Source organism: Equus caballus, chromosome 21 (genome assembly GCF_041296265.1).
Source record: "Equus caballus isolate H_3958 breed thoroughbred chromosome 21, TB-T2T, whole genome shotgun sequence".
NCBI lineage: Eukaryota > Metazoa > Chordata > Mammalia > Perissodactyla > Equidae > Equus > Equus caballus.
The window spans coordinates 17,782,261-17,896,803 of NC_091704.1; the positions used below are offsets into that span (position 1 = coordinate 17,782,261).

General features: G+C 56.8%; 2 protein-coding genes and 1 long non-coding RNA gene across 12 annotated transcripts; 2 read left to right on the forward strand and 1 right to left on the reverse strand.

The window, feature by feature from the left end:
* The first annotated feature begins 2,136 nt into the window (after positions 1-2,136).
* Positions 2,137-74,558, forward strand: CRTC1 (CREB regulated transcription coactivator 1). Of its 10 annotated transcripts, none has more exons than XM_023625513.2 (15): positions 2,181-2,425; positions 41,538-41,654; positions 42,783-42,830; positions 44,379-44,516; positions 45,566-45,627; positions 47,346-47,440; positions 50,382-50,467; positions 53,354-53,394; positions 53,819-54,039; positions 59,224-59,357; positions 61,091-61,399; positions 63,534-63,638; positions 66,875-66,982; positions 67,580-67,760; positions 69,132-74,558. In XM_023625513.2, exons 1-15 carry the CDS (start codon positions 2,300-2,302, stop codon positions 69,341-69,343), a joined length of 1,983 nt encoding a protein of 660 aa, XP_023481281.1. In that variant the 5' UTR covers positions 2,181-2,299; the 3' UTR covers positions 69,344-74,558. The 10 variants fall into 10 exon arrangements, with proteins under 10 accessions (XP_023481284.1, XP_023481283.1, XP_023481287.1 ...); XM_023625514.2 differs by having other exon boundaries at positions 66,896-66,982; XM_023625516.2 differs by lacking the exon at positions 42,783-42,830 and having other exon boundaries at positions 2,137-2,425; positions 66,896-66,982.
* Positions 74,559-75,149: 591 nt separating this feature from the next.
* Positions 75,150-82,534, reverse strand: COMP (cartilage oligomeric matrix protein). The gene is given in 19 exon segments (NM_001081856.1): positions 75,150-75,196; positions 75,274-75,413; positions 75,902-76,074; positions 76,730-76,926; positions 77,268-77,316; positions 77,441-77,619; positions 77,828-78,009; positions 78,112-78,164; positions 78,341-78,459; positions 78,967-79,126; positions 79,320-79,427; positions 79,513-79,617; positions 79,703-79,861; positions 79,959-80,033; positions 80,320-80,457; positions 81,147-81,316; positions 81,689-81,740; positions 82,100-82,185; positions 82,425-82,534. Coding segments are annotated over 19 exon segments (2,268 nt in total). The 5' UTR covers positions 82,501-82,534.
* A 95-nt stretch (positions 82,535-82,629) lies between these two features.
* On the forward strand, positions 82,630-90,755 carry LOC138919918 (uncharacterized). Its single transcript, XR_011430485.1, has 4 exons — positions 82,630-82,750; positions 87,418-87,576; positions 88,989-90,061; positions 90,244-90,755. It is a non-coding gene; the product is annotated as an uncharacterized lncRNA (long non-coding RNA).
* The last annotated feature ends 23,788 nt before the right edge of the window (positions 90,756-114,543 follow it).

The window sequence follows — 114,543 nt, forward strand, 5'->3', positions numbered from 1 at the left end:
TATCTTGAGCCAGGCACTTGAGATGAGTTATTGTCAATTAAACCTTACAAAACCTGGTGTGGAGACCTTGGCAGTCTCTGAGCTCTGCTGTCAGGCCTGAGTTCTAGTCCTGGCCCTGGCACTTAACTTGCTATGGGCAGCTGCTGCCCCTGCTCTCGTCTCTATTTCCTCCCCAAACTCACAGGGCAGTGGTAGGAACTAGAAGCCACATCTGTAGAATGCCCAGCCCCACACCTGACTCCCAGAAGCTGTGGTCTCACAGAGTGCTGGGGAAAGAAAATGGACTTCAAGTTGACTTCAGCAAAAGAGAGAATAAATTACTGGCTCATATAACTGAAAAGGCTGAGGTGTTCAGCTTCAGGCATGGCTGGATCCAGGAGCTCAGACAGTGTCTCTCTCTCTCTCTCTACCTTTGGCTCTGTTTTCCTTTGTGTAGGTTTACTCTCTCAGGCCATCTTTCTTCAAGTGGTGACCTCTGGCACTGCAGACTTGTGTTGTCCTTCAAACTAGCTGCCCAGGCAAAGAGGGTGCTTCTCTTTCCCATGGTTCAAGCAAAAATTCCAGAATTGCATCCCATTGTGCAAACTGAGCCACATGCCTGCCCTGAACCAATCATGATGGCAGACCAATGGGCTCTGCTGATTGGCCAAGGCTTCCAACTTGGGAAGGGGTGTTTGTGGGGGAGAGAGAGTAGTGAAGCCAGCCCCATCTACATATCATGGACTGAAAGTTGCAAAGAGTGTTCCCCAAAGGGCAGTTGGCTGTTGACACCCAAAGGGGGGGGGCAGGTATTTATTATGCAAAAAGGTTACAAGACCATAAAAGTGCTCAAAACCATATGAACAAGAAGGATAAAACAGAGCAGTGGCAGTGTACAGGGCACTCCAAACTAATACATACATATATATGTATTTAATATGGACATTTCATTAACCTGTTGTAAAGTGCCGATAAAAGCATATCCAGAAAATGTTGGTGTTGCCCAATGATCTCCACCAGCGTCCAGCCATCCCTCACCTTAGTAAAAAGTGTACTTGTTGTGAAGTTAGAGCTGTCCCACATTCCCCCAGCCACCCCTCCTGGCTTCCACCCTGTCCATGCCCCCACATCCCTGGAGGGTCCTGAATGTGAACCTCTGATATTGGTGGTTGTGGTCCCTCTACTGGAGGAGGGACAGCTGGATGTCAGAACCCCTCTTGCTTCCCTGGGTCACCCCCCTGCCACTGGGGAGAGTCTGATACCCCTTTTCACTGCTGGGTCTGGTCTGGGTGGGATTTCTGGACCTTTCCTCTAGCACCCCATGGCAAAGCTGAGTTCCTTGAGCAAGACTGGAGTGGAGAAATTCAGAGAGGAGGCTGCAGCTCAGCATTTCTGAGAATCAGAGAATAGGAGCTGGTCAAATGTGAGGTGAGAGGGCAAGGAAGGTAGTAAGATCGACGCCCAGGTTTTTAGGGCTGGGAGCTGCTCAAGAGGTTCAGGCCTCAGCTCAAATGTCCCCTGCTACCGTGAAGGTGGTGGCCGTAGGTGTCTCCCTCCCTAACATGCTCTCCTGCCAGCCCAGCACTGGTTTTATTTTCCACACATGTGTATCTCCATCTGAAAGGTTCTCGGGTCATTTGTTGGTGGGTGACGTCTGCCCCTCCCCGACTGTGCGCCCCCTGAGGGCAGCGGCCACTCCTGCTTGCTCACTCCTTTCCCCCACTGTCCCTGGCACATACAGGCGCTCAATAAATATTCGCTGAATTGATGAGAGCATGATCCAGCAACGCCCTGAACTGGCCTCAGAGCCGAACTGGTTCGAGCCTAGGCTTAGCCTCTGGGTGCTACCTGTCCTTGCGGGGGTGCTGGCCCCATCCTTGTGACCTGGAAGGATTTGGGTCCAGCTATCTCTCTCGGGGGCTCCAGCACCCCAGCCCGTCCGCGGATCTTGCCCAACAGCCAGGCGGCCGCTGTCCAGCGGGCCAGGAGGCGGCTCACTGCGCCTGCGCCGAAATTCCCACTTTCCCTTTCTCGCCTCCACGGCTGGCCTCGAGCCCGCCGCCCGGGCGCGCGCATGCGCTGTCTCCCCCGCGCCGCGCGCCTCTCCCTTGCGCCTGCGCCGCGCTCACGACCGCCGAGGCGCCTGCGCACTGCCCGCCGCCCGCGGCCCCGGCCGGCGCTTGCGCGGTGGCACCGGTGAGTGGGGGGGCGAGGAGGTGGAGAAGGAGGAGGAGGAGGAGGAGGAGGAGGAGGAGGAGGAGGAGGAGGCGGCGGCGGCTGCGGCGGCGGTGGCAGCGGCGGTGGCGGCGGTGGCGAGAAGATGGCGACTTCGAACAATCCTCGGAAATTCAGCGAGAAGATCGCGCTGCACAACCAGAAGCAGGCGGAGGAGACGGCGGCCTTCGAGGAGGTCATGAAGGACCTGAGCCTGACGCGGGCCGCGCGGGTAAGGGGGCTGTCTGCGCCGACCCCGCAGGGCCGGGGAGCGAGGGAGAGGGCTCCTGTCCGGCGCGTGCACGGGGCGAGGGGCGCGTGGCGGGGGCGGGGCGCGGCGGGGGCGGGGCGCCGCGCGGCCGGAGGGGACAGGTGTCCCCGCGCCCCGGGCGTCGTGGGCGGGACAGGTGCTCCCACATCGTCCATACCTGGAGGGGTACAGGTGCCCCCACATCATTGCTACCTGGAAGGAGGGACAGGTGTCACTGCATCATTGTTACCTGGAGGGGCAGGGGCCTCTATATCCTCACTACCTGGAGGGAACAGGTACCACTACATCATTGCTCCCTGAGGGGGGCAGGTGCCCCCCATGTCACTGCTACCTAGGGGAGACAGGATGACACTGAGGTGTATGAACCAGGTGCTGCTTGCGAGCATCATTGTTACTTGGAGAGGGGGGATAGTTGCTCCCACATCATTGGTACCTGGTGTGGGATAAGATCCCCCCATTATTGCTACCTGAAGGGGCCAGTGTCTCCACCTCATTGTCACCCGTGCAACACTCCCTGGGTGTTGGGGGGAGGACAGGTGCCCCCACTTGCAGACCTGATGTGGTATAGGTGTCTCTGGTCTTTGGACTCCTGAGAGAAAGGTCAGGTGTCCTCCCCTATGGGGACCTGAGGGGTTCAGGAAGGCAGATTGTACTCAGTCCTGGAGCTTGAAGTGGAGACAGCTGCCCCTTCCCCATGCAGCCCCTATGGTGGGGACCGGGTGATGTTCCTCCCTCTAGGACAAGAGACAGCTGGCCACAGCTGGCCCCTGGCCCCTCAGGACCAGGGTGGATGGACAGCTCTCCCTCAGGGGTCTGGGCATGTTGGGCATGCAGGGGCAGGCCACATTAGCTGCTAACCTCATCTGGGAATCCTCTGTGGGCCCAGAGCAGGGGCCTGGTTGGGGTTGGGGTCGGAGACCTGGCTTTTCTTCTGAGCTCTAGTTCTGTGGCCATGTGACCACAGCGAGGTACCAAGCTTCTCAGGCCTCGGTGTCCTCCGTTGTCAAATGTGTCTAGCAAGTCCTTCCTCATGGTTCAAAGAGGCGAGCACGCTGTGCACAGGTGGCAGTAAATCTCTGCTCCCTTCCTGAAGAGGGGAGACCCGCACCCTGGGGCCTTGGGGAGGGCTTGGGTGGGAGCTGCAGACACCCACATTGCTGGTTTCTGGATTTGGTCTCTGATCAGACCATCCCTGTGGAGCTGCCTCTGTGATGTGAGCCTCAGGTCACACGTCTGTTTCTTCAGGTGCAATTTTCAGGTCACGTTGTTTTCTAATTAGTTGCTTGTTTCTCCTCAAGATCACGACCTTATAGACTAGAAGGTGTGTCTTCATTTCTGTGCATTCGTTCGGCATGTATTGATTGGGCGCTCAGCGTCGTCCAGGTGCTGCCTCTGCCTGCTCCGGCCACTCCTGTTCTCATGCAGGACGTGGTTGGTGAATGAGTGAATGAAAGAAAGTGTGCAACTTGAGTGTCCCCCATATGTCAGGGCTTCTGTGGGCAGGAGTGTCCACTTCATCTTGTCACCAGCATGTAGCATGTACTAACATGCAGTAGGTGTCAGATGTATGTAGTGTGACACTAGGTTTGTGGCTGTCTTCATGATTGGAGGTCCGGTTTCTGTGTTGGGGTTGGAAATGGATTACTGTTGTTGAAAAGATTTCTTTAAAATAACAGCTTTGGGGCCCACCCAGTGGCCGAGTGGTTAAGTTTGCGCGCTCTGCTTCGGTGGCCCAGGGTTTCGCCGGTTTGGATCCTGGGTGCGGACATGGCACCCCTCAATAGGCCATGTTGCGGTGTCGTCCCACATGCCACAACTAGAGGGACCCACAATTAAAAACACACAGCTATGTACGAGGGGGCTTTGGGAGAAAAAAAAGGAAAAATAAAATCTTTAAAAATAAATAAATAAAATAACTTTATTGAGATATAATTCACATACCATATAATTCACTTGTTTAAAGTGTACAAGTCAGTGGTTTTTAGAGTTGTACGACCATCGCCATTAATTCCAGAACATTTTCATTTCCCCCAAAAGAAACTTTGTACTCACCAGCAGTCACTCCCCATTCCCCGCTTCCCAGTCTTTGGCAACCACCGATCTTTCCAGATTTCTAAATCTTTATGTATTTGCCTGTTTTGGACATTTTGTGTAAATGGAATCATATAAGATGTGGCCTTATGTGTCTGGCTTCTTTCACTCAGCATAATATTTTCATGGTTCACCCGTGTTTTAGCATGTGTCAGTGCTTCATTTTTTTTTATGGCCGAGTAGTATTCCATTGTCTGAGTGCACCACATTTGTTTGTCCATTCATCTGTTGATAGATTTAGAAGAGATTTTTAAGATATGCAGACAGCAGTTCTCTACATCGGGAGCTGGGGAGGTGGGTGCATGTGGGCCCCAGGCAGAGGTGAGCTTACACTAGATCTTTAGAGACAGAGCAGTGTTCTCTGCAGGGAACGATTCTGTCCCTCAGTGGACGTTAAGCAATGACTTGAGACATTCGTGGTTATCTTGACTGAGGGAGGGAGTGCTACTGGCATCTGGTGGGTAGAGCGCAGGGATGCTGCTCAACCCCCCAGGAGGCCGGGATGGCTCCCATAACAGAGTGTGCTCCAGCCCCAGCTGTCAGCAGTGCCAAGGCCAAGAAGCCTTCAGGTGGAGGAAACATTGAGTGGGCAGGGGTGCACCCTTTGCATCTTGCCAGATAGAGTTTAAAGCTCTGTACCCACCTGTATGGCTGTGCCACCTTGGTCAGGCTGATGGCTTTTCCTGCACCTGGGACCAGGATGGGCAAGCTCGTTCCGAGCTGTCTGGTCATTGCACATGGTGAGTGGCAAATCTACAGTGTCTGGTGCAGGTGGGTGAACCCACCTGATGGAGGCTTCGCCCCTGCCCTCCCCCCGTTGCTGCAGCCTTCCTCTGCTGCCTCCCCCTGTCATAGACATCAGGGTTTCACCTGTACCTGTGAACAGGTGGGACACGACGCGCTCGGTACCTGCTCCTCTGTTGTGAATTCCACAGGCCTGGAGCGAACAGGGCCACTCATGTGTCTACTCACAATCCTCGGGGGTGATGGGCACGCCCGTGGTGCCTTCCCGCATGAAACACCTGTCAGCAGGTGTGGAGGCTGATGAGTAAATCCATGCTGTCACCTCTCCTGGGGGCAGGGACCGCAAGGGCTGCGTTGGGTTGGGGGACAGGGTATGATGTGAGGGAGACTACTCTCGAGTCGCAGGTTAGAGGGCTGAGAGCACGAGCGATCCTTTCTCTTTCTCAGACTTGAGACAGCCCACTGTGCAGGGAGGGCTGTGGCACTCTGCTGCGTGACTTTGGACAGGTTTCTTAACCTCTCTAGGCCTCAGAATCCTCACCAGGAAAGTTGGAGTAGCTTGTTCATCCCACAAAATGACATTTTTCATTGCTCAGCACATCCCAGGGACTGTGTTGGGTGCTGGGGAGCCAGCAGCATATGAGACATTTGAGGGCCATGCTCTCAGGGAGCCACTGTGATTTTAGAGGGGTCAGGAGAGAATCATTGCAAATGAACGAAGCAGACACTGTTGGAGACAAGCAGTCGAGTGATGTGCTGGGACTGGCTAGGCCATGGGGCTGACGTCCAGGCAGCGAGACGGAGCCCCTCACACTGGGGAGGAGTGCCCCAGGTGAGGGACAGGCAGGTGTGGAAGCCCCGAAGTGGGAAGGGTTTGTCGAGGTTGAGGACAGGTGGGAGGCAATGAGGCCGTTGTGTGGGGAGAGGGGGAGGAGGGGGAGGCGGGAACAGCTTGACGAGCCCTGGATTCCCTTGAGGAGGGGCCCTGGGAGAGTTTGTGATGGTGAGTGGCCTGACCCTCGGCTTGTTTTGTAACAGCTTTATTGGGATATAATTCCCAATACATTAAAAGCACGCATTTAAAGTGTACCATTCACTGTTTTTGGCGTATTCACAGAGTTGTGTAGCCGTCACCACTCAACTTTAGAACATTTCCATTCACCCCGAAAGGAAACGCTGTCCCCATGAGCAGTCCCTCCCCATCCCACTCCCCCAGCCCCTGGCGACCACCAGTCTGCCTTCTGTCTGTGTGGATTTGCCGGTTCTGCACGTTTCGTATAAATGGGATCATGCACTATGTGGCCTTCTGTGTCAGCTTCTCTCACTCAGCGTGAGGTTTTCCACGCTCATCCATGTTGTAGCGTGTGTCAGGGCTTCACTCCTTTTTTTCAAATTGTGGTAAAATACGCATACTGTACAATTGACCGCCTTAGTCATTTGTAAGTGTCAGTTCAGGGGCATTAAGTGCATTCACACTGTTGTCCAACCACCACCACCGTCCATTTTGTCACTACTTTCTAAGGCTGAATAACATTCCATCATGGGATATCACGTTTCAGGCATCCATTCGTCCGTCGGTGGACACTCGGATTGTTTCCACCTTTTGGCCATTGTGGGTAGTGCTGCCGTGGACATTCGTGTCCAGGTGCTTGCGTGGACGTAGGCCTTCCTTTCCCTTGGGTGTATCCCAAAGAGTGGGGTTGCCGGGTCATATGGTAACTCTACATTTAGCCATTTGAAGATGCTTGTGTCTTCCAAAGATGGCTCTGAGCTGCACGGGCATGGGGGTGAGAAGAGAAGCAGGCGGACTGGGAGAGGCCACGGCGGCGTCTAGGTTGGGGAGTGGGGGAGGTGGCTTGAGCAGGGAGGTGGGTTTTGGTGATTTCTCAGACAGTAGAGACTCCTGGACATGCTAGTGGATTGGTTGTGAGGAGAAGGGATGGGGCATGTCACCCGCTGGTCAGGGGCTTAGGACACAGGAGGCTCTGCATGTGACTGGTAACTGAGCATCCCAGGGAGCTACACCTGGGCCGGAAGAAGCCTGCATGCAAAGCAGTCCGCGGTGGCCTGGCCCGGCTGCCGGGTCCAGCTGTACCGACAGAGGGTGTTCTCCCAGCCCTGCCCTTTGGCGGGGGTGGCTCTGCACAGGCTGGAGGAAAATGGGTCCCTGGGCAGCAGGCCCAGCGCAGTGGTGGCTCAGGTTAGCTGAGCGTGATGGCCGCCCCCGATCCTGGCCCTAGTCCTGGCTTTGGCAACGGTTGCCTCTGTGCCGGCTGCTTTGGGTGTGTGGTGCCATCTGCAGCCTTGGCACGCACGCATGTAGGACTCCCCAAGCTGCTCGGCTTGAGAGGATGGGGTAAGCCAGCCTCTGCCCCCAGAAAGCCCCGCAGTCTCAGTGCTCTCCTGGTTGTGAGCTGCATGCCTGGTAGTGGGTTGAATGGGGGCCCCTAAAGAGGTTTGTTCACATCCTGATCCCCAGAAGCTGTGACTGGACCTTATTTGGAAAAGAGGTCTCCATAGATGTAGTTAGGGTAAGGATCTGGAGATGAGCTCATCCTCGATTTAGGGGTGGTCCAAAATCCAGTGACTAGCGTCCTTATAAAAAGAGAAGCCACAGACACTCACAGGAGAGGCCAAGTGGAGATGGAGGCAGAGACTGGAGTGATGCGGCCACAAGCCAAGGACGGCTGGGACCCCCAGAAGCTGGAAGAGATGAGGAAGGGCCCTCCCCTAGAGCCACTGGAGGGAGTGTGGCCCTGTGACACCCCGATTTCAGGCGTCTGGCCTCCAGGCTGTGAGAGAATAAATTTCTGTTGTTCTGTGCTCCCCAGTTTGTGGTCATTTGTGACAGCAGCCCCAGGACACTCTCCCCAACACTGAGACAGAGCCCACAGAGTCCGGGCACCTTCTGGAAACCCCCTTGGGACGGTGGGCCCTGGGGCCATCTGCAGATGCACTCGTCTGTCCTCCTCTGGCAGCTCATGCGGGTTGTGGGGCATTTACTGTCGAAGGCTGGAGTGGACTCTTTGTTCACTTGGGAGCTGAGGACCCTTCCTCTGTCCTGGGCCTGGCAGTGATGGTGAACAAGCCAGAGGGACAACAGCAGGAGCAAGGCCCCAGGGCGGGAGGGGGTGCCTCGTCCTCAGGAGCTGACTGAGAGCGCAGCCTAAGCGCCATGGGGCACGGGGACGAGGGGTGAGGATTCTAGGTTTATACTAAGGTGGGGGTGAAGTTTGCCCTTTGCCCCCTCAGTTCCTGCTCCCTGCTGGGCCCTGTGTAGCTTTCACTCAACCCCTGATTCTTGTTGCTCACACTCCCTTGGAGAGGAAGTGGCACTTCCCCATTGTGCACATGGGGAAACTGAGGCCCAAAGCAGTGTCCTAGCTGGGAAGAGGTAGAGCTGGTGCTTAGCTCTGGGACAAGCACACGTGGTGTATCTGAAACAGGGAATTAAAAGCACAAACTGGAACGTTTTGTCGGCTGCTTGGGCCTTGGTTTCTGAGATGTGACTCAGTTTCTCCAGTTAAGCCCATGTTTCTCCTGCAACTCGGACCTGGGAGTCCACATTTCCTGCCGTGAACTGTTGTCACAGAGGCGGTGGCCATGGGGCGTCCCTGTGTGTGTGGCCCATGGCTCTTCTCCCCGTGAAAGCTTCGGTCCAGGCCAGGCCGGGTGCCTGCGTGGGACAGGCTTCTCCGTCGGGGTGACGGGTTCCACTTGGGAGGCTTCTCTGGGGAGCCCCAGCCGTGTTCTGATCCTTTCCATGCACGCATCCCACAGGTGACTGTTGTGTGTCCCCTGCCAGGCCACGGTCCTGTGCAGAGAACCCTTCCCAAAGCTCAGGGCCAGAGCCATTCACAATGACCTTTCTTTTTTTTTCTTACTTTTTAAAAATTGAGGTGAAATTCACATAAAAATAAACCATTTTAATGTACCATTCAGTGGCATCTAGTCCATCACACTGTTGTGCAGCCTTTGCCTCTGTCTAGTTCCAGAATGTTCCCACCCCTGCAAGAGGAAACCCCATCCCCAGGAGCAGTCACTCCCCCTCCGAGCCCCTGGCACCCACTAATCTGCTTTCCGTCTCTATGGCTTTGACTGCTCTGGATGTTTCCTATAGATGGGATCGTGCACTATGTGGCCTTCTGTGTCTGGCTTCTCTCACTCAGCAGGAGGTTTTTGAGGTTCATCTACTCTGTTGCGCGGGTGAGAGCTTCGTTCCTTGTTATGGCTGAGTCCTGTTACCTTGTGTGGATGGACCACGTTGTGTTTATCCTTCATCTCTTGATGGACACTTGGCTGTTTGGACTTTCTCACAGTTGTGAATGGTGCTACAGTGAACATGCGGGTGCAGACGTTTGCACGAGACCCTGTTGTCACCTCGTGGACACATGTCCGGGAGTGAATTTCATGTGCGTTGACTCACTAGCTGGTGGCAGTGGTCAGGGTGTGCAGGGGTGAAGCCCACCTGCTCTGGGGAATCCAGGAGGGCTTTCTGGATCTGCAGTGTGTGTGGAGCCAGGGGTGTCCAGGGCTGGGCAAGGGGACGGTGGCAGTGGCTGAGGGACTGGCATGGGAGCCAAGGGCTCAGTCTTGAGGCGACCTTCTCACTTCCTTGACTATGACCCATGGTTAGAAATTTGTGTTTCGTGTCATCCCAGCACCCACCAACAAACAAACAATCAAAACAATTTTCTGGGGCCGTCCCCGTGGCTGAGTGGTTAAAGTTTGGCGCGCTCCGCTTTGGCAGCCCGGGTTCTCAGGTTCGGATCCTGGATGTAGACCTACCCACTCATCAGCTGTACTGTAGTGGTGTCTCACATACAGACTAGAGGAGGATTGGCAACAGATGTTAGCTCAGGGCCAATCTTCCTCAGCAAAAAAACCGAAAAACAATTTTCTCCCAAAAGTCCAGCTCTCCCTGTCTGTAGGGAAAGTTGATATTATTAATTCTGTTCTGTTTAATGTAAAATGCTAGTGGGGGCCCACTGAAGTGATTTCTTAACCCACTAATCCAGGGCTCAGCAAGCTACGCCTGTTTTTGTAAATAAAGTTTTATTAGAACATGGCCATGCCCGTTCGTTTGTGCCTCGTCTTTGGCAGAGTTGAGTCACGACAGAGACTGTATGGCCCGCAGAGGTGAAGGTATTTGCCATCTGGCACTTTACAAAAGGCGTTTGCTGGCCTGGGGCCAATGGGTCTCCCCTGCGGTTTGAGACCCACTGACCTAGAGCAACAAGGGAGGTTGAGAAGCTGGTGGGCAGTGGTTCTCCCACTGTCCAGGGCCTCTGAACCACCTGACAGCTAAAGGATGCAGACTCCTGGGCTCTCCCAAGATTCTGCTTCTGCAGGTCTGGAGTGGGGGCCTGAATTCTGAGTGGGGGTCTGAGGACCCTGCCATGCAGGCCTTGGTGGGCGGCCTGGACACCAGGGTCACCAGGGCTGTGCCAGCTGGAGGGAGAGGGTCAGCCTCGGTCAGGGGGGTGGCCCTCACTTGGTGGCACAGCAGTCATTTTTGGTCTGTATAGCCAGCACGGGTGTTCTGCTGTCAGTGTCCTCAAGGCCGGCCCAGGGACATGATACCAGGTGACTCTTGCTCATGCAGTGGGCCTTCCGGCCCTGGTTCAGATTAATTAGGTTACTCTGGGTCAGAGCTTGGCCATGCGGGCACTGTGGAAGGCTGAGGGTTGGCCCTTCGTTGCTGCTCTCTGCACTGGGGGCTCTCTGGTCTCAGCTTGGGGGCTTCGGGCTCCCTTCAGACTCTTCCGTGAGATGAGGCAACGGGGTTTCAGGGGTCAGGATTCAGAGTCCTTGGAGCTGGGGATTTCTTTTTTAATGAGACCCTCTGGAACATGCCATGTGGACGTCAGGAGTGAGGTCTGGCCTGGTAGAGACCGTCCTGAGCGAGTGCCAGGGAAGCATCCCACACAGGTGGTGCATGTGCTCACCCTGCTGATTCTGCCTGCAGGGGCCATTTGGCAACTTCTGGGGACAGTTTTGGTTGTCATGACTCTGGGGGACATGCTACGTGCCTCTGGTGGGTCGAGACCATGGATGCTGCTCAGCACCCTGTGGTGCCCATGCCGATCTCACCGCAAAGAATGAGCCAGCCCCAGAGGGCAGCAGTGCCGAGGCCGGGAAGCCCTGTTGTTGGGCCCCTCAGTGGGCTGGGATTGTACAGGCGCAGCAGGGGTGGGTGGAGGCCCCGATTCCATGAGCAGCAAACCTCGAGCCTGGGGACATGTGACAACACCCCCAGGCAGCTCTTGGCATCTTCCCTGGTTCACAGAAGGGTAGACTGAGACTGGGAGAGCCTTAGGGGTGGGAGAGCTGGGATTGGACCCAGGTCGGACTGACCCAGTCACCTGTACATTTTCTCCCATCTCATGCTACGCTGGGAGTTTTCCAGCTGGTCAGGGTGGGGCAGAGTGTTGCAGGCTGCCGGAACCCTGTGCACAGAGGAAATGACTTGAGGAGCATAGGCCATGTGGGCAGAGAGGCTGGGAGGAAGGTGGGTGGGTGGTGAAGGGCCCTGGGCCAGACCCTGTGTGCAGACGATAGGGAGCCATGGAAGGTTCCCACAGGGTGGTGATACAAGTGACACAAAGCAGCGGGGAGTGTCAGGAGCCGTACTTGCTGGAGGCCACATGCATGTGTCCAGTGGGTGTTGCAATAAGCCACGAGAAAGAGCCTGTTGCTTCCCCTGTTGCACAGGTGAGAAACTGAGGCGTGAGAGGTCACGTGGTTTGCTGTGTGCCCAGGTGCTGGGTTCGAACCCTCGTCTGAATCTGGGGCCCATGTTTTCTTAACATGGCATGGAAGACCCTGTTGTGTGCTGAGCTTCAGTTTGTATCTGTCTGTTGAGGACCATGGAGGTCGTTTCTGGTTTTTTGTGAACCACCCATTCATCATGTTCGTCCCCGTGCATGTGTGTCTGTCCCCGTGCTCCCTGCAGTTGGGAGGGGGTGCAGCAGCTTGGAGTGAGCCATGGCAAGGACAGAGGGAGGGCTGATTTGGGGCATTTAGGAGGGTAAGAATGACAGAGTTTATTGGGAGTTGAGGAGGAAGAAGGGTGAGGTGGGGGCTCCCAGGCTGCGATGGGGGAACCAGAGAGAAAGGGATGGGAGTGGGAGAGTCTCACCTCACCTTGGAGCTTGTAGGATGGAATGGGGCTCCCTTTCTGGCTGGGGTGTCTCTGCCCTCCTGCCCTCCTCTCTGCCACCACATCTAGCCCCAGGGCAGAGGTGGATGCTCTGCCCCGGCTGGGCATGGCTGTGGTGCCGCCAGCCAGATGGGGGTCCAGGTGCACAAACACGGAAGCTACTGCGTGCCTCTCAGGCCAAGGACTCGGAGAGAGTCAATATTTATTATTTGCCAAATGGAAACAGAGTGCAGCGGGGCTGCCTCCTGGCAGTGGTCAAATGGGCACGGAGGGAGAAAGTGTGGGGGGATTCCACAGCACCAAGTGCCTGGCCCAGGGCTACACTGCCAGGATTCTCCTGCTTCCCCCTGGGTGAGTTAAGACCCCAGAGTCCCCTCTGGGCTCTGCTCCCTCTCCATGAAGTGGGGTCACAGTGGTCTCTGCCTGGTCAGTTTGTGGTGAGACTTGGATGAATTAACCCATGTTAATTCCATGTCTGGAATGGAACCCTGCACATAGGTGCTCACTATGTGCTTGCTGCTGCTGAGGTTCTGGAGGCCTGCGCACAGTGAGCACACAGCAGCACTCGGTGGGCACTGGGGGGCATACGGTAGGCATTCAGCAGGCGCTTGGCAGATGCTCAGCAGGCACACAAGTGTGCTCAGCAGGCACACAAGTGTACTCAGCAGACATTCAGCAGGCACATGGGTGTACTCAGCAGGCACACAAGTGTACTCAGCAGGCACACGGGTGTACTTAGCAGACATTCAGCAGGTATTCAGCTGACACTCAGCAGGCACACAACTGTATTCAGCAGACACTCTGCAGACACTCAGCAGGCACATAGGTGTACTCAGCAGGCACTCAGCAGGCACATGGGTGTACTCAGCAGGCACTTAGCAGGCACACGGGTGTACTCAGCAGGCACTTAGCAGGCACACAGGTGTATTTAGCAGGCACATGGGTGTACTCAGCAGACACTCAGCAGGCACATGGGTATACTCAGCAGGCACACAGGTGTACTCACCAGACACTCAGCAGGCACACGGGTGTACTCAGCAGGCACTCAGCAGGTATTCAGCTGACTCTGCAGGCACACAAGTGTACTCAGCAGGCACTCAGCAGGCACACGGGTGTACTCAGCAGGCACACGGGTGTATTCAGCAGGCACTCAGCAGGCACAGGGTGTACTCAGCAGGCACTCAGCGGGCACACAGGTGTACTCAGCAGGCACTCAGCAGGCACACAGGTGTACTCATCAGGCACTCAGCAGGCACATGGGTGTACTCAGCAGGTATTCAGCAGACACTCAGCAGACACTCAGCAGGCACACGGGTGTACTCAGCAGGCACACGGGTGTACTCAGCAGGCACTCAGCAGGCACACGGGTGTACTCAGCAGGCACTCAGCAGGCACACAGGTGTATTCAGCAGGCACTCAGCAGGCACACGGGTGTACTCAGCAGGCACTCAGCAGGCACACAGGTGTACTCAGCAGGTACTCAGCAGGCACGTATGTGTACTCAGCAGGCACTCAACAGGTATTCAGCAGGCACACAAGTATACTCTGCAGGTACTAGCAGGCCCATGGGTGTACTCAGCAGGCACTCAGCCAGTATTCAGCAGGTACACAGGTGTACTTGGCAGACACTCAGCAGGCACTCAGCAGGCACTCAGCAGGCCCATGGGTGTACTCAGCAGACACTCAGCAGGCACTCAGCAGGCACTCAGCAGGTATTCAGCAGGCACACGAGTGTACTCAGCAGGCACATAAGTGTACTTGTGTGCCTGCTGAGTGCCTGAGTGTCCCCTGAGAACTGGTGGCACTGGGGGAGTGAACGCTGACTTGTTAGAGACCAGGACTTGCTGACTTCACAGCTTTCACCCAAGAATTAGGAATCTGATTCCCCAGGGGGCGACAGGGGAGGTTTATGTTAAATAGCTCCAACTTGGTGCTTTGGTGGCCCCGTACTGAAGAAAGAACCCTAACTTCATATGTGAAATTCCTCCTCTGTGGTCCCATCCCCAGACCCCACTGACCACAGGGGTTTCACCCCAAAGCCAGGGCATGGTGTTCTGTCCAGAGGGGTGCATCTCTGCAGTGAAGGAGAGCCCGTCTCCCCTGTTGGCTTCGGGTTTCCGTGCGCCCCATCCCGGATGCAGCCTCAGAGCGCCGTGGTCTCTCCTGTGCTGCTGGCGCCTGGGGCTCCCTGGGTAGGGGAGAAGCCCCGTGAGAGTTTTTGCAGGCTGCCCTTACCTGCCTGCCGGGGTTGTAGAGATGCACTCTGGCACGCCATTTTTTTTTAAAGATTTTATTTTTTTCCTTTTTCTCCCCAAAGCCTCCCCGCCCGGTACATATTGTATATTCTTCGTTGTAGGTCCTTCTAGTTGTGGCATGTGGGACGCTGCCTCAGCGTGGTTTGATGAGCAGTGCCATGTCCGCGCCCAGGATTCGAACCAATGAAACACTGAGCCACCTGCAGCGGAGTGCATGAACTTAACCACTCGGCCATGGGACCAGCCCCTGGCACGCCTTTTATTAAAGAAAGAAATAAATCATTTATGTTTCAAAACTTTGATGAAAATTGAAAGCAGAAAACCCGAAGCACTTCCCATTTCCTCTGTGCATCTGACACAGCTCACCTGGGCACAGAGGGTGAGTGGGTGCATGCCAGCTGGCCATTCTCCTGGAAATCTCTGGGAGGAAGTGTTGGCCCAGCCGGGCAGAGTGCCTGGGGCTGGCTCTGCAGGGCCTGCTAGTTCCCTCGGGCAGGGGACACGAGGAGGCACAACGTGCCCTGCAAAGACCTGAGAGCTGTGCACCCTGCCGGAGCCTTGGCGGGCCACTGTGCCCATGCCGGCTGGGCTAAACAGCCTCTCACGGTGAGACCCGTTCAGCGTTGCTCAAGTGACTAAAGAGACAGACTCCTGTCTGTTCCACAGGCCTTTGCCCCTGTGAGCATTGTGTGGTCTGGATCCCTTCTGTCCTCCCGGGCAGGTGGGGGTTGATAGCTGTAATTAGGATGGGAGCAGCTCACTAAGTCATCACAGAATCAGTGCACACACAGCCTCAGTCTTTGCCCACAGGTGGCAAGGAGACGCTTGTTCCTTCACCGCTGGTTCAGCAGATGCGGAAGGAGGAGCCCTGAGGGTCTACAGCAGGGGCCTACTCGGGGCCAGAGTGCCCTCTCCATGGCCAGTGGCTCCTCACTGTGGCTCCAGCCCTGCCTCTGCTGGCTTCCCCCAAGTGACTCTTCCTCTCCTGCCTCAGTTTCCCATCCGCAGAGTTGTACAGATTAGATGATGTGCCCCACCCGAAGCACTTAGCCTGTGCCTGACTGGCATCAGGGTGCCCCCTGGGGCAGCTGTGGGGGCACAGTCTCACCCTGTGCCCCCACGTGCTGTGGCTTGACATGACAGATGCCACGACATGGCTTATGAATGCCGTGTGTTCATTTTGATTTGTTGGGGGGGGGTGGGTATATTCATTTCTTCTGAGATAGTTTTAGACTTAGGGAAAAGTTGCAGAGACAGCACAGAGAGTTCCCAGAGCCCCTCACCATGAACATCTCACATGACCGAGGTGGGGGGTGGCCAGACCAGGACAGCGTCATTGTCACAGTTCTATTAACTAGACTCTAGACATTTCCCCAGATGTCCCCAGTGACCTTTTTCTGACCTAGGATCCCATCCAGGCTCCCATGTTGCATTTCATCGAGTCTCCTTGGGCCCCTCCCATCCCTGACCATTGTTAGGGTTTCCGCCTCATCCACGACCTTCACTGCCTTGACGAGAACTGCTCAGTGTTTTTGAGAATGGCCCTTGGGATGGCTTGTCTGATGTTTTCTTGCACTTGACTGAGGTGGTGTGTTTTGGGCAGGAATCCCACAGAGGTGAGGTGCTAAGTTGCTTTTTATATTTTGCCTTTTTAAAAATTGTGATAAAACATACATAACAAAATTTATCATCTTAACCAATTTTAAGTGTATGGTTTAAGGGCATTGGGTACATTCACACTAGTGAGCAGCCATCACCACCATCCGTCTCCAGGACTTTTTCATCTTCCCAAACTGAAACTGTGCCCATTAAACACTAACTTCCCCCGCCCCTCCCCCAGCCCCTCACACCCTCCATCTGATGTTCTGTCTGTGCGAGTGTGACTCCCCTAGGGACCTCGTATAGGGACCTCGTATAAGTAGAATCCCACAATGTTTGTCCTTTTGTGTCTGGCTTACGTCACTGAGCATAATGTCCTCACGGTTCCTCCCAGCCGTAGCTCGTGTCAGAACGTCCTTCCTTCCGAAGGCTGAACAGCATCCCGTTGCGTGTCTGCACCACATTGTGTTTATCCAGCATCCTTCCGTGGACGCTTGGGTTGTGTCCACCTTTTGGCTGTTGTGAATAATGTTGCTGTGAACATGGATGTACAAATATCTGAATCCTTGCTTCCATTTTTTTTGGCTGTATACCCAGAAGTGGAGCTGCTGGGTCATATGGTCATTCTATGTTTGACTTTTTGAGGAACTGCCAGACTGTTTTCCACAGCCACTGCAGCATTTTACATTCCCACCACCCATGTTTCTCTACGTCCTTGCCAACACTTGTTATTTTCTGTTTTTTTTTTTATTATAGCCATCCTAGTGGGTGTGAGCTGGTATCTCCTTGTGGTTTTGATTTGCGTTTCCCTAATGAATAGTGATATGGAGCATCTTTTCATGTGCCTGTTGACCATCTGTATGTCTTTGGAGAAATGTCAATTCAGTTCCTTTGCCCATTTTTGAATTGGGTTGTTTTTTGTTGTTGAGTTTTAGGAGTTCTGTTTATATTGTGGATATTAATCCCTTATCAGATTTATGATTTGCAAATATTTTCTCACGTTCCATGGGAATGGGACCTTTTCAATTTGTTGATTGTGTCCTTTGATACACAAATGTTTTTAATTTTGACAAAGTCCCATTTATATATTTGTTCTTTTGTTGACTGTGCTTTTGGTATCATAGCCAAGAAGTCACTGCCAAATAAAATGTTATGAAGCTTTTCCTCTGTTTTCTTCTGAATTTTACAGTTTTAGCTTTTATAGTTTTAGTTATAGTCATATAGTTATAGTTTTATAGTTTTAGCTTGAGGTCTTTGATCCATGTTGAGTTGATTTGTGTATATGGTATAAGGGATTGGTCCAGCTTCCATCACTGTGGTGTAGAGATCCAGTTTTCCAGCGCCAGTGGCTGAAAAGACTGCGCTTTCCCCATTGGAAGCTCTGGCACCCTTGTCAACAATCCTTTGACCATATATGCCAGGGTTTATTTCTGGGCTCCCTGTTCTGTTCCTTGGGTCTGTATGTCTGTCCTTGTGCCAGCACCACTCTGTCTCGGTACTGTTGCTTTGTGGTAAGCTTAGAAATCAGGAAATCTGAGTCCTCCAATTTTGTTCTTTTTCAAGATTGTCTTGGCTATTCGGGATCCCTTGAGATTCCATATGAATTTTAGAGTGTATTTTTCTGTGTCTGCAAAAAATGTTGTTGGGATTTTGACAGCGATTGCATTGACCCTGTACATTGCTTTGGGTAGTATTGTCATCTTAGCAATATGAAGTCCTGCTCTGCTCCTTCCAGCTGTGTGATCCTGTGCAAGAATGTAACTGGCCCCTGCCTCAGTTTCTCCATCACCACCATTCCTTAGATGCACCGTGGAGTGGTTAACTGTGTCAGTGCGTGAACAGCCCTAGGACTGTATCTGCACACAGTTGGTGCTTGTGGAGAGGGTTGTATCTGCTGATTCCCCTGAGGAGCTTCTGACTTACAGGAGAGAAGAGGCTACGGGAGGGTGGGCCAAGCCGGGAGGGGTACCTGGAGGAGGAGAGCTCTGTGGTGGGACAGGAGATGGGTGGGGAGGGGAAAGGTCTTTGGGAGGAGGAGGAACAGCATGTACAGAGGTACAGAGGCCTGGAGGGGGATGTCTGGCACAGACTGCGGTTTGAAGTGAGTCTGGGTTGAGGGCAGGTGGCGAGAGAGGAGAGAGGGGGATGGGAAGCAGATCCGGAAAGGCCCTGAGAGCCAAGCTGGGGAGCTTGGACACCATCCTGAAGCTGGCTGTGGGGATAGGGAAGCAGAGACCCAGGATTAACTCAGTTTTAGGAAGAGCTTGAGAAAAGCTTGGTTGGGGGAATGAGGAGACCAGGCGTGGGAGGCATGGGGCCTGGGGGGCTCAGGAGCTGTGGCAGAGAGATGACTGACAGGCTGCCATGGCTGGGAGGCCTGAGGGAGGGATGGGCCACCCCCGGGTTCTGGTTGCGACACAGGGAAGATCATGGTGCCGTCTGCCAGGGGCAGGAGGCGCGGGGGTGTAGAATGGAGGATTCGGGAGGACACGAGCCTGGGGAGGGGCTGCTGGGATGAAGGAGGTTCCTGTGAGCTCATGGAGAGCATTCTGAAGGCAGGCTGCGGTGACACTTGGGAGTTACTGGCTGACTTGCCATTCAGGGCCTCCCCAGAAGGGGTGACCCCTGAGAAGCACAGAGGCCTGAGTCCTTGGAGAGCCGTATTTGAAAGAGCTGGGAGGGGACCACAGGGCAGAGGCTGGGGTAGGAGCGGGATGAGGGGAGACAGGGGGTCCCTCGCAAGGGCAGTGGTGGGTGCCAGGCTGGAGAGGCGCCCCCAGTGGACAGACGTCTGGCCAGCGCCTGCTCTGAGCCTGCATGGTGCTTGGAGGCACAGGTGCTGCAGCTGCCAGGTGGGACTGGGGGCAGGCACATGGAGCCCAGTGTTTCGCGGAGCGAGGTTTACCCCCAGGGCAGGAGGAAGCGCACCTGGCGGAGGGCGCAGCAGCTGCAGAGGCTTGGCATGGGGGGATGCACATGAGAAGGTGGCGTCCAGGTGGACAGGATCCTGGGAGCATCTGGTCCTGGCCTCCTGTCCCTACACACGCGTTGAACTTCATCCCGAGGGTGGCGGTGGGAAGCATGCAGAGGGGGCCGCAGCTGCTGGTGCAGGGGACAGATGGGGCAACGGGGGCTGGGGACAGCTGCACACCTTCCGTAATCATCCAGGGAGTGGCCCTGTGGCCTCAGTTGGGGTCTGGATGGGAAGGAGGGAGATTTTGGGAGGAAGGATGGCTAGTGCCTGCATGGGGACAAGAGAGGGACAGACAGAGAGATTCTGAGGGCTGTCCAGGGGATGTGTACATGCGAGGCCATGGATGGGAATTGGGGTGAGCCAGCATGCCTGTCGATACCCTCCTGGGACCTGCTGGGAAGCTGTAACTGCACCCAAGGGTGCAATCTGGGAACGCTCAGTTCCTGGGACAGGTGAGCCTCCAGGTCCCATCTACCCTGGGCACCCTCACTTGTGCCTGCACAGCCACTCAACCATCAGATGTTGCACCGGGCCCTGTCCTTGAATGCCCTGGATTCAGGGGTCCCTGCCCCACGCTGGCCCCCCATCCAGCTCCTTCCGGCACTGGGGACTCTGTACAAAGGAAGGTGGCTCAGGTCACTCTGCCTTAAATCCTTCCAGTAGCTTCTCATCACACTCAGAGTGAGGTCCTATGAGGCTGAGCCCTCCTCCCCCCACCTCCTCGCTTAGTTGGGGCGGCCTGGCCTGGCCACCTTGTCCCCCTCCACGTTGGTCCTCCCCTATCATGCTTACTTTGACCCCAGGACCTTTGCATTCACTGGGCCTGACACCTGGAGTGTTTTTCCCAGCTCCAGTGTCACCTCCTTGGCCACCTGCCCTCCCTCCACCTCCAACCCCCCGCATTTCCTGCACAGCCCTTCTTACTCGGAAATCCTCAGCCTCCTTTCTTAGTTCTCCACCCTCTCTGCCCAGTCTGGTGCCTGAGGTGCACCAGGACCTGTTGATGCTGTGAGCGAGCACCTGAAGCGGCAGAGCTTGCCCCTGGCCGTCGAGGGCCTGCTTGCTTCCCCTGTGGCCTCCTTTCCAGTACCCTTGGGCAACGGGTTCCCTGTGTCTCCAGGCCAGGCTTCCTGTCCTGCTGGCCCTGAGCAGTGCCTGGCAGACCCTTCCTGGGGAGACTAGCCCCACTAGCTGGGCAGACATGCAGGGTTTTCTGGGACTGCTAGAGGGCGAGCGCAGGAGCCAGTGTGAGCAGCTCCTGGGCTGCATGGAGCCATTCCTTCAGGTGGGGGCTCTGGGTTAGAGTGGAGTACACGCTGCCCTGCCCTGGAACTCCTGTGTCCCGAGCACGTCTGTGCCGGCCTGGCTGCTGTCTCCTCCCCAGGGCTTTGCAGGCCTCCTGGCGTTGAGGTGTCCACTCTGGCCGGGGCTGCTAATGGTTAAATGTTGGACAGGCAGCAGTGGATTTCTTTGGGGTTTTGGCTCAGAGTGAGACCTGCGTTCTGGGCCTTGCTTGGTCCACATGCAGCATCCTAGCTCTGCACGTTCCTGTCCCAGTTCACCTGCTTCTGAGGGTGGGGTGGGAGCTTCCTTCCCAGGCCTTGGGTCAGGCCACACAACTGCTGAGCTAGAGCGACGGGTAGCAGGGTCGAGCTGGGCTTGGCAGCCCTGGGTCTGCAGCCAGCCAGGTGACCTCAGGCCGTGCTGACCGTCTCGGAGCCCTGGCTCAGGCATGGGGTGTGAGGGGACCCCCACCACCTCCACGCTAGGGTGGGGTGGGGTGAGGGTTGGGGAACTGTGACCCTGCGCTGGGTGATAAAAAATCGCCAACCAGGGGGGCTGGCCCCGTGGCCGAGTGGTTAAGTTCGCGCGCTCTGCTGCAGGCGGCCCAGTGTTTCGTTGGTTCGAATCCTGGGCGTGGACATGGCACTGCTCATCAAACCACGCTGAGGTGGCGTCCCACATGCCACAACTAAAAGGACCCACAATGAAGAATACACAACTACGTACTGGGGGGCTTTGGGGAGAAAAAGGAAAAAAATAAAATCTTTAAAAAAAAAAAAAAAAAATCGCCAACCAGGAATCCAGGCCCCAAGTTGGTGGCATTTGTGGCACAGAAGCCAGAAATTCTGATGTTTAAGTTTCAAATGATATTTCAAAAAATTTAAAAGTTGGCCACCAGTTCACATTTTTTGAAATGCTTCTCAGACCTCAGGAAGGCCGCAGCTGTGGCTGCTGTGTTCCTGCCTGCCAGGTTGCCAGCTCTGCCGTGGGCCTGTGGACCCCACGGCCCTGTGGGTTACAGCAGATGGGTGGCTGCACTGCTCCTGGGGTGGGTTTGCCCATTCCTGGGCTGCCTCGAGAGGGACGTGCGATGGCTGAGAAGCCACGTGGCCGAGGGTCTCCGATTGGCAGTCTCTGTTCCTGTTCATTGTACACGCGTGGGGCCATGGTGGCTTCCTGGTTAGAGGATGCTGCTCTGAGGGCAGGGACGCTGTCCTTGGTGACCTTCCTGCACCCACGCTTTGTCCAGCAGGTGGGGGGTTCAAGACAGGTCGCCCTGGCCCCTCCCACTGCTAACCCCCGTCCTGACATACACTTTGCCGTGGGCTGGAACCTTGGGAATGCTTTGCTTTTCTTTATATTTTTATTGGGGTAAAATTCACGTAACATAAAGTTCACTGTTTCAAAGTGCACAGTTCAGTGGCATTTAGTATATTCACAATGTTGTGCAACCAACACCTGCATCTAGTTCCACAGCATTCCTATCACCCCAAAAGGAAACTCCGTCCCTATGAGCAATCACTTCCCATTCCCCCTCTGCAGTCCCTGGCACCACTAAGCTGCTTCTGTGTCTATGGATTTGCCTGTTTTGGATGTCTCATGTAAACAGAGTCATACACTGTGTGGCCTGTTGTGTCTGGCTTCCCTCACTCAGCATGAGGTTTTTGAGGTTCATCCACGTTGTAGCGCGTGTCAGAGCTTCATTCTTTTTCATGGCTGAGTAATAGTCCATTGTGTGAGTGGACCACATTTTGTTTATTCATCATCCTCTGAGGGACATTTAGGTTGTTTCTACCTTTTGGTGATTGTGAATAGTGCTTCTGTGAACACGGGTGTGCCAGTTTTTGTTTTAACACCTGAGTTCAGTTCCTTTGGGTCTATGTGGTAATTTTATGGTTTCCTTTTGAGGAACTGTCAGACCATCTTCCAAGAGCTGACTGGTTTTGCAGACCGCCCCTTCCACGTTCTGTGTTGCACCCCAGCTTGGGGGCTGGGGCTCTGTGCCCACTTGTAGGGTCTTCCACTCCCCTCCCTACTCACTCCTGATTTTATTCGGTATGTTATTATTTTACATTGTCAAGGTTTGTGGCATTTGCACATGGGCCTGTAATCGTTAAGGCTCACTGTTGGTCTTAGCTCAGTGTCTAGGGACTTGATGCAGGCTGGGATTCCTACCCTGGTCCATCTGGAAAATTCCATTCATATGTGAAGAAGTGAAGGCCCAGGGATGATATGCAGCATGCCCAGGCACCGAGCCCCAGGGTGTACACCGAACTGCACAGCCAGGGAGATGCCTGGATGCCTGTGCTGTGGCTGCCAGCACGTCCCCCGCCTCGTGTGCCCCATACCCATGCAGTCCACTCCCTGTCTTGGTGGAGGGCCTGCAAGCATGGAAGCCCAGCCTGAAAATAGCAGCCATGTGCCTCCCATGGGCAGCCTGGGCTGGCCTCCTCCCCTAGCACTTGGGTCCACCCAGAGGCAGTGAGTGGGAGCGCTCACTGGGGACCCCATAATACCCCACTGGCCTGCAGCATGTGCCATGATGCTAGGCAAGCCACATGCACCCAGGAAGACTTTGAAGCAGGCGGTCAAGGGTGCCCCAAAAATCACCTGAAATCATATTGGCTCCATTTCTAGGAAAGATGGCGTTGTGCGCAAGCAGACATTAGGGGGTGCCCCTATGGGGTCTTGGCATCCTTACAATATGGACCTGGTCGTGGGTTTGCAGCCCAGCTGATGCTCTGAGAACAGACGGGGCAGCCTCCTGTGCACGGGTGAGGTGTTACTGCTGGTGGGCTTGTGCTGTGCCCGCTGGAAAGGTCTCTGCAGAGCTTTGGTGTTTCAGGATGGTGCGCTAGGGGTGGGGCGTTGTTCCCATACGAGGGTCTCCGCCCCTCTGGCTGCATCCTCCTGTGATCTTGCCCAGTGCATTTTGAGGGCCGGTCCTGCTCACGCTGGGCTGGGGCGCTGCTGCACGTGGTCTGAGCACGGCCTTGGGGAGGGTGTCCGGGAGTGCCCAGGGACAGTTCCAGCACTGTTTATTTTAGTGTCCTGCGGCTACCGCCACACATGGTCGCAAACAACAGGAATCGATTGTCTCACATTCTGGAGGCCAGGAGTCTGAAATCAGGGTGTCCCCAGGGTTGGTTCTTTCTGGAGGTTCTCGTGGAAGAGCCTTCCTCACCTCTTCCAGCTTCTGGGGGCTCCAGGCATGGCCACATGACCCTGGTCTCTGCCTTCTGCTCTGTGTCTGTGTCCTCTCCTCTTCTTAGAAGGACACTATTGTTGGATTAGGGTCCACCCCACTCCAGTATGACCTCATCTTAACTTGCTCACATCTGCTAGGACCCTGTTTTCAAACAAAGTCACATTCTGGGTGCAGAGGTGAGGACTTGGTTATCTCTTTTTGGGGGACACAGTTCAACCCACAACAGAAGATAAGTAATATGAACGAAGTGGAAAGATCAACCACGTGGAGGCCCTGCACCCAGCGCGGGGCGCGACTGCCCCGCCATCACGCGGCCCTGCATCCTGTGGTAACTCTGTGTTTAACTTGTCTGGGAACCGCCAAACTGGGGTTGGGTTATATTTTAAATAGGATGGCAACCTACTGGTATGTTTAAACAGCAGCATGACGTGATTTGAACTTAATAAGGAAAAGGAAGGGGTTTCTGGTGTCGGTGTGCAAAGAGGGCTTCGGACAGGGGGATGGGGTTGTGCAGATGTCCTGGTGCGAGATGCACAGGCTGGAACCTGAGAGGCCCTGGATGTTGAGCTGCTGGGACTTGCTCGTGGAAGTGACCAGGGTAAGAGGGACAGGAGTCTGTGGAGACTCTGGGATGCTTGCCTGCCAGCCCCTCATCTCGGCGCTGCACTCAGCCTTCTCCAGCCTGTCCTGGCCACCGCTCAGGCCTGACTTCCTCACGGTCTTCCCACTATGTCTGCCTACCCAGCCACCCGCACCACCATCAGTCTCGTCCCCACAAGCCTGTGGCATTCGCCTTTCCTGGCCCTTGTTCTTGCTTCCTCTTCCCTGGGGGACGTGACCCTGGGCTGGTGACAGTTCCTCCACAGCGAGGCCCATCTTAGGAAGTGTCCACTGGACCACACATGGTTCCGTGTGGGACCTGCCTTGCTGGGCTGTGAATGTAGTTTGAGGGCAGTGAGGCAGCCCTCAGGCCAACCCTGCCTCGTCCCCATACCTGAAACAGGTGCCGCCCAGGGCCTCGCTGGAGGCTGAGGCTCTTGGGACTCAGGGCAGAGCCGTGAAGGTGTCCAAGGGGCACAGGGTGGGCCCGAGCAGGCCTAGGATCCTGCCTCCCAGACCACAAAATGGCTTTCATTGTTGTTATGTAACTCCGTAGTTGGGCCATGTCTGAAAAATGGAGCATAAAAGCTATTTTGAGCCCATGGTAATGAGGGCATCTCGCTTTTGTCTTATCTTCCATGGCCCCTGCCGTCAGGGGGAGGCAGTGTTGCAGGAGCTGCTTGGGAGAGGTGGTTGCACTCCAGCACCCCAGCAAGGCCGTGTGGCAGCCTGTGGATGCCGTTCTCAAAAACCGTTTGTTTGGCGTTGACCCGAGGCAGCTGCTGGCAGATTGCCCTGCGGCACCTGGGATCCCTGAGGCCAGCGGGCGCTGTTCCCCTCAGTGTGAAGAGGGCCAGCCTCCTGGCACGTCTGGGACCTCGCTTCCCTGAGGCAAGTCAGGCACTTGTCAGAAAAATGGCCTAACATTTTCATGGTGGGCCAGGCCGGTGGAGGCTCAGGACACGCCACAGTGGCAGTGTTCGCCCCGGCTCCCTGCCCAGGCCGAAGGGCTGCTTGCTGGGAGGCAGCCCACGTTTCCTGTGGCCAGCATTCCGCTGCTGGTGTGTGTCATCCAGTTGGTTATGAGATTTAAAATTAAACTGCAGAGGATCCTTTCCCTCGGCTACAAATAGAGATGTGTGCTTGCACGTTCCAGAAGCCATGTGTGCACCCAAGGATGTGTACAGAGCGAAGGCAGAGAAACGATGAGTTCTGGCTCCCCGTGTACAACGCACATGGAGGTGCAGAGCCTCAGGCCCATGAGAGTGCCCTGGGGCCACTAACAAATGACCCCAGACTGGGGGGCTTAAACATCAGGCATTCATTCTCTCTCACAGTCTGGAGGCCAAAAGTCCAAAATCAAGGTGTCACAGGGCTGAGCTCCCTCCAAAGGCTCTAGGGGAGGACACATCCTTGCTTCTTCCAGCTTCTGGGGGCTCCAGTGTTTCTCGGTTTGTGGACATCTCATGTAAGTGGAGTCACACACTATGTGGCCTTTCATGTCTGGCTTCTCTCGCTTAGCACGATGCTTTTGAGGTTCATCCACGCTGTAGCATGTGTCAGAGCTTCATTCCTCTTGACGACTGAGTAATATTCTATTGTGCGGATGGACCACATTTTGTTCATCCTTCATCCATTTAGTTATTTCCACTTTTTGGCAGTTGTGGATGGTCCATCTACAGTTGATAAATTTGTTTCCACCCTACCTTCAGGCTCCCCATGTCCGCACCTGTACACCCTGGTGTCGCTGCTCCTGGAGCTGGTGCTCGGAAGTGCCTGTGGGTGAGGAACAATGAAATAGGCCCAGGAAGGGCGGGTGTCCCCCCTGCAGAGGCCAGCAGGTGCAGAGCAGCATCCAGCGTGAGGCTGTCTGCCCTCCCGGGATGTGTGGCGCCACCACACTGTGGTTTAAAGTGTCAGAAGTTTGTGGCTGCGTGGGTTCAGGGCAGCATTCCCAGCAGTAGGCTTGGTTCCTGCTGGATGGAGGGCCTCTCGGGGAGCTCCGGAAGGCAAGGGGCGACTGCTCATTCGTTTGGTGTTTCCTGTCTCAGGACCTTTTGTTTGGGGACAAGGGTCAGGGGGCTGAAAGAGCTGTGAGCCCTGGATGGTCAGAGGGGCTTGCGAGCAAGAGAGCTGCAGGGCCCAGATGGAGCGAGATGGTCCCTGCCTGGCCGCCGTCCCCTCAGAGACCCTGGTGTGCTCAGAGCCCCCAGAAGGCAGGATGTGAGTTGGTGCGACAGCAATGATGGTGCCTGGCATCACCTGGAGGGAAGCACGGCATGAGTACGGGCACCCTGGCAGCATCCTCAGGGCCCTCTCATCCATTTTGCAGAGTGAGAGGCCACGATGAGGGAACAGCGACAGCTCCGTTAGGTCTTGGGCAGGGGTGGCCTGTGTGGAGGCCTCTTGTTCTCTGTGCTTGCTGGAATTCAGTTTCGTTTTCATGTTAAAAGAAGGAGGTAATGGGCTGCCACGTGTGTGTGTGTGTGTGTGTGTGTGTGTGTGTGTGGTGGGGGTAGGGTTCTGTGATCAGCTCAGGGTTCAGGGCCTGCCCACCTGCCCTCAGCTTCCCCTGGGAAGGGGAGATGGCTGCACCTGTCCTGGCTTGGGGGAGCCGTGGGTTGAACGTCCTGGGGCTGCTGGAACAAGCACCACAGACTGGGGGCTGAGACAACAGGAGTTTATTCTCTCACATTCTGGAGCCCAGAAGTCTGAAATCCAGGTGTGGGCAGGGCTGCGCTCCCTCTAGAGATCCAGGGGGAAGAGCGTTCCTGGCCTGTTCCAGTTTCTGGGGGCCCCAGCCTTCCTCAGTTTGTGGACCCATCACCCCACTCTCTGCCTCTGTCTCCATATGGCTTCTCCCTATGTATCTCCTCTTCTCTCCCTTAGAAGGACACTTATCATTGGATTTAGAGGCCACCTGGCTAGCACAGGAAGGTTTCTTCATCCCAGGGTACTTACCTTAATTATATATGTAAAGACTCTTTTTCCAAATGAGGTCAGAGTCACAGGCTTCTAGGGTGAGGATGTGGACATAAGTTTTCAGGGACACTGTGAACCCCACTTCATGTCCCTGAGCTGATTTTCTTTGGTTGCTCACGTGGCGCCAGCATGGGGCAGGCAAGCTGCCATCTTGGTCTCACTGTCACCACCTTCATCGCCCTCATCAGTTAGGAGCCTCTGACCCTGTTCCCTGCCCAGCCCCGACCCCCATCACATCAGCACACCTGCCCTGCACCCTCCTTACCCCCCTGCCCCCTCTCGGTGTGGATCCTGCCTGGAGCTGGGGGGGCCGCTCCACATCTTCATGGCTGGGACCTGTTGTCTGTATGTGAGATCCCACTCCTCAGGCCTCTTGGCCCGAGTGGGGGGGCCCTCCTCTCTGACCTCTGCACTTTGAGCCCCCCTTCTTCCCCACCTCTGTCCAGTTGGCCATCCCTTCCCATGGCCTACAGGGAGCCCCCCATCCTTACAGAACCCCTTGCTGTCAGGTCATCTCCTTGGCCTGTTTTGGGGTTTGTGTCCATCGCTGTCCTGGAGAGGATGAACCTGGTATATGGTCCTGGCCTAGAGCCCAGGTGGCTGTGGTCACCCTTCTCGATGGGAGGGTGGTGGCCAGGCTGGCCGTCCCCACCCACAGGGCCTTCGGTCAGTGTTGGAGAGGGTGCGAGTGCTGGGCTAGAGCTGTCTGTTCATGGGGCCACCAGGCTGCTCGCGTCCTTGGGGATATTATAAATACCAGTGCCCTTCCCTCCGTTTGGCAGAGGCATTATTAAGTTCATTATGTTCTCATCAGTAATTCAAACCAAAACCTTCTGACATAACTCTTAAATTCTTCACAATACAGCTCTATCAGGTAGTCTGTTAGTTGTTTGACTGTGACCCTCTTCCCTCGTCCTGGCCTTGGCTGCACGCGTGTCCCTTCTTCTCTGAGTCTCATTCCTTCCCTCTCACAGTTGCCCAGTTGTCCAGCGTCCCTTTTCCTGACCACAGTGTGTGTGACATCCTCTCCCCAGTTATGTGGTTCGCTGGACCTTCCTTTGTTCCAGAGAATTCCTCTCCCGCCCTGTGGGGCATTTCTGGGCTCCTGGCCACCCTCCTCCCTGCCCTGCTCTGCTAACCCCTGCATGCCCCGGTGCCCAGTCCCACTTAGGGACAACCTTGGAAAGAGGCAGCCTGGCTTCATCCCAGAGCCGCCTGTGCCCCACGGATCTACTGCGGAGACGGTCTGGAAGTCGTGGCCCTTGTCGGTTTCCCACCGTCTGCCTCCAGCCCCGCGGCATGTGTCCTCGTTCTTCTCTGGAGCTGGGCCGTGTCCTGCAGCCTGGCTCCAACTCCTTGCTCTGCCGACCGATGATTCAGGAACATCCTTGTGCATAAATCTGCATTTTGGACAATCTCCCTCAGGAGAGCTTCCCAGAAGTGGGATTACTGGGTCAGAGGGCAGGAATGTCGTTCAGGCTCCCAGCGGACGCTGCCAAATGGCTCTGCAGACGCTGCTGGCCACCTGCCTCTCAGGGTCCCGCTCATTTCCGCTGCAGCTGACGAGTGCTGGGCGGGTCCATAAGCCGGCCCAGCTTCACCCCTCAGCCCCCCGGTAACAGCGGAGGAAGTGGAGGCTCGGGAGGGGAGAGCGCTGCCCTAGGGGCCCAAGGGCTGCAGGAGAAGGGGTGAGGCTTGAGCTTTAGGGTGTTGCCACTGTGGAACAGTTCTTAGCGTGGGACCTGAGGTGACACAGGATTGGGTGATGGATGGGTTGAAGAGTGTCCCCCGAAATTTAGGTCCAATCAGTACCTGCAAATGGGACCTTATTTGGAAATAGGGCCTTTGCAGATGTCATCAAGTCAACATGAAGTCATCTTGGAGTAGGGTGGGCCCTGAATCCAGTGACTGGTGTCCTTGCAAGGAGACGCAATGGAGACCCACAGGGAGAAGGCCACGCGAAGATGGAGACGGAGATCGGAGGGCTGCGTCTACAAGCCCAGGGATCCCATGGTCTGCTGGCAGCCTCCAGAGGCAAGGAGTGAGGCTGGGACAGTCTCCAGCAGGGGCGGTAACAGGAGCCAGCCCCGCCCACACCTCCACTGCACGCCTGGCCTCCAGAACCGGGAAGGGATAAATTCCTGTTGTATTGAGACACCTGGTTTGTGGTTATTTGTTACAGTAGCCCCAGGAGACTCATACAGGGCCCAGGACTGCGGGATGGACAGAGAGTGCCTCTGGCATCAGGGCCCCTGCTCCCGGGGAAGCACCCTGCCTCCAGTGCCCCACCCCCCAGGAGGGCTGCCCGGGGCGGCGAGAGTGCACTGTCCTGACCCCCCTCTTTTTTCTGTTAATAGGCGAGGAACTTTATTAACTTGTTCTAAAGTTTATTCCCAGCTTCTTCAGCTTAATTAGCCGCGCAGCCTGAGTGGTGGATGAGCAGAACCTGGAAGGAGCTGCAGTGACCAGGGGGTTTGGACTTCACAGTATCAGAGCTCTCAATCTTATCAGCTCTAGAAACCGAGGCACAGTAGAATGCAGTCCTAGTATAAACAGGCAGCTCCAAGTCACTTCTTCAAGCCTGATCTTTAGAAGTTGACTCGATTCTCTTTGCCTCATTCTTGGAGGCCCCTCTGGCTGTGAGCCCCAGCCTCATGGCCTCCTGAGAGTTCCTGCCAGGCCAGGCCCGGCACCCCACAGGGGCTGGGAGAGCTTCCCCAGGCTGCGAGTGAAGCCAGGTGCCCTTGGCCATTTGGATGGGCCTTGCCATGGGCTGGGGTCGGCCGCCGCCGTGGTGGATGCTGGCCTGTGGCGAGAGTACTCCGCCATGCTGCAGGAACCTGGCGCTCAGACGGGAGGGGTTGGGGCTGGCACTCATGTGCTGGTCATCCTGTGCCGTGTGGGGCAGTCGGCCTCCTCTCCCCTGGATACCACGACATGGAACCAGGGGAGCAGACCTCTGAAATGTAAAAAGTGCTTCAGCAGTCCACAGCCAGGTGTGGCCTCCAGCAGAGGACAGTGGAAGGTGGCCCGTGTCTCTGGTTCACCCTCCTGGCGGCACTGGGCTTTGCCTTCAGGCTATGTGTGGACCCTGCACAGCATGGCCCCCGCTTCCCACTTGGGGCCCCTCATGCCTCTCCTGGATGTGCCGGGGGTGGGTGAGTGAACGCTAGACCCTCCCAGCCTGTGGCACGTGGCCTCTGTGGCCCTGACGGTGATGTGCTGTGGTCCCGTGTCAGTATGTGGACCCAACGGTGACGTGCTGTGGCCCTGTGTCAGTGTGTGGATGAGGGGTTGGGAGGCCATGCTGTTGAGGCCCCTCCTCACTGGACCCCACCCCAGCCCTGGGAGATGCTACGCCCAGTTGCAGGCCAGAGGGAGGTGTGCAGCCAGGGCTGAGCTCTGTGCCCACTGACACCCCACATCCCCGTTGCTCCTCCTCGGACCTGGGGGTGGGGTTGGCCTGGGGTCGGGGAAGGCGTCCCCAGGACCTTCCAGGGAGACGTGTCTTGGGGATGGGCCCTTCTGCAGTTCCCAGTGTGCGGAGACCCGACCCGCCTGGCAAGTCCGCTGTGGTGTCACCAGCACTGGGTCTCCAACCAAGCATTCACTGCCCCCTGTGCTGTCCTGGTCTGGGCTCCAGTGTTGCCTTCTCCGTCCCTTTGCAGTGACTGCCCTTCAGAGCTGGCCTGGCCTCGTCCTTCCTCCGTCTCTTCCTGACCCTCCACTTCTACCCTGCTGTTCCCTCTGCCAGGACCCATACTAGCTTGTTCTTCACCCTACAGTATCGACTTGAGATACCCGTGGTCGGTCCTCCTGACCGTCCAGTCTCAGGGTCCCGCCTGCCCCAAGCTTGGCTCTGAGCAGCCCTGCCTCCCTCTGGCCCTCTTGTGGACTCTGCTTTGCAGCAGGTAGTGTCCTGGGACTGCTATCGCAAAGTACTACAAACTGTGAGGCTTGAAACAACAGGAGCTGATTCCCTCATACTTCTGGAGACTAGGAGTCTGGGATCGTGCTGTGGGCAGGGGTGGCTTCTTCTGGGAGCCCTGAGGGGAGGTCCATCCCATGCCTCTCTCCTGGCTTTTGATGGCTTGTGGCTGCATCACCCTGATCTCTGCCTGTCTTCTCCTTGTCTGTCTCTGTCCTCTTCTTATAAAGACACCCATCACTAGATTTAGGGACCTCCCTAAATCCAGGATGACCTCCTCTCAAGTAATTACATCTGCAAAAATTCTATTTTCAAACAAGGTAACGTTCTGAGGTTCGGTGTGGGCATGAATTCTGGAGACATTGGTCAGCCCAGTTCAGGGGCTGAGCTGATGTACCTGGGCTGTTCCTGCCCCGTTGCACTGCCTTGTAGCTGCCTGAGATGCTCGCCAGGTGCTTCTACCTGCCGTCCAGCCCATGGCCCCAGGACCAGGTGCGTTGCTTTACGTTTGTGCAACCAACTCTGGAAATGCCACCTGTGATTTGCTGCCCAGCAGCCCCTGGGGAGTGTGCTCCTCTGGTCACCCCTGCCCCACCAACTCTGGGGTCCTACCGGGCCAGGCCCAGAGAAGGCCTCTCCCCACAGACCACCCCACCCTGAACCGGGAGGCTCCTACTGGGAGAGTCCTGGGGCCTCTGGGCTTGGCTGGCTGTGGGTGTTCCCAGAGGACTCAGGGCATCGGGTGATTCTGGGGCCCCCGCAATTCCAGATACAGCTGTCAGTGGTTGCTTCCTGGTGGGGGGTTGCTGGTCTCTGAGGTGCTCACAGAGGACGGGCAAGCAGACCCCAGCTGTCAGGGCATGCTGGCCCGCCAGACAGACACAGGCAGGCAGTGTATCTATGAGAGGGTGCTGGGGACTGAATTGTGTCCCCCAGATTCCTATGTGCAAGCCCTAACCTCCAGTAGGACTGTATGTGGAGATGGGGCCTGCGAGGAGGTGATTAGGGTAAAATGAGGTCGTAAGGATGGGTCCTGATCCCACAGGATAGGTGTCCTTATAGGAGGAGGGAGAGAGACCGTTCTCCCCCACGCGCTCCGGGAGAGGCCGCGTGAGGACACAGGGAGAAGGCGGCCTTCTGCAGGCCAGTGACAGGGCGCTCCTCAGAGGCTGTCTCGGAACCCTGGTCTTGGACTTCACTCTGCAGAACTGTGAGAAGTAAATGTGTTGTTGGAGCCGCCCAGCCTGTGGTATTTTGTCACGGCAGCCCGAGCTAACACAGGGGCATTTTAGAAGTGGGGGGTCAGGGAGGGCTTCTTGAGGAGGTGATGTTTGAGCTGAAACCCGAATGATGAGAAGGAGCTGCCAGGAAAGGTTCCAGAAAAGAGGGGGGTAGATGCAAGGATGCAGAGGCAGAAGGCAGGGCCGGTCTTGTGGGATACCACTGGGAAGTTGGGGTGTACCGGGGAAAGACCCTGGGTTGTAACTGAGGCCCCCTCCCATCTCTGGGCGACCTCAAGCAAACCTGGTGTCCCTCAGTGCCTCAGTTTCCCCACTTGTAAAACAGAGGTAAAGTCATGTGTCCCCCCTCTTAAGGCTATTGCGAAGCCCCCACCCTGGGTGGTCCCCTGGCCGGCTGGCAGGGCAAGGGTCTCCTTCATAGGGAGAAAGGCCCCCGTGAGCCAGCTCTGCTGCGCTCAGACCCTGCGGGACCCTTCACACATCCCAGCCGGAACATCTGTGTTCAACAGCCGCCACCAACAAGGGAGACCAAACGTGCTCGCAGCGGACCCTCTGGCTCCACCAGGCTGGGGATTTGGCAGCGGCAGCTGGGCCTGATTAAAGGCATTCCGAGGCGCGCTGGTGTTTGTGTATCTGGTTCTGTATTTACACTTTGGGAACGAGCGAGGAGGCAGCTGGGGAGTGTCTTGGACAGCCGGGGGGCCAGGGGCCAGGGTGACTCAGCCTGGAATCGGCGCTCGGCCACACGCCCGTGATGTGTTCATTCATTCCCTCATTCATTCATTATCCCCTCCTGCGCTCGGCAGACGGTTACTGAGAGAGCCCAGTGAGCAGGCCACTTCCATGGGGCTGCCCGGCTCCCCTCCCCGTGGAGCCCTCAGTCTCCTTGGGGGCCACTGGGGGGTGGGACCAGGACAGCAACAAAGTTAACAAGAATTAACTCAAAGTGGACCAAAGGCCTAAATGGAAGAGCTAAGGCTATAAAACTTGGAGAAGGAAGCATGGGTGTAAATCTTCCTGGCTTTGGGTTAGGTAACAGACTTTTAGACATGATACTAAAAGCTCAAGCAACAAAAGAAAAATAGATTAATTGGATTCTATCAACATTAACAACTTTTGTGCATCAGAAGGCCCAAGAAAGTGAAAAGACAACCTACAGAATGGGGGAAAATATTTGCAAACTATACAGCTGATAAGGGATTAATATCCAGAAAATATAAAGAACTCTTACAACTCAACAAGAAAAAGACAACCCAGTTTAAAAATGGGTGAAGGACTTTAGGGGCCAGCCTGGTGGCATAGTGGTTAAATTTGGCATGTTCCACTTTGGCAGCCTGGGGTTCATGGGTTTGGTTTCTGGGTGTGGACCTACACCACTTGTTGGTGGCCATGCTGTGGCAGTGTCCCGCATACAAGATAGAGGAAGATTGGCACACATATTGGCTCAGGGCCAATCTTCCTCAAGCAAAAAGAAGATTGGCAAGAGATATTAGCTCAGACCAATCTTCCTCACCAAAAAAAAAAGGGGGGGAGGGGTGAACGACTTGAATAGACATCTCTCTAAAGAAGATATTCAGATGGCGAACAAGCACATGAGAAGTTGCTCGGCATCAATGGCCATCAGGGAAATGCGAGTCAAAACCACTGCGAGATACCACTTCACACCTGCCAGGACAGCTCCTATCAGAAAACAGGAACCAGCAAGTGTTGGAGAGGATGCGGAGGAATTGGACCCTCCCGCACTGCGGGTGGGGATGTGAAACGTGCAGCTGCTATGGGAAAGGGCCTGACGGCTCCTCAGAAAGCTAAACAGAATGACCCCGTGACCCAGCAGTTCCCTCCCAGGGATGGACCTGGAGAGTTGAAAACAGGGATTCACACACGGACTTGCACAGTGTGGTCACAGCAGCACTGTCCACAGTCGCCAAAAGGTGGAAACGACCCACATGTCCATTAACAGATGAAGGACAAACAAAATGTGGTCCATCCACACAATGGACTATTACTCAGCCATAAAAAGGAATGAAGCCCTGACACGCGCTACAACATGGGTGAACCTCAAAAACCTCATGCTGAGTGAGGGAGGCCAGCCACAAAAAACCACATAGTGTGCGATCCATTCATATGAAAAGTCCAGAACGGGCAAATCCATAGAGACAGCAAGTGGATTGGTGGCGGGCAGGGGATGAGGAGGGGGATGGGGAGGGATTGCTCATGGGAACAGGGCTTCCTTTCAGGGGGATGACAATGTTCTGGGACTAGGTAGATGTGGTGGTTGCACAACGTTGTGAATGTGCTAGATGCCACTGAATTGTGCACTTTATAATGGTTCACTTTATGTTATGTGAAGATTACTTCAATAAAAAGAAGAAAGTTAAAGAGAAAGAGAAGAGCAGACCCCAGCCTTCCTAGTTGGTCCCTGTGCAGGCACAGCCATCTGCCCCAGAGCCCCGGGTCTCTGATCCTTTCCAGAGTGGGAGGGAAGATGTGAGGAGAAACTATCCATCCCATGGACACTCAGCGTGAGTGGTCACTGCTGGTCTCTCAGTGGCGGCAGGGCGGGGGCCGGGGAGTCCTGGGTTGGAGCCAGCAGCCCTCTGCCCCCCTCTCTCTGGGGTGACTCTGCCTGCCGTGTTCCGAGTCCACCTCTGTGGTCTCAATGAGATGTCCACAGCTGTGCACATGTCACCCTGTCTCAGCTGAGCAGTGTGGGGGCCCGATGTGATGAATGGAGCCTGTGGGGGGCTATCTGTCCTCGAACTGGCCACCTCGTGCCTGAGCTGAGACCAGGGGCCTCGCAGGGGCAGGCCATGGAAGGAACCTGGAGGGACGTAGCCAGAACCTGGTGCTCGCCAGGGTGCAGTGGCCCCACGTGACTCAGAATCGTCCTTTCAGGGTTCCCTCCATGTGCCCCCACGGCTGCCGGTGTGCTTGGAGAACCCGAGGAAGCCCCACTCCCTGCCTCCCAGGAAGCCCCTCCAAAGGCAGGCCGTTCCAGTCCTCTCTTCCTCTCTGCGTTGGCCACCTTCTGTGGACTCCACCTAGGGGAGCCTGAGGTGCAGGGCTGTGGGCCAAGCCCAAGGCCTGGCTAGTGCTTGGGGTCCAGAAGCACTGTGCGCTCGAGCTGATGAGGAGACAGCATTGGCCCTCCACCTCCTTTTTTTTTTTTTTTTGAGGAAGATTAGCCCTGAGCTAACTGCTGCCAATCCTCCTCTTTTTGCTGAGGAAGACTGGCCCTGAGCTAACGTCCGTGCCCATCTTCCTCTACTTTATATGTGGGACGCCTACCCCAGCATGGCTCGCCAAGTGGTGCCATGTCTACACCCGGGATCTGAACTGGTGAACCCCGGGCCGCCGAAGCAGAACGTGTGCACTTAACTGCTGCGCCACCAGGCCGGCCCCTCTACCTCCTTCTTGTGAGTAGTTCTTTGCCTCTGTGCTTAGGCAGTGTCTGTTCTTCCTAACTGAGGTGGGGGGCAGGGGGTCCACAGGGCACAGCAGAAATGTGGGCCCTGCCTGGGTTCTGAGCACATCCAGCCGTTGTTCCTGTGCGCACATGCTTATCCATTGTCTGCTCACTCACTGGCCACGTGTGCGCCCAGCTGCTCCCTGTACCAGGGTTGTCATGGAGCTGACACTGTGACAGGAGGAGACAGACCACAGTGGGGTGGTTTTGGACCATGAGCTGTGGAGGAGGTGACCCCATGGGGGTGAGATGCATGGTATTGGGCTGGCCCAGTGGGAAGAGCCTTCCGGAGGAGGGAGCCTTTGCACTCAAGGCCAGTGCAAAGGCCCTGAGACAGCAACCCGCTCAGCTTATCGAAGGACTCCAAGGAGGCCTGTATGCTGGAGCGCAGTGGTTGGGGGAGAGAAGAGGGCCAGACTGTGCAGGGGTTTGTGGTGAGAGAGGAAACTGAGGCCTGCTTGGAGGACACAGCTCCTCCCTGAACCCCCACAGCATGGCCCCTGCGCGTCCCCTGACTTTGCAGGACAGAGCTCAGCCTTCATCACGCCAGCTTCCCTTAATCTCATTAGAAGGCCAGCCAGTTGCCATGGTGATTACTGGCAGGCCCAACCAGGGCCAGCTCTGTCTGGAGCATGGGGCCTCGGCGGGGCTAGCAGGTGTGGGTGTCAGTGCATCCTGTGCAGGGTCCCAGAGGATTGGGCGCTGCCCTGGAGAAGTGGCCATGTCTGCCATGCAATGCCTTCCCAGGGCCATTGGTCCCTGTTCCCCAGTCTTGTGGCCCCCGCTTCACCCAGGCCCATGGATGCCACCAGGATGAGGGGCCATGCCCAGTAGGGGCAGGGGCACGGACAGAGGCTGGGGATGCATGCTACACTGGGTAAGCCCCTGTGGGATCCCGTCAGAAAGGGGGGCCAGGGGAGGCCGGAGAAACCACCACTGCACAGGGCTCTGCAGGGGGCTGGGCATCGAATGGAGATGGGGAGAAGGGTTTTGTGCACAGGGGACTTGGGCACAGGCTGTGTTGGGGGCGAGGGGGCCCTACCTGGAAATGAGGGGCCCAGGGCTGAGGCGGGGCCAGAGGTGGCTTTTTATGGTGGAACTTATGCTGGGCCTGCCCACACAGAGCTGACGTGGTAGTCATCGTCAGGTTGGTGCTCTGACCAGAAGCTCCCAGAGGAGCAGGTGCACTTTTGCCGAGATGCGACGTGGCCTCTGTGACACTCTGCAGTCCCAACTGCCCGCTGGTCTGCAGGGTCATACAGGGGTCAAGTTCCAGGAGTGGGGTGCCTGCCCCGCTTGGCCACTTCCGGGTTGGGTAGCCTTGGGTAGTTCCCTCACATCGAGCCTTGGTTTTCCCATCTGGAAAGTGGAATGTCCTGGTACCCACCTCAGAGGGCCTGTCCTGGGTTGAATTGTGTCAGCCATACGTCTGAAGGTGGGAGTGCTGGATCCCCAGGAAGCAGTGCAAAGAGGTAAGCAAATCTCCTCCCCCTGCCCAGAGGCAGCGATCTGTAGTGTGGGACCTTGCGCAGCAGCTGGTGCATGACCGTGGCAGGAGATGGGGGAGCTGTCAGGCCTCTGCAGGAACACTTTTGCTTTCGGAGTTGCATCCCAGCCTGTGGGAATGCTCCTCACTGACACAGCTTGTCCACCGTGTGGGCACTCCCGCTCCCACCAAGCCCAGCGGCACAGGTGGACTGCCAGTGAGTGCAGAGTGGGTGTGCTTGTGCGTGTGAAAGAAAGCCCCCTCCCCTCCCCTGCCGCCCAGCACAGCAGCTCGGCTGGTCGGTCAGGGCCACAGTCTGCACCAGAGCACCTGCGCCTGTGTGTGGGACCCACTAAGCAGCAGTGGCCAGCAAACGCAGAGAGCCCTACCAGCACAACTTCCAGCAGATGTGTGGGTTCAGAAAACACAGCTCCTGTCCCCTGCAGTGGTGGCAGGTAGACTCTGCCACCAGATGCTACCACTATGCGCCAGCAAAAGTCCAGTTCATCAAACAGCAAGAAGAAACACGATAACACCCCTGATCAGAAGGAAAATGACGAGACAGAAACCAACCCTGAAGACACAGAAATTTACAATCTAAATGACACAGCATTCAAAGTAGTTATCATAGAGAAATTCAGCAAGTTACAAGAAATCTCAGAAAGACAGTTCAGTGAAGTGAGGAATAAAATTAACGAGCAGGAGGGAGTTTTCACAAAAGAGATTCAAACTCTAAAAGCACACCAAACAGAAATGCTGGAGATGAAGAACACAGGCGACTTGAGGGAGCGAGGAGTGGAGAGAGCAGAGGGCAGGGAGGCCACGGTGAAAGCATGGGTAACGGGGCGCCTGCCCACCCTCAGCCCAGACCCTCCAAATCTAATGTGGGGTCCGCTCTCACAGTCGGGGAGCCTGGCTCAGACCATGGGCTGTCTGACCCAGAGGCCACAGGCAAGGGGCAGCCCAGGGAGCTGCAGCTTTCCCGTTCTACTGGGTGGCCTCCAGCACATGATGGCCTTGTCCAGGCTTTACTTCCCTGGCTGCCTTCCCACGTGGCCAACAGCCACAAGGATAGGGCGGGGGGAGGGAGAGGCATCTAAGCCCCGTGTCAGCCCCAAGCTTCCGTGTGGGTGTCAGGAGCTGTGTTGGCATCCTGAAAGGTCCTTGCATGGCCTCTAGGTGGTCCTGTCACCTGGCGTGTGAAAGTTGGCTCCCAAGCGTGGGAAGGGCAGTGTTTTTTCACTCACTTACATGTTTGTACACGTGTTTGTTCCACTAGCAGTTGCTGCTGAGTGACGGGCCCTGGCTTGGATGCTGGGTTTACGGAGCTCTGTTGGTGAGATTGAGGGGAAGTGCCATTTGGTGGTCTCAGAGTAAGGACCTCTGGGTGGAGAAGTGCATCAGGGACCATGGCCTGGCAGCAGGAAGAGGCATGAGCTTCACTGTCCAGCAGCTTGTCAGACCCTGTCTGGTGGGTCACTCTTCTGTTCTCTCTGTGGACCCTCTGAGGCAGCAGGTCCATGGGCAGAGCCTTAGGTTGGCATTTCCTTACCCCAGGACCCTACTCCTGGGGGTTCCCAGCCAGGTTGGAGGGCAGTCGGCATCTGCAAAGTTAGGGCGTACCCAAGACCACACTCAGGTCAGCAGTCACTAGAAGCTCTCAGAACTCACTGAAGCTGTTGTGCACGCAGTTAGGGTTTGTTACAGCAGAAGGGCCAGATTGCAGTCAGCAAAGGGACGAGGTGCATGGGGTGGCATCCAGGAGAGCTCCATGCACGGAGCTTCTTGTTGTCTCCTCCCCATGGAGTCATGGGGACAGCGCTTACTTCCCCCAGCACCAATGTGTGACCGCACGCATGGTGTACTGCCACCAGGGACGCGCCCCAGGCCTCGGTGTCCAGGGTTTTTATGGGGGCTCACAGAGGTGGACCCGGCTGACTGCCTGCATGGCTGACCTTCGTCTCCAGCCCCTACAGAGGGGAGCTGAAAAGACATGACCCAAGACCCCCACCCGAAATCACACTGTTGACATAGACCACGCAGTGTGACCCAAGGCCCCAGGCAAACAAAGACACTCTTATCAGGCAGGACTTTCACCTCCCAGGAGCTGTGGGCAAAGGCCAGACCTCTCTGGGCCAGGTTAACTCTTTCCTGTGCAGCCCCACATGCCACCAAGGATGAGCACAGGTTCCCCCAGAGGAAGAGCGGGCCCCCCACATGCATCCACTCCAGACCCAGAGGCCATGCCCCAAAGTCTGACAGTCGCACAGTCCCTAGGGGTTGGGGGTGGGCGACCATCGGGGAGAGTCTCCGATAGAGGTGGGGCCTGGGTGGCCCAGTGTTGCAGCAGCAGGCAAGCTGTGAGCATCCTGTCAGTCCCTGATCCTGTAGCTCATCCCCAGCACTGGGCTCCCCCTGGCCCAGGACGGGGCAGCTTTGCCTTGCATACGGGGGCTCCCAGAACTGGCGGGTCAGCCTGTGACGAGAGCACATGTGGCGTGAGCACTTTTTCTGTCACACACCAGGCATTCACGCTCATCCAGACAACTTACTCAAGGGAGGGGAAACTGAGGCCCAGGAGAAGGCCATGGCACTCCAGGGCCACGTGGTTCTTGAGAGGCAGACACCATGCAGGCTCCTGCCTCATGGCTCAGACACAAGGAGGGCATGGGGGGGCGGGGCCTCAGGTCAGAGGTGACCTGTGCCCACCCTGCTCGGCCTCTGCCCCCTCTGGCCAGGGTCTGGCCTGTTTCATCTCTCATGACTGTGGGGAAGGACACAGCGGGGGTGTTCACAGTCAGCGTCTCCAGCCGTCAGACGCAGACCCTGGGCCGGGCCCCCCAGATGCCCAGGAAGCACCGTGAAGGAATGAGAAAGGTCAGTCCCCTTCCCGGCTACAGTGTGCTCGCAGGAAACAGCTGTTTACCTGAGTGAGGTGCTCGGCCGGGCAGGCGGCCAGTTCTTGAGCTCTACTTCCCCCCCGGTGTCCGGGGCCCCCGGAAGGCTGGGGCTGGCGCGCGAGAGCAGGGCGGCGCGGGCGGCCGGCTCCCGGAGCGCTGCCAGGAGCTGTTTGTGAGGGAACGTGAGCCGGCCTTGTTGTGTACACTGTTGACCCTAGCAACCGGCCCAGCCGCCGAGTGGACGCCCACCCTCCCTGCGTGCCCGGCTGCTGCCCCTTGGTACGGCGCCTGTCTCCTCTGGCAGTGCGACAGGCCACTGGTGCTGCAGAGCAGGTCAGGGGTGTCTGCCATTGATCCTGGCAGAGTGGGATTGGCTGCTCCAGGGGGAAGAGGCTGGGTCCTAGCCCCGTTCCGAGGCAGCTGGGGCCGGTGAGGGAGCCCCAGCTCCTGTCTCGCAGCCACAAATCCCTGCACGACTGCTGGGTGGGGGGCTGTGCGGGGACGCAGGGAGCCCACATGAAGGCCCTTCACTGGGCCCATGGCCCAGCGAGGTGGCAGGATGGGCAGAAGGAGCCAGGGGCCTTGGGCAGGACCCCCAAGAACTCAGGCAGAGTCTGGCAGACCTGCTCACCATGTGTGTGCTGCCAGAGGGGTCGCACATCCTGCGCTTTGAAAGCCAGCGCTGCGCTTCTGACAAGGCCCCTCTGATCCAGGCCACTGGAAAGACAGTTTCTCCTGTGTCCGGGTGTCAATTCACAGCCTCTGGCCTGCGCCCCGGGAACACAGCCTTTGGCCGTGATAAGAAATGGCTCCCCGGGTGGGGATGAGGGGCCTCCTCCTCGGGCTGCAGTCTCCAGCTCTGCGGTCACTCTCATTCACAAACCGGCCGAGTCGGCCAGCAGGACCCCCCCAAGTTCATGCAGTCCTGGGGAGGGCTGGCCAGGGCACCTTGGGTTTCTGGTTCTGCCATTCATGGTAGAGAGACACCTGGCTGCTCTGAGAATCTGCGTGACAGCGTCCCCACCCTCTGAGTGACTGGAGCCACAGACCACACTGCTGGAGTCCTTTTGGGGCCCATGGGAGTGGTGCTCTGTGGGGTGTGCTGGAGAGGGCCCCCCCAGCCCCGCTGCAGCTGCCTGCTCCTCTCTTGTAGCTCCAGCTCCAGAAGTCTCAGTACCTGCAACTGGGCCCAAGCCGTGGCCAGTACTATGGTGGGTCCCTGCCCAACGTGAACCAGATTGGGAGCGGCACCATGGACCTGCCCTTCCAGGTGAGCCCCCTCCCCCTGCACTGCCTCCCACCTGGGGCGCTTTGCACTCCAGGCCCCGCCCTGGCCACAGACGGAGCATGTGTGTGATGGCCACCGCAGACAGCTGGGGTCATCACCCTGCCCCCGCCTACTCCTCTTCTGCCCCTGTGCTCGCCTGGAGCCCTCCGGCCCGGCCCCTGTCAGCACACCCTGAAGCGAGGCCGTGGTCTGGCGGTGAGCGTTTCGGCAGCCGCTACACCTGTTGGCCGGCTGTGCGGCAGCGGGAACCGCTCAGGGCCTCTGGGGCTTGGCTCCGTCCCGCCTCACTAATCCGCAAGCCCAGCAATTCTCAGAAGGAGGCCCCGTGGCCTGACCCCACTTGTCTGCAGACGTTTCTTGGCAGAGACACACATAGCGTGGCTCCTGCAGGCCGCGCGGCCGCCGCGCACATCCTTATCATAAATAATGAGAGATAAGGCCCACCGCCTGGGCACAGAGCCCCCCACTTCCCCCAGGCTGTGCCCTGGCCCTGGTCTGCAGGTGGAAACGAGGGTTAGGTGGCCCGAGGATCTGGGCTGAGAATGGGGCCCACCCCCAGCATGATGTCTGGGCTCTGCAGGGACAGGTCTGTGGCTGGGACGCAGCCCCGGTAACAGCCATGTCTGTCAACGTGCTGACAGGCCAGGTGGAGCAGGGTGGGTCCCCAGGGAGCTCAGTCCCCCACTTGCCCACGTGAGTCACTCCTCAGCTCCTACTCCTCCCATGCTGCCCCTGGGACACAGCACAGCACCACCTGGGGTCCCCCAGGGTGGCTTTGGGTCTGTCTGGTTCAGCTCTGCGTTCTGTGGGCCCTTCAGGATACAACCCTACCCTGACGACCTCCTCATCAGAGCAGACGCATGGGGCCCTGTGTGCTCTGGAGCCTCACCTCTCAGTCAAGGCCCTTCCTCATTTGGGTGCTCTCCCTCCTCCCTGTCTCTCGCCTTTCTCTGTTCCCCACATCCCCTCCTCCCTTGAGGAGAGCATCTCTCTGGGCACCCCTGAGCTTGGCCCTGCCTGGGGCTGGCGTAGAGCCCCCTCGGGCTGTGGGTGCACGGGGGGCTGGGCGAGGCAGGAGTGTCTGAAAGTCTCGGTTCTTTGCATTTTCAGCCCAGCGGATTTCTGGGGGAGGCCCTGGCAGCGGCTCCTGTCTCTCTGGTAAATGAGCCCCTGGGCTGAGGCTGTTGGTGTCCCCAGCGCGGACGCTGGTTATTCCTGCGTGGCCGCCCCCTGCCCCTCGTGGCCCAGCAGGAGGTGTCCTGTCCACTAAACGGAAATGGATCTGCTCTGCACCCCCTATCTGGGGCAGTGCTTGTGGTCATGTTGAGAGACCCCCACTTGGGGATCCGAGCATGCACGTCAATGCTGCATGGTTCGTTCCTGTGACACACGCACACACGCGTGTGCACAGATCCTAGATGCAGCCTCGTGAGCTGGGCTGTGGCCAGGCCTGAGCTTTTCTCTGTCTCTGGCTCTGCTTCAGCCACCTCAGTTTCCCCTCTGGCCTTCCAGGCATCTCTGGGAGGAGCGGAGTGGCCCTGCCCTTCGGTGTCCATGCCCGGATGGCGTGGTTCCCACCCTCCCTCAGTCATGGCCGTCTCCTGGCTCCCCAGCCTTTGGGAGGCGAAGGTGCAGAAAGACCCAAGCCGGAGGGTCCTCGCCAGGTCAGAGAGAGACAGGAATCCCGGATACTGGGGGAGCAGTCAGCCCTGAACGCTGGCCAGGGCATTCGGGCTGGTGGGGAAGAGCAGTGGTTCCAGCCAGGGGCAGTCTTCTGGAAGGAAATTGCTTTTTGCCTGGCTGCCCAGAGAGCCATTAGGGCCCAAGGGCCAGATGGCTGGGTAAGGGGACTGGCTGTGTCTAGAGCTGGCTAAGGCCGCCTGTCTTGTCCCAGTCAGATGGTGAGGGGCCCCATGGCACCAGGGTAGGCAGAGAGCAGGCTCCCGGGGGCCCTTGGGGCATGGAGCCGGGAGGGAGAGCAGGGCCCGGCCAGGGGCCTGGTGCCAGCCCCAGGTGCTGCAAGGAAGCCCCATCCGGACAAGCTGTGGGCCAGGGCTCCGGAAGGCGCCTGCACTTGGCTCCCCGTGGTGCCTTGTGTGGTGCCTGGATGAGGCAGTGGGGGAGGGTGCGTGGGCCTGGGTCTTCATCAAGACTGGCCCGGGCTCAAGGAGGAGCCTCTGGGGAGCCAGCACTTGGCCAGGTGGGCCCCTCGACATCCTCGGCTGGAAGCCCCAGGGCTGTCTCTTGGCAGGCCCCTCCAGGGATGACGTAGGTGGGGAGAAGAGGCCGGCCAGGCCCGGAGAGAGAAGGTGGAGGCCTGTCTGCACCTGGCGAGGCTGGGGGGCGCTCGGGCTGTCTGCACCCCTGGCACCCCAGCCGGCACCGGGCCCCGAGCTTGCGCCGCTCTGCCTGGCCCGTGCATGCCAGCCACACTGCACGCCTGCCGCCCTGGTGCCCAGGACCCCTGGCTCGCCCCCACCCCTGCAGTGCTCGGAGGCCGGGGGCTGGGGCTGCAGGAGGAAGCCCAGCTGGGCTGCGGAGTGGTGGCCGGAGGTGTCGTGGGAGGGGACCCTGAGGCCAGATGTCGAGGGCAGAGCTGGGGTTAGATCTCAGGCCATAGCTGATAACAGGTTTTTGGGTTTCTCTCTCCTTTTTCCCATCCCCTCCACTCCTCCCTCCCCTTGCTGGCCCCCTCCCCGCCCCCAGACACCCTTCCAGTCCTCAGGCCTGGACACCAGCCGGACCACCCGGCACCACGGTCTGGTAGACAGAGTGTATCGGGAGCGCGGCCGGCTCGGCTCCCCGCACCGCCGGCCCCTGTCGGTGGACAAACATGGACGGCAGATATCCTTCTCCTAAAGGACGTGTGCGGGTGAGGGGCCAGTCCCTGTTGGCGGCTGTGGGACCCCGAATTTGTCTAGCTGATAGAGCCGCCCTCTCCCAGCTTTGGGGATGGATCAGGGCCACCCCAGCCCTCCAGGGCTTCCAGCAGCACCAAGAGGGGCGCAATCACAGTGCAACCTGGGAGGACTTCGTGGAGGAGGCAGTGAGACTGGTTGAGGAGCCTTTGGCCAGGCTTGTAGGGTGGGGCAGGGCATAGGAAGCCGGGACACAGAGGTGGCTGCTGGAGCACACAGCCTGAGGTGGGAGTTGGGGAGGGTGGACCACACTGCACTTGGTTGTCCACCTGGGCAGTGGCCCAGGAGGGCTGTGAACGGAGCGCCTGCGTGTCCAGGATGAGTTGATGGACGGCATGGAGGGCAGCCCAGCCAAGGTAGTGGGGCTGAGGGGTCTGACCAGACCCAGACAGATCCTAGGGAGACTAGATCTCTGCAGGATACAGAACTCACCTCTGCATCTCAGCCGAGCAGAGAGATCTGTGGAGTCCCACCCCCACCCCCGACTTGGCCAGCCAGGCCCATCCCATCGCCAGAGTCTGAGCGACCACTCCTGGGACCCCTGCTCTTTTGAACAGAGAAGCCTGTTCTTTCCCGTTCTCATTTCCGTGGCTGGGGAAGCCCGACCAGCTGGGCCCCAGACCGAGTCCTCAGGCCCCGGGAGCCGTCCCATCGGCCCAGAGTTAAGAGTCACGACAGGGGTCAGCTGAACTAGACTCCCCGCTGCCCCCCGTGGGCCCCGGTTTCGTGGCCGAGGCCCCTCCTGGAAGGGGTGCAGCCCGCACGTGTGCTCGCAGCGGGTGAGTGCTGAGTGCTAGGTGGACGGGGCTGCTCCCTGGGGGCTGCTCCCAGCCAGGCAGGAAAGGCCCCCCGCCCCACAGCCCCAGCTGTTTGCAGGCTCCCAGCAGCCTGGCCGTGCAGGCTGGCCGACTGGGGGTTCCTGGGGCTCGGGGCAGGGCCTAAGCTGACAGCACTGTCCCCTTAACTCATGCTCACGTGGACAGCTGCCCGTACGGCACCGTGTACCTCTCACCGCCCACGGACACCAGCTGGAGAAGGTCAGTGACCCAGAGCCACCCCAGCCCTCTCATTGAAAACAAAACTAAACTTTCTTTGTGGTGGTGCTTGGAAAACCAATGCACAGTTGCTTATAAATGACCAAACTAAGAAGCATCCAGAAGTTTCTAGAAACCAGTTCTATCCCTGTAACAGCTTTGGGGTCTTCCAGGATTTTTTTCCTTTTTATTTATACTTTTTTTGGTAAACATAGCTGGGATTATATTGGATATTCAGTGTTGTAACTTGCTCTTTTTTCATTTAATGCTATATTGTGAGTGGTTTCCCACATTCCTAAGCGGCCATTGAAAGTGTGATTATAAAGATATTATACGTTTATTACTACAAGATGAGGAAAACACATAAATGTATCTGGAAGAGAGGAAAAAACACCCCTACTGCCATCATCTAGAAAGGTCTAAAATAACAATAATATAGTTAATGTAAATACCCATGGTAACACAGGCAGTGGTTGCACACCAGTGTGAATGCACGAATGCTACAGAAGTATATGCTCAAAAGTGGTTAAAATGGTAAACTTTATGTTACGTATATTTTACCACACACACAATATGTATGTAGGTGATTTCAGTAGACAAAGACCAAAAATGAGCAAGTTGTTAAAAAAAAATGCACACACACGCATAACGTAATACGTAATATAATATATAATTCAATAACAATTAAATAACCACCAAGCACATTTCGTATATCAGGCACCATATCAACCATCACGTACATTAACTGATAGAAGATGTGCAGAGCTTTGTGGAGTAAGTGGTGTCATCCTCCCCATTTTAGATATAAGGAAATTGAGCACAGAAGGGTCAGAACACTTGCTGAGGGTCACACAGCGGGTGGGGGAGGCCAGGACCCTGACTGGCTCCTCGCTGCTTGGCCAGCCCATCCTTTCTAACCTGCTGTTTTCTCCTTGAACCACGTTTCCTCCATTTCCCTCTCAGTGGCTGGGATGTTCCCATTGGGTGGATGCGGCTCTTACTCTCGTCCCCACATTGCCAGCTGTACAGCTGGACCTGCCCTTTGCATGTCTGTCCAGCTCCCTTGGGCAGCTGAGGGCTGTTCTGGGGACCCTCCCTCCAGGCATCTGCAGTTGTGGGCCATTTGGGTCACCCTGTCCCCAAGGCAGAAGTCAGAGCTCCTGGCAGCGTTTGGTTTGGCCACTCCCCTATGGGGCCTCCTCGGGGGGCTGCATTCCTTCTGGGGCCTCTTAGCCTAACGTCACTGCCTCCTCTTCCCTCCCGTCACACCTGGTTTGTAACTGAGCGCCCCGGAGGGAGACGTTGCCCGTTGGTGTTTGTCATCAGATGGGGAGCATGATTACGGTCTGGGGGCTCATACCCCCAAGGCCAGGCTGCTGTGGGACTGTTGGGCCCCTTTCCAGATGGTTTCGGGAGAAAGGCACTGTCCTTTCCCTAATGCCGAGAAGCCCGCAGAGGGGCTGGGGTGGGCGAGGGCTGGTTAGCACTGGAGGGATGTCTCTGCTGAAGCTTTTTGTTCTCACAGGGCTTTGCAGACAAAACCCACGGTCAGTCGTGGTTCTTTTGAGAATGTCTTTAGGGTTTTGCTCAGGTGCCGTAGTTCACAGACATGACTCACTGCTGTCAGCCTGTCCCATTGGGCATATCCTGGGTAGAGTGGGGCCAGAACTATCCCTTTTTCCCCTTTGGGGCCAGGCTCACTCTCTCTCTCCTCTCCCCAGGACCAATTCTGACTCTGCCTTGCACCAGAGCACAATGACGCCCAACCAGCCAGAGCCCTTCACGGGCGGGTCCCAGGACGCCCACCAGAAAAGAGGTAATGGCAGGGCACGTGGGCGTCTTTCTTTGGGTCAGACAAGCCCAGCGGGTGGCCTCTGAGCTCCCAGAGGAGGTTGCAAGCTCATGGGTGGACAGACCTGTGGAGGAAGACTCATTCGGGGCTGTGGGACGAGGGGAGGGGCTCAGGGAAACTTTCAGAGGTGGTGCTACTTGCCGTGGTGGCTGGCAGCACCCCACGCACACAGACACCCCTGGGGCGGCGGTGGCAGCAGCCCAACCCACACAACTGTGAGCAGACAGGGCAGGAGCACCCAGCCCCCGTGGTGGCACCCCGACACCAGCTCCATCAGCAGCAGGGGCTGCATACAAGTGCCAGGTCCCCAGGCCCCCACCAGTGACAGTTACACCTGTGAACCCAGCATCCCTGGCAGCAGTGCACCCAGCACCCCCAGACAACCCGGGAACAGTGCCAGCGGTGTGTGGGGCGCAGCGTCTGAGTCAGCGGAGGAACATGAGACCCAGACGAACAGTCACAGTCACCAAAGCCAGACTCAAATCAGAGAAGGTGCTCACCACCACAAAGCGTCTGGCAGAGGACGCCTTCAGCAAACTCCATGAAGAGCTACAGCGACACTGCAGAGCAGACGGGGAGTGACAGCTCTCCAGAAACCAGACCTCAAGTCACAGAAGTTTACGATCTGACTGACAAAGAATTCAAAACAGCTGTCATAAAGAAACTCAGCAAGTTACGGGAAAACTCAGACAGTTCACTGAGCTCAGGAATAAAATTAGTGAACAGAAGGAATACTTCACCAAAAAGATTAAAACTCTAAAAAAAAGCCAAACTGACATTCTGGTTATGAGAAACACAGTTAATGAGATAAGAAATAATGTAGAAAGTATAAAAGATAGAGTAGACCTTATGGAGGAGAGAACTAGTGAGCTCGAAGATAGAAACCTAGAAATGCTTCAGGTGGAGGAGGAGAGAGAACTAAGATTCAAAGAAAAGTGAAGAATTTCTTTGAGAAATAGCCGACTTAATTAGGAAAAGTAACATAAGGATTATAGGTATCCCAGAGGGAGAAGGGGGAAAGGAGCAGAGAGCTTATTCAAAGAAGTAGTAGCAGAAAACTTCCCTAACCTGGGGAAGGAGCCTGAATTACAAGTAAAATAAGATAATAGAACTACTAACTACGTCAGTGCAAAAAGAACTTCTCCAAGGCATATAATAGTAAAAACATCAAAGGTCAATCACCAAGAAAAAGTGTTAAGGGCAGCAAGGCAAAAGAGAATAATCTACAAAGGAACCGCCATCAGGCTTTCAGCAGATTTCTCAGCAAAAGCCTTACAGTTTAGGAAAGAGTGGAATGATATATTCAAAATACTGAAAGACAAAAACTATCAGCGAAGAATACTCTATCCAGCAAAATTATCCTTCAGAGATGGCACTACTTGAGTTGGGTTTTGACGAGTGCATTGGAATTTTCTAGGCAGAGAAAACAGCCGCTGCAAACTCACGTTGGCTTCCGTTTATGAATTTGGGGCGTGACCACGCAGTCTGGTTGCCTTGCAGATTCTTTCAAATGTAGGGGGCAGCATGCTTTCCTTAACTCTTACCCAGAGCCTCTTCTCCAGCTGGGCCATGCACACAGCCTTGAAGCTGGGCCACATCTCTGCCCAGGCCCCTGGTCCCTCCTTGGAGCCAGGTGTAGATGCAGTGTTCCCAGGACCTTTGAGCAGGGTATATGCCATCTTAAAAGCTGGGGCAGCGACACCCAGAGAGAGGAGTGCAATGCTGTGAGGCCAGCCCCAGCAAACCCCACACAGGCCTGATCTGCCCCGAGACACTGAAACCAGAGAGTTAGTCACATACACTGACCCAAATGCTTCCTGCTTTTTTGGTAGCATTTCACTCTGTGAGTAGCTAAACATATCAGAGGGGTTCTGCTGATTGAAGGACTGTCAACCACAACTTCACCTCTTGGGGGCGGGTGGCGTCTGCACGCAGTATTCCTGGGATCCCAGCTCATCAGGGAGCAAAGGCAGGATTGCAGAAAGCAGCATCTCCGTAATAAAAGCAAAGATTCCAAGGGGTGACAAGAAGGGATACAGCGCCTGTCGGTTCCCTCCTGTCCCTGATGCTGGGGACAGTTCTGAGGGCACCGTCTCCCTGGCAGGCTCTTCAGGAACATGGGACTTTCAGAGTAGGTGGGTGTGCAGGCATCCCCATCCCTGGGACACTGCGTGACTGTGCAGGGAGCTGCAACTCAGGACCCCTGGCAGCTCAGAGTCCAGTTGCTGAAGGAGGAGGGGAGACATATCACCTGTCCCTCTTCCTCTTGGAGGGGCCCAGCTGGTGACGGGGTTAGGGTTAGCCTGGCTGCCTTCCCACCCCTCAGCCTAGGTTTCAATAAGGAACAATGGACCCTGCTGGCTATGTTTATTATGACTCTGTTGCAAGGGGAAAATTGAACCTCCAGCAGGCATGAAGAAATCGGGTCACATAAGGAAGATGTTTAATCTCACCTCAACCAAAAGATCCAAGGAAAGGGGCCTTCAGGCATGGCTGGTTCCAGGGCCTCAAAGGATGCCTGTCTAGTCCCTCAGACCTTCCCTCCCCTGGGGCTGGTTGGCATTGCCTGTGCTTGGTGCTACAGCTTAAGGGGCTTGGGCCCCTATGCTTGGTACTGACAGCCTAAGATGCGAAGGCAGGAATCGACCAGGGAGCAGGTGGGCACGTGGGCCAGCACAGCCACTCACAGGAGGCAGGGGCAGGTTCTTGGCTGTTCTTGAAAGTTGCTTTTTTGTTTTTTGGGGTTTTTTAAACTAAATCCTTTTTTGTACTTTAGTTGTATCTGCAGAACTTTCTGTGGGGCAGTTTCACTCCCATAGTGGTCCTGATGTCAGGGAAGTGCCTTCCTGGTGCCACCACGTGGCTGCCCAGAGATTTCTCTCTTGACTCCCCTTCTCCCCCACAGTCTTACTATTAACAGTCCCAGGCATGGAGGAGGCCACGTCGGAGACAGACAAGAACCTTTCCAAACAAGCGTGGGACACCAAGAAGGTAAGGGCCCAGGGGCTTTCGAAGCAGCTTTCCTTCCTGTTCTCTTTAAATGTAGCCCCGGCAAAGAGGGCGAAGCAGCAGTGGGGGCCTGTGCTGTCCCTGGAGTTGGACCCTCACTCAGAGTCGGCAGGCGTAGGGGCAGGCCTGTCACCCTGGCAGAAACTGGAGAACTCAAGCCTGTGCCCGCCCGGCAGTGCTCACACAACAGTTGGACACTACGGGGCACACAGCCCCGTGCAGGATGACGTGCACATGCACAGCCTGTTTCATGCTCGTTCGTTTGTTTGTTTTTGCTGAGGAAGATTGTTGCTGAGCTAACATCTGTGCCAGTCTTTCTCTATTTTGTATGTGGGACGCCGCCACAGCATGGCTGCCAAGTGGTGTCGGTCTGCACCCAGAAACCGAACCCAGGCCGCCAAAGTGGAGCTTGCCGAACTTAACCACTAGGCCACAGGGCCAGCCCACACTCCGTTGTTATATATGGTGATGGGTGTTGACTTGACCTACTGTGGTGATCATTTTGCAGTATATACAAGTATGGAATCATTATGTTGTACACCTGAAACTAATGTTATGTGTCAGTTATACCTCAATTAATAGTAAACCAGTTGAAGCCAGGGAGGTAGGTGAAGACGCTCAGGGTGTACAACCTGCGCCTCCCGATTCGGAGCCTGTGATCTTTCTGCTAACCCACAGGCTTGGGTAATTATCATTGTTTCATTGTTTATAATTGTTCACAGTCATCCTCAAACATAAACTTCCATTCATTTGCACAATAACCACAGCTTTTACTAGAGTACAGAGTCTACTTGGAAGTCCCAACTGGAGTGAGATTTCTGTATTATTTCTAGGTCTAGAAACAAATTTCTCAAGTTCAGCCTATAGAAATGTGTGGTGATTGGAGAGAATTTGTGCCATGAATACAGATTTCAAATAATTTGAATAGAACAGTATACACAGCACTAAAGGTATCTTAAATGTTTAAAAAAAATAAAAAAAAGAAAACCCATTGCTGGTCACCTTATGGTGAAAGAAGCAACCATAGGAATCCCTCACCCCCCAGAATCGTAAGGAGATGCTGGATGCGCAGATAGCAGTGTGTTCCTCAGAGGCGTGTGTTCAGAAATCAACTGGAAACCACCTGAGTGTTCAACAGTAGGGGATTTATAAGGAAATTATGCTCAGTCCCTTGTGTGGAAAGCTCCACGTGTGTCGGGTAGGGGTTTTTGGAGATGTGGTGAAGGCATGAGAGGCACTCGTGAGAATGCTGCTGTGTGGACAGAGCGGGCTCAAGCTGCTTAGAAGGTCACGAACACAGCCGCACAGATGCCTGCGTGTGCAGAACCAGGCCGATGGGAGACGCAACTGGGGCGCCTCCTCTCTTGTGGGCACGGGAGCCACTGTCTGCCCTGTATTCCTGCCTACGTGTTCCAGTTTTGCACAAGGAACACATGTGATTTTTATAATCAGGGGGAAAAACTTAGAGTTCTAAAGCCAAACAAAATCAGAACACGACAGAAGCGTCTAGGTGCAGAGAGGTGGGTGAGTAAAGACGTCAGGGTCCTTAAGCAGATTGTGGTGCTGCCATAAAGAAGGCAGCCGTAGAGAGGGTCATGACAGGGAGGAGAACCCCCCACAACATTGTGGGAGTGGGAAGCAGTGGGCGGGGCCCAGCATCGTGAGGAAACTCCTCTTAAAACGTCCCTGGAACAAGGCGTCTGTGAGGGTGTCAGTAAAGGAGTTCCGTTGGATTCATTTGGGGCACGGTGGGGGCAATGGGTGAATTTTTAATACTACTTAGAAATCCATTAGTTTCTCCATAATGTTCATGTAATGCTTTTGAAAAGATTCTTTAGAAAGTCATTGTCCAAGTGCTTTGCGAAAATCCAACAATGAAGCGAATGTTTACCCACAGAATTAAGAAGCCGAGGCCAAGCAGAAACCTGCTCACTGGCTTTCCCTGCAGAGGCTTAGTGCCTGCTGGTCGCACGCCACCCCTTGGGCGTCCCCCCATCGATGAGTGTGTGTCGAGGCTGGTGATAATCCCTAAAGAACACATGGACCCCAGGGCTGGGGAGGCAGACGGGGAGTTAGGGAATGTGACACAGAGGAGCCCTCCATCTTCACACAGGCCTCTGTCGCGTCACGTCTGCCGCCATGGGAAGAGAGTTCCCTCCTTTGTCCTTGAACGAGAGACCTTGAACCTGCTGTCCTTGGGTGGCGATAGTGTCCCCTACTTGCAAAAGAGGAAGTCAGGGTCTCACTGCCAGCAGTTTCCTTGGGACCCCTCCCTGGGGCCAGCCCACAGGGCAGCCGGGGTCTTGGTCCTCAGGGAGTGGGAAGTGGGAGCATGCCCAGTGTCAGGGCCCCACTGGCAGGCAGCTGTTTACGGCATCTGGTCCAGGCCTCTTCCGGCTTCCACGTACAATGTCCGTCTGTGCGGAGGACAAATGGACGCTGAGCAGAGGTAGCCCCTGCCCCAGGAGCCCCTCCCGCCCCGATCCAGGAATGGAAGGAGGGGTCAGCCTCAGGGCGCCCAGGTTTCTAGTGGCCCCACTGCTGAGTTGGGGTTTCAGGCATAAGGAGTGGGCAAGCAAACTTCTTCCCTGAAGGCCTGCTCTGACAAGGGGCCGCATCATCCCTCGGCTGTGCCCACCTTACCAAGCGGACAGAGTGAAGCCAGGAGAGCTTCGTGGGAGACCCTCTCCTCACAATGCTTAGTCTTACCCCCTGGGCATGTCTGGGGCAGGCCCCCATCCCTTGGGGCCGCCTGCTCTTTGTGGGCCTCTCGCTTCTTGTTGAGCGTTCCTGGGGAGATCCACCGGGCTGCGAGGAGCCACAGTGTGCGCAAGGAGGCAGCTCAGCCTCTGCTGTCTTCTCTTTCAGACGGGGTCCAGGCCCAAGTCCTGCGAGGTCCCTGGAATCAAGTAAGTCTCTGCAGGGCCCACCCTGCATGCCCAAGGCCACCAGGGGCTGCTCGGATGACCCCAGGGCTTCCTGGATGACCCCAGGGCTTCTCATTAGTTCAGGAGGCTGCAAGTCCTGACAAGAGGGGCCCCAGCTGCCACCCCTTCCTGCCGGAGATGAGAGCCCCACCTCAGCACTGGCACACTCAGCCCTCAGACACACGCTGTCCCTCGCCCATCCCCACCCCGCCCTGCAGGGATAGGCTGCTTGCTCAGGCCCCACTGGAGGTGTGGGCTGACAGTCGTTTTCCCAGCAGGGCAGCCCCTAATCCCAGGGTGTCATTTTGCACCTGCTGTTGTTTTGCGCCAGCCCCTTCCTACCCCTGCAGCAATTTCTGGGACTGCCATCCGGAGACCTCACCTCCCCACTCTGGCCTTTCCCCAGCATCTTTCCATCCGCCGACCAGGAGAACACTACAGCCCTGATCCCTGCCACCCACAACACGGGGGGCTCCCTGCCCGACCTGACCAACATCCACTTCCCCTCCCCGCTTCCGACCCCGTTGGACCCCGAGGAGCCCACCTTCCCTGCGCTCAGCAGCTCCAGCAGCACTGGCAACCTTGCAGCCAACCTGACACACCTGGGCCTCGGCGCCACCGGCCAGGGTAAGGCCAGCCAGGTGATTGGGCGCTGCCTTCCCTGGCAGAGCTCATCGTCCAGTGAGGACGACATGTGTGTTTGAACGATGACTTAGGGTGACATCCAAAATGCTGGGCATGGGGTGGGGGCAGAGCCCACCACAGGGGCCTGGCGTCACCCAGCATTGCCCAGGAAAGGCACTTGGGCAGAGGGCACAGCATAGGCAAAGGCCCAGGGATGGGAGAGTTCATGGTACCCCCAGGGATTGGACAATTCTTCTGAGGAGCTGCTGGGGTCTTCAGAGAGGTTGATTGAGCCCAGAATATTCTAGGAGGGGAGCCCCCAAGGTTTGACCCAGCTGGGTGGGCCAGGCTTTCTCCCTGCCCCTCATTATCCCTGCCTGTCTCCGAGGGATAGGACCTGACCTGCTGCCCCCACATCTCTTCCCAACCCCCAGCTGACCCTGGCTGCCTGCTTGGGACACTCCAGCCTGGCCCCCTCCCCGAGCTCCATGTCCATTTGTGCCTGGGCCGTGTCCAGGGGGCCATCTTACGAGCCCCTCACGCATCCCGCTCTCTCCCCATGCTGCCCCAGCCCTGCTCCTCCCAGGAACCAGTGGTGCCGTAGCAGGTGGCTCAGGCCAGGGACCCTGGAGGTGTCCTCCTCAACTCCTGTCCTGCTGCCTGCCCTGACCTGTTGGCTTGTCCTGTCGGCCCCACCGTCAGGACCTGGCCCAGCTTGGACTCTCCCCACCCTGCCTGGCCTCCACTTGCCTGGCCCCCAGCCTCCAGCCCCTAGTCTCTTCTCCCTGAATGGCTGTCGGCTCATGGCTCTCCTCTGCTTGGACCCTTGCATGGATCCTCAGCTCCCTCCCAGTGAAAACCTGAGACCCCCAGGGCCTGGGATGTCCACTAGTGTCCAGGGCCCCTCCCCTGCCCCATCCCTTACTCACACCTCCTCCCCTCCGCAGGATGTCCCACTGCTCGCCTGTGCCCACAGCCCCTCACACTGCGTTCCTCTTCTGCCCTCACTCTGCTGCTGTGGAGTCACTGCTTTGCTCTCACGTGCTTCCTGGGCTGGGCGTCGCTCACCCACGTCCCTGCTGTGACCTGTCTCTCCGCCCTGACCCCCACACCCACATTGACTGTAGGATGTGTGGGTGCATCCAGAGAGGAGACAGGATGGCCCAACAGCCCCTTGGGGACAGGCAAGAGGGGCCGTGGGGGACCCTCTGTGCGGTCAGTGAGAGCACTGCACTGTGCCCTCCGGCCTGCCCAGGAGCCACAGAAGAGGCTGGCGCTCACGCTGCCCCCTGCGTCTCAGGCCTCTGTGTGGTGGGCAGCATCATGCAGGGTTTTCTGAGAGACTCATGCTAAGATTCATGTTTGTCCCAATCCCTGTGGCCGCCCAGCAAGAACAGACTGTCAGGAGAGAGCGGCAGCACCTGAACCTGGGCCCTGTTGGTCACTTTGCAGAGAGATTTCAGGGTGAAATTGGCTGGCCTGGGAGCCAGGTGGGTACAAGAAGTGGAGGAGAACAAGGAGCCTGGAGTCATTCCTGGCTTTGGGCCGACAGGCCAGGGACAGGTGAGGGATGTTAAGGACCGTGTGAATGTTCCTAGGTTTTTAGATGCCAGGATGAAGGCCAAAGCAGGACCCTGGCCTGACAGCGTTGAGGCTGTGTTTGTTCTTCTTCTTCTTCTTCTTTTTTTTTTTTCGGTGAGGAAGATTGGCCCTGAGCTAACATCTGTGCCAATCTTCCTCTATTTTGTATTTGGGATGCTGCCACAGCATGGCTTGAAGAGTGGTGTAGGTCTGCGCCTGGGATCTGCACCAGCAAACCTGGGCCGCCCAAGCGGAACATGTTGGACTTAACCACTACACACATGGGGGCAGCCCCACAGGCTATGTTCTTTCTTCCACGTGCCTGGCCCCATGCCCCTTGAGGCTCAGCCACCTGGACGAGGGTACCAGCCCTGGCCGTGCCTCCCCCCCCAGGGAAAGCCCCGAAGAGAAAATGAGCAGTTTCAGGGGAGCCTGAGACACATGGCCGCTGAGAGATGGGTGGGCGGGCAGCATCCACACAGGCCTGTGCAAAGCAAGAAATCAGAAGGTCTGCTCTGGGGCCACTGGGGCCCCTCGTGCAGGCACGGCTGTTCTGCAGCCCCTGTTTTTCTCCTCACATCTCCCTACGGCCTCCAGAGCACCACCCCCTCTACCAGAACGTCCTTGGCAGCGCCCCAGCGCCCGCCTGGGAGCTGCGCACCTCCAGTCCCGCCGAGTCTAAACAGGCACAGGAAAATGCAGCACATGTGAAAGCCATAGACGCGGACGAGTGCAGGCCCGAGCGTGGGGCCCAGACCCCGGCCCGCCTGGCTCGAGTGCTGGCCCCGTAATGTCTGACATGTGTTCAGTTGTTTGCAAACCTGCCGCTCCAGCAGCTCGCCTGGCAGGGGCTTTGCTTTCTGGGCGCATTTTAAATCAAGCCGAGCCGCTGGCCCTGGCATACGTGGAGATCCCCCCAGCTCCCAGCCCACCCGCCAGTTGGAACGTGAGCCCTGCGAGGAGGCAGAGGGAGGCCTCCACCGCCAGGGAGACAGCGGCCCCTCTCGTCTCCTTCCACATGTGCTACAGTCGTTTCCCTGGCTGCTCACAGGAACCGGGGGAGGGCAGGCCTGGGTCCACCTTCATGGCACAGCCCTGGGGCAGCCGGCCCCGCACACAAGGCTTGCATGCTGTGGGCCAGGCCGCTGCCACCTGGCCTGCCCTCCCCTGGCAGCTCTCCCTGCCCACCCCAGACCTCCCTTCCTGCTGGCCCACTCCTTTTCCCAAAGGCAGTGCAGGTTGCCAAAAGGAATTCAGCAGCAGGCCATCAGTCCACGCACCCCCGGCCCAACTGGCCTCTCAGGGGGCGGTGGCCTCCCCGTGTGAGGCCGGGAGCTCACTCTGTAGCCCAGCAGAGGATTAAACACTCCCTTGTATCCTCTGCAGACATTAGAGGTGGGCAACCCAAGGGCCAAGTCTAGCCCACTGGTGTGTTTTGTCCGGCCCACAATTGTGTGTGACGCTCTGAGTCAACATTTAAAGTCGGGAGAGCGCATGTAAAATCTGGGTTTCTTCCTTCTCTTGAAGCATCACAAGGCCCAGTAGCAGTGGGTCGAGGTCCTATGTCTGACCGTCCAGAGCGCTAGTTTGCTGCAGGCCCAACCTGCCCGTCACCCCACTGTCCCTGTCACTCCTGGTATTTGCCTCTGCCACTTAGCCAACCCTCTCGTTGCTCCCTGGGTGTCAAGCGTTCCTCGGCCCATTGGGCACGTGAGGCAGTGGATAGAGAAGATGGCGGAGCAGCCCAGGGTCCTGACTCCAAGTGCTCTCTGATTAGGTATCTCCCAGACCCCTCTTGCTCGGGGCTCTGTGGGTGCCTTCCTTGATGTTGCCGTGTACACAGCAGCCTGATTCTAGGGCCCAAAGTCTTTGCAGAAGCTGAACCCAGGGGCTCTTCCTGGGGAGCAGTCCGTGGTGCCAGGTGCCCCTGCAGCACTTGGCAGAGCGGATCCGCGAGGGTGTCCAAGGGGAAATGTAGACGTGACCAGGCTCGCCTTGCATGGATGACACAGCCCCAGCGAGCAGCTGCCCTGGGTGGAGAGAAGGCTGCCCATCATGTCTCCTTGGTGTGTGCTGGGTGTGTTCCCACTGGCCCGTGAACCTGCTGTGTCACCCATTGGAACGAGGTTGAGCTGGTGCCCTCAGCAGGATGGGCTTGGCTCCCCTCAGTGAGTCAGGCACCTTCAGCCATCCTTGCCTGAGGGCCAGACTCTCTTCAGAGCCTGTTCATGACCTCTTTGGGGCCTCACTGTGAGCTCATGAGGGCGGCTCTTATCTCTGTCTCAAGGGCGAGGAACCGAGTCTGATGATCAGGCCAGGCCAGGCCCCTGGGGCTCCCTCGGCGTTGGGGGCTTGTTGCCTCCCCGGCTCGGTGCCCTAGGATAACTTGGCAAGCCCCAACTGTTGCCACACTGGACTTGACCTCACTCAGCTCCTTTACAACAGATGTATCCAGGGGTTGGATTGCCGGGGGAGGCGGCAGGGGTGAGGGAATGGGCTATGTGGAGCCCCCAGTGGGAACTCCACCAGGAACGAGTGTGTTGGGAGAAAATAAAGAGTAACTGAGTTTCTAGCTTGGGCAGGCTGGTAGGGGTGGTGCATCAGCATGGGGAGTACATGAGGCGGGGGGAGAAGGATGTGGCTGTGAGGTGTTGGCAGAGGGGTCACCAGATACATGGGTCCAGGGGCTGAGAGGAAGTCTGGCTGAAGGAGCAGGCACAGGAAGCAGCGTGTTCGTTGAAAGAGGGTGAGGAAAGCCGTGAGGTTCTTGAAGCTAACCAAAACCCAAGCCAGTTTAGGCAAAAATGGGATTCGTTGTCTCTCGAAACCAGGAAGTGCCAGTGTGGCTGGATTCAGGGCTCAGGTGCTGCCTCTTCTCCTTGGCTCTTGATTCTCTAGCCCACCTTTCCCCTTGTAGCCACAGGATGCACCACACACAGCTCCAGACCCCCTTTCTTGGAGTCCCATCAAAAGTCCCAGGGTAGGGGGCCAGCCCAGTGGCACAGTGGTTAAGTTTGCACGTTCTCCTTTGGCGGCCCGGGGTTCGCCGGTTCAGATCCCAGGTGCGGACATGACACTGCTTGGCACACCATGCTGTGCTAGGCGTCCCACATATAAAGTGGAGGAAGATGGGCATGGATGTTAGCTCAGGGCCAAGTCTTCCTCAGCAAAAAGAGGAGGATTGGCAGCAGATGTTAGCTCAGGGCTAATCTTCCTCAAGAAAAAAAAGAGTCCCAGGGTAGCCTCTCATTGGGCCGGCCTGGTCATGTGTCCATCTCGGGGCCAATCAAACGGTAGTCAAGAGGCAGGGAAGTGCTGATGGGCAGGGTCTGCAGGACACCCCCCTCCTGGAGGGATGGCAGGGTCAGCTGGGAGCACGTTGGTCAGCACAGGAGGCGGGAAGAACAGAGCCCACGCAGAGCTGGGGACCCTGAGGTTGGTGTATTGGGGCCTTGGAGGGGACACACTGGGTTTGGTGATCTGGACATGTCTTCTGGCTTCTGTCTGAGTGCTTGGGTTGTCCCCAGCAGTGACTGTGGGTGTGTGGATGGCCCTCGAAAGGCTGAAGTCACGCCCAGCCCCCCTCTCTCCCTGCTTCCCTTTCAGGGATGAGCACGCCAGGCTCGTCGCCTCAGCACCGCCCGGCCGGCGTCAGCCCCCTGTCCCTGAGCACGGAGGCGAGGCGGCAGCAGGCCCAGCAGGTGTCGCCCACCCTATCCCCGCTGTCACCCATCACTCAGGTGCGAGGGCATGGTGGGGTTGGGGAGACGGGGCCGGTCTGCTCTGCTCCCACTCCTTTCAGAGGCTACAGAGTCCTGAAAACGTTCCCAGCATCTTGGCTTTTTGTCAGATTTTCAAATGCACAGGAAATGCGTGGAGTCCCCTGTGCCCATCGCGGCTGTTAGATTTGACAGCTGCTGGCTCATGCCCGTGTGCCTGGACACTTCGTTGTGTTGCTTTCTATTCCTTCAGATCTAGTTGAAGTTTTGCAGGATAAAATGTTTAGAGGGGTGTTTTTGGTTCAGTTTACCATAATTTTGCTTTGTCTACGTTTCTGTGAGTTTGCCTGTGTCTGGGAATTGGTCTGTGGCGTCCAGGTTATCCAGGGGCTGACGTACGGTCGGTCATGAGCCTCTCTGATAATCCTTTTTAGTTGTGTAAAGTCGATAGTGAGGTTCCCACTTTCGTTTCTGATTTCGGTAATTTGAGTCTTCTCTTTTTCCCTTAGTCAGTCTAGGCTCGTAGAACAAGTTAGGAAGTGTTCTCTCCTCTTGTGTTTTTGGAAGAGCTTGAGAAGTGTTGGTGTTGATTCTTTAAAAGTTTGGTAGAATTCACCAGGAAGCCACCGTGGTCTTGGCTGGTCTCCGTTGGGAGGTTTTTTGATTACTAATTCAGTCTCCTTTCTTGATATGCGTCTGCTCAGATGTTGTGTTTCTTCTTGTGTTAGTTTTGGTAGTTATGTGTTTCTAGGAATTTGTCCGTCTCGTATGTTTTTTAGAAATCACTGACAGATAACGTTTATGTTGTTGTTTGCTTTGTAACATAGCTTCGATGGCATGATCCCCCTACTGCAAAGTTAACAGGACTCTTTCATACCTCCTGGTGCGCGGCCTGGGCTCTCTTCTCTTCGTGTCTCTGTCTGCTCATATGGCTCTTGTTCCCGTCAGGGTCCAGGCAGAGCCCTGGGTGGCTCCTGGCCATTTGTCTTCAGTCTCTCCATCTGTGACCCCTGCCCCTTCTCCCCCTCCTTTAGGACTGCTTTCCCTTTCTGGAAACTCCTTTTTGGTCATGAACCCCCTGCTGATTAGAGGCCAGGCATTCTGCTAAGTTTGATGCCCTGTAGCTCCTGGGCACGTCCAGCCTCCCTCCAAGGCCAGGAGCCCCTGCCTTCCCCAGGGACTGTCTGCACAGACTCATGGACGTTGAAAACATCCCTCTGGTTATTTTCCAACTTAGAAGGCCCGAGCTGATTATAGCCAAGTGACCACGCCAGGGCCTCCATCACCCGTGCCCTCCCCAGCCTCCCCAGGTGGGCCAGGCTGCGGGCTTGGGGTGGGGGTTCCTTCCCACAAGGACCCCAGGGAGGCTCAGTGCTGCTGCCCACTGTTTGCTGGAGTGTGGCACCTGTGCCTAACCCACAGCAGGGAAACTCCAGCTCAGGGAGGCCAGGGACCTCCTGAGTCTCAGCAAGGATGGAGGGTGGCCCCCTCTCGGAGTAAGGTGAGGGTGAAAGAAGGGCTTGTTGGGTACAGGGTGTAGCCAGCTGGATAGACCCCCAGGACCATCACCTGCAGCCTAGACCTCCTTGGCCAGGGGCCAGGCCCATCATCTGGGCCTGTGCTTCTATGGTCCAGGATCTGTGCGTCCCTTTGTTGGTCCATCATATCGTTGCTGAGCGTGGGGGGCCTCCAGGGACCAGCTGCTGGCAACCATGCCTCCTGTTTCTCCCACCGATGCCCCGCTCTCTTCCTAGGCCGTGGCCATGGATGCCCTGTCTCTGGAGCAGCAGCTGCCCTATGCCTTCTTCACCCAGGCTGGCTCCCAGCCGCCACCACCACAGCCGCAGCCCCCGCCACCGCCGCCGCCCACGGCCCAGCAGCAGCCGCCCCCGCCACCCCCACAGGTGCCCATCGGCCTTCCCCCAGGAGGCCCCCTGATGCCAAGCGCCAGCTTGACTCGGGGGCCCCAGCTGCCCCCACTCACGGTCACAGTACCGTCCTCTCTCCCCCAGTCCCCCTCAGAGAACCCGGGCCAGCCGCCGATGGGGATCGACATTGCCTCGGTAAGCCCAAGATGGGGTCCTCTGGGGTCTAGCTGCGGGGGCTTGTGCAGGAGGACCCTAGGGTCTCTGGGAGGCCCCCATCAGACCCCAAGGCCCAAGGATGGTCAGGCGCCCAGCTGTGTCTGCAGCTGCCTCAAGGCTCTACTTCAAGGCCAACTTGGCCAGGGGTTGGGGCTGAAGCAAACGTTGCCTGGGCTGGGCACTCAATGGGGGTTTTCTGCCTGGAATCCTCAAGTCAAGGTTGATGCCCCATTTATAGATGGGGAAACAGAGGCACAAGCAGGGGTCAGTTGCCCCAAACTTCACCCAAGATGAGCAACCCTGTGTCTGGCTGCCAAGCCCTCCCCCTGGCCCTTGATGCCCCCACCTCAGCCATTCCCACCCAAAAAGGGCTTTCTTGGAGGCAGGGAGAGCTCAGAGCTCTCAGGACCTGGGGAACGGACCTCTGGGAACCAGAGGGACCAAGATAAGCTTGGAGAGGAAGAGGGATGAAGCCAGCCCTGTGGTTCATGCAGCACTGCCCTGGGCTGGGGGGCGGCAGCTCAGATCATGGAACCCCCTCCCTGGGGCTGGGCTCATGGAGACGAGTGCTAGGTTTTGACCTCTGCACTCCCAAGCCTTCCTGAGAGTTCAGACTTTTGCCTGGTTGGTGTGGCAGGAAGGGGGTGGTCACGGCTCCCTTTGGCCATATCCAGAGGAACAGGATCCATGTTTGGGGCACAGTGATCCTTCCCCACTCGGCCCTTGGCTGCCAGCCCCAGGATAAATGTCATCAGACCATCATGTGCTTTGCAAAGAACAGGCCCCCCTGAGGTGGGCCGGGCAGGCAGGTGACCTAACAGGTAGAGACCCAAGTTTCCAAGCGGCTCTGATCCCTCAGAGGGCAGACCTCAGGGTCCCCTAGATGAGAAAGCAGCCAAGCCTTTCCTTGGGCTGAAATACCGCAGGTGTGGGGGTGGCTCTGACAGCAGGGCCTCGCTTTGGACTAGGCGGCCGGCGGAGGCATCGTGTCTGGGCCGGGCGCACAGATGCTCCTCCCCGGGTTCTCGGGTTAGGGCCTCTTTGTCCTAGTACCAGCCCAGGGGCTGCTGGTTCCCTCGGGTGCAGGCTCCAGTGGCCTCCTCCATGAGTTTCTGCAGACTCACCCTAGCAAGGAGAACATCCTTCTGGAGGTTTTCCTCTTTCCAACTTAGAAGACCCGAGCTGGTCATTGCCAAGTGACCACGCTGGCACCTCTGATACCCACACGCTGCTCATGAAGCCCCCAGGCGCCACCTGTGCTCAACCCCCATCCCAAACTGCTCAGAACAGACCACTGAGGACATGGGGGAGACTGAGCACTGATGGGGTTCTGGGAAGCTGTCCGGGCCTCAATGAACAACAGGCTCAGAGAGGTCAGGCAACTTGCCTGGAGACACATAGCAGGTCCTGGCCAGGCTGGGACTGGAGCAGAGTCTAAATCCAGGTCCTGGCCCAGCCTGTCATGCCCCCAAGGGACCTGTTGAGAAGCCAAGGCTCTCTGTCCTTTGAGCAAGGAGGAGGCTGCCTCTGGGACATCTCTGGACAGCATTACCCCATCAAGGCTTGTTCCAGGTGGTGCCAGTGATCATGGCTGCCTGGTGCTGGAGCCCTGTGCCATGCCCCAGACGGCCTCTGCTGTCAGTCCCGCCACCCCTCGAGGTGGGAGGGATGTGCCAGTGCACACATGGGCTCAAAGAGCTGAGAACCCACCCAGAGCTGAGAGCAGAAGGCAGCGAGCACCTGCCTGTCCAGCCCTGGCCCTTCCCTGCCCACGTGTGCGTGGCTGTGCATGTGTACGTGTGTGCAGCTGTGTGCACATGTATGTGGGTGCTCTGAACTCTACAGAGTCAAGGCCGACCCTTCGGTCACCTCCCCACAACCCTCCAGGGCGATTGCGTGAGGCTGGGCTCCAGCTTCTCAGACCACAGCCTCCATCCCCGGGAGCTGGGTTTGCAGGCAGGTGGCACCAGGCCTGGGGCCCAGGCGGGGCTTGGGACCCAACCTCCTGCAGGTGCCCTGGTGCTCTGCCTACCTGAGGGGGCCCCTCTGGGGGGCTCGGCGGGGAACAGCTAGGCCTGGGGCCCCTGGTGCCCTGACCTGTCTGTCGTCGCAGGCGCCCGCTCGGCAGCAGTACCGCACTAGTGCCGGCTCCCCGGCCAACCAGTCTCCCACCTCGCCCGTCTCCAATCAAGGCTTCTCCCCCGGGAGCTCCCCGCAAGTAAGGGACGCCGCCCCCCACCGCCACCCGCGCCCCAGCCTCGCTTTGCCCCCTGTGTGCCCCCCGCCTACCTGCCATCTGTGCCTCACACCTCACTCCATCCCATCTTGTCCACCCCACTGGTGCTGGGAGGAGAAGGCACTGCCCCCACAGGCCCTCTCCAGGCACTGCCTGGTTCCCACTGCGCCTCTGTGGTCTGCCGAGCCCCCGCAGGAGGTGGCAAGCTCCTCACTCACATTAGCGACCTTGCAGTCAGCCACGTCCCGGCTCCTCACCCAGTGGCCCAGGACACCCCTGTGTGCAACTCAGAGCACGCGCCAAGCAGCCTGCGGCATGTCCGCACTTATGTCTGCCTGCCCTAAGGCCTGGCCCTTTGAGGCTCCCAGAAGTGGGGTGCCCTCCCTGCTTGGGGGCACAGCTGAGGTGGCAACTGGCCCGTATTGGGGGCTACAACTCCTCACTCCCCTCACCCCCGCCCTGTAGGAAGGCATGTCCTCCCCAGGAAGCTTCTCTTAGTAGCACTGTAGCCTCTCAGGGGTCATTGTCCCCATGCCACAGGTGGGGAGACTGAGGCTGGCCCCAGGCAACAGGCAGAGCTTGACCATGTCCATGAGACTTGGGTTTTCCCCCACACCTGACACGATGGGACCCTGATGCCTGACACACACATGCACACACCCTGTCCAGGTTCCTCAGAATTCCCCTCAGCCCAGTTTGGCCCATGGCCACATTCCATCCAGAACATTCCGTAAGAGTTGAGGGGGTACCCGCAAAGTTGATATTCGGGCCCCAAACCTCACTCTAGCAGCAGATCCTCCCTGGGACCCTGCCACTCTGTCCCAACATGTCACCAGCTGAGAAAGTCTAAGGAGACAATGCAGTACCCCAGGCCCTAAGCCTCGTTCTCTGCTGAGGAGACGATAGGATTTTCCTTCCCATGTAGAGCCATACCGCCAGGCAGGACCATGCAGGAATGACGCCAGCTCCCTCGTCCCAGGGACGTGCCCTGCTGTCCCCCTGCCCCCAGCTCTCATACGTGCAGTCCAAGCCGGGCCCTGGTGTTGGGACAGTGGGCGTCCCGCTCAGGGAGGCCCCGAGGCAGCTGTCACGGCTCCATCTTATGGGAGGAGCTCTCCCAGGGTGCTTCCTCCACCACCCCTGGGGACTGAGGTCCTGCTGGGACTGTCGGCGGCAGCCTTCTGCTCCGTAGGCAGGTGGGGAGGGTGGGGGTGAGCTCAGGGTGGGCCAGCGGTCAGCCAGGTGTCTGCACGCTCTTGGTCTGTCCACTCTAGCTCTCGTGGCTCCCAGAAAGTGTCTGGTCTCATCATGCGGTGCCATGGGGTGCGGGGTGGGAGAAGGTTAGCCAGGCAGGGGAGACAGCAGGTGGAGGCTGTCCAGGAGACAGCCCTGCCCAGGGCCAGTGCCCAAGTAACGTCCCTTTTTGCACAAGGCTGGACAGGAATTCAAGGGTCAAGCAGATTTCTCTCAGTAGAGATAGGCTTGAGCCAAAGTGGTTTGGTCCATCCCAGGCAGAAAGCGTGTTGCCATCTCCTCGAGCCCGTGTCTGTGTGTTGGTCCATTTGTCCATCGTTTGGGAGGCAGGCGGCTCAGGTAGCTGTGAGGGTGGGTCATCAGGCTGTCTGGACTCAACCAGAGACATGGGCTAAGAGGGCCAAGGGGCTCACTCGGGGGTGGATCAGGCCGGGGGAGGCCAGAACTGCCCTCCAACTGCAGCTGGGTCCCTGAGGGTGCGCTCAGCGGCCTTTTGGGCCTGGACTCCCCCACGCCTCCCTGGCCCAGCCAGCGTCTCCCGTGGATGCTCAGGGCCGCCCTCCCGCCTGTCTGTCCAGCTGCACCCTAGGCCTTAGGCAGCTAGGATTGGTCCTGTGTGCTGCCTCCCCCTCCCTTCTGAGCGGACCTTTCTGGCAAATCCCCATGGCAGCATCACAAGAGAAGCTTTAGCCTGGCGTGCCCTGCCTGTGTCGGGCCTCTCTGAGGCCAAGGCCTTGGGGACAGGAACAGGTGCCCTAGAACAAACCTGCCTCCACTCTCGTGGGTTAGCCCACCCACAGGCTTGCAGCCCCCTTTCCTAGACCTGAAGCAGGCAGTCTTTAGGACAGAGGTGGCATTTTTGCCACATTGGCTCTCTTTTTGCTCTTAGCCCACTGACCACCCACAGTAGCCGCTGGGCTTGTGGCCATCCCCTCTCGGATGGAGGCTGAGACTCAAGCATTGGCTGTTGTCAGAGCATGTGGGGACCTTTCTAGAACAGGGAGCTCAAAGAGAGTAGGCCCAGGGCCTTTGGTCCATGGCGACGTTTACTTGGGTGCATGCTGGGCACGTGCATGACTCAGCACATGGGGGAACGAGGTACAGCGACTTCGAGAGACACCCTGACCTGCAGATGAGGAAGCAGACGCAGGGTCTGGGCTGGGGATGCTTCCGAGGCCAGTGCCTCAGGCCCGGCCTGGCCACACACCAGCCGGCCCTCTCCTCCTCTCCATGTTCTGCCTGGCTCCATCCTGCCATCTTGCTGGTGGCATTGTGGGAATGGGCAGGGGCTCCAAGCTCCTTTTTCAGACATCTCCGCTGCCTGTGAGGGTCCCCAGCCCCCTGTTCCTCTCCTGGCCCCTCTTCCCCCTGCCCTGGCTGGCCTTGGATGAGCTGGAGTGGGGCTGCCCACTCACCCATGGGCCCTGGGCTCTCCCAGACAGGCAGCCCGGGGTGGACGGGTGAGCAGGGGCTTCCCATGTGCCTGTCCTGTGCTTGCTCGGCCAGCATCCAGCTCTGTGCACCCATCCTGTCCACGTGTGTGTGGCCTGCCACCCTGTCCAGTGTCTCCTCGGGGGCCTGACAAGCTCACTGAGCGCGCATCTTGTGCTGAACATCCAGAGCGCCTCCCGTCTTGGCCCAGTCACGTGCTTTCCTCTGCACCTGTCAGGCAGGGCTCCCCATCCCTGTGGCGCCCCATCCTCCATCCGATGGAACTGGGGTCACCCCACTGGGCTCAAGGAGAGGAGATGGGGGATGGAGCTTTGGGAGATGGGTGCAGAGGTTCCCCAGGAGCAGCCCGTGGAAAGGAGCAGTCATCCTGAGTGGGGGAAGCCCTCCATCCCGGAGGTCGTGGGCTCTCCCGGGGGCCCTGAGATAGGCGTGGTTGGCCTCCTTCCTCCAAGCATCCTCCCTGTGGGCGCACGCAGCCTGTGGCAGGCCCCATCTTGGGGCCGTGACGACAGAGGCCTCTCTTCCATCTGCAGCACTCTTCCACCCTGGGCGGCGTGTTTGGGGACTCGTACTACGAGCAGCAGATGGCAGCCAGGCAGGCCAATGCTCTGTCCCACCAGGTGAGCGGGCGCCCGGGCCGTAGCGCCCACCGCAGATGCCCGCCCGGACCGCGCCTGCCTCTCGGGCACAAGCTTCAGTCCCCACGCTTTGGGGGATGGCTTGGCTTTGCCTCCCCCGGCATCTGCACCCAGCCCACAGTATGTGGCCAACTGCAGAACAGGAGGAAGGGCAGATGGTGAACACCAGCAGGGACGGGCAGTGGCTGTCACTGTGGCCTCTCAGTGTGGGCCTTGCATGTGGGTTTGCTGGGAGATCATGCTGGCTTCGCGTGGAGGCTGGGATCAGTGGCGTACAGCATGGGAGGGGTTGGCTGCTACCTGGAGCTGGTCACCCATTCGCCCATCCATCCATCTATCCATCCGTCCATCCATCCAGCCCTAGGAGGCCGTGTGCAGGGAGGCCTGGGTACATTCAGAGAGGGGGAGAGGGGGAGATCCCAGAGCAGAGGGACACATGCTCGGCAGCCCCAGGTGTGCCTGAGCACTGGTGCTGGGTGTCCTGCAGAGAAAGTGGTCCTGGTGGCTGCAAAGCAGGCAGCCAACAGCAGTCAGGGGCTCAGAGGGGCCGGCCTCATGCCTGTGTGCTTTCCCTCCCAGCTGGAGCAGTTCAACATGATGGAGAATGCCATCAGCTCCAGCAGCCTGTACAGCCCGGGCTCTACGCTCAACTACTCACAGGCGGCCATGATGGGCCTTACGGGCAGCCACGGGAGCCTACCAGACACACAGCCGCTCGGTTACCCCAGCCACAGCAGCATCCCCAACATCATCCTCACAGGTGAGGCCGCTTGTGCATGGCATCCTGGGTGGGAGTCTCAGTCATGGTGGCCCCGTGGGGCCTGGCAAGCTCGAGAGGCCTCAGCCCCAGGGAAAATGGAGCCCCTGGCCTTGGCATGAGCCTGAGGAGGCCAGACACACCCCCAACCTTGACTCACTGCTAGGCTGTGAGACAGGCCAGGGGGACACACACTGGATCCTGGACTGCGCGTCCAGCCCCCCATGCTCAGAGCGAGAGCAGGACAGAGTCAGTCTGCCACCCAGGCCCCTGAACCCTGTTAACTGAGTGTGCTGGGGATGCAGGTGACTGGAGAGTGGGCCCTGCTGGTGGGGCTTGTCACTTACAGCCAACAGACATGTAACAGCTTGCACATGCTGTGGTGAGCACCCTCGAGTGGCCTGAACACAGTGCCCAGGTGCCCAAGGATGTGCACAGTGGACGGAGGAAGTCCCTGCTCTGTCTAGCATAGAACCCAGACCCTCTGATGCCTCCCCTTTCATCTTCCCCATGAAGGTTCTGCGTTTTATTGAAGAAGGAAGCAATTTCCTTATAAGCCAGGGCTGTTGTGGGATTGAGGATGACGCCCACTGACATCTCCAGGATGGAGGAGTCCATGCCCAGATCCCCCGAGGCCTGGGCTGCGAGTGTAGACCCAGTGTTTCCTCCCCACCCCGAGGGTGTGGCAGTGAGCTGTAGATGATCTGGCGGGGTCAGCAGCCTCTGACACGTGAAAAGGAGCAGGGCCCTGTGATTGTGCCAACAGCTCAGAAACACCAGGACTTTCATACCCGTTTCCCAGGACAGGAAACCGAAGCCCAAGGTCTCACCACAAGTAGAGGAGGGAGCCCAGGTTTGAACCTGGGTCTCTGCAGGGGAGCCCGCACTTCCCTCCAGCCCACAGGGAACGCCCCACCACACACGCACACACGTGCTGCAGCCTGCTGCTCAGTGGCACACACACAGGAGACCGCCTAGCAGAGCAGGAGAGGCCCTGCTTCCGCCAGGTCACACTGACGTTTGTCTGTGCCGCAGCCCTTAGCTCAGGACTTCCCAGCTTTGGCATGGCTGACACCTGGGTCTGGATCTTTCTCTGGGGCGGGGCCGTCCTGTGGGCTGTGGGGTGCTGAGCAGCATCCCTGGTCTCCACCCACCTGGTGCCAATAGCATCCCCACTCCCCAAGTTGTCACAACTAAAAATGCCCCCAGACGTTGCCAATGTCCCCTGGAGGGCAAACCCCCAGGTAAGTGCCCCTGGTGTGGCCCAGGCCCCTCTTCCCGAGCACTGATGGGGCTGTGGGGGTGCAGCAGGGTAGGGGGACGGGGAACCAGCCGGGACCAAGCTGAGGCTTTTGTCCATCCTGTTGCCCCCAGTGACAGGAGAATCCCCACCCAGCCTCTCTAAAGAACTGACCAGCACGCTGGCCGGGGTCGGCGATGTCAGCTTTGACTCCGACAATCAGTTCCCCCTGGACGAACTCAAGATCGACCCCCTGACCCTGGACGGACTGCACATGCTCAACGATCCTGACATGGTCCTGGCCGACCCTGCCACTGAGGACACCTTCCGGATGGACCGTCTGTGAGCGAGCGGCACACTGCTGCCCAGCCCCTGGCTCCCTCACCCCGCCGGTCAGTGGTCCCGACGGCATCTCCCCAAAAAAGCCCTGGGACGGCCATGCTCCGTCCCTCGCAAACGGCCGAGCTTGTGATTCTGAGCTTGCAATGCCGCCAAGCGCCCCCTGCCCTCCCACCTGCCCTTGGCTGTCCCCCTCCCTCGTGAGGCCGAGCGTCGCCCCGTGGACCTTCCCTGTGTGCGCGCTCTCGCCCCCCACCCAGGCCCTGAGCCGTCCCCCCGGAAGATGCGGAACGCATGTTGGGCAGGGCCCCCGGCCTGGGGGGCGCCGTGGTCCTCGGCGGCGGTGGGCTGAGGTGCATTTTCCGACTGTTGTCCAGCTCTCACTGCCTTCCTTTGTCCCTGGTTTCCCCACCTGCCTGCCACCCCCAGCCCATGGTTAGGTAGAGAGCCAGCCCCACTCTGCCAAAGGGAGGAGGCACCAGAGAGAGGGGCCGACACAAAGCAAAATAAACACTATTTTGACTGCTGTCTTTTATATTTCTGAGCACACGCAACGCTAGAGCCCATGCCCTGGCGGCGGGGGGCCGGGGTGTGAACGGAGCCCTCGGAGCAGCTCCATCTCCCCGGGGCCCACAGCCGCCTCGCCCACTCTGGCCGCCGCACAGGCCTGCTGGGCGTGCCCGTGGAGGCAGGGATGCCTTCTGGGGTCTTACGGCTTGTTCTCTTCTTCCTTTCTTTGTCCTGTGGTCACCGTTACTGCTCTTTAGAGCGTGAGCAGGAGCGGGGGCAGCCAGGGCATTTTTGTGTTTTTGTTGGTCTCTTGGTTTGCCTTCCATTTTGGTTGTAGAGGAGTAGCTGACTCCTTCAAGCCAGCACTTGCCTGAGAGCATGTTTTTATTCCAGAAATCCTGTGTTAGGTATTTTTTAAGCTAACTGGAAGCCATCCGCTGCCTGCCCAGGTCTGAGCTGCCTCCCCGACTTTTTAGTTCCGCCCCGAGTTATCCACACGGAAGCCCAGCGGCTGGCGGGCCGCGTGAGAGCGCCTCGTCTTGGTGGGGCTGTGGCAGCAGCTCGCAGCAGTAGCTGGAGGGCGTCTGCTGTGGCCACGTAACAGGCTTCCAGCAAGGAGCCACGGCTTTTATCGAGGGTCTGGAGAAGACCCACTCTGCCTGGCGCCCCAGACCCCCAGGCCAGCAGCACCTGCGGTTCCTCTGCTCCCAGATACCCCAGAGATGAGGCTGTCTTCTCACCCCTCCCCCTGGAGAGCCACCAACCCGGCGCCCCCTCTGCCACGCCTCTTGTAGCCCCTCCTGGCAGGGCTGGATTGGGAGGCAAAGAGCAGTGTGCTTGTCAGCAGCACGTTTCCAGGTGCTTCTCCAAGTGCCTCTGGAGGCCGAGGGGACTGTCCCTGTGCCCTCCAGTCCCTGCAAGGGGGCAGTGGGGGTGGCTGCATTTTCTGACAGCTGCTCTGGAATAGGAAGCTCCATTTCAGGCCCTCAGACTCTCATCTCAGCTCCCGCTTGCTCCTCTGCCTGCCGGCCGGGCTGACACCCTCTGCCTGGTGCATTTCTCTGTGGTGTCACATCCACCGCCTCTGCTGGGGTTTTCGGAGCCCGGCCTCTGTCCGTGGGAGCCAGATTTGATCCTAGCGACTGTCCCTCTTGTTCCATCGAAGCAGCTGGGTGGCCACACGTGTGAAAAGCGCCCCCGCTCAGACACCAAACCCCGCCGCCGTTGTCTGGGCTGAGGACAAGTGTTGGTCCATCCAGGTCAAGGGCCCGACCTCTTATGGTGGCGGGAGCTGGGGGCAAGGAGTGGGGACTTTTTTTTTTAAAGAAAAACTACATGTACATAGAAGAGTTTGATTACCATTAGACTTGTCTGTAGAACTTTTTTAAAAAAGGCCTTAATAAAATTACAAGCAACCTTCCTGGGTGCAATTTTCAAACAAAGCAGTGGGGACCCCATGAAGGAGCCTCATCAGCCCGCACTTCCTGTCTGCCAGGCGCCGGGTTCTTGGAGCAGACAGGCAGGAGAGGAGGGGTGTCCAGCTCCGTAGCCTGTTTCCAGCATCCCTCGGCCGGGAGCACAGGTGACATTGTGTTAACATGGTGGTCTCCGCCATGAGGGGTGTTGGTGCAGAGCTTTCCTGGGGAGGGAGGTCAGCCAGCAGCCCGTGGGCAGGTATCCCTGTGCCCCCCAAGGGCTCACACCCCTCCAGGGCCTGGACAGCCTCCCGGGGCCTGCAACAGGGGGTTTTGTTTATTTCTTAAATATTGCTTCTCTACTAAATATTCTTGAATTGCCAAGACTTTCTGAAACAAGACAGCCTGAGGGAATCAGCCCTTTGACTTGTGATGTGAAAATACTGTGATTTCATGCGAGCTGTGTCGTAAGAGGTGGGCCGGGGCCCCCACATCGTGTGTATAGACCTGCTGCTTGCGTCCTCGCTCGCTCACTTGGGACAGGCCTGGATGCTCAGCCCACATTGGGTCAGGGGCCCGGCCAGGCTGTCCCCCTGCTGTCAACCCCTGAGTGCTCCCAGTTTCAGCTGAGCCCCCTCAGCTGTGCACACTTTTCCCCCCCGGGAGCACAAGCTGCCCAGCCTGTCCCACCTGCCTCAGTTTACTCCATCCTCCATGTCCCCAGGGCAGCGAGTTTGTTACCCCAGGAGGCTACAGGTGGAGCCCAGGGGGTCAGCCCCACTCTGTGTCGCCTGGAAAGAAGGTTTATGCCCCAGCCCCCATCAGTGTCATGAGCCACCATGCCCAGGGCTGCCGTGGGGGTGGGGAAGGAGGGCTCTTGTTCGGACCATGTCTGTGTCATAGACACCCGTGCCGACCTCCACCCCCACGTGCCCTTACCAGTGGGAAGATGGGCAGCACTTTTCGGGGCATCTCGCAGTCCCCTCCCTGCTCTCCTCACTCATCCTGCCCCCCCCGGCACTCTTCTGGGCGGAAAGGGTGGGTGCCAGCCCCTTGGGGCAGGAGGCCCTGAGACCCTCAGTGGAAAGTCAGGGGTCAGGTTGACCTTTCAGCAAAATTTGGGGCCCACAGACGGTGGCATTCAGAAACCATCCAGGCTCCCCTGCAGACAAGCCCCACAGAGGGGCCCTAATTGTGGTGGGACCAGCCCCTGCCTCTACTGTGGTCCACAGCGCCCCCTGGGACCAAACCCGAGAGGCCAGAGGGCAAGGGCAGGCCGGTGTTTGTGGCCCTTTCCCCAGGGACACCTCCACACAGACCTCCTGCCTCCTGCTGGCCCCGGGCACCCACCTGCCTTGTGGGAGTGCACTGTGGGGGGGCCCGGCGGCAGATGCTCAGGCTGGCTCTGGCGGCCTCTCTGCTCTTATCTACTGTGGGTTTCGGAGGCTGGGAAGGAGCTTTCTGACGTTGTTGGGTTTGGTCTCATTTCTTTGGGTGGCCGAGCTCCTGGGAGGACACCTAGCTGGATGGGTCCTGTCACAAGGCCCGTGTGTCACTGTGAGGTGGGTGAGGATGGCTGACCATCCATCAAATGCCATGAGACCCCCACGTGGAGGGCGGGAGGGCGAGAGGCCGCACGTCCATGTGTTCATCTGTCCTGCTGGTGGCGGGTGTCTGGTTTGGGGGCTGTGTGCCTGGTGCTGGCTGTGACCTGGTCAGAGGGGACGTGAGCAGGTGCGAGGCCCATGAGGGGCTGGCAGGGCTTGGGCAGCAGGGGTAGCTCCCCCTCTGCCCAGCGTCCTGGACCTGACGAGCCCCCACTAGTGACTATCCCTAGAGGGGCCCTGGGGAGCTAAGGACCCCTCCCCACACCTCCACATCTCGGCCCACCCCTAGCTGGTCCATAACCTAGACATCCTTCCAGACCCCTGCCCCTAACTGAATTCTGTTTTCTGCATTGCCAAAGACGGCATCCCCACCCCGGGCGCACGCTACATGGGGAAGCCAGGCAGTATTGGGGGTCAACCCCCCGGCTCTGACAAAGCAGCAGCAGCACCCGCAGCCCTTCCTGGGTTCTGAGGGAGCCACACTCGGAGGCCAAGGGGCCCCTCGGCGTGAGGATGGGGTGTGGAGGCCACAAGGTCAAGGGTATGAGGCGCTCCTCGTCCTGGGCCATCACCCCTGTAGGTGGCGCCGCATGAGGGAGCCGAGGCCACCTGAGCTCTTGCCACCTGCCTGCAGAGCTGGGGGAGGACTAGGTGCCCGCTGGGTGAGTGGGCAGCTGGGTCTGTTTCTGCCCCTGTTCTTGAACCCTGGGCCCCTGCCTCCTGGGGAATCTCACAGCATGTGACTAGGGGACCCTGGGACATTCCCTGTCAGGCCCTGTCCTGCCAGCTCTGCCTGAGCCAACTCTCTTGGGCTTCCCTCAGCCCTCGGCCTCCAGGGGTCCTGGCTGGTGGGCTCAGGCACCTTTTGTGATCCTGGGGCTGCCGCAGGCGACTGACACCAGACACAGTTCTGCCCCTGAGACCAGTCCCAGGAGAGGGAGGTGGGGTGACCTGCACCCCCAGGTCTTGGCTGTGGGGTACTCCAGAGGACATGGGGGGGGCAGGAACAAGACCCTTATGACCCGGGCCTCAGTTTCCCTCTTGTCATTTGCAGGTCTCGGGGCCCCACATTCCTCCCAGGCAGGGTGGTGGGCAGGGGCTAGATGTCAGGGTGATGCTGACTCCACGGCCCCCTCCACCTTCTGTTCTCCTGGCCAGCCCTCAACACTCAGCCCGAGGAGCCAGGGAAATGAGGCATGTGCAGGGGGCAGAGAGTTGCCCCTGTCTCAAAGGGTCCTGGAATTTAGGGGCAATCAATGCCCAGCTCATCCTAGCCTGTCATTTCCGACCTCTTGCCCATTGGGGACAAGGGGACACAGCCGTGGCCTTCGCCACCAGGCCCTGGGAGGGAGGGCTTTGGCAGCTGAGGTCTACTTATCCCGCCATGCCCCTGTAGGAAACTGCCCCCTGAGGAGCGGGGCAGCACCACTGATATATGCAAACCCACTGGTCCGAGCCCTGCCCCGCCTGTGTCCCTCTGTCCCCAGGCTGGCTCTGCCCACCCCGCATGTACACTCTCCTATGGATGTCCCGTGGGCCATGTGCATGGGAGCCCGCGGCAGGTGGGGGCGGGCGGCTCAGGGTGCACTCAGCCGGCCCCTGCCCATCCTCTCTGGCTGGACGCTTTTGTCTTTGTATCTTTGCATCCTTTGTAACAAAATGTAATAAAAATCCAATGTTTTTGTCTGTGCCTCCTCTGCTTTTTTCCTGCCCCTTCCCCCACCCCAGGAACGAAATGTGGGTGTTGCAGGTGCACCAGGTGGGAGCCACACACAGGCCACACACACACACACACGCGCGTGCGCGCGTGCATGAACACAGACATGCAGATGTAGCCCTCACACAAACACGCCAGCTACTTGGGCCTGGAGCCTGGAAGGGGAGGGCCCCGCCCCCCAGGATCCTGGGACAGACACTCCAGGGGTGAGGTCCAGGCTTGTGACTGCGAGTGGGTGGGATGCACCAGCTGGCCTGGGGCCTCCAAGTCAGGCTGCTGGAGCCCAGCCAGTCAAGAGGGCAGTCAGCCACAGGTCCCCTCTCCCCCAGGCCTGGGTTTGGGGTTCCTGGCTCCACCCTACCTCAGGCCCGACACCACCCTCTCCCCACCCGCCACAGAGACCCCAGCCGGCTGCTCCGCCGCACACACACTTTATTTGTTCTCTCTGAGGCCCTCTCCCTTCCCCCCTTCACCCCCAGCTGGCTGCCCCTTGGGGCTGGGTGCTGAGTTCCTGGCCTGACTTGAGGGTGGCCATCATCCAGCAGCGGGTCCCCACCCCCATCCCTAGGCCTGCAGCAACCGCTGGATCTCGTAGTCCTCGGGGATGGTGTCTGCAAAGAGGGCGGGTGGGTGAGAGGAGCAAGGCTGGGCAGGTGGGACCCCCCTCCCAGTGCAGAGTGCCCCTCACCATTGCAGCGGTAGCGCAGGTTGGCCCAGATGATGTTCTCCTGGGAGAAGCAGAAGACTCCTAGGCGGCCGCCCCGCATGGTCGTGTCCAAGACCACGTTGCTGTCGGCCACCAGCTCAGGGCCCTCATAGAACCGCACTCTGTGGGGAGGGGGGATAGTGAGGCAGGGCCCTGGGCCAGGCCCTCCCCTCTCAGAGCTTCTGCATCCTGCCCTGGAAGGTGGGTGCCCTCCTCTCTGGGAGTGGGGGCCATGTGCCCCCCTGCCTGGGCCACACTCAGGGCAGATGGGGCTCCTGACCTGAACTTCAGTTTCCCCATGTGGGAGGGTGGACACCCAGGGTCCTTGCACACGGCAGGTGCAAAGCAGAGCACCTGGACTTCCTGGCAGCGCAGAGTGGGGACCGAGAAATGGGGAGTGGGTGAGACCCCACCTTCTAGCCGAGGACCCGCTGTGTGCTGGGTCCTGGGAGAGGTGTCATACCCCAGGGCCAGACACAGTTAATTCTAACTGCCAGTATCATTCCCATTTTACAGATAAGGGGACTGAGGCCCCAGAACTATCCCCTCCCCCAAGGACCTGGGATAGAGCAGGGCCTCCTGGTCCCTTGGCTGGGGTTGGCGTCCCCACCTGATGTAGCCCACTTGGGGCCGGTGTTGTAGGAACCAGCGGTAGGATGTCTTGTCCTTCCAGCCCACGTTGCGGGGGTCCTTCCATAGCAGCCGCACCTGTGATGCTGTGTCCCCCGTGTGCCACAGTGCATTCCGCAGCTGCTCCCCAGGGCCTGTGGAGGACTTCACGGCCTGCTCCACCCAGGGACAGGGGAATGGGGTCAGAGACCTTGAAAGCCACCAGAGTCCCTCAGAACCCTGCCTAGTGGGGCAGGCAGGAGCTGCGGGTCCTGGAGGAGTGGTGGGGGGCCCTGGGGCCTGGTTGGGAGACGCACAGGAATCCTTCTTGGGGGCCACATGGAGGTTTGCAAGTGGGTCGTGAGGGGCAGCTGTGGTCTGGGGCTCGTGAGAGGATTTGGAGCCCGTGGACAGGGTTCAGGTCTGGGAGACCTTGAGGGGTCTGCAGGAAGATTTAGTGACTTGTAAGAAACTTAAGAAGGTCCATGGGTAAACTGGCCTTTAGAGGACAGGGGAAATTTGCTGGAGGGTTTCAGCAACAGACTGGGGTTTAGGTCTCTGAAGGAGGATTTGGAACCTGAGGGAAAGTTTAGGGCTCTGTGAGAGGGTTTTGGGGCCCAAAGAGAGGCTCTGGGGGGGGTGTTTGAGGGCCTCTGGGAGGAACTGGGAGGATCTGGAGCCAATGGGAGTCCAGGGAAGAACTGGGAGTGGGTGGGAGGCCTTCGAGGTCCAGAGGATGGTGCTGGGGGCCTGTACAGGTTTGCGGCTCTGTGGAAGGGTTTGGGACCTCCTGGAGGACGGCGGGAAGAAGTCAGGTAGGGGCCGACACCTTCAGCTGGATGCCGGGCTCGGCTACGGCTCGGAAGGGGTTCGCCTGCCAATACGTCTGCTCCATCTGCTTCCACATGACCACGTAGAAGCTAGAGCTGTCCTGGTAGCCAAAGATGAAGCCCGCGTAGTCGTCATCTGTGACCGTATTCACGTGGAACGTGCCTTCGAAGTCCACGCCATTGAAGGCCGTGTAACCTGGGGAGAGGAGGAGAGCAGCTGGGTTTCCAGGACTCCAGCCCCTACCCGACCTAGGGCCCTGGCCCGTCCCCAGACCCCTCCCCTCCAGGGTCCAACTTGCCCCTAAGCCCGGATGCCCCCTCATAGAACCGCCCCATCTCCACCCCCTGAGTCCAGACGCGGCCACGCCCCCTGAGCTTCCCACCCGCCTTGGGCATCGCTCCTCCAGAGTCCAGAACCACCCGGTCCCGCCTTTCCTGAGTCCAGGCTCCGCCCCGTACCCGCCCCTGGACCCGCCCCTCCTCTTGACCAGCCTCCTGAGCGCCTCCCCGCACCGCTGCCCCCTCCTGGTGTCTCACCCACAGCCAGGCCAGGGTCGCTGTTCATTGTTTGCACGATCTCCATCCCCTGATGGGGTCAAAGAAGAAGGGGCTCAGGCGGGCCGTGGGGGCCCTCGGCTCCTCGCCCCCAGCTTAGGACCCGCCTTGGGGGTCCTGGTGCCCCTCTACCTCCCGCCTGGGCCCTGCCCCACCTGGTTGAGCACCACCCAGTTGGGGTCTATTTGCGCGTCGCCCTCGGGGTCCAACACAACCGTCTGGAAGGCCCGGAAGTCGGTGAGGGTGACTTCGGCGTTCTCCGGACACACATCAATCTTGTCCACCACCTTGTCTGCGTCGAAGTCGCCCTGGCACACGTCGCCCACACCGTCCCCTGAGAGGAGGTGAGAGATCCCCGCCCCAGCAGTAGGGTCAGAGCCAGGCCCCGCCCTAGCTTAGCCATGCCCCCGCCAGCTACCGGCCCTGCCCACACCTGCCCCTGGCCCCACCAAGCTCACCCCAGACCCCACCCCAGTAACTCCGCACTGGTCCCGCCCCCGCCACGGGCCCCGCCCTCATCAAGGCCCCGCCCCCTAGCTTACGGTCAGCGTCTTCCTGGCCCGGGTTGGGCACCAGGCGGCAGTTGTCCCGACTGTCGGGGACCCCGTCGTTGTCGTCATCCTCGTCGCAGGCGTCACCCTGACCATCGCTGTCTGAGTCCTGCTGGGCGCTGTTGGGCACTGTGGGGCAATTGTCCCGAGAGTCCTGGTGCCCATCCCCATCCCTAGAGTGGGTGGGTGGGACAGAGAGACCGTGAGATCCCCAGAGGGCTAGGTCAGGGGCTGCCCACCCTGAGCCCCACCCCCACCCCAAAAGGCCTCCTCACTTGTCTTGGTCGCTGTCACAAGCGTCTCCCACGAAGTCGTGGTCCACGTCCCTCTGGGGGGTGGATGTAGGAGTCCACGATCAGGGCAAAGGAGCCCAAAGCTTCCCACCCACCCCCAGTTCCAAAGGCAAGGTCCTCCTGACCCCAAGGAACCTCCCAGCTGCTTGGACTGGGCTCCAGTCTTGTTAGGCAGCCTGGGGCTCACCCGGGAGGTCCAGCCTGCACCCACCTGGTCTGGGTTGCTCTTCTGGGGACAGTTGTCACAGACATCCCCTATACCATCACCATCACTGTCTTTCTGGTCTGAGTTGGGCACCCTGGGGCAGTTGTCCACCGCATTTCGGATCCCTGTGGGAAGCAGGGGGACAGGACGAGACCCCAAGATCGGGGCGGGGCCAGGCTGACTGAAGCGGGGAGATGCAGGCCTGGGGCTAGCCTGGGACAGAATCCCACCCCTCGCCTGGCTCGCAATAGCTGAGAAGTTAAACCAAGTACTCGTGCCTAGGCCCCAGCCTCGTAGAGACTTAACGATGGGCGGCAGGCGAGGGGACTGGCCCTCACTCAGGAGCAACTCAGCTGGACCTCCCTTTACCCTGAGAATGCACCACCCTGAGCTTCTGTTCCCCAGGCGTAAAAGCGGCCCCTCCCCGGCCCTGAACCTCAGGCTCTGTCCTCCTGTCCTCCCTGCAGCATCTGACACAGGGGTCACCCTCTCCTCCTGCAAACGTTCCTGCCTTCTCTTTTCGGCCTCGTGTCCCAGTTCCATTTTTGCGTCCACGGCCCTCGGTGAGCCTAGGCGACCCGGCGCCCAGCCAAGCCCCGCCCCTCGGTTCCTGCCCAACCCCTCGCGCTCACGGTCGCCGTCGATGTCATCGTCGCAGGCGTCGCCTCGGCCGTCCTGATCTGTGTCCTTCTGGTCATCGTTCTTCTGGGACCGGCAGTTGTCGCATGCATCGCCCCACTTGTCGCCGTCCGTGTTACGCTGGTCTGGGTTCCGCACCAGCGGGCAGTTGTCCTAGATGACAGAGCCGGTTAAGGGGGGGGCGTCCAGGCCAGGAGGGACAAAGGTCACACCCCAGACCAGCCTATCTCCGAGGCCCCGCCTCCTCTGCAAGGAACCCCTAACCCCTCCGAGATCCTCCGAGGCCACGCCCACCCAAGCCACACCCCTAATCCGAGCCACGCCCAGGCCCCGCCTTTGGCCCCACCCCCTCGTTGGGGACTCCGTCTCCGTCGGCGTCCGTGTCGCAGGCGTCTCCGATGCCGTCGCGATCCGCGTCCTCCTGTCCTGAGTTGGGTACCGTCACGCAGTTATCCTAGGGGCGAGCACGGCGGACATGAGGAGTGTGGCCAGGAGCCCCGCCCGCCCGCCCGCAGGCCACGCCCTCCAGACCCGCCCACCTTGCGACAATGGCGCTCCGAGCAGCGCAGCTTCTCGTCCGGGAAGCCGTCCAAGTCCGTGTCGCGGCCACACAGGAGCCCGTTGCCGGCCCAGCCGACGGCGCACTGCGGGTGGAGGAATGAGCCGGTGCCCCGGCGTGGCCGCCCGCGCACCACCATCCCACGCCCTTCCCAGCCAGCCCTCACTCACCACGCACGATCGCGAGCCATCGCGCTCCAGGACGCAGTCGGCCTTCTCGTGGCACGGGCTGGGCGTGCCGTCGGGGCAGAAGCGCTGTGCGCGCGGACGGCAGCCTGATGCCTGGTCGCCTACGAAGCCGGGCTGGCACGGGCCGCACTGGAAGGAGCCCTGCGCCCAGGCCGCGGGCAGTTAGCCCGGGCCGCCTGCCACTTCGCGCACCCCCTGCCCCGTCTCTCCATCCTTCTCCTGTCCTCCTGGGCCTTACCTGGGTGTTGATGCACACGGAGTTGGGGACGCAGTTATGCTGCCCGGTCTCACACTCGTCAATATCCGTGCAAACCTGGATGGGAGAGAGTGCAGAGGTCACCGCCGGCACGCAGACACCCCTGGACCTCCCGCCGACCCCGGGCTCACATCTCCTCTGCATCTTACCTCTCCCCTCCATCCTGCCTCAAACTTGACCATCCCTGACGCGGACCCTTCCTCATCCATCCCCCAGACCTTGTTCCCCACCCCCTCGCGCTCAAGCGAGGTAGGGAAAAGGCTTCGCGAGGCTAGAGGACGCGTTTGCTCAACAAGATGCGCAGCCCTGTGTCCTCCTAGCGCCCCCCGCCCACAGCCCTCACCTGCTTGTTGGCCTTGGCAAAGGCCATCCCCACGCCCTCGTGGGTGGGGCCGCTGTACCCGGGCGGGCAAGCCTCGCAGCGGAAACCGGGGCTGGTATTGATGCAGCGGACGCGAGGGAAGCAGGGATTGGCGTTGCACTGGGGGAGGAGGAAAGGCCACGGAGGGTCAGAGGACACTGGAGCCCCCGAGAGAGGCGCCTCAGGGTTTCTAGGGCTTGGACTTAGAAAGCTCAAGGATCATCAGCCGGCACTTGGAGGGGGGGGTGCCATGTGGGGTGGAGGCCGTCGTCCACGAGTCAGACGTGACTTTGCCTTGGTGGCAGCAGGGGCGCGACCAGGCCAGGAGAGAGGCGTGCCTGGAGGGGGCTGTTCCTGGGACCCCGTGGGCTGGGTGCTCATGGGTAGGGGAAGGAATTGTGAGGGCGGGCGTCCCCAGCGGAAGGGGGAAGTGGTCGTCGGGGCGTGCGTGGCCGGCGGTGGGGTAGCCGTCGGGGTGGGCACCCCGAGGTGGTGGAAGGGTTGTTGGGACTGGCGAGCCCCGGAGGTGAGGGGGGTCGTTGAGGTGGACCACTCTCGGCAGTAGGAGAGTCGTCGGGGCAGGTGTCACTCGCGATGGAGGGGGTCAGCGGGACGCGCGTCCCTGGTGGTGAGGGAGGTGGTTGGGGTAGGTGCTCCTCAGCAGTGGAGAGATCGTCTGGATGTGCGCCCCCGGCGGTGAGGGGGTCCTCCAGGCGAGCACCTCCAGCGGTGGAGAAGGTCGTCAGGGCGGTGGAGAGTTGTGGGGACAGGTGTCGGGGGATCGTCGGGGCGGTAGGGGGCGGGCGCACCTCGTTGACGTCGGCACAGTATGAGCCGTTGCCCGTGAAGCCCGCGGGGCAGGGTCCGCAGCGCGCGCCGCTCGCCGTCTGGGTACAAGCCACGCCAGGGAAGCAGGAGCCCGGCGCGCACTGGGCTAGGGGCCGCACGCTCACGCGGGGGGTGCGCGCAGGCTGCATCCCTGCAGGGGGCGGGGCGGGACTGGTCAGGGCCACGCCCGGGGCGGAGCCAAGCAGTCCCCCCCAACACACCGCCCGGGACTGCGCGCAGGGCGGGCCGGGGCTCTCCACTCGCTCCGGTCTCTGGATCTCCGTGCCGTCCGTTTTCTGCTTCTCCCTCCGCGTCTCTCCACCTCCTCCCTGCATCTCTCCCACGACCTCTAGCTCTTTTTGCGTGTCTCCCTCCCATAGTCTCTGTCTCCCCTCCCTGTTCGTCTCTCTCCGTCCGTCCGTCATCCAATCTCTCCATCTCGGTCAGCCTTCTGCTCCGTCTCTATTCCTCCCGGTCTTCCCTTTGCTCCCTGTTTCTGTCTCTGTCTCCTATCTGTGCTCACCGCACGCGTCACACTCCATCACCGTGTTTTTCAGGAACGTGATCTCCTTGACCTACAGTGCAGGGAGAACGGGGTGTGGTCAGCGGGGCCTCACCCCTCTCCTCCTCCCTCGGTTGTCCCCTCTCCCTCCCTCCAGACTCCCTACCCTCCCAGCCCTTCTTCTCCTTCCCTGGGACCCGCTACCCACCTCACGCACTCATACCCTCTCCGCGGAACCCCCTATTCCTGGGACCTCCCCCCCTTCCTTTTCCACAGCCCCTACCAGATCCTGGTAAGGGGGTCTCACCCACCTCCACCTGGACTCCCTTCTTCCGCCACCGTCCCCACGCTCCTCCACTTCCGGGACGCCCTCCCGCTCTGCCAGGGCTCCCTCCCCTCCGCCGCACTCCCCACACCCCACCCCGCCCGCACCTGCTGCCGCAGCAGCTCCCGCACGTCCTGCAGCGCCGCGTTGGTCTCTTGCAGTTCGCGCAGCATCTGTGGGCCCAGTTCTGTACCTGCGCCGACAGGGGGCGCTGGTGGGGCGTCGGGGCTCGAGGACCCCCCACCACCGCTCCTCAAGCCGCGGCCGGGGGACCCCGGACACCCACGTCCTTCCTGAGCCTCTGCCCCGCCGCTGGAGTTCTCCGCGTCGCACGCCCCCGCGAACTGCCCCCGAACACCAAGGAGCCACGACCCTCGGCCTCCCGCGGGTCCTCCTGTCCACGGGGCTCGGGCGCACGGCGCGGGGGCTTACCCAGCGGGGTCTGCCCCTGGCTGGACACGAGGGCGGCCAGGGCGAGCAGGAGAACGGGGGCGGCGGAGAGAACCATGGCGGCGGCGGGGAGCTGGACGGCGGCGCGCTCTCTGCCGCCCACGAGGCCCGCGGGGCCTATTTATCCCGGCGGCGCGGCCGGCCCCGGGGACGGCCCACCGCGGCCCTGCCCAGCGTCCAGCCGCAAGGTAAACAGACGGCGCTGGCCTCTGCGTTCAAGGCCCCGCCCGACGTGGCCGAACCCGGACACGGCGGGGGAAACTGAGTCTCGAGGAGCCAGTGCAGGCGTTGGTGGGGCGGTGAGTCAGGTGGGACCACCCTCCATCCCTCTCATTCACTTATTTGTTGAGTGCCTGCTGTATGCCAAGACTGGGGCATAGCTGGGAACGAGGCAATCCCCATGGCGGCTCCCCTCAGCTCACGCTTGGGGAAACGGAGTCAAGAGCAGCTAAAGGTCAGGACCCACCTCCACCGGCTGGCTGGCCCTCCACTCCCTCCCCGTTTGCTTCAAAATGGGGCAAATGACATCTTTCTGTGCCTCAGTTTCCTCCCTTGCACAATGGAGGTTTAAGTATCATTGTTGATGATGAGGAGGAGGATTACAGGAGAATGAAGGATCCAGTGAGAGCAGTGGTCCCCCCTCCCTGGCCGGGTCCTCAGGGGCTTGCCCCTGCCATCACCCCCGCAACCCCCTCCGGGAGCTGCAAGTGAGTACAGGCACCCCTTTCTGGTCTCCCGTGTCTGTGGTTCTCTGCGTGCGGGTGGGGCAGCCTGGTCTCCCAGGGCCAGGAGCCAGCTCAGTTTCCCTGTCCCTGCGATGGGCTGCGTGTGTGTCCATCCCCAGCAGGGGGGGTGAACAAATTGTCAGGCTCTGCTGGCAGAGGTCTGCGGGGGCCTGGGCTTCTGTTTGTCGAGCCTTCGCCATACCTTCCAAGCTCTGCTCCAGCTGCTGTGGGAACAGCCTGTAACAAAAATAAAAATTACTGCTAATCAGGAAAATCGTCCCTCCCAGCCCAGTCGCACTTGAGCTACAAGACACCTCAGCTTTCTGGAGTTAACGCTCTCCACCCCTAACCCTCCAGTGCTCGCAGCCTCTATTCTGTTGATGGGGAAACTGAGGTTCAGAGAGGGAATGTGACTAGCTGAAGGCCACTGTAGGCAGCAGGGGTGAAGCCAGGGTAGGGTCATAACCAGATCTGTTCTCCTGGGGGGCTGCAGAGAAGTCACCGAGGGCTTCCTGGAGGAGGTGGCAAGGAAACCTAGAGGAAAGAGAGGACTCAAATCAGCAGAGGGAAAAGGAGAGGACAGTTCTGACAGATGAAAATGAGGGGAGCTTGGAGATAGGGAAATGTCAGGCACGTTTATTTATTCCACAGGCGTGCATTAAGCACCTACTGTGTGTCACGTCCTATGCTGGACACAGGGTGAACAAGCCAGACTGGGCCTCTCCCTCTTGGGGAGCCCAGGTCACTGGGGAGGCAGCTCATAATCACCCAAAGGGTCCAGGGCTGTGATGGGGGATGCACAGGCACCTGTGGGAGCTCCAGGGACCAAGAAGATGAGGTGGAGACGGAGCCAGGCAAAGAGACGGAGGAACAGCATATGCAAGGCCCTGAGGCAAACATGAGCCTGGTCTGCTAGACAGACTGATCTCAGGGTGGAGATTTCTTGAGGCTCAGAGAAGCAGTGCCAGTGTGTGGGGCTTGGGTTGTCTTCTGAGGGCAATGAGGAGCCACAGAGGGTGAGTGAAGAGGGGTGGGCCTGGAGGTGAGGCTGAGTGGGAACAGCCCGCCCCAGCCCGGACATCTCCAGTGAAGCCCGTGCCCTGACAGTGCCCGCCTTGCCTGCTGCCTGCCACCGGGCCATGAGCTCACCTCCTGTTTTCCTTGGCGTCCAGCACACCTGGGGGCCGTTCCTGGCTGGCACTGGAATTCTGGGAAAACCACGACTCCTGTGGGTCGTGTGTGTGCCTCATGCAGCTGAGACAAGGGCACATGGAAGCCAGGCCTCTGCCACAGGCTGGGCACGGGGCTGAAGCTTGGACACACGTGGCCTTGTTCGTGGTCGGGCCATGGGGAAAGCTGGGGAAAGGCGTTCCAGGCAGAGGCAATGGCAAAGGCAGAGGCCCTGAGGAAGTCCCGGTTTGCAGACCAGACAGCAGAGGCCCAGAGATGGACATTCTGGTTTCACGCTCCTGGCTCCTGGATTCCACCAGCCCTGAAATCCCCGTTCCAGGCAGCTGCCCCCTCCTCCCGTGCACCCCACAGCAGCCTCACGTTACAGAATAACTCACTCTAGGTGGCCTCCCTGGCCTTCGTACCTGCTGTTCCCTGCCACCCCAAACACCTTCCTCTGTCCTTCAACTCTCGGCTCTGACGCCCTCCTCCAGGAAGCCCTTCTTGCTCTTCCTGGGCAGGGCTCAGGGGCTGGTGCCTGTAGGACAGTCCCCGGGACCCCTGGCAGGGGATTCTTGGCAGAGAAGGTTGAGACGGCCTGAGCCCGGGCACCAGGAGTGTCTCTTTTGCTCTGTTCCTCCCAGCCTGCAGGGCCCTCGGGAGCCCGGGCTGGTGCAGAGAGGGAAGCTGGAGGGTTTGGTGAGCCGTGACAGCACCTGCTACGATTAGCGTGACACTGTTATTCCTTACAATTAATGTAATATCATTCCTACTAATAATAGTAAACCCTGCCACCTCTGTACCTTAGGACAGACTTGGGGGCCACATGGCCGGGCACAGCCTTGGTGTGTGACCTAGGGCAAGCTGCTTGTCCTCACTGTGCCTCAGTTTCCTCACCTGTAACATGGAGAGGTTTGCATGGGCGAGCCGGTGGCCCGTGTCTGGCTGCAGCGCTAGCCTCATTACGCAGCAGGAGCTGAGACACTGTGCCACTTACGCCTCACGTCATTCTTATTCACATTTTCCTCAGAGAGGAGACGAGACAGCTTGAGGTCACACAGCCGGGATTAGAACTGGGGAAGGTGGGACCCCTAAGGCCTTCACATCCCCCTCCCTGCCCTCGGCCGCAGAATCCAGACTAGAAATGCTGGCCCAGGCACCTCGTTAGCTGTGAAGACTCAGCTGCCTGGGACCTCCTAGCCTGAGCCTTTGGCTGGCGCCCCAGCCAGCCCCCCTTCCCACCACACCAGACCCAGCGGTTCCAGGAGCCTGGCCAGGCTGGGGCAGAGGGGCTGGGGCCTGCGTGGTGGGGCCCCTGGGCCCTTCCTGGCAGAGGTCTGCCGGGCCAGGAGACGTGTGGGCGCCCCCAGCTCGCCCAACCACCCCCCCTTGTAAATTCAGGGGAAAATATGTTGGGAAGGCAGCCGCCCTGCCCCGGGCAGGCTGGGCTGCAGGCCCAGGGGCTGGGGAACTCATCAGGGCAGCGAGGGAGGCCACTTGGCCACTGCTTCATCCACAGCTGAGGAGCCTGACCCAGTCTGCCTCGGGTGGCCCCACTGGCCCCATCTCCCCAGAAGGACCGACTGGCCAGGGGTGAGGGGCAGGGTGCCACTGGGCACTGGAGTCCGGCACACCCACTTGCTCTGTGACCTTCAGCAAGCCCTGCCTCCTCTCCACCCTTCCTTTGCCCCAACCCTGTCCCCATTCCGCCCCAGGCTCCCCGAAAGGTGATGATAAAGAAAGAAGATAACAATAAATATAGTGGCTACAATTTTATGCAGCAAGTGCCAAATGCTCAAAAGCTTGCCCCACCATCTTCGTGGGTTTTCCCCTTCTGTCCCCGCCATCCCCTGCAGCCCCAGGAGGCAGGAACTCATCATGATGGGAGGCAGGAGGCACAGCGATGAAGGGCTTGGTCTCTGGCATTGGGGCCCTGAGTTTCACATCCCAGCTCTGCTGTGGGACCTGAGGCAAGTTGCTTAAGTTCTCTGTGCCTCAGTTTCTTCCTTTTCTCTCTTCTTTTTTGGGGGAAGGGACGGGCCACTTTCAAAAGTTTATTTTAGTAAATTTTTGCTTCTCAAGGTCAGTCAGCCTACTGGAGAGTTGCTTCAGGAGAGAGAGAACCTCACTAGGAGCCGACTGGAATCTAATGATGTGGCCAGTGGATACTGGGTTCTAAGAATGATTTTGCACAGCTGCTGCCTTCATAATTTTCCAGGGATAACTGTGGCAGGACAAATGACAAGCTTGGTCTTCTCTCGTTTCCTTTCACATTTAATGATAGTTTCGTAGGTAAGAGTAAAATAAATCTGTGTCTGTGTTACAGAGAGAGACTGCCTGTCAGGTGAACTACAGAAATATTGTTCTCTCCCTCAGGCTCTCCCTCAGTCTCTCTCTGTCTCTCTCTCTAACAAAGTGAAAAATGGAAATGCCTAAAGTTTTGTACAACATAACAGTGGCTTAAAAACCAAGGTGAAGGTGGGGACCATAAGGGTCCGCATCTCTCAGGGTCATCGTGAGACCCGAGTATAATAGTGACAAGCCCTCGATGCTGGCGCTTGTTCACGTCCCCACTCTACAGATGGGCAGACCGAGGCTCAGCGACGCAGGTTCATCCTGTCTTCTCAATTTGGGCACTGGGTGCTCAGAGAGGGACGTCACACACTCCCTGCCATCCCCACGAGGGCACACAGCCTTGCCATGGGGAGAGGGTCCCCTACCCAGGTTTCTGTGGCTCTGTCTGGAGAGGGTGGGCAGCAGAGAGCACAGGAACCAGAGTCCTGCCCCCGATTCCTCATCCTCCACCTCCTGCCCCTCGCCAACCCCAACCCGGGCTCATTAACAGGAGGCCCTTGTTCAGGCCAGGGGTGGATGGAGCGGCAGACTGGGGGGGGTGGGGGGGGTGTTTACCCACTGGCAGCCCAGCAGGCGGAGGCCCCAGCCAGGACACGGGGCAGTGCAGGAGGGGGGCTACCAGACAGGGAGGAAGCCCAGCCCCCAAGTGGGAAGGCTGGCATGCAATAGGCGCCAAATAAATGATTGCCGATCAGTGGGATTAAATTAAATAACTTCGTCCACAGCACAGACATTGACCCCTTGTCACACAGCCAATGGGACAGAGGTGGTCTTGGCCTCGTGGCCTTGCAGTGGGTGTCCTCGGAGGCAGACGGTGCACACAAGCTGCACGGAGCACTTGCTGCGTGGAAGAAGGGCTGGAGGAGACGGAGCCTGGGGCTCAGGTAGGCCGCTTTGTGCGGGATGATGGTGCCGAGAGCTGAACAGGCGAATGGGTTCTGGCTGAGGAGGAGAGCCCCGGGAGAGGGCACAGCGAGGGCAGAGGCCTGGAGGTGGGCTGGGCCTGACACGATGGAGGTTCAGCAAGGAGGCAGGTGTAGCTAGAGATGAGGGGCCAGGGGGTGATAGAGGGGAAGAGGGCTGGACCACAGGGAGCAGGGTGGTGATGGGAGCCCTGGGCAGGGTCAGAGCCATGAGCCATGAGCCATACTTGGGCTTGAGGGCCTCTCCAGCCCCATCTCCTTCTGCCCTCCAGGCCCTTACCTGGGCTGTGACTGCTCCCTGGTGCACTGTCCCCTGTAACATGGCTCCTTGTCCCAGCTGGATCAGGGGGCTCCTCTGGCCTCCACAGTGCCCTGAGCATCTTCCATCACAGCTCTGACCACACTGCATGGGCACTGCCAGGCTACATCGGCTATCGGGCTGCATCCTGCATCAGACTGAACCCCACGATCTTCTTCCTACCATGTCTCCAGCATCGTGCACACGTGATGGAGTAAATGAATGATGAATGGATAGATGGTGGATGGACGATGGGTGGATGTAGCAGTGGGTGAATGGACACAGACAAGTGAATGGATAGGTGGGTGGATGGATGGGTGGGTGGATGGATGGGTGGGTGGATGGACAGATGGACAGGCAGGGTGGATGATTGGATGGGTGGATGGATGAATGAGTGGATGATGGAAGAATGGACAAATGGATGGATAGATGGGCAGACAGATGGATAGACTGATGGACAGATGGATGGATGATGGATGGACAGGCAGTGGATGGATGGGTGGATAGTTGGATGAATGGATGGACTCCTGCCTCCCCAGGAAGCTCTCTGGATATGTGGCAACTTCATTCAGAGATCACTGTGAAGAGTCAATAAGAGAATGAAGGTGAAACACGTAGTAGGGGCCTTTTCTCCATTCTCCGTACCCTTTGCCCTATATGAGACAAAGGGAGGTGAACTGGTAGGGCTCATTCTAGCCACACTGGCCACCTCTGTCTGTGCCTCCAACTCTTAGATTTCTCCCCACCTCAGGACCTTTGCACAGGCTGTCCCTTCCTCCTGCTCTTTACCTGGCTGACCCCTACTTAGCCTAACTTAAAGGTTACTCCCTCAGGCTGGACCAGGCTTGCTGGCCTGTGTGTCCATATTCCCACCCCACAGAGGGAGACTGAGGTGTTTCATCAAACCCTCCCAGGAATGGCCTGTTTGGGTAGTCTGGAAGGGAGCTGTGGGAGGATGACAGGCACATGGCCCCCCGGAGAAGGGGTGATGTCACTGTTGCTGTTGGTCCACATGGTTCTGGGATATCACTGGAACATGCACCTCATGAGTCTTCCTGACTCTATTTCCCACTAGGCTGAATGATTTCCCCTTGTCTAGAGCCAGGAAGTTCCAAAGAATGCAAGAATCACCAAACCACAGAACAAGGAGCCATAGAAGTAAGGAATGACAGAGTCATAAGGTCGTGGGTTGATTGAGCCATAGGACCACAGAGTGCTAAAGGCACGGAACTGTGGGACCATAGGACAACGGGACCACAGCATTAGAGAGCCATGGACCCGGAGTGACGTGGCCACCAGTCAGTGCAAGCACAGAACTGTAGGAGGGTGGAAGCCGCAGGACCCCAGGGCGCCTGAGACATGGCACTGGGGCATCCCACATCTGAGGGGCCACAGCAGGGAGAGTCAGAGTTGACCCCAGCAGAACTGCCCTTTCGGCCACACCCTCACCTGTCAGCTGTCCAGGGAGGCCCCCAGAGGCCACAGGACCTGTGAGGTGCTTCCTCCCTCATCTTGGGGCAGCTGTAGGAGAGAAGGACCGTGACATCGCTGACGCCTAGAGCCAGCCAGCCGCTACTCAGTGAGTCCCTGTGCCAGGCCCAGTGAGGCTGTCCAGGTGCCGGGAAATGGTGCCAGCCTCCGGCCAGGCGCGCCAGGACGCCGAGTGCTCGGCAGCAAGTGGAAAAAGAATCAACGAGTTACTTCTGTATCCACGTCCTCTTAAAAGCCAACAGCAACACGGCATGGAGGGGAGGCTGTACCCTGGCTGCGTCTCCTCCGGGCGGCGGGACACTGGTCAGCTGCCCCCATCCTCCCCAGCACCCGCTCTGCCCAGGCTGGGAGTCGCAGCCTGGCTCTGATTCTGGCGGACACACCCATGTATTGATGAGCTCTCCTGGGACAGCCACGTTCGCCCAGCAGGCCCCGCACCAGATGCCCCGAATAAGCAGTCTGTTTTGGAGAAGGGAAACTGAGGCCCAGAGGTGGACACCACTGTGCAGGGTCACAGAGGGCTGGAGCTGGAACTGAAACCGAGGCCTGTCAGATGCTGAGCGTGAGCTTGTCAGCACCCAGCCGGGCGCCCTCTCAGGGCCTCAACCCCTCGGCTCTGGGGCCCAGCCCTCACTTCCAGACATGGACGGTGCAGGGGCAGGAGCGGGGGCCCGGGCCGTCCCCAGACATGGACGGTGCAGGGGCAGGAGCGGGGGCCCGGGCCGTCCCCAGACATGGACGGTGCAGGGGCAGGAGCGGGGGCCCGGGCCGTCCCCAGACATGGACGGTGCAGGGGCAGGAGCGGGGGCCCGGGCCGTCCCCAGACATGGACGGTGCAGGGGCAGGAGCGGGGGCCCGGGCCGTCCCCAGACATGGACGGTGCAGGGGCAGGAGCAGGGGCCTGGGCAGTTCTTCCCTTCGCTGAGCTCAGAATGTCTTGCTCACAGGGCTCCATTGGGACCAAACATGGTCATAGTGGGTGCACATGGGGCCCTGATATCGCTGACGTGGAAGGACTTGCCCCTCCATTTCACAGATGGGAAAGCAGAGGGCCAGGACGTGGGGTTCTGACCCTCCTGGGGCCTCTGGCACCTTCAGCGAGGGCTGTTCTTACCGTGATGGGACATGAGCATGAACAAACGTGGTTGATTTTCTGAAACCCCAGATTACAGGGAGAGAAAGCCCATCCCTCTCTGCCTTGCCCCAGTGGCAGGGCTACCTTCAGGCATGGCTGGATCCAGAGCCCCAAATGATGCCTTCAGGATCTGTGTCTCTCTGTCAGCTGTCTTCTTCTTCCTTTTCTTTAATTGTGATAAAATACACATGACATAAAATTTATCATTTCAACAGTTTTAAAGTGTACAATTCAGTGTGTTTTAGTACATTCACCATGTCATGCAACTGTCATCTCTATCTAGTTCCAGAACATTTTTTATCTCTTCCCAAAAGTAAACCGGTCCCATGAGCAGTCCCTCCCCAGACTCCTCCTCCTGCCCCTGGCAAACAACAGTCTGCTTTCTGTCTCTGTGGATGCGCCAGTTCTGGACGTTTCATATAAATGGGATCATGCACTGTGTGGCCTTCTGTGTCAGCTTCTCTCAGGCTGCACGTCTTCAGGGCTCATCCCCGCCATGGCGCGTGTCAGAGCTTCGTGCCTTGTGCCGGCTGAGCAGCGCCCATGGTGTGGATGGGCCACGGTGTGTTTGTCCTTCACCAGCTGATGGACACTTGGGCTGCTTCCTCCTTTGAGCAAGCGTGAATACCGAATGCTGGTGCGAACACGTGTACAGGTTTTGCACACCCGTTTTTGGTTCTTGGACATCTCCCTGTGAGTGCAGTGGCTGCGTCACGCGGCCATCCTGTGTTTGATCTTCCAAGTGACGCCACGCTGCTGTCCACAGCGGCTGCCGCGTCTGCCCCCCAGCACTGCATGAGGGCTCGCTGATCCACAGCCTCGCCGACACTTGCTGTTTAGGTTTTTTGCATGTGGCCGTCCCCCTGGGAGTGAGGCAGGGCCTCTGATTTGCGTCTCCCTCGTCAGCTCTCGCCGCCCCTTGGGGTGGGAGAGGTGGGCCAGGCTGATGCTCTGCAGCCCTCAGTCAGGGGCACGGGGCACCTCTCCCCCGATAGGCCCGCCAGATCTGGGGCGGACTCTCCTGGGCCCAGCGCAGGTCCCAGGCCCCCCTGGAACCCATCACTGTGGTCTGTGGGTGGAGGGCTTTGACTGGTCAGGCAGGGGACGCGGTCAGCCCCTCCTGAATGCCACCAGATGCTGAGCAGCAAACGTGGTGGAGACTGGGTCCCCCACCCCAAGCTCCTGCCTCAGGGGGTTTTCTAGGTCACAGGCTATTGGGCCAGCTCTGCTTCAGCCGGGGTGACCTGGCAGTGTGCCAAGCCTCCATCTGAGCATGAGGCCCCTCTGGCAGCCCTCTGTCTGGGGAAGGGTGGCAGTCCCAGCTCCTGTCCAGGCTTCTCTGGAAGGCTGCTGCAGGGGTGGCTCGAGGGCATGCCAAGGCCTTTCTCTGGTCTGCTGGCCTCCTGACCTCCCCTGGGTACCCGGCAACCTTGACCATCACAAGGAAACAGGCTTTGGCTGGAACGGCCACCACCGCCAGCCTGTTATTTCCAAATGGCTGGTGGGTGGCAGAGGAGCCCAGGGGAGGGGCCTCCTCACCCTGTCACCGGTTCCAAGGCCACTCAAGTGACATCCACCAACCTCGTCCTCAGCCCAGCTTCAAGCCCCAAAAGGTTGAAATTGGGAAATGCAGAGTCACAGAGAATCATCCAGATTGGTGTGGCAACCATGACCCGAGTGAGCCTGGGGGAGGGAGGCAGGGAGCAAACAGAAGCCCCGAGAGGGCAAGACATTTGCTCAGAGCTACACAGAGAGGCAGATCTGATTCCAATCTCCACCTTTTTTTTTCATTTTTAAAAATTGTGTTTTATTGTGGTAAAAACACGTAACATAAAATTCACCATTTTGATGACTTTTAAGTGTACATTCGGTGGCATTAAGTGCATTCACATTGTCATGCAGCCATCACCACCACCCATCTCCAGAACTCTTTTCATTTTGAAAAACTGAAACTCTATCCCTATTAAAAAACAACTATGCAGCCCAGCCCCTGGCGCCGATCTCCACCTTCTCAACCCGCCGTTGAGCCGCTCCACCCTGGCAACGGATGGAAGACCCGAAAGTCAGTCAGCCCGGCTCCCGCCTGGCTTCAAACAGCCACCTCAGGGGCCTTGGCGAGCTGTCAGGCGAGGGGAAGTTGTCAGAGGTACAATGATGCCTCCAGGGACAGGCGCTGTTTTTCCTTCCATTGTAGAGATGGAAAAACTGAGGCCAGGGACAGGGCGCAGGGCTGGCGGTGGCGGCCCAGGGCTGGGCTCCCAGCAGGCGCTCCCCAAGCCCTTGAGTGGGAATGTGACCCCAGAGCAATGCCCCATCTTCCAGATGGACACTGAGTCGCCTTTCGTGTGGCCAGAGAGAGGCTGGGAGCCCGCTTGTGGCCCTCTCGAGCCCTGCCCCTGCTCCTGACAGCCCCGCCGGCTTCCTGCGGGTGCTGGGGATGACGCCGGGCAGCCATGGCCTCCAGGCTCCTGGTTATTTTTGTCACCTTTGCAGTTGCCGCCAGAGACTCAAAGCCGAAGCTGTCCTGCCCCCACACCCGGCCAGGCCGGGCCAGCGAGGCCACGGAGGCCGGCCTGCTGGACGCCTGGACACTGGGCCTCCCCAAACCACACGGCCACGGGGCTGCATCCAAATCCACGTCTGGACCTTTCAATTTGGTTCTGATTTCCAGCTGGAACAAAAGGACCCAGAATGGGGAAAACATGGGCCCCACCAGGTCACGAGAAGGTTGGGGTCAAGGACTTGGCCCACGCTCCTGCCTGCCCCTCCCAGGCGGACCCCCTCCAGGCCCGGATGCCACAGGCCGCTCTTGGCCCACAAGGCCCACGGTTCCATCTGGAGCCCAGCCAGCCTGGTGCAGACATGCGGGTCTAGCCAGACACCTCAAGCGCACGGCCAGGGCGGGGCTGTCGGTCCCTGACGTCACCTCTCCAAGTCTTCCTGTCTCAGCCAATGACCCCACAATCCACTAAGTGCTGGGCCTGAGGTCTGGGCAGTGTCTAGACTCCTCCCTGCCCCCCACATCCAGGACATCAGCAGCTCTTGTCCCCTCAGCCTCCAAAACATATAAATCCATCCACTTCTCTCCCTGCCTCCCCGCCCTGGCCTTTGCCCTGCCGACTCTTGCCTGGACACTGCCCCAGCCTCCTCCCTACAGCAGCCAGGGAGGACGTCTCAAAATCATAAATCACGTCAGGTTCCTCTCTGGCTCACACATGCTCCATGGCTCCCTATTACTCTCAGAAAAAAACCTACCTCCTCTCTGTGGCCTACAAGGCCCCATGTGATCTAAACTCAGGCCATCCCTCCAGCCCATCTCCTCCTTCACTTACTCTGCTCCAGTCACACTGGCTTCCTCACTGTTCCTCCAAGAGCCAAACCCTTTTCCACCCCAGGGCCTTTGCACAAGCCATCCCTTCTGTCTGGAATGCTCATCCTCCATATTTACAAGGTACTTTACTGTCTTTCAGGTTGTAGCTTAAATGCCACCACCTCAGGAGGCCTCCCACAACTCCTAAGCAAAAATACCTTCACCCAACTTTCTTCCAAACACCCTTCACTCTTTGAAATTATCTTCTTTGTTTGTATTTTCATATAAATACAAACTGTATTTTACCCCCAGCACATACCATCATGCTTGGCACATAGTAGGTGGGGTTGTGTCTTCTTGGGGGGTGAAGGGATATGCCAGCCCCAATGACAAAGAAACATCTACCCCTCCGAGGCCCCCCGACCTCCCTCAGCAATGCCCCAGTGGTTATAACCCAGAACTTCGCCCTCAATACATGCTAGGGTGGTTGGAGCTGTGATGTGGGGTGCACGGGCAGCTATAGGGGGGCTAAAAGGAGGGACCTCTAATCTTTAACTGAAGGAGGAATGAGAATAAGCCAGGTCAGAGGCCACAAAGGCTGTTCAGGGTAGGGGGACCAATATGGGCAAAGGACTGGAGGTGATGGACAACGAGGCAGCGTTCCTGGAACTGGGTGTAGTGGGGGCCAGCTCACAGGGGGCAAGGGGAGACAGGGCGATGGGGAGCCACGGGGGGGGTGCGTGAGCAGAGGGCACATCAGACTCTAGCCCATCGCCCTGTGCTGGGCCCTGGGAGGCTCCCTCCCAGACCTCGGCTCCCTGTGGTTCAACATGTTCCTGCTTGCCGGGAACATCTCCGAGCAGCTTTATATGAATTCCTGTGGAGAAGTGTCTCCGGTCGGCGAGGCCACCGCAGGGCTCAGGGAGGTCCATCTGTCTGCAGGAGCCTCCCAGACTGGATGACACACTGACAGCCAGCCTGGCCCTGCTGGGGCCCCTCGGTCTCCCCCTAGAATGGCCAGGTACCCCCAAGGCCCTGAGTCTGGCCACCCCCTCCTGGCCCTCGGTGGACACTAAAGACCTCTCTCCTTATTCCCCTGGAATTTTCCTTGCAGGCTCTGCCAACGCCTCCAGGAACATATTAAAGGAAAATGTTTCCAGTCCAAGAGGGGCTGTTTTACGACTCTCGGGGCCGGGAGTCTGACCGCAGAGTGGAAAGCCCTCATCACGCCACTGTTCCTCCAGCAGAGCAGCTCAGACCCAGCCCGCCCTCCCGCTCCCTCCTCGGAGGCCCAGGTCCTGCAGGGATTTTTCAGCTAAGCAAAGTCCCCCTCACCCCCGTCCCCGGCCCTGGGAAGAAATTCCCTAAAAAAATAGAGGCTCTGGCTAAAGACTGGAGCTGATGTATTTTCCATCGCTTATTCATTCAACAACCATCAGCTGTGCTCCCACTGTGCGCCAGTCTCTGTGTTGGGTGCTGGGGACACAACAGGAAAAAGAGGGACCTGTCACTGCCATCAGGTGAGGATCGGGATTGGGTGGGAGTGGGTCTCCACATGACCTTCATGTCACAGGGCTGAAAACGGAGGCTGGAGAGGGCGGCAGCTTGCCCAGGACGGTACCGGGAGTAAACCAAGCTGCCAGAGCCAGTGCAGCGGGAGCCGGTCCAGGGCCAGTTTTCTTTTTTCTAATTGAGGTGAAATTCACATCACATAGAAGGCGTCGTTTTAAAGTGCACAAGCCAGTGGCATTTTGTTGTGCAATGTTGTGCAACCATCGCCTCTAAATAGCTCCAGAACATTCCATCACCTCAGAAGGAGACCCTGTCCCCACGAGCAATGACTCCCCATCCCCGCCTCCAGCCCCTGGCACCACTAATCGGCTTTCTGTGTCTCTGGATTTGTCTGTTCGGGACATTTCACATAAGTCGGATCACAGACCGCGCGGCCCTTTGTGGCTGGTTTCTTTCACTTGGCATGAGGTTTCAAGGTTACCTTCTTAATTTCAATTTATTTTGCTGAAATATTTTAAAGCAATCGCAGGCCTCGAGTCATTTCTCTGTGTCTTTACTGCTTGCACAGCTCCAAAACACACAGGGATTTTCACACACAGCCATGATGCCTTATCCGTATTCCAGCTCCCGCGCCGTCTCAGAGCTGACTCTGCACCGCCGGTGTGTTATGATCGGGTTCCAGATGAAGCCCTATTTGGTCCTTTAAGCTTCTCTTTATCCCCTCTCCTTTTTTAAAATTGTGGTAAAATAACATAAAATTTACCATCTTAACCGTTTCTAAGTGCACAGTTCAGGGGCGTTAAGTATGTTCATATTGTTGCGCAGCCATCCCCACCATCCATTTCTAGATCTTTTTCATCTTCCTGAACTGAAACTGTCCCCATTAAACACCAGTTCCCCCCATCCCTCCCCTGGCCCCTGGCCCCTCTGTCCTCCTTTCTGCCTCTGTGAGTCTGACTCCTCTAGGGACCTCATATAAGTGGGACCACACAGTATTTGTCCTTTTGTGTGTGACATTTCACTGAGTATAATGTCCTCATGGTTCATCCCTGCTTGTGTCAGAATGTCCTTCCTTTTTAAGGCTGCCTAATATTCCACTGTGTGGGTATGCCATATCTTGTATCCCTTCATCTGTCCATAGCCACTTGTCTTGTTTCCACCTTTCGGCTTCTGTGAACACGTGTGCAAGCATCTGTTCAGGTCCCTGCTTTCAATTCTTTTTGATCCAGGGGCCAGAAGGTAAGACCAGATGAGCAAGAACGCATTGACTTGGGGGGCACTTTCTTGGCGCACGGGATCTAACACCCTGGCAAGGGCTCATGGGATGACGCTAAGCTGGCTCTTAGAAGCCTGGAGGAAGTGCTGGCCCAGGCTGAGCTGAGTGAAAGTGCCGGGTGAGCTGTCCTGGCAGAGGCCGTGGGCAGCGGGCATGCTGCAGTGCACGGGGAAGCCTACCGTGGCATCGTGTCCCACAGGAGGGCCCAGAGGACACGCCGTTTCCCAAGGCTGTCAGAGAGAGGTGCCAGCACCAGGAGGGTGCTGGGCAGTGGCCTCCTCTGCGGGTGGCCACAGGGCTGGCCTTGTTCAGCACCCACACGCCCACAGAGGCTGGGAGATGAGAGCCCATCTTCAGGCGTTGCCGGAACACACAGTCAGTTCCCTTGGCAGCCTTGAGTGTTCTCAGGCAGGCACCGGAAGAGGGGCCGGGGTCATCCTAGGGGTGCTGCCTGGAGCCGTTAGGCACCATGTCAGGGTTCTGTTCAAGTCTTTACAGGCCGAGGTTGAGGCCTAGTTGAGAAGAAGGCTCAGAAGGGCCTGGCTTGAGTTTGGTCAAGTGGAGAGTGTCGGCCTGTGGACGCCAGCGTCGGCTCCTGCCCTACGGATTTCAGACTGGTCAGCGGCCACAACCGCGTGAGCCAACGCTTTGCAGTAAGTCTCTTGACACACACGCGTCCTGCTGAGCAGGGTTGTGGTTAACATCGTCTGGGGGCCGAGGGCCAGGAAACAGTTCTGCCTGCGGGAGAAGCTGATTGATACAGACAGGCGAGGCGGAAGGGTCAGCCAGGAGCTTGACCCCAGGAAGTTGCGGAGATGGTTGAGAGTTAATAAATGTCCCTGGCGTGGTGGCATGGCAGCCATGGAGGGGGCCACCTAATTAACATCCACAATCCAAAAAAGGCAAGAACAGAGGAGCGGGATGCTGAGGGTAGGCGCTCAGTAAGAGAGTCCTGATCTCTTTGCCCAGTTTTCAGACCTGAGCAGGACTGAAGGGACGGTCAGGTGCCAGGAGGGAGGACCCTGTGGTAGGTTTGTGCCATGACAACCCCCGAGTCCTTCTCTACAGCGACCTGCAGTCCTTCAGTTGAGTGACTATCCACTGCAGAAGGGGGTACCCAGACATTTCAAGGACTATTGGACACAGGGGCTGAAATGACACTGATACCCAGAGACCGACAGGTCACCACGGCCACCCGAAGACCAAGGGCTTGGGACGCCAGGTAATGAACGGAGTCCTAGAGAAAGCCCAGCTCCCGGGGGACCAGCCCACTGGCCCCCAAGTGTATAATTTTTTTTAAAGACTTTATTTTTTTTCCTTTTTCTCCCCAAAGCCCCCCAGTACATAGTTGTATATTCTTAGTTATGGTCCTTCTAGTTGTGGCATGTGGGACGCCACCTCAGCGTGGCTTGATGAGCAGTGTCATGTCCACACCCAGGATTGGAACCAGTGAAACCCTGGGCCGCCGCAGTAGAGTGTGCGAACTTAACCACTGGGCCACAGGGCCGGCCTCCGCAAGTGTATAATTTAAACTGATGAGAACTGGTGTGCTTGGATGTCGGAGGAACTTCCTCCGGCCATTGAGCCCCCGGCCTGGTGGAGAGGAGTGGGGAAGGCCGGAGGAACCCCTGAAACTGCCCCCACCTCAAGCCAAGCAGGAAAACACAAACAGTGTCGTATCCATGGTGATCGGGCCACCATCCAAGGCCTGAAGGACGCAGGGGAGAGTCCCCATCACCTCTCTGTTGAATTCTCCAGTCAGCCTAGGGCACGCAGTCATGACGAACAGGCGCCCCTCCGGCCGTAGTGCAGAGAGTGGCCTGGCCACAGCTTCTCACTGAGGCTCAGGTCTGCCGCATGCGGCCATGGGGTTGGCCAAATCGTGCTTTTCTATTCCAATTAGACAGAAGTTCAGCAACAGTTCACGTTCCCATGAGATGGACAGGGATGCGCATTGACAGCCCTGCCCTGGGGCCTAGGACTGCCAGGTACGACACAGATGCCCACTCTACTGAGGGGCGATGAAAAGTTCCGGACCTAGATAGTGGAGGTGGTAGTAGGACATTGTGAATGTGCTCAGTGCCGCTGAATTCATACACTAAAAATGCTTAAATGGGACATTCTTCACGAAAATAGAGCCAAGAATCCTAAAATTCATATGGGCAACCAAAGACCCCAAATTGCTAAGGCAACCCTGAGAAAAAAGAACAAAGCTGGAGGCACCACAATCCCTGACTTCAGAATGTACTACAAAGCCATAGCAATCAAAACAGCATGGGACTGGTACAAAAATAGGCACGCAGATCAGTGGAACAGAACTGAAAGCCCAGAAATAAAACCCCACGTCTACGGACAGCTAGTCTTCGACAAAGGAGCCAAGAACATACGATGGAGAAAAGACAGTCTCTTCAATAAATGGTGTTGGGAAAACTGGACAACTACTTGCAAAAGTATGAAAGTAGATGATTATCTCATGCCATACACAAAAATAAACTCAAAATAGATCAAAGACTTGAAGGTAAGTCCTGAAACTATAAAACTCCCGGAAGATAACATAGGTAGTAAAGTCTTTGACATCGAACTACAAAGGATGTTTTCCAACACCGTGTCTTCTCTGACAAGGGAAACAAAAGAAAAAATAAACAAGTGGGACTTCATCAGACTAAAGAGCTTCTGCAAGGCAAAGGAAACCAGGATCAAAACAAAAAGAAAACCCACTAATTGGGAGAAAATATTTGGAAATCTTATATCCAATAAGGGGTTAATCTCCGTAATATATAAGGAACTCACACAACTGAGCAACAAAAAAACAAACAACCCAATCAAAAATGGGCAGAGGATACAAACAGACATTTTTCCAAAGAAGGTAGACACATAGCCAATAGGCACATGAAAAAATGTTCAACATCACTGATCATCAAGGAAATGCAAATCAAAACTACACTAAGATACCACTTTACACCTGTTAAAATGGCTATAATCACTAAGACTAACAGTAACAAATGATGGAGAGGGTGTGGAGAGAAGGGAACCCTCACACACTGCTGGTGGGAATGCAAACTGGTGCAGCCACTATGGAAAACAGTATGGAGATGCCTCAAAAAACTAAAAATAGAAATACCATATGACCCAGCTATCCCACTACTGGGTATCTACCCAAACAACTTGAAATCAACAATCCTAAGTAACATATGTACCCCTATGTTCACTGCAGCACTATTCACAACAGCAAAGACGTGGAAGCAACCCAAGTGCCCAACGATGGATGTTTGGATAAGGATGTGGTATGTAGATATATACAATGGAATACTACTCAGCCATAGAAGACAAATTCATCCCATTTGCAACAACATGGAAGGACCCGGAAGGTATTATGTTAAGTGAAATAAGCCAGACTGAGAAGGACAAACACCAGATGATTTCACTCATACATGGCATATAAACAAGCACATGAACAAAGACAACAGTTTAGTGGTTCCAGGGGAAGGGGGGTGGGGGTGGGCACAGGAGGTGAAGGGGAGCACTTACGTGGTGACAGTCAAGAAATAACGTACAACTGAAATTTCGCATTGATGTAAACTATTATGAACTCAATTAAAAAAACAACAAAAAAAGGTTAAGTGGTAAATTTTATGTTATGTATACTTTACCACAATTAAAAAGCAGACAAATAAACAAAAATACAGAATGCCTAGTTGAATTTGAATTCAGATAAACAACAAATGATTTTTAGGGTAAGTATATCCCAAATATTACATGGGATATACTTAGCTTAAAAATTTATTTGCCGCTCCACATGACTAGTCATCAGGGAAATGCAAATCAAAACCTCTGCGAGATATCAGCTCATACCCCTCAGGACGGCTCCCATCAGAAAACAGGGATCAGCAAGTGTCGGGGAGGATGCGGAGGAATTGGACCCTCCCGCACTGAGAGTGGGGATGTGAAACGTGCAGCCACTGTGGGAAACAATATGGCAGCTCCTCACAATATTGAAAATAGAGTGACCATGTGATCCAGCAATCCCACCTCTGGGTATAAGAGCATTGAAAGCAGGGACTCAAACAGGCATTTGTACGTCCACGTTCACAGCAGCATTACTCACAACAGCCGAAAGGTGGAAGCAGCCCACTGACGGATGATGGGTAAACACAAAGCAGTCCATCCACACACTGGAATATTACTCAGTCTCAAAAAGGAAGGAAATTCTGACACGTGCTACAACATGGATGAACCATGAGCACACTAGGCTATGTGAAATAAGTCAATCGCAAAAAGGACAAATACTGTGTGATTCCACTTAATATGAAGTCTCTAGAGGAGTCAGATTCACAGAGACAGAAGGTAGAATGGAGGGCGGCGCCAGGGGGGGCGGGGGAGTGAGTGTCTAATGGGACAGAGTTTCAGTTGGGGCCGATGAAGAGTTCTGCAGATGGATGGTGGGGCCGGATGCCCAAGAATGTGAATGTGCTTACCGCCACTGAAGTGTGCACTTACAGATGGTTGAGAGGGCAAATTTTGTGCTGTGTATATTTTACTACCATTTAAAAATTTTTAAACAAAATTATTTACTGCTTACATGAACTTCAAATTTGACTGGGTGTCCTACGTTAAAAAGCTTTTGTTTTCTGAGTGTTTGTTTGTTTGTTTGTCCTGATGAGTCTGGCACGTTGACCCTCGGGTCTGGGGGTGGGTCGTGCAGTCCACAGGTGTAAGCCAGTGGTGCAAGACAGCCTCAGACAGAGCGGCCCGAAGGCCAGTGAAGCGTGTTCTTCCCGTGGGCAGAGCTGTACGCGAGCCTCCTCGTGGGAAGGAGAGGTGCCCTGAGCTGAGGGTGTACACAGACTCCTGGGCTGGGGCAGAAGGAACACGACAGGATGACCAGATGCGAGGAGTTCCAGGGTAGAGGCATCGATGGACGATCGAGAGTGGGTTAAAGCGTGAGCACTTTGTGGCAGTATCAACGTCCTCCAGAAAGCAGCCACCGTGAAGGGGCTGAAAACAACCCCACAGACCCTGTGACTCGGTGGCCAGGGGATGTCGGCTGGCCTTTGTCACCAGCCAGCCTGGAACTGGTTGATGGGCACATGAACAGAAGGACCACAGGGCAGAGAAGGGGCGACATGTGGCCCAGCAGCATGGACCCCCACTCATGATGATCTGCCCACCACTGCTTCTGGAATGATCCATCTTATTAGCAACAGACACAAACGCTGACATCAGGCAGGGCCTGATCAGGAGGACTTCCTTGGCCTGGCCAGGGCCTCCTCTTGGCTCCCACCCCCAGCCTCTCCCCACGCTCCTTCCCTCCTCGCTCCTTCTCAGGTGGCACCTGCACCGTCTGATGGCCTGCGGCCTCACCTGCTCCAACAGATCTTTAGCGTGTCTAACCCCTTGCAGTGCACGTGCGTGAATGCTCCTTCCATAGCCCTGGGCCACAGCGCGAGGGCGTGGCGCCACCTCCCCCCTTCTTTGTGCTCACGGGGTCACAGGGGTCACTTCCTAAGCCCCGTCCTGCACTGTGATTTTCTTCCCTTCCACCATGTCCCCAAGGTCATTCCTGTCACTTCTCAGAGCACCATCCCTCCCCTTCCCACTGAGGTGACGTCCACATAACACACACTTCAGCACTTTAGAGCAGATGACTCAGTGGCACTTAGTACATTCACGCTGCTGTGCGACTATCGCCTCTCTCTGCTTTCAAATCATTTTCATCGACCCTACACAAACACCACGTCCCCGTGAGCGGTCACCGCCCATCCCTCCCGCCCCTCATCCGCTGACAGCCCCTCGTCTACTTCCTGCCTCTGTGGATGTGCCTGTTCCGGACGTTTCACACACACGGGGTCGTGCACCACGTGCCGTTCTGTGTCTGGCTTTTCTCACTCAGCGTGAGGCTTTCGAGGTTCATCTACGATGTAGCGCGTGTCAGAGCTTCATTTTTCTTTATGGCTGAACAATATTCCATTTTATTGTGTATAGCAAAAAGCCCAGTCTTTTCCTCCCGTGTGTCTCTCTCCTTTACTCTCACACATTACCACCACACTCACAACACTTCCGACACCACGTGTGCAGTGGGTTTCTCCCCCACATCCAGCAATTCTGTGACACCAGCTGGGTGTTCTACAATTTAACTCAATTCTGACACTATCTGCCTGAAGATGGCGTCAGATCCCACAGGCTAAGGGCTCAGTCTCATGACTGCTCCCTCTTCAGATGCCAATTGCAAGTAGTAGGTCCCCAGGTCACCCACAACTTCTGTCTGACCTGTCTGCCAATCGGAGGTTCCCATGACCTCCTCCCCACTGGATTTAATTGTTTGCCGGGACAGCTCAGAGAACTCAGGGAAACACCTGCTCACCTTCACCAGGTTATTAAAGGAGCTGATAAAGGATACAGATGAGCAGCCAGATGAAGAGATGCATGGGGCTAGGTCCGGGAGGGTCCCAGGCACAGGAGCTCCTGTCCCCGTGGAGTTGGGGTGCATCATCCTCCCGGTGTGGTGTGTTCACCAACCCGAAAGCTCTCTGAGCCCCAGGCCACTGGGATTTTTACGGAGGCGTCCTCACGTGGGCACGATCAGTCACTGATGCCATTTGCCATTTCCATCCCCTCCCCTCTCTGGAGAATGGGGGGGGCGGTGGGGCTGGGAATCCCAAGCTTCTAATCAAGGCTTGGCCTTTCTGGTGACCAGCCCCCACCCAGGAGCCACCCAGAGTCACCTCATTGCAACAAAAGACACTCCTATCACTCAGGAAATTCCCAGATTTAGGAGCCCCGTGTCAGGAAGCGGGGTCAGAGACCAAATACTTGAACAAAAGATGCTCCTGGGGCTCTTACCGCATAGAAAATTGCAAGCGTTTCAGGAGCTCTGTGCCGGCAGCTGGGGGCAGAGCACAATATGGGTATTTGTGTTGTCTCACATATGGATAGGCCACAATGTGTGTATCCATCTCTCTGTCGATGGACATTTGGGTTGTGTTCTCTCTTGGTGATTGGGACTAGTGCTGCTGTGAACAATTATTTATAAGTTTTTGTCTGAGCACCTGTTCACGAGTTTTGGGTCTACACCTAGGAGTGGAATTGCTGGATCGTACAGTAACTCTGTGCTTGACTTTATGAGGAAGCTGCCTCCTTTTTCAAAGCTGAGTAATATTCCATTGTCTGATTAAGTGCCTTGCGGACATGTAGCTTGTGGCGTTTTCCATGCAGCAACAGAGATCCTAGTACCTCACTCTGTGGACACCTGAGCGAGTTCATCTGAGTAAATTCCTGGATGTGGAAACCCTCAGGCAAACGGTTTTTGCATCTTTACTTGGAATCCATTTTCCCAAATTGCCTGACGCGGGGTCAGTCGGCTCCCTCTCACTGACCCGCCCCGCCCTCGGGCCCTGGCTGATCCGAGGGTCGGCTCCGGCCTCTTCCTGTCTTTTCGCTTTCATTACTCTCACTGTAAAGTGTTCCTGTGAGTCATTGGCTCACAGTTTCTCCCGTTCGCAGGGCATATTGGCCTTCCAGGAACAGCTGAAATTCCTGAATGCCTGAAATTCCCTCAGGCTGGGGAGAGGCTGACCTCACGTTTCGCGTAGAACCGACCTCCTAGGCCGCGTCCTGTGGTCAACTGGGGACCTGGAAGGGCGCCTCATATAACATAATTTACTTGTCCAACCAATGTTCAAAGAGCGTGAAGAGGAGGTGGACGTTGTTATGGGTTGAACATGGCCCCCAAAATGGTATGTTGAAGTCCTTACCCCTGGCACCTGTGAAGGTGACCTTTTTTGGAAATAGAGTCTTTGCAGATGTCATCACGTTCTTACTGGAATAGGGTGGACCCTGATCCAATGACTGGCATTCTTATTAGAAGAGGAGAAGGCACAGATACAGGGAGAAGACGGAGGCGGAGACGGGAGTGATGTGGCCACAAGCCGAGGACACCTGGAGCCCAGCAGCTGGAGGAACGAGGAAGGGCCTCCCCTGAGCCACGGGAGGGAGCGTGGCCCTGCGACACCTCGATCTTAGACTTCTAGTCTCCAGACTGTGAGAGAAGAACTTTCTGTCGTCTGAAGCCCCCAGTTCGTGGTCCTTTGTTACGGCGGCCCCAGGGCACTAACAGGCCCGTCCATCCTGCTCGGCGATGCTTGGCTTTCGTTGGTCTGGCGGGTTTTAAACTGGAGCTGTGGTCTTCCGGGCATGTCTGGGCAGAGATTTGTGGGTCACACACTGGACTCCACAAGTGACCCTGCACTCAGTGTGCTTCCAAGGGTCTGTCCAGGCCCTAATCTCTCTCAGGGAAGTTTTCTTTCTTTTTTAAGAAAATTTTTATTTTTTGTAGTAAAATACAAATGACGTAAACTTACCATTTTAGCCGCTTTAAAGTGACAATCCAGTGGTGGCTAATATAGTCACTGTATGCAACCATCATCTCTATCCAATTCCACAGCGTTCCCATCACCCTGAAAGGAAACCCCGTCCCCGTGAGCAGTCACTCCCCAGCCCCCTCCCCCAGCCCCTGACAACACTAATCTGCTTTCTGTCTGTGTGGATTTGTCTGTTCTGGACATTTCTGGACTCACACACTGTGTAACCTCTGTGTCAGCTTCTGTCACTCAGCATGAGGTTTTTGAGGTTCATTCACATTGCAGCGTGTGTCAGGGCTTCATGCTTGTTTATGGCTGAGTAATATTCCATTACATGGAGGGACCACACTTTGCATCTCCATCGTCACCTGATGGACACTTGGGTTGCTTCCATCTTTTGGTGATTATGAACAGTGCTGCTGTGAACATGGGTGTACAAGCATTTCTTTGAGACCCTGTTTTCAATTCTTTTGGGTATACCCCCACAAGTGGAATTTCTGGGTCATATAGTAATTCCGCGTTTAACTTTTTGGGGGCCCGCCAAACTGTTTTCCTTGGCGGCTGCACCATTTTACGTTCCCACCAGCACAGGGGTTCCAATTCCTCCACATCCTTGACGACACTTGTTATTTCCAATTTGGATTATGGCCGTCCTAACGAGTGTGACGTGGTACGTTTTTCTTTCCGTGCTTCGCTGTCTTCTAACACACTACACCAGTGACTGATTTTGGCTGACTTTGCTTTTTGTCCATCTCTCTGCTAGGAGAGGTCACACAGCTATCTGTGAATTGAGGACAGTGACATGGGGTCAAGGCCCACCGAGAGATGTTATTTAGTTTCCTACAACACCTTCTAAAATACCCACAGTGAAATTCCACCCAAAATATATCCGAGCACGCAGCCTGGTGTGGGGATAGAAGGGTGTCGCTGGGCGCTGCCATCCTCCCGGGAGCCTTGCCACCCATAATGGTGGCTTTGAGTCTCTGCAGGAGCCGGAGAGGCCAAAACCCACCTCTCCAGACATCCCAGCGCGTCCCCAGAAAGCGACCTGGGGCTGAATTAGGATGAAGGTGGCCGCCGGCTGTCCCCCACCCAAGGCCTGTTGTGACCCACCGTCACCTTCAAAGAAGCTGTTCAGAGATCACAGGAGGCTGCAATATGGACACACAGGCCTATTTTTCTTTTCCCCACCAGCACCACCGGGGCCTTGGCCACACGTCCATGTTCCACAAGGGGCTCCTTTGAAACAAGAATGAGGCCACAGAGGGAGGCCCCACAGCAACCCACACGCTCCCACTGTTCCTGGGGAGCCCCAAATGGGCCCAGGGTCTGCCCGGGCTGGCCACATCTCAGCAGGGGCGGGGCCGGCAAGGACCACACCTGTGGCAGCTGGGAGTCTGACAGAGGGGCTTTCAAAGAGGCCGGTGGCTGGGCCGGGGCAAGCAGCTGCAGGATCCTAAATGTCCTTTTTCCCAAGTCAGGGAATTTCCCTGTAGTGGCCCTGGTTGCTGCTTACCCTTGAGGGACCTCTCTTGGTACAAGAGAAGAATTCCATTTTCCTGGACTCAGAGGCTGGAATGAAACTCAAGGAAGGGCTGGGCCAGGATGTGGGGCAGAGTTGTGAATTCAGGACTCGGGTGACTTCAGGGGTGCAACCCAGGCTGAGTTAGGTCACCACGTGGGATGGGCCTGGGATTGGCTGAGATCTACCTGGGACCCAGCCTGGGCTGAGAGAGAGCCACATGCTGGTGGTGGAGGCCTGATGGGACTTCGGCATGGTCTGAAATGTTTTTTGGGGGTTTGTTTTTTTAATTTCCATGATGAATTGTTAAAATGCAGACCAAAGAAGGCTGAGCATTCACAAAGAGCCATTGGCTTGATGGCTGCTGGCCAGGTGCTGCCCTATGCCCTTCACGTAACACACTGTGAGGTATTGAGGCCGCTAGAATCCCATTTCACAGATGAGGCACAGAGAGGCCAAGACATTTGAGAGAGGTCACACAGCAAGTCAATGGCAAGGTGGGGATGAGAATCCAGACCTGCTCTTGTTAACCTAAACTCTTCAACAGTCTATCCTTCATGGCTAGAACAGTCATGTGTTATATTTTAATTGAATTTTATTTTTTTTAGACTATTTTATTGTGGTAAAATATATATGACATAAAATTCACCATTTTAACTGTACAACTCAGTGGCATTACATACATTCATGAAGTGTTGTGCATTTAAATATATTATTTATTTCCAAAATTTTTCATCTCCCCAAACAGAAACCCAGTACCCATTAAGCAGTGACACCCCATCCCTCCTCCCTCAGCCCCCGGTGACCGCTCATCTTCTGTCTCTGTACATTTGCCTCTTCTGGACGTTCCGTATAAATGGAATCATACACCGTGTGGTCTTCTGTGTCTGGCTTCTCTCACTTTCACGACGTTTTTGAGGTTCTGTGCATCGTAGCATGTGTCAGAGCTTCATCCCTTTTCATGGCTGAAGAATATTCCACTGCACGGACGGACATTTTATTCATCCATCATCAGCTGATGGACATTTGGGCTGTTTCCGCCTTTTGGTGGTTGTTAATATGCTGCCGTGAGCATTGTGTACAAGTATCTGTGAGTCCCAGCTTCGAATTCTTTTGCTATACTTCTCTTACACACACACACACACACACACACACACATTTTTTATGTAATACTGTCATGGACATCACTTTTTTTAAACAGCATTATTCAGTTATGATTGACATACTAAAACTGCACATATTTAAAGTATACAATTTGATGCGTTTGACACATGTCTACACCCATGAAACCATCACACAATCAAGATAGTGAACACAGCCATCAGCCCCAAATGTTCCCTCCTACCCTTTGTCAGCCCCCCCACCCCGGCCCTGCCCGGCCCCTCTCAGCTGGCTTCTGTCCGTTTCAGCTAGTTTGCGCTTTCCGCTCCAGCACTCACTGCAGCCTCGCAGCGTGGAGCCTGGGAGCGGCTTCTCACTCAGATGACGCCCTGCAGGTGCCTCTGTGGTTGCGAGTGTCGGCAGTTCAGCCTTTCCACTGCTGAGAAGTGTTCTGCTGTGGTCCACCCATTCCCCTGACGAGGGACATTCGGGTGGTTTCCAGTTTGGGACAATTATAAACTGAGCTGCTGTGAGCATTCACTTCCGCCGTCTGCTCTCATTTCTCTCGGGTAAATCCAAAGGTGGGGAAAGGCTGGCTCCACAGTGGGTCCAAGCTTAACTTTTTTGTTTTTTAAAGATTGGCACCTGAGCTAACACCTGTTGCCAATCTTTTTTTTTTTTTTTTCTGCTTCCTCTCCCCAAATTCTCCCAGTATATAGCTGTGTATTTTAGTTGTGGTCCTCCTAGTTGTGGCATGTGGGACACCACCTCAGTATGGCCTGATGAGCGGTGCCATGTCCACGCCCAGGATCCGAACCGGCGAAACCCTAGGTCGCCGAAGTGGAGCGCGAACTTAACCACTCAGCCACAGGGCCAGCCCCTACGCTTAACTTTTGAAGAAACTGCCAAGCTGCCTTGCCAAGTGGCTGCATCATTTTGCATTGCCAGCACCGGGAGTCTCGTTGCCCCCATCCTCGCCAGCACATCTCACTGCCTGTCTCTCATATTAGCCATCTCTGGGAGGGGTCATGGTACGAAGTGTTCTGAGATTCCAGGCAGTTTTCTATTCTTCTACTTTGGTGTTTTGTCGGATTTATTCTTTTCCAGCAGAAAGAATGAATTACTTTTACAGTCAGGGACGCTCTTCCTCCATACACACAAACCTTTTGTTTTTCCATGAATAGGACAAACAAACCAAAATAAATGCCAGTTCAACAGTTGCTTTCCTGAGAGTTCTCATCAGAAGGAAAAACAACTTTTTTTTGCTTTTTCTTTTTATTGTATCTATACGAGGTGACGGATGTTTAAATTTATGGCAGTAGTCATTTCGCAATGTACGTAAGTCAAAACATTATGCCGCACACCTTAAACTTATACAGTGATGTATGTCAATTATATCTCAATAAAACTAGGAAAAAAGGAAAAAAACCCAGCTGCTTAGTTTTGCCCAAAAGTTGCAATAAAGGTGCAAGTTTCCTTTTGAGGTGATGAAAATGTTCTGGAAGTAGATAGAGCTGATGGTTGCACAACACTGAAAATGTGCTAAATGCCACTGAACTGTCCACGTTAGAATGGCAAAAATGCTGCATGTTATGTTATGTGAATTTTACCTTCATTTGAAAACAAGTTGTGTTAGAATCAGCCGAGTACCTCAGTGAAACACCACTTGGCACGCGGTTGGTTGGCAAGAATTACTGAGTCAGATGATTCCCAGCGTGGTGGGAATGGGGCCCCTGGGGCATCTCATAGGCAGCTGGGGGGCAGCTGTGTTCTGGTGGCTGCGTTGAAACCAGCTGGTTCCTCCTGTCAGTGGAATATTCACATACCCTGCACGTGCCCGAGATAAATTGCTTGAAGTAGTGGAGATGTCCGCAGCAGGGCAAACCTGGAATCTCCCTGAAGGCTGAACGGGGGTGGTGCAATATTCTACAACCATCCGAAAGCACACCCAGAGGGATGGGCACCAAGACGCCACAACTTAGAAATACAGGGGCCGGCCCGGTGGCGCAGCGTTTAAGTTTGCACGTTCCACCTCTCGGCGGCCCAGGCTTTGCCGGTTCGGATCCCAGGTGTGGACATGGCACCACTTGGCAAACGTCATGCTGTGGTAGGCGTCCCACGTATAAAGTAGAGGAAGATGGGCATGGATGTTAGCTCAGGGCAAGCCTTCCTCAGCAGGAAAAAAGAGGAGGATTGGCAGTAGTTAGCTCAGAGCTAATCTTCCTCAAAAAAAAAAAAAAAAAAAAGGAGGATTGGCAGCAGATGTTAGCTCAGAGCTAATTTTCCTCAAAAAAAGAAAAAGTGCAAAAGATCACTCACAGAATGGGAGAAAACACATGCAAGTCATGTATCTGACCAGGGACTTGTATCCAGGATCATGTGAATTCAGGGGAAACATGTGAGGGCATAAGGGACGCAGAACAAGTTAGGGAAGGAGCCAGGCAGGGAAGTGGGCGTGGGTGGAGCGGAGCCCCAGCCTGACCTTGGGAGGGCGGAGGCCTGGAGCATGTCTAGCACCAGAGTTGGTCCCATTTTGATGCAAAGGTTCCAGCCTCTTGCACCCCAAGCCAATTGGTCCTTGGCGTGGGCTTCCCTAATGTGTGTGTGTTGGTGGGGGTGGGGGGGGCACACCTTCCCTGGTGAGGCAGTTTGGGCCAGGGCAATTCACAAGGGGGTGGCTGTGAGCCGTTAGCAGCCAATACTTGCAGCAGCCGGGGTCGGGTTGCACCATGCACCAGCCAGTAAGGAGGTCTTCAGCTGGGCACCCACAGCATTCTCGACAAACAGTGATGAGTGTTAGAGAAAGAATCACACTGACAACAATTTAATCACAATTACAGTCCATGCTGGCTGTGAAGAGGGCTCCATCAGAGGAAAGGAAGGGAAGTCTGGGGGGAAAGGTTAGGAGGGATGAGGATTGAGTCTGGAATCCTGACTACCAAGTCACTGGAGCAAGGCTGCAGACCTGGGATGCACTGGAAGGGCCTGGGGTCAGCAGGTCCAAACCACATGCTGGGACTGGGCTCCCTCCTGAGGCACCTGAGCTGGGACATCTTCCAGCCCATGACAGCTGAGGCTGCCCTGCCCTTAGGGGTGTGACAATCTGATCTGAGGTTGGGGCGAGTCATTTGTTACTAGTGATGGGCACCTAGGTTGTCTCACATCTTTTAATCTTATCAAGCAATCTGCAATTAAACATCTTGTATGTCTGTATCAATTATCTATTGCTGCATAACAAATCATACCCCAAATTAGTAGTTTAAAACCATAAACGCTTATTATCTCACAGTTTCTGTAGGTCAAGAATTGGGGAGCAACTTGGCCAGCTGGATCTGGCTTGGTGTCTCTTAGGAGGTTGCGGTCAAGATGTTGGCTAGGGCTGGAGCCAGCAGAAGCTCTCCTGGGGCTGCAGGGTCCGCTGCCAAGGGGGCTCACACAGTTGGCAGCAGGTGCTGGCTTTTGGTGGGAGGTCTTAGTTTTTCCCTGGGGTCTCTCCACTGCAACGCTTGAGTGTCTTCCTGATGTGTCGTTGGCTTCCCCCTGAGTGACTAGGAGAGGGCAAGGCAGGAGCCCCAAAGTCTCCAATGTCACACAGTTATTTCTGTCACCTTCTTAGAAGCAAGTCACTAAATCCAGTTACACTCAAGGGAGGGCAATCGAAAAAGGTGTCAAAGAATTTGACATATTTTAAACTTCCACAATGTCAATTTGGGGGGCAACCTTTTTTACTGAGATAAAAATTCACCATTTTAACGTATATAGTGCACTGTTTTTTAGTATATCCACAATGTTGTAATTCCAGAACCACTATATAATTCCAGAACATTTCCATCATCCCCAAAGGAAACCCTGTACCTGTTCCAATTCCCCTTCGTCTGCCCCCTAGTACCCATCATTCTACTTTCTGTTTCTACGAATTTGCCTACTCTAGCTACTTCATATGAGTGAAATCATACAGTGTTTGTCCTTCTCGATTTGGCTTATTTCATTTGGCAAAATATTTTTAAGATTCCTCCATGTTGTAGCATTTCATTCCTTTTTACAGCTAATACTCCATGGTACAGATACACAGCATTTTGTGTTTCCATTCATCCATTGATAAACATTTGAATTGTTTCCACCATTTGGCTATTGTGACTAGTGCCACTTTGGACATTGGTGTACAAGTATCTGTTTGAGTCTCTGCTTTCAATTATTTGAGTATATACCAAGACGAGGACTGCGGATCATATGATAATTCTATGTTTAACTTCTCAGGGAACCGTTACACTTTTCCTCAGCAGCTGCACCATTTTACATTCCCACCAGCAAGGCATAAGGGCTCCAATTTCTCCATAGCCTTGTCAACACTTGTTATTTCCCATTTTGTTTGTTTTTTTAATAATAGCCATCCTAGTGGGTGTGGGGCGGTCTTTCACTGTGGTTTTGATTTGCATTTCCCTGATGGCTAATGATGTTGAGCATCTTTTCATGTGCTTATTGGCTCATTTATATACATACTTTGGAGAAGTGTCTATTCAGATCCTTGACCCTTTCAAAATTTTATTATTTGTCTTTTATCATTGAGTTTTAAGAGTTTTTTAATACTATGGATAGCAGTCACTTAACAGATAGACAGTTTGCAAATATTTTCTTCCTTTCTGCGGGCTGTCTTCACTTTCTTGACAGTGTCCTTTGATAGACAGAAGTTATAAATTTTGATCAAGTCCAATGTGTCTATTTTTTCTTTGGTTGCTTGTGTTTTTTGTCTGTTTGTTTTTAAAGATTGGCCCTGAGCTAACATCTGTTGCCAATCTTTTTTTTTCTTCTTCTCCCCAAAGCCCCCCAGTGCATAGTTGTATATTCTAGTTGTGGGTCCTTCTGGTTTTGCTATGTGGGACGCCACCTCAACATGGCTTGATGAGCGGTGCTAGGTCTGCACCCAGGATCCAAACTAGTGAAACTCTGGGCCACTGAAAAAGAGCACGTGAACTTAACCACTCGGCCCCAGGGCCAGCCCCTGGTTGCTTGTGCTTTTGATGTCGTATCTAAGAAACCATTGCCTAACCCAAGGTCATACAGATTAGCCCCCATATTTTCTTCTAAGAGTGTTATGGTTTTAGCTCTTAATTTAGCTTACCAGTCCATTTTGAGTTAATTTTTGTATATGGTGTGAGGTAGGGGTCCAAATTCTTTTTTTTTTTTTGCCTGAGGATATCTGATTGTCTTTGCACCATTTGTTGAGGAGACTATTTTTCCATATTGAATGGTCAAGATTCTTCAGAGAAACAGAACCAACAGGAGAAAGAGAGGGAGAGAGAGGAAATTTATTTTAAAGAATTGGCTTACATGATTATAGAAATATGGAAGGTTGGCAAATTCAAAAACTGCAGGGTAGGCCACCAGGCTAGAGACCCAGAGAAGGTTGCACTTTGAGTGCAAAGGCAGCCTGCTGGAAAAATTCCTTCTTTCTTGAGGAGGTCAGTCTTTTTCTCTTAAGGCCTTCAACTGATCAGATGAGGCCCACCCTCATTATAGAGGCTAATCTCCTTTACTCAAAGTCTGCTGATTAAATGTTAACTTCATTTTAAAAATACCTTCACAGAGGCATCTAGAATAATGTTTGACCAAATGTCTGGGTACCATGGCCTAGTAAAGTTGACACACAAAATTATCCATGACCAGACCACCTCTTGTCAACTTGGCAATCATACACATCTCTTTAAATCACACTTAATCTCCAAATAAAGACACTAACCAGGTCAGAATTTTGCCTAACAGGATACAACTGAAAAGGCACTAACCCTTTCTCCAGTAACTCCCTTCTTTGCCTGTTGACTCAGAGGCATGAAGAACCCAAAGTGTCCGGACAGCCATCTTAACTTGTGGTTCAATGGAATTGTTGTTGTTTCTCCTGGTCTAAGCATTCCTTCCTCTGAAGTGAATACTTCTAGGCCAGCAGAGCATAAGGTCATGGGCATAGGAAGCAGAACTTTTGCTAGTGGGTCACTAGCAAATACAAGAGTGGTGCCACTCCCATTTCCACCCCTGATTCCTGGATCTGTGAATCCCAGCTATGGGAGAAACAGCACCAGCTATTGGACACTGATTCAGAGCACATGCAGCTTCCCGGAGAAGCAGTGCTGTGGAATGAGGAATACACGTGGGTGGATAAGGCATTATGTAGTCCATGGATGGTAGTTTTGGCAGAAGCACTGCAAGCAGGGAAGGCAATTACGCATCCAGAGTCAGGATCCATTCCAGTAAGAACAAAAAGCTGCCCCTCCCATGACGGAAGCAGTCCAAAGTCATCAACCTGCTATGAGGCTGATCTCCCCAGAGAAGGATGTTATGTTGGGGGCTCAGTGTTGGTCTCTGCTGCTGGCTGATTGGACAGTCATCAGTGACCACAGCCAGACTGACCTTGGTGAGTAGAAGTCCATGTTGCCCATGCATAACCTCCATTCCTGCCACCATGGCCACGTGGTTCATGAGTCAAGTGGGTGATGGCAGAGGTGACTGGGAAAAGGGGCTGACTGATATCCAGAGAACAGGTCATTCCATCGACTTGGTAATTAAAATCCTCCTCTGCTGAGGTCCCCCTTTATTGAGCATTCACATGGCACACAAACATCTTTACGTCCTTCCCCCATTCAGAAAGGTCTATCCATATACCTCTTCCCCAGACTTCCTTGTTGCCAATTTTCCAATCATGTTCTCTCCAGTTTCCTGACCATCCAATCAAACCATTGACCACAGCCTATGAATCAATACATAATCCCATGTCTGGCCATTTCTCCTTCCGAGCAAAATGAACAGCCAGGTGCACCGCCCAAAGCTCTGCCTACTAGGAGTGTTTCTGTTCACCATTGTCCTGCAGGGATGTCCCAGAAGGGGGCTGTAGTGCTCCAGCTGTCCACTTCCAAGTGGTGCCTGCATGTCCTGTG

Bases quoted from the DNA above. Each gene is read 5' to 3' on its own strand.
- CRTC1 (XM_023625513.2), top strand. From the start codon at position 2,300: ATGGCGACTTCGAACAATCCTCGGAAATTCAGCGAGAAGATCGCGCTG. The intron at 50,468-53,353 runs GTAAGGGCCCAG...CTTCTCTTTCAG, and splicing joins AAGCGTGGGACACCAAGAAG to ACGGGGTCCAGGCCCAAGTC. The intron at 66,983-67,579 runs GTGAGCGGGCGC...TTTCCCTCCCAG, and splicing joins CCAATGCTCTGTCCCACCAG to CTGGAGCAGTTCAACATGAT.